General features: G+C 39.3%; 6 protein-coding genes, 2 long non-coding RNA genes and 4 pseudogenes across 10 annotated transcripts; 11 read left to right on the forward strand and 1 right to left on the reverse strand.

The window, feature by feature from the left end:
- The first annotated feature begins 1,606 nt into the window (after positions 1–1,606).
- Positions 1,607–18,762, forward strand: LOC149105847 (uncharacterized; annotated as a pseudogene). The gene is made up of 18 exons (XR_016201486.1): positions 1,607–1,733; positions 1,998–2,353; positions 7,915–8,079; positions 8,652–8,762; positions 9,305–9,430; positions 9,789–9,885; positions 10,107–10,325; positions 10,459–10,835; positions 11,102–11,269; positions 11,487–11,597; positions 11,811–11,927; positions 12,386–12,476; positions 13,029–13,403; positions 13,617–13,739; positions 14,191–14,313; positions 15,619–15,753; positions 16,645–16,882; positions 17,390–18,762. The product of XR_016201486.1 is annotated as an uncharacterized LOC149105847 (transcript).
- Positions 18,763–23,167: 4,405 nt separating this feature from the next.
- Positions 23,168–50,051, forward strand: LOC149105848 (uncharacterized). Its single transcript, XM_089271519.1, has 18 exons — positions 23,168–23,294; positions 23,561–23,916; positions 31,132–31,296; positions 40,818–40,928; positions 41,307–41,432; positions 41,800–41,896; positions 42,121–42,339; positions 42,469–42,845; positions 43,116–43,283; positions 43,383–43,493; positions 43,688–43,804; positions 44,262–44,352; positions 44,646–45,020; positions 45,202–45,324; positions 46,062–46,184; positions 46,881–47,015; positions 47,885–48,121; positions 48,785–50,051. The coding sequence occupies exons 1-18, from the start codon at positions 23,168–23,170 to the stop codon at positions 49,123–49,125; spliced, it is 3,399 nt and encodes a 1,132-aa protein (XP_089127645.1). The 3' UTR covers positions 49,126–50,051.
- Positions 34,865–38,074, forward strand: LOC149105849 (uncharacterized; annotated as a pseudogene).
- A 4,120-nt stretch (positions 50,052–54,171) lies between the features above and the next one.
- Positions 54,172–91,838, forward strand: LOC149105850 (uncharacterized). Its single transcript, XM_089271552.1, has 18 exons — positions 54,172–54,247; positions 54,431–54,786; positions 57,526–57,690; positions 58,251–58,361; positions 58,998–59,123; positions 59,218–59,311; positions 59,692–59,910; positions 60,250–60,626; positions 60,896–61,063; positions 61,316–61,426; positions 61,626–61,742; positions 62,160–62,250; positions 62,567–62,941; positions 63,156–63,278; positions 63,725–63,847; positions 65,150–65,284; positions 66,177–66,410; positions 90,505–91,838. Exons 1-18 carry the CDS (start codon positions 54,172–54,174, stop codon positions 90,846–90,848), a joined length of 3,345 nt encoding a protein of 1,114 aa, XP_089127678.1. The 3' UTR covers positions 90,849–91,838.
- LOC149105851 (uncharacterized) lies at positions 72,100–77,539 on the forward strand. The gene is made up of 7 exons (XM_089271395.1): positions 72,100–72,249; positions 72,434–72,789; positions 74,950–75,114; positions 75,705–75,815; positions 76,465–76,590; positions 76,689–76,782; positions 77,103–77,539. The coding sequence occupies exons 1-7, from the start codon at positions 72,174–72,176 to the stop codon at positions 77,384–77,386; spliced, it is 1,212 nt and encodes a 403-aa protein (XP_089127521.1). The 5' UTR covers positions 72,100–72,173; the 3' UTR covers positions 77,387–77,539.
- LOC149105852 (uncharacterized) lies at positions 78,414–79,209 on the reverse strand. The gene is made up of 2 exons (XR_016201492.1): positions 79,055–79,209; positions 78,414–78,630 (listed from the first exon to the last, which is right to left on the reverse strand). It is a non-coding gene; the product is annotated as an uncharacterized LOC149105852 (long non-coding RNA).
- Positions 79,263–81,995, forward strand: LOC149105853 (uncharacterized). The gene is made up of 2 exons (XR_016201491.1): positions 79,263–79,531; positions 79,929–81,995. It is a non-coding gene; the product is annotated as an uncharacterized LOC149105853 (long non-coding RNA).
- LOC149105854 (uncharacterized) lies at positions 82,978–85,744 on the forward strand. The gene is made up of 5 exons (XM_089271396.1): positions 82,978–83,469; positions 83,737–83,904; positions 84,122–84,232; positions 85,027–85,050; positions 85,670–85,744. The coding sequence occupies exons 1-5, from the start codon at positions 83,122–83,124 to the stop codon at positions 85,742–85,744; spliced, it is 726 nt and encodes a 241-aa protein (XP_089127522.1). The 5' UTR covers positions 82,978–83,121.
- Positions 85,684–88,527, forward strand: LOC149105855 (uncharacterized). Its single transcript, XM_089271534.1, has 5 exons — positions 85,684–86,044; positions 86,208–86,330; positions 86,812–86,934; positions 87,139–87,273; positions 88,188–88,527. Exons 1-5 carry the CDS (start codon positions 85,768–85,770, stop codon positions 88,427–88,429), a joined length of 900 nt encoding a protein of 299 aa, XP_089127660.1. The 5' UTR covers positions 85,684–85,767; the 3' UTR covers positions 88,430–88,527.
- A 6,683-nt stretch (positions 91,839–98,521) lies between the features above and the next one.
- On the forward strand, positions 98,522–100,443 carry LOC149105856 (lipid droplet-associated hydrolase pseudogene; annotated as a pseudogene).
- Positions 100,444–103,292: 2,849 nt separating this feature from the next.
- LOC149105857 (uncharacterized) lies at positions 103,293–117,079 on the forward strand. The gene is made up of 18 exons (XM_089271541.1): positions 103,293–103,447; positions 103,714–104,069; positions 107,085–107,249; positions 107,821–107,929; positions 108,473–108,600; positions 108,959–109,055; positions 109,279–109,497; positions 109,631–110,007; positions 110,274–110,441; positions 110,658–110,768; positions 110,982–111,098; positions 111,558–111,648; positions 112,201–112,575; positions 112,739–112,861; positions 113,339–113,461; positions 113,666–113,800; positions 114,713–114,946; positions 115,739–117,079. The coding sequence occupies exons 1-18, from the start codon at positions 103,321–103,323 to the stop codon at positions 116,077–116,079; spliced, it is 3,396 nt and encodes a 1,131-aa protein (XP_089127667.1). The 5' UTR covers positions 103,293–103,320; the 3' UTR covers positions 116,080–117,079.
- A 10,625-nt stretch (positions 117,080–127,704) lies between these two features.
- Positions 127,705–138,265, forward strand: LOC149105858 (uncharacterized; annotated as a pseudogene). Its single transcript, XR_016201490.1, has 14 exons — positions 127,705–127,864; positions 128,437–128,547; positions 129,091–129,216; positions 129,573–129,669; positions 129,893–130,111; positions 130,245–130,621; positions 130,898–131,065; positions 131,315–131,425; positions 133,474–133,590; positions 134,049–134,139; positions 134,430–134,804; positions 135,551–135,673; positions 136,875–137,108; positions 137,884–138,265. The product of XR_016201490.1 is annotated as an uncharacterized LOC149105858 (transcript).
- The last annotated feature ends 5,450 nt before the right edge of the window (positions 138,266–143,715 follow it).

Consider the following 143,715-nt stretch of genomic DNA (forward strand, 5'->3'; position numbering starts at 1 on the left):
GGTTAAATAAAATCACCCTGCTGAGGAAAAATTTTACAGAATGATTAAAATGCGTTACCATAAAAACAAAAGGGAAAAAAGCAGATTAAAGAGGCGAGCGCTCATGGCACGCTTCCTTACTGTTACAAAATTTAAAGAACTTCCACGTGCACAAAGAAACAAAAACCACGCGACACTTACAGAATGAATTTAAGTATTCTTGAACTGAATAACTATACAACAGCCGAGAAACAAGGAAATAGAAAACCGCTCTGTTAAACTCCCCTCGAACACTTCCGCAAAGCCTCTCCAGTCTCAAAAAGACACCTGATTATGTTTAGTAGTGCACGCGAGTACATAGTGCATCACCAAAGTACAATAAGCTAAGATAACAACAACTCAACACAGTCGAATCTCATTGCATACCATAACCCGTAAGTAGACGCATCGTGATTTTCTCAGATATGTACAAACACTGAATCTTTAACCTTGTGTGAGCTGACAGCTCTCGTTACAGCTCAATTGTTTAGTGGCTCGACTGAAGGTCACCACTTACGGAAAGTTCGATTGCATATATTTTAAGTGAAGTCCATATTTCTAGAAGAGTTGAAACTACATTTTACACAAGAGGCTTTCAATAAATAAAAAATACAAAATGCGTCAGAGGCAGGTAATGGCAAATTCCGCCATTAGCTTCGATCTAAAAAAAACGAGATTCCGTCAAAATGAAAAAGAAAAAAAACATAAAATGAACAAACTGGCAAATGATCAAATTAACCAAAACAATACGTCAACCAATTGAGGCCTATCTCCTAATGTAGTGACCTGGCGTGTCTTCAAACAATAAGTAAGAATAACCGAAGAACTTAAGAAGGTCTAACAACAGGAAGAACAACAAGCGAGTCTTAACACTGCAAAATAAATGACGGCTCTGACGAAAATAACTTACGACCCTTTTAAATGATATTATCATCTATACAAGAATATGATGGAAGAGAACGCCTTCGAAACTTTCAAATCCCTAGTTACTTTATGAGTTTTCCTCTTTGAAACTGATAACCGTATAAATAAAAAAATCAGACATAATCTCCTCTGTAACTGGGTTGAAATTCAATTGGCATGAAAAAATTCAAAATTGAAATGAACTGAAAATTCGCTACAAGGCATAAATTAGAAAAGCGAAAACCGAACATTATTGATCAAAATTGAAATGTGTAAAGTTCAAACTGGAAAATTTAGTTAACTTAACAAGTTTGGTTTGTTGTGGAGGATACGGGGGCACTGCGGGGGACTGGGGAGAGGGGACATGGGGTGGGGTCGGTAGTTTTCATTCACAAAGCAACAGCGATAATGATCAATTTAGTGTTATTTAAAACAATTCTTGTATTGTAAATTGATGAAAATAAAATACGCTCCTCGGATAGGAGAAGTATCGTCAATTTCTAAGGAATCCGTCATATTTTTTTACACTGGTCATTTTCCTTCTGCCTGTCATCCTCAACCTCGTCACTTATATGCGTCACCCCCAAGATAACTCATTTTTGTGAACGTGCTGTTTAAAATTTGTTAATATCCTATAATTCGACATGTCTTAACAGGTACATTCCAGTCACGCATTGCCCTTGTGATGATTATAATGAGCATGAGAGTGAAGTTCCCTTTCAGTCGGAGCAAGATGTCGTCTGAGCACCAATACGCGATGCACTTCTTTCTCATTTTTTTGTTGGTTTGCCTGGGCGCTCCAGCCACTGAAGGTATGGTATCTACTCTCAATTGCATTCTCTGAATATAAACCTTAATTCAACTTCTCACGGCAAGCTCAAGCGTTTTTGTCTTGTTGATCAGAGAAGAAGCGAGCTGAAAGATGGGGGGAGGGACGCACAGATTAAGGAAATTGAGAATTAAATCTCTTCCCAAAGCAATCAACATGTCCATTGCTGGGAAATCGGCTGTGCATTCAGTTAAAACTTTGTAGGTGCGATCATTTTGAAGCAAAAAGTTTTTTTATTCCTTTACAGCACTCGGATTCAAGGCCGGAAAAGAAAACGTCACAACAAGCTCACCAGGGTTGTTCGGTTGTAAGAAGATTTACTTTCAAACGCCATTTTACGGCGGACAGCAAGTAACGGTTCTCGTCTCAGTTGGCCATACCGTGAAGAGCCAAACCCCTCGGAACGGCGCTGCAGTCTGGGTAGAAGATGTCAAAGCGAGTGAATTTACAATCTGTGTTTTAGAATTTGCTAACGGTTCAAATAAGTTTATTGAGGTAAACTATCTCGCGTTTGAAACGAAACCCCATGGATCTCAAACTGGCACCACATCCTTAAACTCTTGGAGAACCGGAACCGAATGCAAGAGGATCGATTTCCAGCAGGTTAGAATTTGTTTTGTTAAGTGGTTTAGAAAGTAAAAAAGATATATAAAAAGTTCATGAAAAAGGGAGCCTCGATTGTGGATGTGGATGTAAGAAAGAAAAAATACAAAATACAAAATATTAACATCGTCAGTTAACCCTAAAAAATGATGATTACAGTATACGAGTTAATCTCATCAGTATGACAAAAGATGACGAAATAGTATGTAGCAATTGTAGATCAAAGAATTAAACCTGGCCATACACTCAGAAATTCCTCAAAAATGCAAAAAGGACAAACAAGGAAATGCCCAAAAGTTGCCAAATATTGGCGGAAACTGCCTAAAACGGTTTGCCAGTCTTTTTTGTGAGCAGAATTTGTCAACAAGTTGCTAATATTTTTCAAAGGAATTAGTTGTGGAAAAGAGCTTTACTTTATGTAACGAGGTTAGTTACAGCATCAAAAGCGCCGGTCTTGGTTACCAAGGCGAGGTATTTAGCGAAAAATTACGACTCCAAAAACGAGAGTTTGCGTGATCGTTCACCGGTGTGAAAAAAAAAAAAAACCAAAGTGACCTTTTAATCATGTTGCAAAATCATTACCGCAATCTACGGAGCTAAAAAGAAGCACAGGTCTTTTTCAAAGTCAAAGTGAAGTTTCTCCCTGCTTTGAACTGAAGTACAACTTTTTAGAGAGAAATACTGAAGAAGCCGCTTACGATTCCGAGTACCAGAAAACGACAAAATCATAACGGCTTGGACAAGAAAATGGCCGAAGCAAACGAAGGAAATCCGCGAGGCAAAGTTCAGCAGCCGAAGAAGCTCCAGTGCCAATTGTGACATATGTAGAAGACGAAATGGCAGCTTTCAAGGAGAACATTACCTCCCAACTACAAAGAAAAGCACAGCTACAGTACAGCATTCATTTTGAGTATGTAGGCCATGCCATAATGGTCACAATTAATGTTTCTGGTATCATGTTATCCTCCCTCCAGTTAAGAAACTAACATAAAAATATTTTGTATAAGATGGTTCCACTCGGGCGAAATACACTTGCAAAACTTAAACGGCCGTAAAACAGTCGTACTCAAAGCCTACACGACGACTTTCATCCGCTTAAAATCTCCGAGCTGAAAGGTCACGCTAACTCAGAATTAACTGCAAGTTACAGCCTCTGGAAAAACGACGAAGGATGTCAAAGAAGCTGGCTGGGTTTGCATTTAGTGCTACTTCCGGCTTAACTGGGGCATCGTTTAACAACTCCCCAGTTAATATTTCTATCAACTTCCAATCTGGTACAACGGCAGTTCTCGATCGGTAAGCTTTTCTGCTACGACAAATACATTTCGACTTTTTATTCTTGACTCGATGTTCTTTCGAAGAATTTGAAAATTGAAAATTTGGCTGGTATTGAAAATTTAATTTGAGTGTAAAAATAGTTCTTACTTAAAACTGCCCGTTTGCTCAACGTTGTTGAATACCAGTCAGTGCTTTCTGGTTTCACCTCGGGATTTGTGCGATATCGGTTCCTCGCGAGAAATTTAACGTGGAAATCACGAGTCAGGTAATCAATCTTCTTTACTGAAAATTGTCAATCATCTGCCCTTTTCAAACGTGATTTGTGCAAACGCTGACCATTAAAATATAGCGTGAGAGCTCAGCAGAAAGTATTGGAAGCAAATAGCGTCAGGGGATAAATATCTTAATTCGGAATATTTCTCAATAACTGAAGGAGCACACTAAACAGCCGCCTCTCTTGATGAGAGGTTGCCTCAAGTAAAACAGTTGTAATTCAAAAGTTGCCAAGCAAGGCTAAGCGTAAACAGAAAACTGTTTCAATGATCGAAGAATATGCTGTTACTATGTTGAAGTTTGTTGAAATTAAGAAGCGCTTATCAATTGAGACTAACTACAAAGGTTATTTTTCCTTATCAAACACAAATGATCCTAATGCGAAAGATCAAAACCGATTAACAAAAAGCTGATTAGTGGTTTTTGGACTTAAGCGTATTTTTCTCCTTTTGAATAATTAAAATATCCTCGGCTGGCTCTCATTGTGAAAACATTTACACTTTCTGCGCCGTGTAACGGGTTGCGTGACTCACTTTTATATATTAATTTTTTATTTGAGGCATTTTGAATTTTTACCATCCCAAACGTTCCGTCAGTTTTTGAAAAGAGCTGTTGCAATCTCAAAATGTCTGTAAGTTGAAGAACATTTGAAGGCTCAAGCAAGCATTTACGTCATTTGCATATTCTGTGGTGTCACATACTTACAGCATCACGTTACCTATTGCGTTACTTTTTTTGCCTTGTTTATCCACGTGATCTTTCCTCGCGTTTTTATTGGGCAGCGCACTCAGCTTACATTCTGGTCTGTATTAGCGTCACGGGGTAGTTGGAATTTTCAATCGCTAGGGTAGTAAGAGCTTTTTTTTTCACCAAAAAATGAATCTAAATTTATCGGTTACACTGGATTCGGTGGACAAGATTCGCTCAGCGATAAGCGAGTTGCCTGGCAGCCGTAAAGAAGGCAGAAAGAGAAAGGAAAATGGCCGAAATCGAGGCCCAGTCGGCCCTCCTGTTAGAGCGAGAAGAGGAAAACAAGAGAGAGGAAGAAATGGCCTTCGCCCGACAGAAACCTGAGGAAGAGGCGCGGATCGCGTGTTTACGCTTGGAGCGAAAGGCAGCCGTGGCACTGGCCAAAGCGAACGCGATGGATGAGGAACTCGCTCCCACTTTTGCCAACGAATTCCAGAAACCAGATTTGCCACTCATGGATCCATCCCAGCGTGTGCGAGATTTCATCGAGGCACATATAGATGAAGAAAGCACTCGAGGGACACATCCCAACATAAATTTCAAGGAGGAGCAAACCACTGCTGAGAAGTTAAATCCTTGAGCAGCACAGCATATTAATTCAGCTTTCAAATAGGAACTCCCCACCCCCAAGAAGTTAGATCCTAAAGCTACAGAGTTTACTCCATTGCAAATTGAAAGCACTGTCTCACCTATGCCTCTCAAACACCTGGAATCTTTTATTCAGTTTATGGCTAGACGAGACAACCGGCCAGAAAACTACCGCGCTTGGAAAGCGTGATTTGAAAACACGGTGATCGATGTGAACATCACTGCAAGTGAAACGTTAACCCTGTTAACCGAGAATACCACCGGCCAGAGAGTCAAGGAGATTTGTTCAACCCCTGCGCAATGTCTATGTAGAGAATCCTGACGAGGGTTTAAAAGAGGCTTGGAAGAAATTAAGTGAGCGCTTCGGTTCGAATGCAGTCGTAGCTCAAATGCACCTTAAGAAACTGACAATGTTCCCCAAGATCGAACCCAAGGATAATAAAGGCCCACAGGAACTAGGAAATTTGCTGTTCGAACTGGATTGTGCAAAGAATGATGGAGGACTCAGTGGTCTAATAGTACTTGACGAAGCGGCTTTCCTAAAACCTTTACTTGTTAAACTTCCTGATGACCTTCCTGGAAGATGACAACGTCACGCTTACCGATATAAAGTTAAGAAAGCCGCAGACTATCCTTCATTAAGTCAATTCGCTAAGTTCATCCAAGAGATATCAAGCAAACGAAACGACCGTTACTTGGCAATAGAGAACCCTGATAAGAAAAATCTTCACTCCCCAAGAATTCCCTTCAAGCCACCTTAACCTCCAAACTCAGGTGACGGCTTCACAGTGCAAAAGACGGAACTCTCTGAAAACACTCTCAGCGACCTTTTAATCATGTTGCAAAATCATTGCTGCAATCTACGGAGCGAAAAAAAGAGCAAAAGTCTTTTTCAAATAAGAAGCCGCTTACGATTCCGAGTACCAGAAAATGACAAAATCATAACGACTTGGACAAGAAAATGGCAGAAACAAATAAAGGAAAGCCGCAAGGCAAAGTTCAGCGGCCGAAGAAGCTCCAGTGCCAATTGCGACGTATATAGAAGACGAAATGGCAGCTTGCAAGGCGAACATTACCTCACCAACTACAAAGAAAAGCAGAGCTACAGTACATCATTCATTTTGAGTATGTAGGCTATTTCATAAGGGTCACAATGTTCTAGTTAAGAAACCATCATCAAATATCTTGCATAAGATGGTTCCTCTCAGCTGTTATAAACTTGCAAAGCAGACAAAGGGCATCGCCTCAACCGCGTCGTTGGATGGCAAATTCACAAACTCTAGCGACCGTAAAACTGCAGTGAGTCATATTTAAAGCTTACGCGACGGCTTTCATCCGCTTAAAATCTCGGAGCTGACTGGTCAAGCTAACACAGATTCAATTTTACGTTACAGCCGCTTAAAAAACGACGAAGGATGTCAAACAAGCAGGCTGGGTTTGCATTTAGTGCTACTGCGTACATTTGAAGCGGCTCCGGCTCCACGCAAGGTTTACGAGAAATTGCGATGTCAACAGCGGGCCTGCTTCGCCATCAGCAGTCAACGCAACAATCATTTGTGATTTACAGCGAGAGCTCTCGGTTGACTGTTTACCGTGGGGCATCGTTTAACAACTCCCAAGTAAATATATCTATCAATTTGCAATATGGCACAACGGTGGGCTTTTCTGCTGCGAGAAATACATCTTGGCTAGTACTCATTATTCTTTCGAAGAACTTGAGCACTGAAAATTTAGCTGGTATTGAAATTTTAATTTGAGTGTAAAAATATTTCTTACTTAAAACTCTTTGCTCGACGTTGTTAAATATCAGCCAGTGCTTTCTCGCTACGCTTTCTCGAGCTCGCTTCACTTCGCGATTTGTGCGACATCGGTTTCTCGCGTGAAATTTAACATGGAAATCACGAGTCGGGCAATCAATCTTCCTTACTGCAAATTGTCAATCATCTGTCAATTTAAAACATGACTTGTGCAAATGCTAACCATCAAAATATAGCGTAAAAATACAGCAGAAAGTCTTCGAAACAAATATTTTTTAGGGGATAAATATCTGAATACGGAATATTTCTCAATAACTGAAGAAGAACACTAAAAAGCCACCTCCCTTGAAAAGAAGTTGCCTTAAGTAGAACAATTGCCTTGTAATTCAAATAAAGAGTCCGAAAAACATAAGACTAAGCCTAAACAGAAAACCTTTCATGTCAATGCAATCGAAAAACATGAGTAAAATGTCACTATGTTGAAAATTGTTGAAATTAAACAGCGTTTTTAATTTATCAATTGAGACTAACTAAAAATATTATTTTTCCTCATCAAACGCAAATATTCCTAATGCAAAAGATCAAAACCGATTAACAATAAGCTGATTAGTAGTTTTCGGATTTAAGCGTATTGTTCCCTTTTAAATAAAATATCCTCGGCGGACTCTGATTGTGAAAATATTTACACTTTCTGCGGCGTGTAACGTGTTGCGTGACTCACTGTTAAATATTAATTTGTTATTTGAGGCATTTTGTATTTTTAAAATGCCAGGACATTTGATGGCTCAAACAAGCATTCACGCATTCTCTCATTATTGGTCATTTACATATTCGCTGATCTGTTCATGCGGTCATTCACCCAGGCATGCACTCGATTAATTTACTAATCTAACTTCTCTCGTTATTTCATTTCAGCGGTTTTCTACCCCTCCAACCATATTTGTAACTGCTAGCCACCAAGTTCCCAAGAGACCTCAGGATGCCATGGCCGTGTGGGTGGAGGAGTTGCGCGTGGACAATTTCAAAATTTGTCTCAGAGAAGCAAAGATTTTCGATGGACCCCATAAAGGCATAAAGATAGTGAGTAAATTTAAATTTCGTTTTCTGTCAGTCGTCAGTCTAATGAACCATGCTCTGCCAAAGATATACACTTCATCAAAGTTGAATGAAAATCATGATGACCCCTGACTAAAGAGCAGCATTCTAAAATTTTTACATGCGTTATGATGTTACAAAATATATCAGAGGTCAACTTCCCCTGTGACGTGCCTGATCATCTTCCATTTTCAAGCTGTTCCAGATGAGTCTTTTTTGTACCAGTATGAAACATCAATCGTTGGCTTTCAAAAGAAAACAATACAAAGAAAATATGTGTTTGTTAGCTCTTTAATAAACCTCAAGCTACTTGTAGAAACCATGTGGTAGAAAGCGTTGACTGGAAGCAGTTGAATGCAAACACAAGGAGAGTTGTTTCTTTTATCGATTTTTTCCTGAAAAAAGGCTAATTATCAACATCTTACTGGGTTTGCGTATCTTGCCGATAATTTCATGTACTCTTTTACGTTGGTTAAAACAGTCCTTAATTGTGCATGTTTTTATCTCTTTCATAATTGCCAGGTTTTATCTACAATTTCTTTCTTTTTTTTCTGCAGAATTGGATGGCGTTTACAAATCTGAGTGTTGACAATTTTACCATAACCGACAGTCTCGTGTTTACCAATACAAACTCACCATCTGATCAGGATAACTACGCTTTCTGTCAAGTAAGAATAATTATTGCCAGCCCGCAGCATTATTGTTTCTTATCTAAATCCTCTTTATAATAGGGCATCAAAAGGGCAACAACAGCAATGCTATCATAACAATGGAGGAAGTTAAAATTGACTGTTAACATGGACCTATTTGAACTGTGGGCCCACAAAATCTGTCATAAATAGTTTCTGAGACCCAATTTCATTTTCGGTGATCAATTGATCAAACATACTTTTCCTCTTGTTCAAACAGATGACCTGTACCTCATTAAAACTTCTATTTTGACTCGTTCTTGTTAATCTGCACCTCTTTGTTTCTAGGGCTAGGGGCATTGTTTGTGTTGTATAACTATTGTTTCGTTTGGCCAATCATGAAGACCGTTGTAAATGGTGCAGGTCGACCCTGTTCAAATCAAACCCGCTTTGATTTCAAATCTAAACATTAGAATCAGCGCATTATAAATACCAATACGAATTATTTATCAACCTTACCTCTAAAAGAGACTCGCGGAAATACAGTCGATATTAAATTATTTTTTTCTTTTACATTGTAGACAGTGAACTTCACAAAACCATTTTATGCTCGTCCTGTTGTGTTAGTGACGCCAAAACGCACTGACAACAACAACAATGCGAACCTATCTGGGTCACGTTGTAAGGCTGTCACCACTTGGGTTGAGGTAAGGAATACCTGTTGTGATCTTTGTGTGATTTCCGCAAACACTCAGGTAATGGCACAAATATCCCAAGTTCCCTGGGACCCATGAACTTTATATGACATTGCGTAACAACGTAAATATAACAGTTTGTATGGGAACATATACATATAACAGCTCGAGATATAGAAACAATAAAAACAATTAGTTTAACTCTTCTGTTTGTTACTTGTGTTTCTATGCTGCTTTGGGGCCGTTTCAAAGCGATTTCAGTAACTTTTAGTTTCACTGTAACTTTCGTTTATATGAGTTCTTTAAAACTAATCGGGCGGTATAGCAACTTGAACCAGGCCGGGTTTAATTCATCTTTGATTTTATTCAGTATACATCTACAACTGATGCACAAGTGCGTGTGAAGAATTACAACAGCGACTCCAACAATAAAGATGTTATCACTGTCGACTACATGGTCACTGGAGGTAGGCAAAAAGATTCCATCTGGAGATAGAAAAAACACTTGGTATATTTAGCATTCTCTTTCCTGTATGCATTTTCCCCCTCTTCAATGTTGCTCATTGGAGTTATCTTTGTAAAAGCTTGCAAACCCACACTGGGAGGGCAGAAGTGTGTATAACTATCAAGCAAGTGTGTACTAAAATAACATCAGATCGTTTCGTGACAATTGTTTATGTCTTGCCAGACTTGGATCCTTGCATCGACGTGACATGTCATTATCACTGCCTGTGTAAAGCGTTTGGACCAAATGATGCTCGCTGCGTTGCTGTTGACAGTTGTCCATCCTACCAAGAACCAGTCTGCTCATCCAATGGCACAACATACGACAATGAGTGCTTGTTTCGACAGGAAATGTGCATTCAGCGACTGAATTTCTCTGTGCAACACCCTGGTAGTTGTGAAGGTTAGAAATTGTTTTACTCTGAAATTTCTGACGATGTCGAAGAAGATGATGATGATTACGATGAAAAAACCTGGGAAGTTAATCAAATTTTTTTTTGTACTGATTTGTGTTTTGTGCTGTTATTTTCTTGAAGGATTTCCTTTCCAGCGAGGTCGCCGTCACATGCCACACATTCCTTCACTGGGATATTCTCACTGTGAAGTAATTCGCCTCAAGCCTTATATGTTTTATCCTGACAAACCACTTGAAGTTCAGATCACTGTCAATCATATTGACACCAGTGACAAGTCATATGTACATGATGCCGCTGTGTCGTGGGTCGAAAATGTCAGTTATGATCGATTCACTGCATGTGTGATGGCGGCAGGTTACAATGAGCGGAAATCAAAAGCTAACGTGACAGTTGATTGGATGGCGTACCAAGGGGCTCCAGTGGGTGGTGTTGCCGGGGAAGAACGGATATCACAATGGTGGACTGGAACGACTTGTAAATCTGTCAATTTTCCATCGGTAGGTACTTTTTCGTTTCATTTTACAACTCAAGTTCACGAAGAATAAATTCGAATAGCTTACAGTCATCGGAGTTAGCTCAATATAATATGATTTCCTTTGGATCAATGGAGCTAAAATGTCACGTATCACTCAACCATGAAAGCATTAGCCATCCCTAGATTTCCAAATCTTCGCTAATGTTAAACAGCAGTATGGTAACAATAACAACAGTAGTAGCACGAGTAACATCAACAGTAACAGCTTGTGTGTTTTTTTCTATGCAGGGAAGGTTTTCAGTGATACCTTCAGTGTTTGTTACTGCTGCGCACTATCGTTTAGGACTCAAGCGTGACGCTGCCTGTGTGTGGATTGAAGACGTCACGCAATCCTCGTTTAAAGTTTGTTTGAGAGAGCTTCAGAACTACGCAGGATCTCACGACGATGTTTATACTGTAAGTGTCTACACCTGTTTTACGTACCAACCATGAGAAACTAATAGATCCTTATCACTTACTTTAGCCTCTTAACACTGGTCTTTAGCATTGGCAGCTAATTCCCTAGCATACTTTAACATCGGCATATCATACATCAAGAAAAAATATAATCTTGACTTAGACCTTTTCTTATGGTTAATTGTCTTGTTAACATTTATTTATTTTTCTCTTTTAGAAATGGTTGGCGTTTTCTTCTCTCCACAAGCCTCTTTTTACAGAACACAGTTCAGTCTATTTTGCTAACGCCCAACATCCACGTGCAGATTACAACAATGCCTATTGTAAGGTTGGTATCTTTTTTTTTTTACTAAAGAGTTTGCCCAGAATTACGTATACTTTTTTAAAAATTTCAAGAGTTAGTGTACAGATCCTACAAAACAACGTCAATTTAAACAAAACTGACTCAGTTGGTTATTACAAAATTCCGGTTTGGTGGTGGTTAAAGCTAGTGGTCAAAGTTGGATTACACTCCGCTTACTTAATGAGAGTTTTTCTTTAGGATATCCGCTTCACTGAAAAGTACAACAGCACCCCGAATGTGTTTGTTTCGGCGAACCATTCATCTAGCGGTGGAAATCGACAACCAGTACACAATGGAATAACTGCTTGGGTGGAGGTAATCTGTTTCTTTACTTCTTTAGGCATTTCCATAGAAACTGCATTTTTGACAAGCCAGTCGAACCAAATCTCATCTATTTGACAGAGTTCTTGGTTTCTTTGAGTTTTCTTAAACGTCGATACAGAATTAGTATCGTACCTTTTTACAGCCATTATTTTCCATCAAATTGAATGCCGGGAAAATCGTAAAATCCAAGATGGCGTCTCCAAGACGGCTGAAGTCATAATCGACAAAACATTAATTTCATGTTGTACAGAAAGTTGAGGAATATCTGCTACAGGCAAATAATATGATATTGATATGTCTTACCAGAACAAAAACCCAAGGCAGGTATGAGTTTGCTTTTTCTCCCGATGATTAAATAATATTCAGAATATTACCGGAAGCGAAGTGAAAATTATCTTTTGGACTAAAAGTTTAGAAGACCACTGATTATATTTGTTCTTTTTTTGCAGTACATCAATACAACCGGTGTGCGAGGTTGTTTAAAAGAGTTGTATGACACAAAGTATGATCCACTGTCTATCTCATACACTGTCCTGTCAGGTACGGACAAAATAGTTCATTTTTAATTTTATTATTCTCTAGATCGGTAGTTTAGCTTTTTTGATATTCATATTTTATTAACTTCTATCTCCTACGCTTTTTAAAGGAGCTACGTCACAGTTTGCCCATGTTGAAAAGTTTAGGTTAAATATTTCAAATCCGTCGTTTGTAATCCGTGTTAACCTCCATTCTGGCCATCCTAGTTCCTTGATTGTTTATTATTACCTCTTTGAAGCCTGTATCTTAGTATACGACGATTTTCAGGTCTCTTTCAATTTAATGGTAATTTTTTACGTGGCCAAAAATAACTCAAGATACTGTGACTGTGGCCCTTTAAAAATAAGATCGTATCAGCCTAATTTTTTTCTAGTTTGATGGTCAGAAGTTGATTTCATAACAAACGAAGTCCAATGTTTCAGTCAGGAGTAAAGTGCCAAAACATGTGGAGGTTTCTCAGAAACATGACAAGCAACGATTTCCTTTAAAAACACTCAAGACATTCTTAATGATTTCTCTTACTTTTTATGGATTTATTGTTGTTTATATCTACAGACATTTGCCTGCCAGGATGGACTTACTTTGGTGGTCATTGCTACTTTTCAAGCCCCGCATGCGCCACATGGTTGACTGCTGAGTCAAACTGTTCTGAGATGAACTCTGATCTGGTTACAGTGCACAACCAGGAGGAAAACGTATTTATTCAACACCGTCATGCTGGCGATAGATCATGGATAGGGCTGAATGACCGCAGTGTTGAAGGCTCTTTTGTGTGGACAAACAAAGAAATTAGCAGTTTTAGGTTCTGGGCTCCAAAGCAACCAAACAACTGGAACAACGAAGACTGTGTGCACACTCTTGGCGTGAGGCACGGATATACTTGGAATGACGTGCCATGTGATAACTGCTTCAACTTTACTTGCTTTACAGGTGATAAATCTCTTGCTCAGTGCGGTTAAAATACATTGTAAACTACTAATAAAAAATGGTAAACTTCCCATAATTTAGTCAGGATAATCTTTCGCGCTCAAAAAGGTTCCATGGTTCATTTTCAAAATAATTTATTATAAACCAGTACTGTAAACACTATTCATGTATTTGATGACTATTTCATTTTTTTTTTTCCTAATTTAATTTTTGCAGATCTGGAGGAATGCTCCACCAACACTCATAACTGTGACGTGAATGCAGATTGTGTGAATACCGTGGGCTCATATTCCTGTAAGTGTAGAGCTGGATATACCGGAGACGGACAAACTTGCAATGGTAAGAAATCTACCAACCAACCATCAAACAAACAACATATTAATGTTGATACTGAATTTAATAACAATCTCACTTTATTTTCAACAACTATGAAATTTCTCTTGCATTGATAGGCTTAGAAAAAACTGTAACCAACCGCACTTGTGCAATAAGAAAGCTGATAGAAAAAAAGGTTCAACCCTGTAATAACTTTATTTTTTAACAGTTTCGAAGACTGCGCCAGTGGTTTATAACAACGGTAATGTAAATCATCCAAAAGCAAAGAATGAGTCAAAACGAGTGGAAAGTAAAATTAATCGTTTTTTTTTTTTCATTAAAATATTCTGTGCTTACCGTAAATTTTCGACGGATTGTTCTCAAGCTGTATGTTTCTTTTTCAGTTTCGGTGAAATGGTCAGACTAACGATAACTCAACGTTTATCCATATCTACTCCTTTTCACCTTGTTTCAGACATAGACGAGTGCTCTTCAAACTCTCATAGCTGTAATGTGAATGGTGTTTGTAACAATACTCGTGGATCTTACACTTGCGCGTGCAAACCTGGATACTCAGGAGATGGCAAAAATTGCACTGGTAAGTTATATCTGCTTAACAAGAACTAAAAAAAATATTGCGAAATGAAATGACGCCACATGAAAATAAAGCTATACGTCTACAGTGTGGGATGAGTTTTCTTCTGCTCCTAGCTAATTTTTGCGATTTTCAAGTTGCATTTTTTTCCCCGACTTTCTCCATTGTCGAAATTATACAAACATGCCTCACATACAGAAACTTGTTCATGCCATTTATTTAAAACGTCTCTTTCGATAAAACGATGAAATTGCTCATGGTACAAGGCAGGTGTAGCTGCTAAAACTTGACAGAAAAGGATCATCTGAAGGCACGACCAGCCAAAGTTGGGCAGGGCGTAATTGTTCCACAGTGACTGGTTACTTGATTACCGTGAAGGTAAAGTCTGTATACGAGCCAAGTGGGTCATGGCACCAGGCCAGAGCTTATCCTGGTTTCTGCGTAGCGAGAAGCGATTACGGATATTTCTATTCCCCCCTCAATGGGACGCTAGTCCATCGCAGGGTTAACCCCAACATTCAGTTCGCCGGTACCCATTTAAACACCTTGGTGGAGCGAGTTAAGTGTCTCGCCCAAGAACAAAACGCGGTGTCTCCGGCCAGATGTCAAATCCGGGCCGCTCGATCCTGAGACGAGTGCATTGACCATGCATGAGTCTACCGCGCCTTACCGCGCCTTACAGCTTACCGTAAAGTGCAACAAAAAACGCAGCAAATGCCACTTTCTGAAAATACCAAAATTTGATACCCAGCACGAAGAACCAGTCTTTCACAATCCCAAAATTAGTTCCCGCAAAAAACAAAAAATATCGCCCATCTAAAAAATTAAACTCCCGCAAAAATGTCTCGCCACACGTAACCAATTTCTAGTATGTAAAATATATTTATGATTTTGAGTGAGCTCAGTCTCGTTTTGGATGTAACAGAAAAGAGTGTATATTTATTTTCGTTCTATTCACAGAAAAAAAAAACCTCAAGGGTATAAACCAGAAATCCCAATAATGACATTTCTCATACTTTCTTTGGACAACGTGTTCTTTTGATATGCAAACATGTTCTATTGACCGGGCACAGCAGTATGGCTATCGTGACAACGCTCTACAACAAGGGTTATTTCCCTTGAGAGGTTTTATTGATAAACATGGTAAACCTCTGATCACGACACGTGTTATCAAATTTACGATTAAGTACTACTAAAGTACTACCAACGAAAACTCCTTACTTCAGAACATAAAACACTTTTTGCGACAAAGTACAAAATAATTTATGTTTGTTTTCTTTCTTCTTCCCTGTTCATTATTACCCACAGATATCGATGAGTGCGTCAGCGGTGTACACGACTGCCACCGTTCAGCTTCATGTACAAACACTGTAGGATCCTACACATGTACGTGTAACCATCCTTTATCAGGAGACGGAAAAACCTGCAGGTACACCGCGGCAGGTAAGTGTTTCACGTTAATTGTGCTTCAATTCAGGTAGCAGTGGTTTAGAATTAAGTTCAACTTGTCCACCAAATATGATGTCAACAAAACAAACAAAAACTGAGATTTCTTGGTCATTGCTTTCTTTTTGGGATGGTTTAAACAAAACCAATTCTCCAAAACTAACTCATGAATGATGCATCTCAGCCGCCGATGTTGCAAATTCGAACCACTCAAGGAACCAATCAGAATTCTCCTTTACAATTTTGATCAGTTTGCCATATTGGATGACTGTTACTGTTGCAACTAAAAGAGAACACGACTCAGTAATGTTGTTTGCTACCTTCTCGCTACTACAGACAAGCTTTTACATTAACATTAACCACACTTAGAAAGGACAGTAATGGGGTGTAAAGCTGAAACCGCCTACGTGGACTTTAACTATTAGAAGCTTTTTTCAATTCAATATTTAAAAAAGCTGTCAAATTTCGTGACATTATCTGCCGCTGGTTTTTTTATTGAGAACTCTAACGTCAGCGCTGAGCATTGGTAATGATATAACGTTTTCCTGATAAATACTCTCCGAATATTTTCCTGTTCGGGATTTTAAATCATCTATTAGGAGTATTGATCACTGCGACCCAAAATTTAGAAGGAGATACTCCAGATAAAAAAAATATTTTAAGTTGCCGGTGGAATATAACGACCACATATAAAATATCTTTCCGAACAGACAGTACATCCAGTTTAGTTAGCGTCACATTTACGGTGCAAGCAATGATGGTCATCTTATAACTGGTGAAGATGACGGTGTTATTTATTCTTAGCAAAACCAACTTTCAAAATAGTCCACCAAACTAACTGCTAGGTACAAAATGGATCCAAAGAACGTTCTTATGTTATTTTTGCAGCGGGTCTTAAATATTCCAGCGTTGTAGGAAACAGCCAGAAGTTTTTGACATGGCTGGATAAATGGTTGAAGCCTGTGACTCGCCAATCCTCTTACTGGAATCGCTGTTACCAGGCAACTGTAAATGGCTGGTCTTCCTATACCTTCCATTCAAACTGTGACGGCAAAGGTCCAACTGTCACAATCATCCGTGTTGGAAAATATATTTTTGGAGGATACACAAGTGTCTCATGGAGTAAGTGACATGATCAATTTCATCTTATCACAGACAACCCAAGCGCAAGCTGTGAGTCAGCCGTGATCATATTTGGCAGTAGCGATCACGGAGAAATATGGGAAACGAGTTTTAAAAAGAATTAAAAAAAGAAATATTTACAATATGATGTGGGATAGTTAAGTGCTAGAGAAAATTATTAACAAAATGCCTTATCTTACTTCCATGGTGTATTACTTGCTGTGTTTACGTGCCTCTTTTCTGATTCGTGACGGTTTTAGAGAGATATCGGAATGGAAGAACTTTATAGGAAGCGGTACAACCGCTTCGAATCATTAAGCAAGGAAACAAAAAAGGTTTATACCAAAGAAAGGCAAATAAGTCAATGATATTAAGAATTTTCTGGATAACTCATCGAGATAAACAGGCCGATAGAAACACTTGCATTTTTATATGACATGGTGTTCCTGGCTAACTGACAGCTTTAAAGCTCGATATTAATTTTATGAAATTTATAAAACAGGGCGTGGAGATCATGTTCAGTCTGAAACTGGGGCAGCTGTTTCCAGTCTCGCACCGGGCTTGCTTACCCCAGATTGGTAAACAAGTCATTGGTTAACAAGCCTGGTTGGCAGCCACTAAAGCTAGATCAAACAGGAAAGTATAGTTATCGGAGAGCATATTCCATCTACAGCTGCTCTTACTATGGACCAACATTTGGAGGAGGATCCGATATTTACATTGCCAACAACGCTGCATCAAACAGCAACTCATACGCCTATAACCTTGGACACACCTACAGCCCGCCACCTGGCAACAGCTATGGATCCTCCTTTGCTCAATCATTCCTGGCGGGTAGTGGCAATTTCCGACCTGACGAAGTCGAAGTCTTCTATGAAACTACCTGAAGAAATCGCGGAGCTTGCAGTCTTAGTTTTTTACACACACCCTGTACAGAGCAACTAAACCTTTGCAATTATTCAAGTATATATAGAAACTGTTGCTAAATTATAGAAGCGCAATATAATCAGAAAATTTCAATATCGCCGATGATATGTCAATCAATAGGTTAGTACAAAATCGAGTAGTCACGTATCCTTAGTCGAAGATAAACAGTTTACTTTGAGCGGCTTACTTGTTTGGTAATTGCCATTAAAGGATAGTTTCATGGCTCCGTGTTATAACAAGCTATAACGGTAGCCGAGCTACTGACTTCTGCGAGAACTGAATTTCCTTTCAGACTTTCCCCTCAGTCACAGTAACACGGTGATAGCAGTAATGTTTCTCATTAGAATTTCTTACTCTACGTTTTAATTAATACCTTTATTTATCCACCAATCGAATAAAAGTAGATAACGTGTGTGTGTGTCCAGAGCAAGACCTTAGCCGCCGAATGAAAAAATTTAACGTTTAACTGACTAAACTGAATTCGAAGTTTTGCTTGATAAATCCGCTGACATCTTGATAAAATTTGGGCATCAGTCTTTCTGGTTTCACAAATTATAGTCTGTAGTTGCTGAACTACATGTGGCTCAGTAAAAAAAATGAACAAGGTAGTAGTTTATAGTCACGCTACAACTTGTACACGCGCTGAACCGTGAAATTATCCCTTAAGAAGGAGAATCTTGATGCTGAGTTTCAATTGATTGAATTCCACGAACATCATACCAGGATAAGTTGCAAGTTACAGGATTCCAGCTGGTTTTGATTTCTTATTTTATTCAAGTAAAGGATTTAGAAAAAGGATATTGAGAAAGTATAATAGAGTAAGGATTTTTTTTGTGTTTTTTTTTGTTTGTAGTAATTATGAATTGTCTTTTGAGAGTGTTAACGTAGAAAATAAACACGTGTCAGGCACACCGTTATAAAAGCTTGTAACAATAAAATAGAGCAGGGTGAAAATAACGCGTTGTTTTGTGTTTGTGTTCGTTCTTATCTAGGCGAAAAGAAATCTTTTTTATCACTGTTCTTGAGAATTGCCAAAGTCTAATTGCCTCTGTGAAACCTGCCTTTAGGGAAATCATGGTAGTTGTATTTAAAGTTTGCAATGAAGTCTTGAACTTGTTTCGGTACAACATATGGAAACCACTCTTCAAACGGTGATAAGAGTGATCACTGTGCCAACAATCGCTGAGATAGACCTCAATTCTATCTCACCCATCGTAGCGCGACGGTTGACCATGTAATTTATCACCAAGTGTTCTTAACTTTTAAAGCAAGTAAAAGTTTAAAACTTTCTTTTATTTTAAATTTTGCATCAAAACTTGCTTACGACTTAACAACGATTTCAAATTGACTCGTTTTGCTCTCGACGTCGTGCGTCAGAAATTTAAAGCCGTTAAGAAATGAAAGTGATGTTAACAACTACCACAAAAGGCTTTTCTTGGAGTCATGACACTAAACTTTGGACACTGTCGCCTTCCACGGGAGGAAACCGCTCGTACGAGCTTACTTGCCGTCGATTTAAAAAAAACAACAACAACAACAACAACAATAAAATGATCGACAGCAAGAGGGGTTATAGCATGAGCAATGACGAACGGAAGACAACGAAAATTCAGTAAAGAAAAGCAACCGGAATCTTATTACAAAAGATCTTGGAGAAATATAAATAGCCTGCTTAACAGTTCGCCCGGGCAGGATGTCGTGAGAAGAACTGCCTTAGCTTACCGGGAAATGCTAGAAGATTCTCTTTGCCCATTTAATAACAGTTCAAAATTCAATTGAGACATAATAACCAAAAGCCTTCTGGTTCGGTCTATGCTTTATCATATCGCTGAACACACGTTACAGCGAGCGAACGATTTCTCTAGTAAGTCGATCCCTTGTCACTTTGTTATCGAGGTTTCAATCAAGTTAAAAATAACATGTGTTCGTAAGCTAAATAACTCCTTAAACTATGCAGTCCGACGTCATAAAGTGCTTTCTTTTCTTTCACTGAGCTTCGAAAATACGTGTTCTATTTCTGGCTTTTAAAATAAGTAATGTCTTCCAAAATGTATCTCTACCACTTCACAGGAGACTGTTGTCTGCAACTGCGACTACTATTTTTATATTTTCTCAGAAAACTGTCCATAAATGGGCATTCTTAGGTCAAAGACTGTTCTGTCACAGCGTGTCTGTTATTCTTCGGGCTGCAATAATACTAAGAGGATTTCGGATCAATTTTGGAACGTTTCAATATCTTTTCAGGGTGCCAATCTCAGAGTGATTTTACTTAACCCGTAAAACAGTTGCTACAAAATTAGATCATACTATTACATTATAATTTCCTAGTTTTCTTGCGTTCATTTTGACTTTTTGGACTAAATATTAGCTATATTTCACGGGTTAAATAAAATAACTCTAGCAAGAAAAATGTCAAAGAATTGAATTAAAATGCGTGACGATAAAAAATGCAGCAATGCAAGCTGATTAAAGGGGCGAGCGCTCATGGTACGGGTACAAAATTTAAAGAGCTTCTACAAAGAAAAAAATACGGCCTAACCTAGAGCATGAATTTAATCATTCATGAACTGACAAACTATAAAACTGCGAGAAAGAAGAAAATAGAAAACCGTTGTTTTCTATCCCCCTTAAACACTTCCCCAGTACTATGTTAACTAGTCCACGTGAGTACCTAGTGCATCATCAAAATGCAACAAGCTAAGATAACCACAATTAATTAATAAACACGGTGGAATTTCATCGGACACCAGCCCCAAAGTAGAGGCTTCCTGATTGTCTCAGATTCATACAAACACTCAATCTTTAACCTTGCATAAGTTCTCTCGTCACAGCTCAATTATTTAGTGGCCCCACTGAAGGTCACCGCTTACAGAAAGTTCGCTCGCTTATATATTTAGTTAAATCCACGCAAACTACAGTCAAAATGAAATAGAACACACATCAAATGAATAAACAGACTCACAAATGATCAAATTAGCCAAGAAATACATCAATCAATTGAAATCCATCTCCTAATGAGATGACCTGGTGTCTTAAAACAATAATTAAGAACAACCGAAGAACTTAAGAAGGTCTAAGAACAGGAAGAACAACAAGCGAGTCTGATGACAGCAAAATAAATGACGACTCTGACGAAAGTAACCCTTTTCAGATGATTTTATCATCTATGGAAGAAAATGATCGAAGAGAACGCCTTCGTAACTTTCAAATCTCTAGTCACTTTACGAGTTTTCCTCTTTAAAGAGATTATAACTGGGTTAAAATTAGATTGGCATGAAAACAATTCAAAATAGAAATGAACTGAAAATTTGCTGCAAAGCGTAAATTCGAAAAGCGAAAATAAAAACGTTAATCGATCAGAATTGAAATGCGTAAAGTTTAAACCGGAAAATTTGATAAACATAAATTTTGGTTTCTTGTGAAGTATACGTGGGCACCGTGGATGACTGGGCAGAGGGAACATGGGGTAGAAAAAAAATGTATCTCTACCACTTCACAGGAGACTGCTGCATGCAACTGCGACTTCTATTTTCTATTTTCCCAGAAAGCTGTCCTTAATTAAATGGGCATTCTTAGTTCAAAGACTGTTCTGTCACAACGTGTCTGTTATTCTCTCGGCCGTAATAATACTAAGTGGATTCAGGATCAATAAGGTGTCAATCTCAGAGTGATTTTACCTAACCCGTGAAATAGTTGCTGCACAATTAGATGCTATTGAATACCAATTTCATGGTTTTCTTTTATTAGTTATGACTTTTTTGACTTACTGCTACAGTAGATGTTGTTTCACGGGTTAAATAAAATCACCCTTCTGCGGAAAAATTTTACAGAATGATTTAAATGCGTTACCATAAAAACAAAAGGGAAAAAAGCAGATTAAAGAGGCGAGCGCTCATGGCACGCTTTCTTACTGTTACAAAATTTAAAGAACTTCCACGTGCACAAAGAAACAAAAACCACCCGACACTTACAGAATGAATTTAATTATTCTTGAACTGAATAACTTTACAACAGCCGAGAAACAAGGAAATAGAAAACCGTTTTGTCAAACTCCCCTCGAACAATTCAGCAAAGCCTCTCCAGCCTCAAAAGAAAAACCTGATTATGTTCAGTAGTCCACGCGAGTACATAGTGCATCACCAAAGTACAATGAGCTAAGATAACAACGACTAAACACAGTCGAATCCCATTGCATACCATAACCCGTAAGTAGACGCTTCGCGATTGTCTCAGATACATACAAACACTGAATCTTTAACCTTGCATAAGCTCTCTCGTCACAGCTCAATTGTTTATTAGTGGCCTCACTGAAGGTCACCAGTTACGGAAAGTTCGATTGCATATAAATAAAGTTAGTCCACATTTCTAGCAGAGTTGAAACTAGATTTTACAAAAAAGCTTTCAATGAATACAAAATACAAAATGCGTCAGAGGAAGGTAATGGCAAATTTCGCCATTAGCTTCGATCTAAATTAAAAGAAACGAGACTCGGTCAAAAAAAAAACATAAAATGAACAAACTGGCAAATCACCAAATTAGCTAAAAAAAATACGTCAATCAATTGAGACCCATCTTCTAATGTAATGACCTGGCGTGTTCAAACAATAATTCAGAACAACCGAAGAACTTAAGAAGGTCTAAGAACAGGAAGAACAAAAGCGAGTCTTAACACAGCAAAATAAATGACGACTCTGACGAAAATATCTTGCGGCCCTTTTCAGATGATTTTATCATCTATACAAGAAAATGATGGCAGAGAACGCCTACGAAGCTTTCAAATCTCTTTACTTTATGAGTTTTCCTCTTTGAAAAGATAAGCTAAAATACGACATAATCTCCTCTATAACTGGGTTGAAATCAAATTTCCATGAAAACAATTCAAAATTGAAATGAACTGCAAAAGCATAAAATAGAAAGGCGAAAACCGAACATTAATCGATCAGAATTGAAATGTGTAAAGTTCAAACTGGAAAATTTGATTAAGTTAATTTTGGATTCTTGTGGAGGATACGGGGGCACTGCGGGGGACTGGGGAGAGGGGAGATGGGGTGGGGTCGGTAGTTTTCATTCACAAAGCAACAGCGATAATGATCAGTACAGTGTTATTTAAAACAATTCTTGTATTGTAAATTGATGGAAATAAACTACGCTCCTCGGATAGGAGAAGTATCGTCAATTTTTAAGGAATCCGTCTTATTTTTTTACACTGGTCATTTTCCTCTGTCTGTCATCCTCAACCCCTCACTTATATGCGTCACCCCCAACATAACTCATTTTTGTGAACGTGCTGTTTAAAATTTGTTGATATCCTATAATTCGACATGTCCTAACAGGTACATTCCAGTCACGCATTGCCCTTGTGATGATTATAATGTGCATGAGAGTGAAATTCCCTTTCAGTCGGAGCAAGATGTCGTCTGAGCACCAATACGCGATGCACTTCTTTCTCATTGTTTTGATGGTTTGTCTGGGCGTTCCAGCCACTGAAGGTATGGTATCTACTCTCAGTTGCATTCTCTGAATGTAAACCTTAATTCAACTTCTCACGGCAAGCTCAAGCGTTTTTATGTCTTGTTGATTAGAGAAGAAGCGAACTGAAAGATGGGGGAGGAGCGCACAGATCAAGGAAATTGAGAATTAAATCTCTTCCTAAAGCAATCAACATGTCCATTCCTAGGATATCGGCTGCGCATTCAGTTAAAACTTTGTAAGTGCGATCATTTTAAAGAAAAAACTTTTACTTATTCCTTTGCAGCACTCGGATTCAAGGTCGGAAAAGAAAACGTAACAACAAGCTCACCAGGGCTGTTCGGTTGTAAGAAGATTTACTTCCAAACGCCATTTTACGGCGGACAGCAAGTAACGGTTCTCGCCTCAGTTGGCCATACCGTGAAGAGCCAAACCCCTCGGAACGGTGCTGCAGTCTGGGTAGAAGATGTTAAAGCGAGTGAATTTACAATCTGTGTTCTCGAATATGCTAACGGTTCAAACAAGTCCATTGAGGTAAACTATCTTGCGTTTGAAACGAAACCCCATGGATCTCAAACTGGCACCGCATCCTTAAACTCTTGGACAACTGGAACGGAATGCAAGAGGATCGATTTCCAGCAGGTTAGAATTTGTTTTGTTAAGTGGTATAGAAAGTAAAGAGATATATAAAAATTTCATGAAAAAGGGAGCCTCGATTGCGGATATGTGGACGTAAGAAAGAAAAATACAAAATACAAAATATTAATATCGTCAGTTAACCCTAAAAAATGATGATTGCAGTATACCAGTTAATCTAATCAGTATGACAAAAGATGAAGAAATAGTGTGTAGAAATTGTAGATCAAAGAATTAAACCTGGCCATCCACTCAGAAATTCCTCAAAAATGCAAAAAAGACAAACAAAGAAATGCCAAAAAGTTGCCAAATATTGGCAGAAACTGCTTAAAACGGTTTGCCAATCTTTTTTGTGTGCAGAATTTGTCAAAAAGTTGCTAATATTTTTGAAAGGAATTGGGGCGAAAAAAGCTTTACTTTACGTAAGGAGGTTGTTTACAGCATCAAAAGCGCCGATCTTGGTTACCAAGGCGAGGTATTTAGCGTGAAATAACAAAAACAAAAGTGACCTTTTAATCATGTTGCAAAATCATTACCGCAATCTACGGAGCTAAAAACAAGCACAAGTCTTTTTCAAAGCGAAAATGAAGTTTCTCCCTGCTTTGAACTGAAGTACAACTTTTTAGAGAGATATAAGAAGCCGCTTACGATTCCGAGTACCAGAAAACGACAAAATCATAACGGCGTGGACAAGAAAATGGCCGAAGCAAACGAAGGAAATCCGCAAGGCAAAGTTCAGCAGCCGAAGAAGGTCCAATGCCAATTGTGACATATGTAGAAGACGAAATGGCAGCTTTCAAGGCGAACACTACCTCGCTAACAACAAAGAAAACCACAGCTACAGTACGGCATTCATTTTGAGTATGTAGGCCATCCCACAATGGTCACAACTAATGTTTCTGGTATCATGTTATCCTCACTCCAGTTAAGAGGCCAACATCAAAATATCTTGTGTCAGATGGTTCCACTCGGGCGAAATACACTTGCAAAGTAGACGAACGACATCGCCCCATGGCCAACCGCGTCCTAGGATGGCAAATTCACAAACTCAAGCGGCTGTAAAACAGTCGTACTCAAAGCCTACGCGACGACTTTCATCCGCTTAAAATCTCGGAGCTGAAAGGTCACGCTAACCCAGATTCAACTGCAAGTTACAACCTCTGGAAAAACGACGAAGGATGTCAAACAAGCTGGCTGGGTTTGCATTTAGTGCTACTTCTTAACTGGAGCATCGTTTAACAACTCCCCAGTTAATATTTCTATCAACTTCCAATCTTGTACAACGGCAGTCCACGATCGGAAAGCTTTTCTGCTACGAGAAATACATTTCAACTTTTTATTCTTGACTTGATGTTATTTCGAAGAATTTGAACATTGAAAATTTGGCTGGTATTGAAATTTTAATTTGAGTGTAAAAATAGTTCTTACTTAAAACTGCCCGTTTGCTCAACGTTGTTGAATACCAGTGAATGCTTTCTGGTTTCACTTCGCGATTTGTGCGATATCGGTTCCTCGCGTGAAATTTAACGTGGAAATCACGAGTCAGGTAATCAATCTTCTTTACTGAAACTTGTCAATCATCTGCCCTTTTCAAACGTGATTTGTGCAAACGCTGACCATTAAAATATTTAACAATTATTCCACGAGGTCCGTAGGGCCGAGTTGGCTATAACCAATCTCATATCCAACAAGCGCGAATGGAATAATTGTTTTATTAAATTCGGTGCGTTTGTATTCTTGGAAATATAGCTTAATTTTATTGGGTTTTAATTTTACAAAACGACCGGAAGTCGATGTGACAAAAACAACAACACGTGGGAAATCACATGACATGCGCGCCGTTTGTAAAATTAGTTGAATGAAAAATTTGAGAGCGAAGCAAACGAATTTGCTGAATGAAATTGCAATCAAATAGAATTCAAGAAACGTCTATCAAATGAAGGAGATATAACCTTGGCCAGAAAGTTTGAAAATCGTTCGAGTTCGAGTCATGGAGAAGAGCTAAATAATTGTGCACCAGCACATTGCCATCGTAATAATGCTGCGGAAAACTTTGATCGCCATGTGACACAGACGTTGTGCCAAAATTATTCTCGACAAGATCTCTCTCAGGATTCCCTTGCTTTGAAAGCCTTGGCATTTCGAGCTGCATGTGTGGAGCTCATTGTTGGTCAGTTTAGAGTCAAGGACAGAAACTATCTTAGCGTCAGATTCATCTTCAGAATCTCCGAGGCCACCCTGGTGGTTTTTCGTGGCTGGTAAAGAACCGGGCTTACTTCGGTTCAGCTCAAAACACTCAACTCCTTGAGGTGTATTTCGCAAGGACAGAATTGTTGGCGCTAGCTGTCGTTGATTCTCTTCGTCGTCGTCGGCCAAAAAAGAGACTGAAAATAAAACTAGGTCGTCCTCTGTAGCTGTGCGGGATTCTTGCTCTCGGCCGATCCGAGCTTGCTTAGTCGAACAGTTTCCTCATCTGCTCATTGGAAACTGGTTTCTTATGGACTACGCCGGCAATTATGCCTGTTTTCCTGCGGCCTTTTACAAATGCATATGCTCTAATAATTTATTTGCCTGGTCAGAGATAATGGAAAACGGTTTGTTGTGCAACGGCGTGCGAAGGAAATGATTAACTGGCGGCTTTAATGGATTTAATCAATGAACTTTTGCAATACGTGTCATCTTTCTTCCTCGCAGACGAGTAAAAACACTTCAACTGAACATTCAGTTCTTCTTTTGACATTTCTTATATCGGTTTCGAAAATTTGGTGCCACCAGGACTAGCAAGCCATTCTGTTCAGGTAAAATTTGTTTTTGTTACATAATCTTCATGAATGCGTAAAATCTCGCCGGTCATATTTTAATTTTGCAACTTTAAGGGAAACTTAACGTATACGTACCGTTAAATAATCTTATCTCGAGCTTTGCGGCTTTTTTGTTGTTACTGGGTCGGCATTGTCCATAATTTGCTGTATTTGCTGTGTAGATAGCTCACCGAATGTGCTTTTTTTCATCCATTTTTTTTTGTCGACGAACCTTTGCTTCACGCGAAAAAGCTCATGCCGAGCGACATTTGCCGCTTTCATTTCCATATAAGGTCAAACGTAGGTATAATGGCTGGTAACCGAGATCCAGTGAACCAATCAGAAAGCTAGAATTGCAGTATCCGAGGCTGAGAATTTAATAAAGCGTGATAGCTCAGCAGAAAGTATTGGAAACAAATAGCGTCAGGGGATAAATATCTAAATTCGGAATATTTCTCGATAACTGAAGAAACACACTAAAGAGCCGCCTCTCTTGATGAGAAGTTGCCTCAAGTAAAACAATTGTAATTCAAAAGTTGCCAAGTAATATAAGGCTAAGCCTAAACAGAAAACTGTTTCAATGCAATCGAACAACATGATGTTACTATGTTGAAATTTGTTGAAATTAAGAAGCGCTTATCAATTGAGACTAACTACAAAGATTATTTTTCCTCATCAAACACAACTGTTCCTAATGCGAAAGATCAAAACTGATTGACAATAAGCTGATTAGTGGTTTTTGGACTTAGGCGTATTTTTCTCCTTTTGAATAATTAAAATATCCTCGACGGGCTCTCATTGTGAAAACTTTTACACTTTCTACGGCGTTTAACGGGTTGCGTGACTCACTTTTGAATATTAATTTGTTATTTGACGCATTTTGTATTTTTACCATCCGAAACGTTCCGTCAGTTTTTCAAAAGATCTGTTGCAATCTCAAAATGTCTGTAAGTTGAAGACCATTTGAAGGCTCAAGCAAGCATTTACGTCATTTGCATATTCTATACTGTCCCATACTTACAGCATCACGTTACTTATTACGTTACTCTTTTTGCCTTGTTTATCTACGTGATCTTTCCTCGCGTTTTCACTGGGCAGCGCACTCAGCTTATATTATGGTCTGTATTAGCGCAATGAGGTAGTTGGAATTTTCAATCGCTAGCGTTGTAAGAGCTTTCTTTTTCACCATAAAATGAATCTAAATTTATCTGTTACACTGGATTCGGTGGACAAGATTCGCTCAGCGATAAGCGAGTTGCGTGGCAGCCGTAAAGAAGGCAGAAATGGAAAGGAAAATGCGCGAAACCGAGGCCCAGTGGGCCCTCCTCTTACAGCAAGAAGAGAAAAACAAGAGAGAGGAAGAAATGGCCTTCGCCCGAAAGAAACGCGAGGAAGAGGCGCGGATCGCGTGTTTTCCGTTGGAGCAAGATCGAGGCAGCCGTGGCACTGGCTAAAGCGAACGCGATGGATGAGGAACTCGCTCCCACTTTTGCCAACGAATTCCAGCAACCAGATTTGCCACTCATGGATCCATCCCAGCGTGTGCGAGATTTCATCGAGGCACATATAGATGGAGAAAGCACTCGAGGGACTCATCCCAACACAAATTTCAAGGAGGAGCAAACCACTGCTGAGAAGTTAAATCCTTGAGCAGCACAGCATATTAAATCAATTTTCAAATAGGAACTCACCACCCCCAAGTAGTTAGATCCTAAAGCTACAGAGTTTACTCCATTGCAAATTGAAAGCACTTTTTCACCCATGCCTCTCAAACACCTGGAATCTTATATTCAGTTTATGGCTAGACGGGACAACCGGCCTGAAAACTATCACACTTGGAAAGCGTCATTTGAAAACATGGTGAGAGATGTGAACAACACTGTAAGAGAAACATTAACCCTGTTAATCGAGAATACCACCGGCCAGAGAGTCAAAGAGACTTGTTCAGCTCCTGTGCAATGCCTATGTAGAGAATCCTGACAAGGGTTTAAAGGAGGCTTGGAAGAAATTAGGTGAGCGCTTCGGTTGGTATGCAGTCGTAGCTCAAATGCACCTTAAGAAACTGACAATGTTCCCCAAGATCGAACCCGAGGATGATAAAGGCCTTCAGGAACTTGGAGATTTGCTGCTTGAACTGGAATGTGCAAAGAATGATGGAGGACTCAGTGGTCTGAAAGTACTTGATGAACCGGCTTTCCTAAGACCTTTACTCGTTAAACTTCCTGATGACCTTCCAGGAAGATGGCAACGTCACGCTTACCGATATAAAGTTCAGAAAGCCGCAGACTATCCTCCATCAGTTAAGTCAATTCGCTAAGTTCATCCAAGAGATATCACGGGAACGAAACGACCCTTACTTGGCAATAGAGAACCCTGATAAGAAAAATCTTCACTCCCCAAGAATTCCCTTCAAGCCACCTGAACTTCCAAATTCAGGTGAGGGCTTCACAGTGCAAAACACGGAACTCTCTGAAAACACTCTCAGCGACCTTTTAATCATGTTGCAAAATCATTGCCGCAATCTACGGAGCTAAAAATAAGCACAAGTCTTTTTCAATGTGAAAATGAAGTTTCTCCCTGTTTTGAACTGAAGTACAACTTTTTAGAGAAATATAAGAAGCCGCTTACGATTCCAAGTACCAGAAAGAGACAAAATCATAACGGCTTGGACAAGAAAATGGCCTAAACAAGCAAAGGAAAGCCGCAAGGCAAAGTTCAGCAGCCGAAGAAGCTCCAATGCCAATTGTGACGTATATAGAAGACGAAATGCCAGCTTTGAAGGCGAACATTACCTCACCAACCACAAAGAAAAGCACAGCTACAGTACAGCATTCATTTTGAGCATGTAGGCCATCCCATAAGGGTCACAATGTTCTAGTTAAGAAACCATCATCAAATATCTTGCATAATATGGTTTCTCTCGGCTGAAATACACTTGCAAAGTAGACGAAGGGCATCGCCTCAACCGTGTCATTGAATGGCAAATTCACAAACGGTAGCGACCGTAAAACTGCAGTCATATTCAGTAAAGCCTACGCGACGGCTTTCTTCCGCCTAAAATCTCGGGGGTCAAGGTCTAGCTGACACAGATTCAATTTTAAGTTAGGTGACTGGTTTTGCATTTAGCGCTTCTGCGTACTCTAGAAGCGGCTTCGGCTCCACGCAAGGTTTACGAGAAATTGCGACGTCAACAGTGGGCCTGCTTTGCCACCAGCAGTCAACGCAACAATCACTTGTGATTTACAGCGAGAGCTCTCAGTTGACTGTGTACTGACTGGGCATCGTTTAACAACTCCCCAGTAAATATATCTATCAACTTGCAATATGTTACAACGGCAGTTCTTGGTAAGCTTTTCTGCTGCAAGAAATACATCTTGTTCAGTACTCGTTGTTCTTTCGAAGAACTTGAACTCTGAAAATTTAGCTGGTATTGAAATTTTAATTTCAGTGTAAAAATATTTCTTACTTAAAACTGTTTGCTCGACGTTGTTGAATATCAGTCAGTGCTTTCTCGCTTCGCTTTCTCGAATTCGCTTCACTTCGCGATTTGTGCGATATCGGTTTCTGGCGTGAAATTTAACGGGGAAATCACGAGTCAGGCAATCAATCTTCTTTACTGAAAATTGTGAATCATCTGTCCATTTAAAACGTGACTTGTGCAAATGTTAACCATCAAAATATAGCCTGATTGCTCAGCAGAAAGAATTCGAAACAAATAGCGTCAGGGGATAAATATCTGAATACGGAATATTTCTCAATAACTGAAGAAAAACACTAAAAAGCCACCTCTCTTGAAGAGAAGTTGCCTCAAGTAGGACAATTGCCTTGTAATTCAAATAAAATTGCCGAGGAACATAAGGCTAATCCTGAACAGAAAACTGCTCATGTCAAGGCAATCGAAAAACATGAGTAGAATGTCAGTATGCTGAAAATTGTTGAAATTAAACAGCGTTTTTAATTTATCAATTTAGACTAACTACAAAGATTATTTTTCCTCATCAAACGCAAATATTCCTAATGCAAAAGATCAAAACCGATTAACAATAAGCCGATTAGTAGTTTTCGGATTTAAGCGTATTGTTCCCGTTTTGAATACTTAAAATATCCTCAGCGAACTCTGATTGTGAAAATATTTACACTTTCTGCGGCGTGTAACGTGTTACGTGACTCACTGTTAAAGATCTATTTGGTATTTGAGGTATTTTGTATTTTTACCATCCCAAACGTTCCGTCAGTTTTTCAAAAGATCTGTTGCAATCTCAAAATGTCTGTAAGTTGAAGAACCTTAGAAGGCTCAAGCAAGTATTAACTCATTCTCCCATTATCGGTCATTTGCTTTCCCCTGATCTGTTCAATCGATCATTCACCCACTCACTCGCTTAATTCACTAATCTTAACTTCTCTCATTATTTCATTTCAGCGGTTTTCGACTCCACCAACCATATTCGTAACTGCTAGTCACCAAGTTCCCAAGAGACCTCAAGATGCCATGGCCGTGTGGGTGGAGGAGTTGCGCGTGGACAATTTCAAAATTTGTCTCAGAGAAGCGAAGATTTTCGATGGACCCCATAAAGGCATAAAGATAGTGAGTAAATTTAAATTTCGTTTTCTGTCAGTTGTCATTCTAATCGACTAGGCTTTGCCAAAGATATGCACTTCATCAAAGTTGAATGAAAATCATGATGACCCCTGACTAAAGAGCAGTATTCTGAAATATTTACATGCGTTACAATGTTCCAAATATATCAGAGGTCAACTTCCCATGTGACGTGCCTGATTATCGTCCATTTTCAAGCTGTTCCAGATGAGTCTTTTTTGTACCGGTATTAAACATCAAACTCTGGCTTCCAAAAGAAAATAATAGAAAGAAAATATGTTTTTGGTAGCTACCATGATAAACTCTAAGCTACTTATAAGGGGTGGTGAATGGTAAATGCGAGACTTTGCGAGACGGCGAGACCAGCGCTTTTCTTTGCGAGCCCAAGACATTTCGGACTATTTTGATTGCGAGACCGAGACTTTAAAGTGTTTTAAGAGCGAACGCGAGGGGCTCAGACTCTTAAAATTGGAGCCCCAGATTTAGTTGAGAGCTTTAAGAATGAGCGAGAATGAGCTTGTACAGAAGTCTTACAAAGGAGTCTGTTGTCGTAATTACTTGTGCCTTTAATTACACAGTTCCACAGGGGACAATAGATATTAAGAGTGGATGTCTCTAAAAATCAAAGAAAAATAAAAAAATCGCGGACATGGTCAAAAATTCGTTTCGTCCCATTTTTTGTCTACAGGTAGCTATAGGTACTAGCTAAAGTGAAATGAGGTTAGTTTGTGTAAATATTTATTTTGACGCGAATAAACCGTTATGAATTGCATGATCGAAAATGAGTGCGTGCGAGCTCGAAATTATGCAGTTTTCAGGCCGACCTTAGATGAACTAAAATGCGACAGCAGGAATTGTCTAGCTATAAATATATACAGTTGGCCTTACTTTACCAAGATATACTTATATTTTTTGTATTGTGTCCTTCCTGATGAAACCACGGGTTAATTACCAGAGGACGTCTACGCCATTTTTAGTTCACGTCAAACCCGGCCTAATATATTGTGGCAAAAGTGCATGTGGTAGTGTCTCAAAATTTCCAGCAATACTATCACGAGGGCTTATAAGGTAGGTCTTCAAATTTATCGTTTCATTTTACTGGTATCTTCTACTGTTTCAATATACCAACCAACCAAACTTCGGTAAAATTGTAACTGGCGCCATATTGAAATGAACAAAATCAACATTGCAGTGACACAAGCAAACCATTGTTTGAGTCGCAGCCGCACTTAGCTTGTTATGTTTGCTTTGATATCAATAGTTCCTTACCTTAGAAATCTTTTATAGGCCCTTATTATGCCACTTGGAATATTCTTTCGAAATACTGTCCTCTGCAAGTTGGTGTAAAGGGGGCCGACCGGCGCACTCAATGAAGCCACTGAGCCGGTGATGAGTAAACTTTAAAAGTTACTTGTTTTCGTCATTTTCTATAGCGTGTCGCAGCCCAGTTTCGTTTAGTCTACTTTGATCCTAATTTTGGCTTTTTTTGACGTCTCACACACAGAAGATCCCATACAAGCACGACAGGCACCGCTAGCGATTTGCACAGGTTCCTGTCTGCGTGTGGACTGCGTGACATGTGATAATCTGTCACGTAAACAGATTAACTAACAATACATTCTGCAACACGAATAAAAGCTAAACAAAAATATTGCCGTCATGAACAAAAAAGATACAACAAAGAAACAGACTTTACAAAATGTCACAAATTTAAAACGTACAGTGAAAACTTTATGGAACGAAAATAACGATTTAATTTTCCCACGGGATACAAATGTAACCAGTTAACGAAAGTAAACAAAAAGCAAAAGCGTAATGATCGTCGGTGAAAGCAACAAAGATAACGGTTGCTTTAACTCCAGCAGAAAAAAATGTCTTGTTCTTTCCTTGATATTGTTGGTGGCGTTTGTGGTGCAGAGGAACGCGCAAGGCATCCGTCCACTCAGACAGTATCACTGTCATCGTGCAGCAAGGATATCAGAAGCCACAAGCGTTTCTTGCAGTTTTCAGGTGTTGAGACAGAAATGGAACTTATCTTAGCGAGAAGCGGGATTTTCGTGAAGCCCGTCAATGTTTCGGAAATGACTGTTTCCCCGTTACATCGATCAAGCCTTGGAATCGGATGGAGAAGAGCTAGTAGATTATGTTCTGTGCCTCAGGATGTCTCCGGTCACAAAAAGGAATCTGAAAGAGTACCTGCAGCAGAAAGGGGAATTAGTTTGCAGCACTCAATACACATTTTTGAGCTTACGAAAAACCTCGTACCCGTCGGATCAGGTAAACGATTACAATGTTTATTCTCACTTTATGCAAGGATAAACAACCGTATAACTTCTCATTTCACGCAGGGTACTTGGCGGGAATCACAGACTTCATATCCTTACTTCAAATCACTTCACTGCCGCGTAAAATAACGCCAAGTTTAACAGCAAAATTATTTTCATGTCTCACGAGTTTTCAGGATTTTTGCAAATACTTTTACGTCGAAATCTTGTTCAAACACTGGCATCTACTCAGCATTTTCACCTTCTTCAAGACTTATTCAAAAGGGGAACACTCGAATTGAAATATTTTACAAATATTAGAATTCCTTCCAACAATGCTCCGGAAAAAACGGAAAGGAACTTAAAAGACTGACTTGTGAAAAGGTAAAATACAGATTGCGTAATCAATTTGAGGTTTGTGGGGCTTTTTTCCTGGGCTAGGTTTGTTCTTTTGCCACATTCAGAGCTATTTGTTCAATGGGGATGTGTAAAGTAGAAAAGAATAAGTTAATCCTTTCTCTCCAAATATTAAAGGAATTTGTGTACGATGTCGACAGTCCCTGGCAAAAACAAAAAATCAGTTAGAATCGCAGAAATTGGGTGCCACAGGAGGTGTAGAAAACATCATAGAAGGTCTATGTGGTCTAAGCTTGGTGAGTTTCTTCAAAGTGTTTATGAAAAATTTCGATCCAATATAGTTAATGAAAGTGGAAAACCTTGACGCATTCTCTGAATTCTCCCTTCTCTGCCCTTTTCAGGGGTTCAACCCATGCGGGAGAAGGGCGTATCCAGGATAACTTGCATGCGCATCCTCAAAATGCCGCCATTGCCGCCCGTCAACGACTGGGCAAGACCATACAAGGCACAAGAATTGGAAAAGCGTGCCCTGCCCGGATAGCCAATCACATCCCAGAATATAGCCAAATCATAAACGTTTTAAATTAATATATGGCTTCTCAACTTTTTTTCTAAATGCTCCAAATGGAAAATAATACTGAGTAGTAACTGGATAAAGATATCAGGATAGGTTAACAGTCAAATAAATTAATTATCGAATATTACTTTCCAGCTCGCATGCGACTTGCGCTTTTATACACGACACCCCGCGCTTGCACACGGTTGATCTCATTTTGAAGCCATCCAAAGCAATGTGTCCACTTTTTGTCAGGTTGATGAACAAGCGAGTGACTTTAATATTCCTACCATTACTTGTCCTGTAACTGTTGTTGATGAATCACTGCCAGAAGGTTCCACATCCAGACGGCAGAGTCTTTTTTTTCCGCAAGAAGATTCCGAAGAGAGTGATGAAGGCTCTAGTCTAGACAACGAGTCCCAGGTGCAGCTTAATCGCTTCTTACAGCTTCGAGACGTCAGTCCAGTACGTCACACGTTATAAGTACCGTGGAATACAGCGCACGAGCGTACTAAACGCAGATACCTACGGAAAGCTCAACAATGTATATCTGCAATGCTTGATGTCCTGGCACCTGAAAATTCGCAAGAACTGTGGACGGAGCTTTGTGATCGTCATTTTGTAAGCAGAGAGAGTCAGGTTGTGGTCGAAGGCAGAAGTGAAAAAGAGACGGAGCTTCTTAATGCATTTGCTGAGAGCTACTTGAACGCGCAACACTGGAGCACCAGACGACAAATACTCTCATTGATGGCAGATAAGTTATCCCTTAAGGAGATGAGATAGTTTATTCCAACCGTTACTAGTTATCGCTAAAACATTGCCCAACGCCACAGGCTGTTACCTGGAAGAGCTGCTCCTCTTCCAAACCAGGAGAAAAAAAGAGAATGAGGATTGAACCTGAAAAATTAGAACATTTTGTTTCTTTCATAACGAGTCCACACGTAATTCAAGATGTTCCTTTCAGGGAAAAACTTCTGAAATTGTCAACTGGCGAGATCATAAAAACTGGCGAGATCATAAAAGCACCCAATGTGATCAGAACAATGATACCAGAGCGCATTGTCCAGCAGTATCAACAATATTGCTGTGAAACCAACTTTGAGCTTATGAGTAAGAGAACCCCACAGAGAGTTTTGGCGGTGTGTTCTTCATCTGTTCGCAAGTCTCTGCAAGGACTTGATAACTTTTCAGCACAAGGAGCGGACGCATTTGATCATTTAGAGAAACTCGTAGACAAGCTTGTTGACTGTGGCAAGACTCAGCAATGGGGGAGGGAAATTAAGCAGCAACTTCGTTTGTCGAAGCAGTACCCAAAGGGCGACTATAAGGTGGGTGCATATTTTATAATTATGCGTTGCCTTTGCGTAAGTGATGTAGTAGACTTCTTACTATGATACACGGCTACCTTTTTCTTTCTCTCTAAGTCCTTTTTATGCTTAATTCACGAAACAAGAGTTTACAATTCACTGTAATACGCTTACACACATGTATACAACGCCGAGAATCGGTTAAGTAATCTTTTTGAAATGTCGATGCGCATACGTTGCTTTGCAAATATGCACTGAATCACGCGGTTGTCATTTTACTTTTTTTTTTAGGTACATGCAGTGGAGTCCTCAGAGGTTCCCGATCATTGTCGAATTTATGCGCTAAGTGATCCAAGCAATGCAGAATTTCAGGGCTCCTGCGACCATCTCCACAATGAGTCATGTGTGCAGTGTTATGAGTTAGAGGAAGTCATGCGTACCATAGAAGATGAGTGTTCAATTGCGCTTTCGTCAGCAGAAGATCAAGCTGACATGCTGTATACTATCAAACAGGCAAGGGATGATATCATTAGCTGGAAAGCCCATCAGCTACGTTCAGTCCACCAAGCTGAGGCAAAGCATTCAGTTTTAGCCAAACTCGACAGCCGATCGGTGCTGTTAGTCCAGGACTGGGCAATGAAATATATGTCCCGAAAATATCGAGAGGCACAGTCAGATTGGTTTGCGAAGCGAGGATTGCCATGGCACATTAGCGTTGCCATAAGACGGTCAGAGGGCTCTGAGCACTTTGAATCGCAGACACTTGTTCACGCATTTCAAAGCTGCGCCCAAGACAGTGTGACTGTGGCTTCGATAATGCTTGACTGCCTCACTACCCTGAAAAAGGAAATTCCAGACCTGGAAATGGCTTATTACAAACAGAATAACGCTGGCTGTTATCACAGCGGAAATTCAATCATCTCAGCTAAGCTGGCCAGTGATGCAGTAGGAGTGGCTGCTGTAAGAAACGACTTCTCGGACCCTCAAGGTGGAAAGGGGGTAGGTGATCGCAAAGCAGCAACAATCAAAGGAGACGTTGGAAGGTACGCAAACGAAGGCAATGATGTCATCAACGCTTTACAGCTCAAAACAGCCATTGAATCTGGCCAAGAAACCACAGGAGTGAACGCAAGCTATGTTGCTGCCAAGCCGTCAAGCACCTTTAATATCAAATGGGATGGCAAAAGCTTACTCAACAATTTTGAGTACGATGAAACTGGCGAACGAGTGTGGAGAGCATTCAATGCGGGTTCCGGTAAAGTAGTGCCATGGGCAAAGTTCGAAGGAGTCATGAAGCAGCCCGAAAAATTGGAAATCCTAGAACCCCCATCGCAGAATGTAAGTGGTGCACCGCCGTTCAAGATTGTGAGACATCGACATATCAAGAAAAGCTCTGTCAAAGCAGATTTCTCAACTGAAAACGAAAACCAAGATCGAAGCAGCACTGGTCAAAATAAGCCAGATGACATACTTTTCCTGTGTCCAGAGGATGGATGTGGAAAAGCATACAGTCGCTTTGCAAAACTCCAGACACACCTAGATACTGGAAAATACCAAATGATGCTCGAACAGGAAACTCTCTACGATAGAGCTAAAAGAGAATATTCTTCCAAGCAGACGGAGGGATGAAGTCGAATTCCAAGCATTCAAGTTACTGTCCAAGCAAAGAGTGACGCCTTGCCGCCTCTTCCAATGGGATGGGCCCTGAAGACAATTAAGAAAAAGGTGCGTTTTACAAAGAAACAGACCGAATTCTTAACTGACCAATTTCAAAAAGGGGAGCAAAGTGGACGGAAAAGCGATCCACAGGAAGTTTCGAAAGCAATGAGCTTAGCAAGAGACCAAGCGGGGGAACGCCGATTTCAACCTGATGAAGTCCTTACGTCGCAGCAGATTAGTGGCTATTTTAGCCGTCTTTCAGCAAAGAAGCGATTAAAAGTTACAGCCGCCGGTAACGAAGCAAAAGCTAGTGAAGTCTCAGAAGTGGCCATGGAGAGTGCCGACGAGGACGAAATTTCGCCGATGCTGAGAGTCATCTATCTGCTGTGTGTGCAAATGTGATGATAGGTGAGGCTATTCGCCATCCGATTGTATCTTTCGATCTTAACATCTGCGAACTTGCACAAAAACGTACACTCACAACTTTAAGAGTGGATAAGCTAAGAGACATGTGCATCGACCTTAGGCTGGATATTTCTGACATTGCACCTCAGAAGAGGAAAAAGCCATACATCGCACGACTCACACAATTAGTCCAGGAGTGTATCTGCACTTCCACGTAACTGAGCACTATACGTTTCACTAATAACTGATCGGCTGATTATAAAAGGCGGTGCGTATACAATTTTTAAGAGGGCGTTGCGTGACAGCAGAGTTCTACATATCGCATTTCAGTCACTCGAGCTCGCCACAATTTGTGGCGTCTCTTGCCATTTGTGTTGACGAGTTTCAGTATGTTCAAAACTGGCGAGTGCAGAAGGCGCAGAAGGGATGCAAATGCTCGAATTCATGTTCACTGGATGCGAAGCAAACGTAAACTAACGACTGTGTGGCAAATTTAACCTGTTGTGTGCAATTCAATTGTTCAACCTGTTGTGTGCAGAATTATGCAGAATTATGGCGCGATTCACAGGGTAGGAAAAGTCGAAATTTGTTTCTCCTGTCTCAGTATATGAAAATAACGTGTAGTTGTAGGCATTTTAATATGTTTCTAGTCATTTCAACGGCCAGTGAAGATGTAACTGACCAAAACAGTTATTTGTGTACAACGCGTTTAATTTTGTTATTATGCATCTCATTACGGCGTCACAGTATTTAACCGAAATACGGCCGGTGGTCATCTTTTGATTGTCAAAGGTCCCAAAGAAATAAAACCCAAATCGTAAAGAACTATCTTTCAAGGCTTCTTGGTAGTGTTATTGTAAACTTTGAGACACTACCACATGTATTTTTGCCAAGCTATTCTAGGCCACCTTTGCCTTAATTTCAAAAGGCCAAAGATGTCGTCTCTTAACAGAGACGTAGCTCCTCCAGGAATAACACGAGACAAAAACTATCACTTTTTCTTGTTAAAGCAAGTCCAACTCTATATTTCTATAGCTAGAAAAGTCCTTCTGTAACATTTTTGTTCGTATGACAGCTGCCCGAAAAGTGCATAATTTAAGGATCGCGCTTGGTGACATTTGAGCAATTGACCCAACGAAAGTTTTCAACGGTTTATTCCCGTTAAAGTGCATATTTCAAACATCTAACCCCATTTCCGTTACTTCACTATATAAGGCTACCTACAGGCAAAAAATGAGCTAAATCGATTTTTGGCCGTGTCCGCGATTTTTTCGATAATCTTTTATTTTTACTGACATTTACTCAGTTCTTCGACTTCGTGGGTTTCATAATGAGCTATCATGGGTTGTGTGTGGCTTCTTGATTCCCCTTTTAGCCTTGAGATGGATCACAATGTTATCCAGTACTACTTAGCTATGAAGGGCTGTGATTGGATCTTCAATGCTCCCCACTCATAACATGCCAGTGGAGTCTTGAAACAGATGATATGAGTGATTCGTCGAATCCTGGACGCAATGTTTGCTGAAATTAGACCAAAGCGTCTCTCTCACGAAGTCCTCTCAAGGCTTATGGCGGAAGTTACCGCCATCGTGAGCGCAAGACCTCTGGTGCCAGTTTCAATTGATCCTGAAGCGCCAGAGATCCTCACGCCTGCCACCTTTTTGACACAGAAGACGCAAAGCTTGAAGGCTACTCCAGGAAACTTCAGCTGTGCAGACCTACACAGTAAACAGTGGCGGCAAGTTTAGCACCTGGCCAATGTGTTCTGGCACCGATGACGAAAATAGTTCCTTCCTACACTTCAGCCAAGAAGGAAGTGGCAATAAGAGACCAAGAACCTTGAAGATGGTGACCTGTTTCTCCTCTGCTGGAAAGCCCTTCCAAGGAACAGCTGGCCACTTGCGCGGATAACCAAAACATACAGTGCGGATAGGAAGGTGCGAAAAGCTGAATTGCTAACAGCCAAGGTAGGTTCAAGAAAGAGCTACACAAGACCGGTGAGTAAGGTCATATTACTGAGGAGTGAGGACGATTTCAAGAAGATGAGACCCACCATTGGATGAGCTTTGAACAATGCTTCGAGCAGTTAATGCTTCACCCGTACTGAAAATGAAATTAATCACGTTGCAAAATCATTGCTGCAACCTACGGAGCTAAAAACTGAACGAAAATCAGATTTGCGAACAAGCTGGAACTGGAAATTTGACTATAACACACTATGTTAGAATATCCTAGAACAAAATAACTGTTTTTTGGCGTCAAAATTCCGTTGCGGTAAGTTTTGTAGCTTTTTGTCGAATCAGACAATTTGGCAAAGGTTAGGATTAACTTTTTCTCGGAAATTTGAAAGTTGCTTTATTGAAATTCAATATCAAGTGACGAGAAGATGTCATTTGTTAAAACAAACGAACGAATCGGAACTTCGAAACCCTTAACCTTGCAAAAAGTCGAGACCCAGAGAGAGCTTTGTATAAAAATCGAGACTGCGAGACACGCATAACCGCTAAAAAAAAACGAGACTACGAGACCCGTGAAATTCGACTAAAATTTTGCGAGACCCAGAGTCTTTGAAGGACCATTCGCCACCCCTCTTATAGAAACCATGTGGCAGAAATCGTTAATAGGCTCAACTAATCTTCAAGCAGCTAAATGCAGACACAAAGAGAGTTACTTCTTTTACAGAATTTTTTCCTGAAAAAAGGGGCCAGTTATATGGTAAATGATATCTGTTTGCTCTCGCTTCGTAAATATCTTTTGATTTCAGATGAATACGTCGTGGAAAGCTGAAATTCTGATTTGCACGAGCGTATAAAAACGCTAAGTCCTACCAAATCTTTGCGTATCTTCCTCAAAATTACTCTTATGCGTTGGTTAAAACAATCCTCAGTTAATAGGTCTGAAATGAAATGAAATGAAATGGCATATGGTTTTATCTACAATTTCTTTCTTTTTTTTCTGCAGAACTGGATGGCATTTACAAATCTGAGTGTTGACAATTTTACCATAACCGACAGTCTCGTGTTTACCAATACAAACTCACCATCTGATCAGGATAACTACGCTTTCTGCCAAGTAAGAATAATTATTGCCAGCCTGCGGCGTTATTGTTTCTTATCTAAATCCTCTTTATAATAGGGCATCAAAAGGGAAACAACAACAATGCTTTCATAACAATGGAGGAAGTTGACTGTTGAACATGGAACTATTTGAGCTGTGGGCCCACAAAATCTGTCATAAATAGTTTCTGAGACCCAATTTCATCTTCGGTGATCAATTGATCGATCAAACATACTTTTCCTCTTGTTCAAAACAAAGTTGCTCTGTTTGGAATCTAAACATTGGAATCAGCGTAGGATAAATATCAATACGAATTATTCATTAACCTTACCTCTAAAAGAGACTCGCAGAAATACAGTCGATATTAAATTATTTTTTTCTTTTACATTGCAGACAGTGAACTTCACAAAACCATTTTATGCTCGTCCTGTTGTGTTAATGACGCCAAAACGCACTGACAACAACAACAATGCTAACCTTTCTGGGTCACGTTGTAACGCTGTCACCGCTTGGGTTGAGGTAAGGAATACCTGTTGTGACCTTTGTGTGACTTTCGCAAACACTCAGGTAACGGCACAAATATCCCAAGTTCCTCGAGACCCGTGAACATTATATGACATTGCGTAATAACGTTTATATAACAGTTTGTATGGGAATGTAACAATCGCATATAACAGCTCGAGATATGGAAACAAAATTCAACAAAAACAATTTAACTCTTCTGTTTGTTACTTGTGTTTCTATGCTGTTTTGGGGGCCGTTTCAAAGCAATTTCAGCAAGTTTTAGTTTCACTGTAACTTTCATTTATATGAGTTCTTTAAAACTAATTGAGCGGTATAGCAACTTGAACCAGGCCGGGTTTAATTCATCTTTGATTTTATTCAGCATACATCTACAACTGATGCACAATTGTGTGTGAAGAATTACAACAGCGACGCCAGCAATAAAGATGTTATCACTGTCGACTACATGGTCACTGGAGGTAGGCAAAAAGATTCCATCTAGAGATTGAAAAAACACTTGGTATATTTAGCATTCTCTTTCCTGTATCGATTTTCCCCCTCTGCGATGTTGCTCATTGCAGTAATCTTTGTGAAAGCTTGCAAACCCACACTGGGAGGGTAGAAGTGCGGATAACTATCAAGCAAGTGTGTACTAGAACAACATCAGATCGTTTCGTGAAAAACTGTTTATGTGTCTTGCCAGACTTGGATCCTTGCATCGATGTGACATGTCATTATCACTGCCTGTGTAAAGCGTTTGGACCAAATGATGCTCGCTGCGTTGCTGTAGACAGGTGTCCATCCTACCAAGAACCAGTCTGCTCATCAAATGGCACAACATACGATAATGAGTGTTTGTTTCGACAGGGAATGTGCATTCAGCGACTGAATTTCTCTGTGCAACACCCTGGTAGTTGTGAAGGTTAGAAATTTTTTTTAGGCTGAAATTTCTGACACTGTCGAAGAGGATAATGATGATTACGATGAAAAATTCTGGGTAGTTTAAATCGTTTGTTCTGATTAGTGTTTTGTACTATTATGTTTTTTAAAGGTTTTCCTTTCCAGCGAGGTCGCCGTCACATGCCACACATTCCTTCACTGGGATATTCTCATTGTGAAGTAATTCGCCTCAAGCCTTATGTGTTTTATCCTGACAAACCACTTGAAGTTCAGATCACTGTCAATCATATTGACACCAGTGACAAGTCATATGTACATGATGCCGCTGTGTCGTGGGTCGAAAATGTCAGTTATGACCAATTCACTGCATGTGTAATGGCGGCAGGCTATAATGAGCGGAAATCAAAGGCTAACGTGACAGTTGATTGGATGGCGTACCAAGGGGCTCCAGTGGGTGGTGTTGCCGGGGAAGTACGGATATCACAATGGTGGACTGGAACGACTTGTAAATCTGTCAATTTTCCATCGGTAGGTACTTTTTTGTTTCATTTTACAACTCAAGTTCACAAACAATAATTTCGAATAGCTTACAGTTATCGGAGTTAGTTCAATATAATATGATTTTCTTTGGACTAATGGGACTAAAATGTCACCTATCACTCAGCCATCAGAGCACTAACCCGCACTAAGTTTCCAAATCCTCGTTTCTGTTAAACAGCACTAGGGCAACAGCAACAACAACATCAGTAAGCTGAACGTCAACGGTAACAGCTTGTGCTTTGTTTGTTTTCTATGCAGGGAAAGTTTTCAGTGATACCTTCAGTGTTTGTTACCGCAGCGCACTATCGTGCAGGACTCAAGCGTGACGCTGCGAGTGTGTGGATTGAAGACGTCACACAATCCTCGTTTAAAGTTTGTTTGAGAGAGCTTCAGAACTACGCAGGATCTCACGACGATGTTTATACTGTAAGTGTCTACACCTTTTTTTTTTGTACCATAAGGTACTGAGAGATCTTGATCACTTACTTTAGCCTCAGTTAACATTTATTTATTTTTGTCTTTTAGAAATGGTTGGCATTTTCTTCTCTCCACAAGCCTCTTTTTACAGAACATGATTCAGTCTATTTTGCTAACGCCCAACATCCACCTGCAGATTACAACAATGCCTATTGCAAGGTTGGTATCTTTTTCGTCTTACAAGAGAGCTCGCTTAGAATTACTTTTTTTAAAAAAATTAAGAGTTAGTGTAGAGATCCCACAGAACAGCGTCAATTTAAACAATACTCACTCAGTACGTTATTGTAAAATTCAGTTTGCTAGTGGTCAAAGTTGAATAACACCCCGCTTACTTAATGAGAGTTTTTCTTTAGGATATACGCTTTACTGAAAAGTACAACAGCACCCCGAATGTGTTCGTTTCCGCGAACCATTCGTCTAGCGGTGGAAATCGACAACCAGTACACAATGGAATAACTGCTTGGGTGGAGGTAATTCTCTTTCTTCACTTCTTTAGGCATTTCCAAAGCAACTGCATTTTTCACACGCCGGTCGAACCAAATCTCTTCGATTTGAAAGAGTTCTTGGTTTCTTGCAACTTTCTTAAACGTCAATGCAGAATTAGTATCGTACCCTTTTACATCCGTTATTTTCCATCAAATTGAATGCGGGGAAAACTGTAAAATACAAGATGGCGTCTCCACGACAGCCGAAGTCATAATCGACAAAAACATTTCCTGTTGTACAGAAAGTTGAGGGATACCTACTAGATGCAAATGATGTGATATTGATATGTCTTACTAGAACGAGAACCCAAGGGAGGTATGAGTTTGCTTTTTCTTCCGAAGATTAAATAATATTTCAGAATATCACCGTGAGCGTTGTGAAAATTATCTTTTCGACTTCAGTTTAGAAGACCACTGATTATTTTTGTTCTTTTTTTTACAGTACATCAATACGACCGGTGTGCGAGTTTGTTTAAAAGAGTTGTACGACACAAAGTATGATCCACTGTCTATCTCATACACTGTCCTGTCAGGTATGAACAAAATAATTCAACGTTACTGTTACTATGCTTAGGATCATTAGATTAGCTCATTTAGTGTTCGTGTTTTAGTAACTTCTGTCTCTTACGCTGTTAAAAATAAGATATTAGCAGCCCATTCTTGAATTTGATGGTCAGAAGTAAATTTCAGTCAGGAGTAAAAATGCCAAAACATGTAAAGGCTTTGCAGAAACACGACATGCAACTATTTCCTTTAATAACTTTCACTTAAGACGTTCTTAATGATTTCTTACTTTATATGGATTTATTGTTGTTTATATCTACAGACATTTGCCAGCCAGGATGGACTTACTTTGGTGGTTATTGCTACTTTTCAAGCCCCGCTTGCGCCACATGGTTGACCGCTGAGTCAAACTGTTCAGAGATGAACTCTGATCTGGTTACAGTGCACAACCAGGAGGAAAACGTATTTATTCAGCACCGTCATGCTGGTGATAGATCGTGGATAGGGCTGAATGACCGCAGTGTTGAAGGCTCTTTTGTGTGGACAAACAAAGAAATTAGCAGTTTTAGGTTCTGGGCTCCAAAGCAACCAAACAACTGGAACAACGAAGACTGTGTGCACACTCTTGGCGTGAGGCATGGATACACTTGGAATGACGTGCCATGCTATAACTGCTTCAACTTTACTTGCTTTACAGGTGATAAATCTCTTGTTTAATGTGATTAATTAACATTGTAATCTACTAATGAAAAATAGTAGACTCCCCAGAATTTAGCCAGAATAACAAAATAACAAAATAATTTGTTACAAACCAGTACTGTAAGCATTATTGGTGCATTTGTGGACTATTTAATGTTTTCCCAATTTAATTTTTGCAGATCTCGAGGAATGCTCCACCAACACTCATAACTGTGACGTGAATGCAGATTGTGTGAATACCGTGGGCTCATATTCCTGTAAGTGTAGAGCTGGATATACCGGAGATGGAAAAACTTGCAACGGTAAGAAATCTACCAACCAACCAATAAACAAACAACATTTGATGTTGATACTGAATATAATAACAGTCTCACTTTATACCCGCGCTCGTGTCATGTTGATTAATTCACCTTCACATTTCATTACCGAGCTTAAAATTCATCATCTTTATTAACTTATCACTACTCACGATGAATTCGATGGCGTTGATCCTAGCAGTATGCAGGACACCTATCATATATGAACTCAGTTAAATGACCTTGCTCTCCATGAGTTCTCGTAGCTCAGTGGATAGAGCGCCCGCCCGGTGTTCGGGAGGTCATGGGTTCGATTCCTGTCGGGGACTCAGAATTTTTCTTTGTCCCACGCTTTGTCGCTCGCTCTCACTTTATTTTCGACAACTATGAAATTTCTCCTGCATTGATAGGTTTAGCAAAAACTGTAACCAACCGCTCTTGTGCAATGAGAAGGCTGATAGAAAAAAAAAGGTTCAACCCTGTAATAACTTAATTTTTTAACAGTTTCGAAGCTTGCGCCAGTGGTTTATAACCACGGTAATGTAAATCATCCAAAAGCAGAGAATGAGTCAAAGAGCGTGAAAAGTAAAATTAATCGTTTTTTCATTAAAATATTCTGTGCTTTCCGTAAATTTTCGACGGATTGTTTTCAAGCTGTATGCTTCTTTTTTAGTTTCGATGAAATAGTCCGACTAACGATAACACAACGTTTATCCATATTTACTCCTTTAATCTACTTTTAGACATAGACGAGTGCTCTTCAAACTCTCATAGCTGTGATGTGAATGCTGTTTGTAACAATACTCGTGGATCTTACACCTGCGCGTGCAAACGTGGATACTCAGGAGATGGCAAAAATTGCACTGGTAAGTTATATCTGCTTAACAAGAACTTCAAAATTTGATGATTGAAAAAAAAAAACATTGCGACAAGACGCCACATGAAATTCAGGCTATTCGCCTAGAGTGTGGGACAAGTTTTTTTTGGTCCTAATTTTTGCGATTTTCAAGCTGCATTTTTTCCACGATTCGCACACAAAATTTTCCCGTAATACTCCATTTTTGAAATTATACAAATAAGCCTCATACGCAGAATGTTGTTGATGTCATTTATTTAAAACTTCTCTTTAAATAAAATGATGAAATTGCTTATGGCACACGACAGGTGTAGTTGCTAAAACTTGACAGAAGAGAATCATCTGAAGGCACTATAAGCCACACAGGGGCAGAAATCTGAAAATTGTAAAAATTGATACCCAGCACGAAAAACCAGTCTTTTACAATCCCAAATCTTTTGATTGGCAAACATGCTCTATTGACCAGGAACAGCAATATGGCTGCCCTGACAACGCTCTACCACAAGGGTTACTTCCCTTGAGAGGTTTTATTCATAAACATGGTGTGCCTCTATTCACGACACGTACCACCAAATTTACGATAAAGTACTACTAAAGTACTACCAACGAAAACTCCTCACTTTAGAACAGAAAACACTTTTTGTGACAAAGTACAACATAATTCATGTTTGTTCCTTTCCTCTGCCCTGTTCCTTATTACCCACAGATATCGATGAGTGCGTCAGCGGTGTACACGACTGCCACCGTTCAGCTTCATGTACAAACACTTTAGGATCCTACACATGTACGTGCAACCATCCTTTATCAGGAGACGGAAAAACCTGCAGGTACACCGCGGCAGGTGAGTATTTCACGTTGATTGTGCTTCAATTCAGGTAGCAGCTGTTAAAATTAAATTCAACTTGTCCACCAAATATGATGTCAGAAAACAAACAAAAAACTGAGATTTCGTCTTCAGTAATTCGTGAACGGTGCATCTCAGCCGTCGATGTTGCAAATTCGACCCGCTGAGGGAACCAATCAGATTTCTCCTTTCCATCTTTGATCAGCTCGCCGTATTGGAAGGACTGTTACTGTTGCAAATAAAAAAAACAAAACACGACTCAGTAATGTTGTTTGCTACCTCCTCGCTACTACAGACACGCTTTGACATTAACATTAACCCCATTTAGAAAGGAGGCGCGGGGGGGGGGGGGGATGGGGGTGGAGAAGAAAGAGCCCACGTGGACTTTAACGATTAAAAACTATTTTCAAAATTTCAATTTTTACAAAAGCTGTCAAATTTCGTGACTTTATCTTTCGCTGGTTTTTCCATTGAGAATTCTGACGTCGGTGTTAAGCATTGGCAATGATATTACGTTTTCCTGATAAATACCACACGAATATTTTCCTGTTCAGGATTTAAAATCATCTATTAAGAGTATTGATCACTGCGACCCAAAATTTAGAACGAGATATTCCAGATAAAAAAATATTTTAAGTTGCACGGTGGCATAAAACGACCACATATAAAATATGTTTCCGAGCAAACAGTACATCCAATTTAGTGAGCGTCACATTTTACGGTGCAAGCAATGATGGTCATCTTATACCTGGTGACGATGACAGTGTTATTTATTCTTAGCAAAACCAACTTTCAACATGCCCCACTAAAACAAATGCTAGGTACAAAATGGATCCAAGGAACGTTCTTATATGTTATTTTTGCAGCGGGTCTTAAATATTCCAGCATTGTGGGAAACAGCCAGAATTTTTTGACATGGCTGGATAAATGGTTAAAGCCTGTGACTCGCCAATCTTCTTACTGGAATCGCTGTTACCAGGCAACTGTAAATGGTTGGTCTTCCTATATCTTCCATTCAAACTGTGACGGCAAAGGTCCATCTGTCACAATCATCCGTGTTGGAAAATATATTTTTGGAGGATACACAAGTCTCTCATGGACCAGTAAGTGACATGATCAATTTCATCTTATCACAGGCCACCCAAGCTCAAGCTGTGAGTCAGCCATGATCATATTTCGCAATAGCCGTCACGGAGAAATATGGGAAAAGAGTTTGAAAAAGAATTTTATAAAAGGAATATTTACACTGTGGTGGTGGTGTATTAAAATATTAGTTGCTGTGTTTACGCGCCTCTTTTCTGATTCATGACGGTTTTAGGAGATATCGGGAGGGAAGAACTTTATAGGAAGCAGTCCAACGGCTTCGAATCATTGAGCAAGGAAACAAAAAATGGTAATACCAAAGAAAGGCATGGTGTTCCTGGTTAACTGACAGCTTTACAGCTCGATATTAATTTTATGAAATTTACAAAACAGGGCATGGAAATTATGTTCAGTCTGAAATCAGGGCAGCTGTTTCCAGTCTCCCACTGGGTTTGCTTATTCCAGAATTGAAATTATTAAAAACTCAGGAGACATTTAACATACAGGACCCAGAGAACTTCAGATTAACACTACAAGAAATAATACCGAGCTATGAATAATAGTCAAATTTTGTGAGCCAATTAAATTAACGTTGTCGGTAATACGTCATTGCTAAACTGTCCAAAGTGTCAGTAAACATCATTAATGTTGGACTTCTTTTTCCATTGTGTATTTCAAATTAGGTTCCAGTTGTTCCTGGCACTACGATTCGGGAGCCTTTCTCTTCTCATTGGTTAACAATCCTGGTCGGCAACCACTAAAGCTAGATCAAACAGGACAGTATAGTTATTATAGAAGCAATTCCATCTACGGCTGCTCTTACTATGGACCAACATTTGGAGGAGGACACGATATTTACATTGCCAACAACGCTACATCAAACACCAACTCAAAAGCAAACCTTGGATACACCTACAGCCCGCCAGCTGGCAACAGCTATGGATCCTCCTTCACACAATCATTCCTGGCGGGTACTGAATACTTCCGACCTGACGAAGTCGAAGTCTTCTATGAAACTACCTGAAGAAATCGCAAAGCTTGAAGTCTTAGTTTTACACACCGTGTACAGAACAACTAAATACGGAAGCGCACTATAATCAGAAAATTTCAATATCACCGATGATATGTCAATCAATAGGTTAGTACAAAATCGAGTAGTCACGTATCCTTAGTCTAAGATAAACAGCTTACTTTGAGCTTACTTGTTTGGTAATTGCCATTAAAGGATAGTTTTATGGCTCCGTGTTATAACAAACTATAACGTTAGCCGAGCTAATGACCGCTGGAAGGAATTTTACTTTAAGTCTTTCACGTCAGTCACGAAAACGCTGCGATAGGAGTAATGTTTGTCATTAGAATTCCTTTCGTATGTTTTGATTAATACAATATTGTTTATCCAACAATCGGATAAAAGTAGATTACAAGTGTGTGTGTCTAGATTAAATCCTTCGCGCCGAACAAAAACGTTCAATGTTCATTATTAAATTAGAAATTTCCTCGATAAATTCGTTGACATCTTCTGTGAAATTTTGGTATCAGTCATTCTGCTTTCTCGAATCACAGTCTGTAGTTGTTGAACTACATGTGTTTCAGCAAAAAACGAACAAGGTAGTAGTTTATACTCACGCCATAACTTGTACATGCGCTGAACCGTGAAATTATCCCTTAAGAAGAATCTTGTTACTGAGTTTCATTTGATTGAATTTCACGAGCATCATACCAGGATAGGTTCCTAGTTACAGGATTCCAGCTGGTTTTGATTTCCTATTTTAGTCTAATGAAGTGGACTTAGAAAAAGTAGATTGAGAATGTAATGATAGAGTAAACAGTTCTTTTGGTCTGCGTTATTATGAATTGTATTTTGAGGGTGCTAACGTAGAAAATGAATACAAGTGTCAGACACACCGTTATAAAAGTTTGTCACAATAAAATAGAGCAGGGTGAAAATAACGCGTTGTGTTTATGTTTGTGTTCGTTCTTATCTAGGCGGAAAGAAGTATTATTATATTTCATCACTATTACTGTAAATTCCTAATATCCAGTACCTCTGTGAAACCCGCCTTTGGAAATCATGCCTGTAGTAGTCAAAGTTTCCAGTCAAGTCTTGAACTTGTTTTGTTGAATACATTTATGCCATGATAATCTGCTGGCGCGATTTATTGAAGAAATTACAAATTCCACCAGCAAAAACGTTTTTCTTTTTAGTTAAGATTTAGCTGTATGAAAGAGGAAAACAACAAAATATATTATTTGGGATATATCCGCATTTTGATTTTACTAAAAAAACATTTTTAGCGTATTGATGATAACTTAGCACAGAAACAAGTTGCTTTGCCTGGTTCATTCTTGTCCCCAGAGACTCCGTTTCTTTCGGTCACGTGGTCGGCGAAACGGAGGAATCTACTCGTCAGCGACATTTTAAGACGATTAGCCTGGGGACAAGAATGAGCCTGGCTTAGCCTGTGTGTATGCGCCATACATGCCGTATGTATTCAAGATAAAAATAAATGTACAAGGTGATCTGCTAATTATTCACAGCCATTCATTCTTCTAGCTTCAGCACTACAAGATAAAATGTAACGTTACAATAAACACTGTATTTGAACACGGAGTTTTGCAGAAAAAGAATACAACACTGTATTTTGAACATTTGAAAATAGGCTTAATGTAGAGCTCTCGTTTACAACAGCTGTCTTGTGTCATTAGCTTTCAAAATTCGCGTGAAGTTGCTCTTTTTCGATCCATTTTGGCCGAGTTGGGCATTGAAAAAAAAAAAAAAAAAGAAAAAACTGCGTCAAAAAGGACACATGTGGCAAGAAGCCTAAAGGCTTTCTCTCGAAATGCTTTGGCCGATGTGATAATGCATCAGCTTTGAATGACTACCGGTAAAAAAAAGGTAAAGTCTGCATGCGAGCCAAGTGGTCCATCAGGCCGGAGCTTATCCCGGTTTCTGTAGCATAAAGCGACTAGGAGTATTTCTACTCCCCCCTGGATGGGATGCTAGTCCATCGCAGGGTTACCCCCAGCATTAAGTTCGCCGGTACCCATTTATACACCTGGGTGGAGAGAGGCACTGTCAGAGCAAAGTGTCTTGCCCAAGAACACAACACAATGTCCCCGGCCAGAGCTCGAAGCCGGGCCGCACGATCCAGAGACGAGCGCACTAACCATGAGGCCACGGCGCCTCCACAATGACTACCGCGTAGATATAAATCCAAACGGAAATGCTAACATTCAGTTTTGCATTATAAACGAAGTTCTTCAACAAAAAAATTGGAGAACGATTGGTTTGCGTTAATTAAAATTTGTTTTGATAGCACGAGTAACGTTGTTGCTGTTGAGATCTGAAGGCGATGGGATCTTTTGAGGCAAAGTTATGGATATTTTCCTCCTTTGGTAAATTCGCTGGACTTCGCGATGGGTCGCGATGAAAAATATCTGTGAGATTTGCGAGCTCTAATTCCCACTTAGCGCAGGGGCGTTTGCCGGCGATGAAGGAAATCAAAAGCAATGCTGGAACTTGCCTTCGCGATGGATCTCGCCATGAAATTCATCTGCGGGATTTGCTAGCTTAATTAAATTCTCACTCTGCGGAAGTTTGCATGAAAAAGTAGCCGCGAGAATTGAATTGGGAGCTTAAATTCTCCCTCGGCTGGTGACGGTAGAAAAGTGATGGTTAGGGTAACCATCGAGCATGTTCTTGGTGAAATCTCGAGGCGATGGGAGCTGTTGAAGCAAATTTATGGCCATGTTCCTCCCATGTTCCTTTGGCCTGATGTGTTTTCGACTTCGAATGCATACTTCTACGCGAAGCAAACACAAAGACCGTGTGGTCCCGAGGGATACGAGAAACTTAGAAAAAAAATGTAACAATCAGTGACTACGAAGAAAATAAAAAAGAGGAACTCGACCGAAAATTCGACGCAGTCTGCCACAGGCATCCCGCCTAAAAAATCGTCCTTGAACGACAGCGTAGCCTGCGGCGCAGACTAACAAGTCAAAGCCCGTAGACATTGTTCAACATTCCTTGGTCACTTTTTCCGTACATTTATTATCTGATTAATCGTCGTTGCAAGCCACATTCTAGAAACAAAAAAAATTTCACTTCGTTAACACTTGGCATACGTTTTCCCTTATATTGTATTTGGTTGACCGTCATGCGTCACATAATCTCAAAAATTTTTACACATGTTTAATTTGGTCTTTTTTAATCAAAGTTTTACAGAGAGCATAAACACCATATAACACAACGTTGTAAACTGCATATTTACATCAGTTCTTCAGACACCGCTCTTTGAAAAGTCCAGTCGTTATGATTTAGAAATCATTTTTCGCAATTTCCTCACAGGTGAAATCTTAGCCTGTTCTATGCTCTCGGTAGTTGGGGACCAGCGAAACAAAGAGGGCGAGTGAGAGAAAAATACGAGGGGCCGTATTTGAATTTCGGCTTGGGTAATCGAAAACGAAAACGCTATTTGCATTTAAATAAAAAACAAGGAACAATCCAGCTGTCAAAACAACTCCATTACAAAGAGACAGCGACATTGCGATTGACATACATTCATGGATCATAAACCACCAACAGCAAACCTGTTGTGAGAGATACGATTATTGATTATTGTCAATTACTATGCCCTAGAAACCTTGTACTGACTATTTAGATTTGTGAGCTGACGGAAGTAAAGTAAAAATAAGAAAAGACGGCCAATAATCAAAATAAACGAGACATGATAGCTTAGTACACAATCTTTTGATAACTTCGAGAGAAATAATAAAGAAATGTTTTCAAAACCACATGACGTGTTTAAAATTCATAGCTTAAATTTAATAACAAAACATATTTAGGATGAAACATCATCCATCGTTAGCACAAGAATACCAAATGAAAATGAGCAACAAATAGATTAAAAATGCGTGATGAAAGTAAGAGCAATTAAGGATTAAAGCGCGAAACAGAAAAAAGTGAAAGTATAACACTAAAATTATAACAGGCTAATTAGTATGAAAAGGATAAATTAGGATTTACAGAGTCTCTTTTGTTATTTAGTATAAGATATAAAGTTCAAATACATCGTGTTGTTTTTGAAAGCATTATTAGTAACGAAGAAATTTCCAATTATCGTTATTTTGTTGTTCTGCGTGGTGTGACTGTTTAATTGTATGTATATTTTCGTTAACTTGATTCATTCTAAAATCTATCGAACGCTGAATCTATCTAAAACGCTCAAAATCTGATTCTTTTGCCATTAGTGGAGAAAAGGTATGTATCCTCGAATATTACGAGAACTTTGTAATCATCAATTGTATAATATACAGTCGAACCTCCCATAAGCGACCACCAGAAATGCCAATCCTAGGTGGTCGCTTACGGGAGGTGACCGCTCACGAAAACTAAGACCATATTAGGCTAAAAGTTTACCTCAGTAGCGTATGCCACTTCATACTGAGAAATTTGTCTCTTGTACTACCTAGGAATGCGATAATGTTATAACAACCAAGAGACCTCATTTTCTCTTGGTTCCCAACATCGCTTTCGTGCTACAAAACAAAAGTAAAAAGGTCCGACGGGATAAAGAGGTCATCACTCGAAAATACGCATACAAATATATCCAGATATAAATGGAAAAAGAAATTGAAGGTAAAATGTCGTTAACATTAATGTTTTTGTATCGTAATTTCTCGACTACTAAATACTCCAAAGTATGCCCTAAAGGTATTTTGATTACGGATTGAGGGCATAAAAGTGAACCCTGTGGAGGGTGGGGAGGTCCACTGAACACAAATGCAAATAATAAAGCAATGTGCTAATCTTTGAAGGAATTTTACACTTAGGCGGAGGAGGTTTACTGTGTAATTTTGATTCAGTTGATCTTAGATTTGAGCATAATTATAACATATGTGCGCAACACCTACACCCACACATCAATTTCAGACAGATACCTCCAGGGCAAATGATTTAACAGCACGTGCTGTCTGAAAATTACTCTTGTAGATACAGGTACAAATGAAGGCCACGTATGATAAAAAATAAATATACATAACGGAACATTTTTCTTTTAGTTGAAGCAAGATGTCTTACGATCGCCAACTCTCGCTGTGTTTGTTCTTCGCCTTCGTCTTATTTCTCTGTGCACACATCAGTGAAGGTATGCGACAAGAAACCAGTATTCCGATTTTCATCAGTCTATTTTATTCTCATTATGCTGAGATAAGAATAATTTGGTCTTTAGGAAAAGATAGGAAAGAATGTGTGAATGGTAAATATGGAGGTTGCATAATACAAACACAGAAATCGTTCAAGGGAATTTGGTTTCTTGATCTTTTCACAGCGTACGCTTTAGAAGCGGGGAAAGACAAAGTAGCCACCGTCGCGCCAGGACTGTTTGCCTGTAAAAAGATCTCATTCCAACATTCATTTTACGGTGCGCAACAAGTAAACGTTTTTGCATCAATTGGCCACACTGTCAAGAGTTCACTTCCCCGCAATAGCGCGACTCTGTGGGTTGAGTCTGTTACCACAAGTGGATTCAAAGTCTGTGTTCTGGAATATGGAAAAGGTTCCAACGAGACAGCCGAGGTTAATTGGATAGCGTTTCAGACTACACCATCTGGATCGCAATTTGGCAGTATCACGTTCAACTATTTGATAACTGGAACCCAATGTAAAAAGATCGGTTTAATACAGGTTAGAAATATTTTCTTATCTCCTACCCCTGTCCCCTTATCCACTTGCCCCTCGTTATTTATTCCCATTGTTCCTTTGCCCCATTAACCCCTTTCTCGTTCATCCCTTGTCCCCGTGTTGCTTTGCCAACTCGATCCCTTTCCCTTGTCCATTTGGTCCAGTGTCGAAGCGACCCCTTCTTCGCTTAATTCCTTGCCCCCCTTAAACTCTGTCCCCTAGTCCCTTGTCTTGTCACCTTGTTCGCTTGTTCCCTTGTCCCCTTGTCCCCTCGTCCCCTCGTCACCTGGTCCACTTGTTCCCTTGTCCCCTTACCCACTAATTGTCCCCTTGTCTCCTTAACCCGTTATCTTTGTCCCCTCGTCATTTGGTCCATTTGTTCCCTTGTCCCCTAGTTCCCTTGTCCCCTTGTCCCCTTGTCCCCTTGTCCCCTTGTCCCCTTGTCCCCTTGTCCCCTTGTCCCCTTGTCCCCATGTCCCCTTGTCCTCTTGTCACCTTGTGCCCTTGTCCCGTTGTCTCCTTGTCCCCTTGTCCACTTGTGCCCTGGTCCTTTTGCCCCCTTGCCGCCCTACTCCACCGGTCCACTTGTCTTCTTTTTCCCCAGTGGTCTAGCGCCGTTGTCCCTTCCTCCCCTTGTCCACTTGTTTCCTTATCCCCTTGTCCTCTTGCCTCCTTGTCCCCTTGTTCCCTTGTCCCATTGTCCCCTTATACTCTTGTCCCTTTGTCCCATCGTTCCCTTGTTACCTCATCCTCTTGCCCCCGGGTTCTTTTGTCCTCCTGTGTCCTTGCCGCATGTCCTCATAACCCCTTGTCTCCTTGTTCCCTTTTCCCCCTGTCCTCTTGCCTCCTTGTCCCTTTGACACTTTTCTCATTGTGCTCTAGTCCCTTTTTCCGCTTCTCCCCATCTGCCCTAGTCTCCTGGTACACTAGTCAAATGGTCCACCTGTTCCCTAATGAGCTTGTCTCATTTCCTTTCGCACCATGTGCTAGTGTCTCCTTACACTTTGGCCTCTCTCTCCCCGTGATCCCTTCTCTCAAGAACCCGTGTCCCCTTTTGCCCTTGTCTCATTGTCCCCTTGTCTCCTTGTCTTCTTCTCCCTTTGTCTTCTTCTCCCTTTGCCGCCTTGTCCTCTTGACCGTTTGTCCCCTTGCCTCCTTGTCCGTTTGTTCCCTTGCCCCGTTGTCCCTTTCCTCTTGTTCCCTTGTCCCACTGTACACTTGTTCCTTTGACAGCTAGTGTCATTGTCCCCTTCCCAAGCTGTTCCCCTTTCCCCTTGTCCCCTTATACCCTTGTACGTCCCCTAATCCCCTTGTACCCTTGTTCCCTAGTCCAATTGTTTCCTCGTCCTCTTGTCCCTTGTCCCGTTGTCCCGTTGTCCCGTTGTCCCCTGGTCCCCTGGTCCCCTGGCCCCCTGGCCCCCTGGTCCCCTGGTCCCCATGTTCCCTTGCTCCCCTGTCCCCCTTGTCCCCTTGTCCCCTTGTCCCCTTGTCCCCTTGTCCCCTTGTCCCCTTGTCTACTTGTTACCTTGTTACCTTGTCCCCTTCTCCCCTTGTCTACTTGTTCCCTTGTTCCCTTGTTCCCTTGTTCCCTTGTTCCCTTGTTCCCTTGTTCCCTTGTTCCCTTGTTCCCTTGTTCCCTTGTTCCCTTGTTCCCTTGTTCCCTTGTTCCCTTGTTCCCTTGTTCCCTTGTTCCCTTGTTCCCTTGTTCCCTTGTTCCCTTGTTCCCTTGTTCCCTTGTTCCCTTGTTCCCTTGTTCCCTTGTTCCCTTGTTCCCTTGTTCCCTTGTCCTCTTGTCTCCTTGTTCCCTTGTTCTCTTGTCCCCTTATCCCCTTGTCCCCCTTGTCCTCTTGTCCCCTTGTCCCCTTGTCCCCTTATCCCCTTGTCCTCTCGTCCTCTTGTCCCCTTGTCCCCTGGTTCTTTTTTCCCATGTCTCCCTGTCGTAAACGTCCAGTACTGGCAATGAAATCCCTAGTTTCTACTCTTTGATTTATTTTCACACTTCTCTGGGCGTGGAAGTGTAGAATACCCTGCCAAACTAGGGATTTTCCCGACCTTTTTCCCACCTTTATTGCTGTTGTCATTGTTAACTTAGCTTTTCACGTCTCCATTTTCAAAAAAAGTGTTGAAAGCCGAGGCAAACTGGAGATTTTCGCGACGTTTCGGCTTCTTCCAAGCCTTTCCACCGTTGTCATTCTTTCCTTTATAGTTTGATTCCTTTTTCTCTTGATTCTTTGTCTCCTTTTTACCTTGTCCCCTTATCCTCTTGTCCCGTACTCTCCATGTCCCCGTTTTCCCCTCGTCCTCTTGTCTCATTGTCCCATTGTGGGCCTGCCCCTTCTTCACTTCTTTACATCTTCACTTCTTCACTTCTTCGGTTCTTCACTTCTTCACTTCTTCACTTCTTCACTTCACTTCTTCACTTCTTCACTTCTTCACTTCTTCACTTCTTCACTTCTTCACTTCTTCACTTCTTCACTTCTTCACTTCTTCACTTCTTCACTTCTTCACTTCTTCACTTCTTCACTTGCGAATGACTTGTACACTTCTTCATTTCTTTACTTCTTAACCGCTTCACTTCTTCACTTCTTCTTATCTTCACTTCTTCACTCCTTCACTTCTTCACTTCCTCTCATCTTCACTTCTTCACTTTTTTACTTCTTCACTTCTTCACTTTTGATTTCTTCACTCGAATTTAGTTCACTTAATAGTTTGCCTTTTTTATGTTTTGATTTTTTTTCACAGAATTCCTCCACTGCTCCAGCTATATTTATAACCGCCAGCCATCAGGTTTCGAAGAAAGCTCATGAGGCTATTCTCCTGTGGGTGGAAGACTTTCCCAAACACAGTTTCAAAATTTGCATTCGAGAAGCTAAGGTTTTTTCTGGACCACATAGTAACATAAAAATAGTGAGTGTATTTTCTCAATAATATCATTGTCTGGAAGAATCTAAAGCGTCATCTAGTTCCAAATGGAACTCATAACGAAGTTCTTTTCGTTCAGCTTTATATGAGACCAGTAGTTTACGAAGTTAATGAAGATTTCCTTATCTTTCAGCGGACGCCCTTGTCATTACGTTTGTTATGAGCGTCCGTAGACAAACACTATTGAATTTTGCAATTAATCAATTAACCATTTAAAAGGGGCATATGCAGTTAATTTTTTGGAATAAAGAGAACCAGCATTGACCAACTTGCCATAACATTTTCCTTTTTTTGGCTGGCAAAACGTTCTTTTCCTTGAATTGTTAACAAAAGGATTTATCTTGCTCTTTTGGTATTACCTGTGAATGTTATAAATTAGAAACAACAATTCTGAACTTGGGTTGTAGTACTATCATTGTATTACAATAGCCTGTAATACGCTGATGAAAATAATTACAATTCTAGCAAAAACTCTCCCGCTAAGTGATGATTATAATATACAACAGAGCATCTAAGGTCCATTGATATTATGTTTTCCTTCGCAGATCTGGATGGCATTTACGGATCTGAAGGTTGACAACTTTACCATAACCGACAGTCTTGTTTTCAAAAATACCTCTTATCCCTCACACAAAAATAACTACGCATTCTGCCAAGTAAGAGTTAAGTAATATCTCCTTGATCATCATCATCATCATCATCATCGTCATCATCATCATTATCATCATCATCATCAACAACATCATTATCATTATCAAAAACTTTGGAATAATCGCTAGGACTGAATCTTTATTTAAAATTTCCGGCAGTCTACGCGCTCTTTGTTTATTTCAACAATTTCGAGTCTTGAAATGCCAGAAACCGTAAATGTCCTTCTTTTAGTCTCTTCCCAGGGATTTGACTGTCCAAGTTACTCAGTGTTCCTTCAAAAAGTCGCGGAAACTAGAAAACGTGGCCATTTATGTTGATCACATTAAGCCACTGCACACTAATGCCTGATAGTGTGCAATGACTCTGCCAATCAGATTGCAGCTTTTGCAGTGGTATCCGAGCTCGAGTAGAATTCTTCTAATGATAGTTACAACTCAAAGATAGCACGAGTATTTTGATGTTTGAGTCTCAGATACATCTAGAGTAAGCAAATGCTTCTGATATTAAAAAGGAAATAACCCAAAATCGATTGAAGAAAATACTCTTAATGAAAATTAATCAATAATATAACACTCTTAAACACCATCAAATAGCGTTTTATAACAAGAACAAGTCCTAATACGTTTACTTTTGCATTGCAGACAATAACATTCACAGAGCCATTTTATGCTCCTCCGGTTGTGCTTGTGTCGCCAAAGCACAGTTTCGATAATAGATATTCACATTTGTTTGGAAGCCAATGCAGCGTTGTTACCGCTTGGGTTGAGGTATGCCAATGTTCAGTTTCGTTCCTCTCCTTAAATTTCCAACTGCAATGTACTTAACAAACGTAATTAATATGATATTTATTTATTTACTTAGCACACGTCCAAAAAGGAAGCAAAGGTGTGTGTAAGAAATTATAACAGTTACGCCAGCAAGGACTCCATTACAGTGGATTACATGGTGATTGGAGGTAGGTATTCAGCTGTCATTAGGCTAGTAGGGATCCCTTGTTCTTGCGTGGTCGCACTTGAAAGTTATCAAATAATCATATTGCGTTTTGTCTATAGATTCACCGCCTTGAAATGAAGATTTATTTATTTAAAAGGTTTGACCCATTATCCCCCAAAATGGTCTAAAATTAATTTATAAATCTTCAAAATTCTCATATATATACTCACTCACCCCACTGCTTTTACTCGTTGTCTTTTAAATTTGCCGAGATTTTCTTAAATTATATTCAGTGTCTAAAATTATGAAAAAATTCCCGAATTATGTATCTAGCCTAATTTTTGAAGCATATAACACTGAAAAGAAACGTTGTATGATTGACGCATTGTCTTCTTCTAACAGACTTGGACCCATGTTTGAATGTGAAATGTCAGTACCATGGTCTGTGCAAGGCGTTTGGACCCCATGATGCTCGCTGTGTGTGTGTGGACAGTTGTCCATCCTACCAGGAACCAGTCTGCTCATCAAATGGAACAACATACGACAATGAGTGTTTATATAAACAGGAAATGTGTCTTCTTCAACTAAACTACTCTGTACAACATCCGGGCAGCTGTGAAGGTCAGGATCGATTAATTTGGATTTTCGTGGTATACACCTTGAGGACGCTGATGGGAAGTAAATGAGAAAAAGCTTTTAACAGATGGCTAGAACACAAAGATTTTTTGAAAGATTTAGTTACTTAATTAGATATATAAAAATTTTTCATCATGTTTCTCTTTGATCAAGGCTTATTTAAACTAATTTGCATGCGACAACCCGGACAACTCTAAACAAACATAGCCCCTTCCAGCCGTTCAGTTAAAGGTGTTAGTTAAATTTTTGACCGAAACGCAAAGCGCAAAATAGTAGTAAACCCTAAGTACTAATTAATTACTTAGTCCTCTTCGTTTCTATCAGGATTTCCTTTCCAGCGAGGTCGCCGTCACATGCCACACATTCCTTCACTGGGATATTCTCATTGTGAAGTAATTCGCCTCAAGCCTTACATGTTTTATCCTGACAAACCACTTGAAGTCCAGATCACTGTCAATCATATTGACACCAGTGACAAGTCATATGTACATGATGCCGCTGTGTCGTGGGTTGAGAATGTCAGTTATGATCAATTCACTGCGTGTGTGATGGCGGCAGGCTACAATGAGCGAAAATCAAAAGCTAATGTGACAGTCGATTGGATGACGTACCAAGGGGCTCCAGTAGGTGGTGTTGCCGGGGAAGTGCGAATATCACAATGGTGGACTGGAACGACTTGTAAATCTGTCAATTTTCCATCGGTAGGTACTTTTTCGTTTCATTTTACAACTCAAGTTCACGAACAATAATTTCGAATAGCTTACAGTTATCGGATTTAGCTCAATATAATATGATTTCCTTCGGACTGATGGGACTAAAATGTCACCTATCGCTCAGCCATTAGAGCACTAACCCGCACTAAGTTTCCAAATCCTCGTTTCTGTTAAGCAGCATTAGGGCAACAGCAACAACAACATCAGTAAGCTGAACGTCAATGGTAACAGCTTGTTTTTTTTCGTTTTCTATGCAGGGTAAGTTTTCAGTGATACCTTCAGTGTTTGTTACCGCAGCGCACTATCGTGCAGGACTCAAGCGTGACGCTGCCAGTGTGTGGATTGAAGACGTCACGCAATCCTCGTTTAAAGTTTGTTTGAGAGAGCTGCAGAACTACGCAGGATCTCACGACGATGTTTATACTGTAAGTGCCTACGCCTTTTTTTATGTACCAAACATAAGGTACTGAGAGATCCTTATCACTTACTTTAGCCTCTTATCACTGGTCTTTAGCATTGCTAGCTAAGTCTCTAGCACACTTAAACATCGGCACATATTAAAAAGAAATATAATCTTGATTTAGACGTTTGCTTATGGTTATCTCACTTAATTTTTCGAAAAAATACTATTTCCATCTCAATTTTCTAGTTAACATTTATTGTTTTTTCTCTTTTAGAAATGGCTGGCGTTTTCTTCTCTCCACAAGCCTCTTTTTACAGAACACAGTTCCGTCTATTTTGCTAACCCCCAAAATCCACCTGCAGATTACAACAATGCCTATTGCAAGGTTGGTATCTTTTTCGTCTTACCGGAGAGCTTGCCTAGAATTACTTTTTTAAAAATTTTAAAAGTTAGGGTTAGTGTACGGATCCCACAGAACAGCGTCAATTTAAACAATACTCACACAGTAGGTTACTATAAAATTCAGTTTGCTAGTAGTCAAAGTTGAATAACACCACGCTAACTTAATGAGAGTTTTTCTTTAGGATATCAGCTTCACTGAAGAGTACAACAGCACCCCGAATGTGTTTGTTTCCGCGAACCATTCGTCTAGCGGTGGAAATCGACAACCAGTACACAATGGAATAACTGCTTGGGTGGAGGTAATTCTCTTTCTTCACTTCTTTAGGCATTTCCGTAGCAACAACATTTTTGACACGACAGTCGAACCGAATCTCGTCTATTTGAAAGAGTTCTTGGTTTCTTCCATTTTTTTCAGTGTGAGCATCAGTGCAGAATTAGTATCGTACCCTTTTACATCCGTTATTTTCCATCAAATTGAATGCGGGAAAAATCGTAAAATACAAGATGGCGTCTCCAAGAGAGCCGAAGTCAGAATCGACATAAACATTTCCTGTTGAACAGAAAGTTGAGGGATACCTACTAGATGCAAATGACTCTTCTTTTTCTTCCGAAGATTAAATAATATTTTAGAATACCACCGTGAGCGTTGTGAAAATTATCTTTTCGACTTCAGTTTAGAAGACCACAGATTATTTTTGTTCTTCTGTTTTTTGCAGTACATCAATACGACCGGTGTGCGAGTTTGTTTAAAAGAGTTGTACGACACAAAGTATGATCCACTGTCTATCTCATACACTGTCCTTTCAGGTACGGACAAAATAATTCATCGTTAATTTTCCTAATGTCTAGATCAGTAGTTTAGCTCATTTAGTACTCATATTTTAGTAACTTCTGTCCCTCACGCTGTTAAAAATAAGATTTTATCAGGCCATTTGTTGGATTTGATTGTTAGAAGTTAGTTTCATAGCAAGTGACGTCCAACGTTTCAGTCAGGAGTAAAAATGCCAGAACATGTGAAGGCTTTGCAGAAACATGACAAACAACTATTTCCTTTAAAAACACTTAAGACATTCTTAATGATTCCTCTTATTTTTTATGGATTTATTTTTGTTTACATCTACAGACATTTGCCAGCCAGGATGGACTTACTTTGGTGGTTATTGCTACTTTTCAAGCCCCGCATGCGCCACATGGTTGACTGCTGAGTCAAACTGTTCTGAGATGAACTCTGATCTGGTCACAGTGCACAACCAGGAGGAAAACGTATTTATTCAGCACCGTCATGCTGGCGATAGATCGTGGATAGGGCTGAATGACCGCAGTGTTGAAGGCTCTTTTGTGTGGACAAACAAAGAAATTAGCAGTTTTAGGTTCTGGGCTCCAAAGCAACCAAACAACTGGAACAACGAAGACTGTGTGCACACTCTTGGCGTGAGGCATGGATACACTTGGAATGACGTGCCATGCGATAACTGCTTCAACTTTACTTGCTTTACAGGTGATAAATCTCTTGCTCGATGCGGTTAAAATACATCGTAATGTACAAGTAAAAAATAGCCAACTCTCCAGAAGTTAGCAAGGATAATCTTGCGCGTTCAGAAAGGTTCCATGACTCATTTTCAAAATAATTTGTTACAAACCAGTACTGTAAACATTACTGGTGCATTTGATGACTATTTCGTTTTTTTTTTCTTCAAATTTAATTTTTGCAGATCTGGAGGAATGCTCCACCAACACTCATAACTGTGACGTGAATGCAGATTGTGCGAATACCGTGGGCTCATATTCTTGTAAGTGTAGAGCTGGATACACCGGAGACGGAAAAACTTGCAATGGTAAGAAATCTACCAATCAACCGTCAAACAAACAACTTTTGATGTTGATACTGAATTCAATAACAATCTCACTTTATTTTCAACAACTAAGAAATTTGTCCCGCATTGATAAGTTTAGAAAAAAAAATGTAACCAACCGCTCTTGTGCAATGAGAAGGCCGATAGAAGAAAGGTTCAACCCTGTGATAACTTTATTTTTTAACAGTTTCGAAGCCTGCGCCAATGGCTTATAGCCAGGGTAACATAAATCATCGAAAAGCAGAGAATGAGTTAGAGAGTGTGGAAAGTAAAATAAATCGTTTTTTCATTAAAACATTCGGTGCTTACCGTAAATTTTCGACGGATTGTTCTCAAGCTGTATGCTTCTTTTTTTTAGTTTCAGTGAAATGGTCAGACTAACGATAACTCAACGTTTATCCATATTTACTCCTTTAATCTTGCTTTAGACATAGATGAGTGCTCTTCAAACTCTCATAGCTGTAATGTGAATGGTGTTTGTAACAATACTCGTGGATCTTACACTTGCGCGTGCAAACCTGGATACTCAGGAGATGGCAAAAATTGCACTGGTAAGTCATATCTGCTCAACAAGAACTAAAAAAAATACTGCGAAATGAAATGAAATGACGCCACATGAAAATTAAGCTATACGCCTGCAATGTGGGACGAGTCTTTTCTGGTGCTAATTTTTGCGATTTTCAAGTGGCATTTTTTTCCACGATTCGCAAACAAAATTTTACCCCATTGTCGAAATCATACATACAAGGACTCACATGCAGAATCTTGTTGATGCCATTTATTTAAAACGTCTCTTTAAATAAAACGATAAAATTGCCCATGGTAAAAGGCAGGTGTAACTGTTAAAACTTGACAGAAAAAGATCATCTGAAGGTACTACCAGCCACACTGGGGCAGGACGTAATTGTTCCAGAGCGACTGGCTACTTGATTACCGTGAAGGTAAAGTTTGCATACGAGCCAAGTGGCCCATGTTATCAGGCCGGAGCAAGAAGCAACAACGAATGTTTGTACTTCCTCCTCTATGGTATGCTAGTCCATCGCAGGGTTACCCCAACATTTATTCCGCCGGTACCCATTTATACACCTTGGTGGAGAGAGGCACTGACAGAGTTAAGTGTCTTGCCCAAGAACACAACGCAATTTCTCTGGCCAGGTCTCGATCCTGAAACAAGTGTATTAACCATGCATGAGTCTACCGCGCCTTACGGCGCCTTACAACTTACCATGTAGTGCAACTAAGAACGTAGCAAATGCCACTTTCTCAACATTACAAAACTCACGGATACCCAGTACGAAAAAGCAGTCTTTCACAATCCCAAAAATTAGTTTCTGCAAAAAAAGCAAGAAATATCACCGATCCGAAAAATTAAACTCCCCCAAAAATGTCGTGCCACACAGTAATCAATTTATAGTAGGTAAAATATATTTATGATTTTGAATGAGCTCACTCTCGTTTTGGATGTAACATAAAAAAGAGTGGATGTTTATTTTGGCTCTATTTACGGAAAAAACCTCAAGGGTATAAACCATAGGTCCCAAAAAAATGGCATTTCTCATATGTTCTTTGGAAAACGGGTTCTTTTGATATGCAAACACGTTCTATTGACCAGGAACAGCAATATGACTTCCATGACAACGCTCTACAACAAGGATTGTTTCCCTTGAGAGGTTTTATTGATAAACATGGTGAACATCTAATCACGACACGTACTATAGAATTTACGATAAAGTACTACTAAAGTACTACCAACGAAAACTCCTTACTTCAGAACATAAAACACTTTTTGCGACAAAGTACAAGATAATTTATGTCTGTTTTCTTTCTTCTTCCCTGTTCATTATTACCCACAGATATCGATGAGTGCGTCAGCGGTGTACACGACTGCCACCGTTCAGCTTCATGTACGAACACTGTAGGATCCTACACATGTACGTGTAACCATCCTTTATCAGGAGACGGAAAAACCTGCAGGTACACCGCGGCAGGTGAGTATTTCACGTTAATTGTGCTTCAATTCAGGTAGCAGTGGTTTAGAATTAAGTTCAACTTGTCCACCAAATATGATGTCAACAAAAGAAACAAAAACTAAGATTTCTTGGTCATTGCTTTCTTTTTTGGGATGGTTTAAACAAAACCAATTCTCCAAAACTAACTCATGAATGATGCATCTCAGCCGCCGATGTTGCAAATTCGAACCACTCAAGGAACCAATCAGAATTCTACTTAACAAATTTTGATCAGTTTGCCATATTGGATGACTGTTACTGTTGCAACTAAAAGAGAACACGACTCAGTAATGTTGTTTGCTACCTTCTCGCTACTACAGACAAGCTTTTACACTAACATTAACCACACTTAGAAAGGACAGTAATGGGGTGTAAAGCTGAAACCGCCTACGTGGACTTTAACTATTAGAAGCTTTTTTCAATTCAATATTTAAAAAAGCTGTCAAATTTCGTGACATTATCTGCCGCTGGTTTTTTTATTGAGAACTCTAACGTCAGCGCTGAGCATTGGTAATGATATAACGTTTTCCTGATAAATTCTATCCGAATATTTTCCTGTTCGGGATTTTAAATCGTCTATTAAGAGTATTGATCACTGCGACCCAAAATTTAGAAGGAGATATTCCAGATAAAAAAATATTTTAAGTTGCCGGTGGAATATAACGACCACATATAAAATATCTTTCCGAACAAACAGTACATCCAGTTTAGTTAGCGTCACATTTACGGTGCAAGCAATGATGGTCATCTTATAACTGGTGAAGATGGCAGTGTTATTAACTCTTAGCAAAACCAACTTTCAAAATAGTCCGCCAAAATAACTGCTAGGTACAAAATGGATCCAAAGAACGTTCTTGTGTTATTTTTGCAGCGGGTCTTAAATATTCCAGCGTTGTGGGAAACAGCCAGAATTTTTTGACATGGCTGGATAAATGGTTAAAGCCTGTGACTCGCCAATCTTCTTACTGGAATCGCTGTTACCAGGCAACTGTAAATGGCTGGTCATCCTCTACCTTCCATTCAAACTGTGACGGCAAAGGTCCAACTATCATAATCATCCGTGTTGGGAAATATATTTTTGGAGGATACACAAGTGTCTCATGGAGTAAGTGACATGATCAGTTTCATCTTATAACAGGCAACCCAAGCGCAAGCTGTGAGTCAGCCATGATCATATTTCGCAATAGCGGTCACGGAGAAATATGGGAAAAGGGTTTTAAAAAGAATTTTAAAAAAGAAATATTTACAATATGATGTGGGATAGTTAAGTGCTAGAAAATTCTTAACCAAATGCCTTTTCTCACTTCCATGATGTATTAAAATTTTACTTGCTGTGTTTACGCACCTCTTTTCTGATTCGTGACGTGTCTGAAATCGGGGCAGCTGTTTCCAGTCTCGCACCGGGCTTGCTTTTCCCAGAATTGAAATTATTAAAAACTCAGAGGACATTTAACATACTGGAACCAGAGAACTTAAGATTAACACTACAAGAAATAATAACGAGCTATGAATAATAGTCAAATTTTGTGAGCCACTCAAATTATCGTTGTCGGTAATACTTCATTACTAAATTGTCCAAAGTGTTAGTAAACATCATTAATGTTGGACTTCTTTTTCCATTGTGTATTTCAAATTAGGTGGTTGTTCATATTACTACGATTCAGCAGCCTTTCTCTTCTCATTGGTTAACAAGCCTGGTTGGCAGCCAGTAAAGATAGATCAAACAGGACAGTATAGTTATCGGAGAAAATATTCCATCTACAGCTGCTCTAACTATGGACCAACATTTGGAGGAGGACACGATATTTACATTGCCAACAACGCTGCATCAAACACCAACTCGCACTCAAACCTTGGATGTGAGTACAGCCCGCCACCTGGCAACAGCTATGGATCCTCCTTCTCACGATCATTCCTGGCGGGCAGTTACACCTTCCGACCTGACGAAGTCGAAGTCTTCTTTGAAACTACCTGAAGAAATCGCGGAGCTTGGAGTCTTAGTTTTACACACCCTGTTCAATAAAATTAAACCTTTGCAATTATCATTATATAGGGGTATACAATTTTACTTTTTAGATCTGTTTTAAACGTTTTTTAAAGAACTATGAGCACAGATCGCTCCAACAGTTTTATTTTTATACAAACTGTTGGTAAAGTATAGAAGCGCAATATAATCAGAAAATTTCAATCTCACCGATGATATGCCAATCAATAGGTTAGTAGAAAATCGAGTAGGCACGTATCCTTAGTCTAAGATAAACAGCTTACTTTGAGCGGCTTACTTGTTTGGTAATTGCCATTAAAGGATATGGTTTCATGGCTCCGTGTTATGACAAGCTATAACGTTAGCCGAGCTAATGACTTCTGCGAGAACTGAATTTCCTTTAAGACTTTCACCTCAGTCACGGTAACGCGGCGATAGGAGTAATGTTTCTCATTAAAATTCCTTTCGTATGTTTTGATTAATACAATATTGTTTATCCACCAATCAGATTAAAGTAGATAACACGTGTGTGTATTCAGATTAAATCCTTCGCGCCGAATAACAAAATTCAATGTTCATTACTAAATTCGAGATTTTCTTGATAAATCCGTAGACATCTTCAATGAAATTTGGGCATCAGTCATTCTGCTTTCACAAATCACAGTTCAACAACTACATGTGGTTCAGTAAAATATGAACAAGGTAGTAGTTTATACTCACGCCATAACTTGTACATGCGCTGAACCGTGAAATTATCCCTTAAGAAGAAGAATCTTGTTACTGAGTTTCAGTTGATTGAATTTCGCGAGCATCATACCGGGATAGGTTCCTAGTTACAGGATTCCAGCTGGTTTTAATTTCCTATTTTATTCTAGTGAAGTGGATTCAGAAAAAGTGGATTGAGAATGTAATGATAGAGTAAACAGTTCTTTTGGTTTATGTTGTTATGAATTGTATTTTGAGAGTGCTAACGTAGAAAATAAATACAAGTGTCAGACACACCGTTATAAAAGTTTGTAACAATAAAATAGAGCAGGGTGAAAATAACGCGTTGTGTTTACGTTTGTGTTGAACTTCGTTCTTATCTAGGCGGAAAGAAGTATTTTTTCATTACTATTACTGTAAATTCCTAATGTCCAATTACCTCTGTGAAACCCGCCTTTAGGGAATCATGGTAGTAGTCAAAGTTTCCAGTCAAGTCTTGAACTACCTTGTTTTGTTGAATACATATATGCCATGATTATTTGATGGCGCGAGTTATTGAAGAAATTAGAAATTCCACCAGCAAAAACGTTTTTCTTTTCAGTTAAAGATTTAGCTATATGAAAGAGAAAACAAAAAATATATTATTTGGGATATATCTGCATTTTGATTTTACTAAAAAACATTTTTAGCATATTGATGATAACTTACCACAGAGACAAGTAGCTTTGCCTGGCTCGTTCTTGTCCCCAGAGACTCCGTTTCTTTTGGTCACGTGGTCGGCGAAATGGAGGAATCTACTCGTCAGCGACATTTTAAGACGAGTAGCCTGGGGACGAGAATGAGCCTGGCTTAGCCTGTGTGCATGTGCCATACATGTCGTGTGTATTCAAGATAAAAATAAATGTACAAGGTTACGTGCTAATTATTCACAGCCATTCATTCTTCTAGCTTCAGCACTAGAGGATAAAATGTAACGTTACAATAAACAATGTATTCGAACACGGAGTTTTTGCAGAAAAAGAATACAACATAGTATTTTGAGCATTTGAAAATAGCCTTAAAGTAGAGCTCTCGTTTACAAAAGCTGCCTTTTGTCATTAGCTTTCAAAATTTGCGTGAAGTTGCTCTTTCTTGATCCATTTTGGCCGATTTGGGCATTGAAAAAAAAAAAAAGAGAAAAAATTGCGTCAAAAAGGACATATGTGGCAAGAAGCCTAAAGGCTTTCACTCGAAATGCTTTGGCCGATGTGGTAATGCATCAGCTTTGAATGACTACAGCGTAGAAATAAATCCAAACGGAAATGCTAACATTCAGTTTTACAGGCGATGTCCTTCAACAAAAAGATTGCAGAGGGTGGTTTGCGTTAATTAAAATTGGTATTGATAGCACGAGTAACGTTGTTACTGTTGAGATTTGGAGGCGATGGGATCTTTTCAGGCAACTGTTATGGATATTTTCCGCCTTTGGTAAATTCGCTGAGCTTCGCGATGGGTTGCGATGAAAAATATCTGTGAGATTTGAGAGCTCTAATTCCCACTTAGCGGGCGTTTGCCGGCAATGAAGGAAATCAAAAGCAATGCTAGAACTCGCCCTCGCGGTGGGTCTCGCCATGAAATTTATCTGCGGGATTTGCTAGCTTAATTAAATTCTCACTCTGCGGACGTTTGCCTGAAAAAGTAGCTGTGAGAATTGAATTGGGAGCTTAAATTCTCCCTCGGCCGGTGACGGTAGAAAAGTGATGGTTAGGGTAACCATCGAGCATGTTCTTGGTGAAATCTCGAGGCGATGGGAGCTTTTGAAGCAAATTTATGGCCATATTCATCCCGTGTTCCTTTCGTCTGATGTTATTTCAACTTCGAATGCATAATTCTAGGCGAAACAAACACAAAGACCATGTGGTCCCCAGGGATACGAGAAACTTAGAAAAAAATGTAACAATCAGTGACTACGAAGAAAATAAGAAAGAGGAACTCGACCGAAACTTCGACGCAGTCTGCCACAGGCATCCCGCCTAAAAATCGTCCTTGAACGACAGCGTAGCCTGCGGTGCAGACTAACAAGTCAAAGCCCGTAGACATTGTTCAACATTCCTTGATCACTTTTTTCCGTACATTTATTATCTGATTAATCGTCGTTCCAAGCCACATTCTAGAAACAAAAAAAAAATTCACTTCGTTAACACTTGCCATACGTTTTCCCTTATATTGTATTTGGTTGACCGTCATGCGTCACATAATCTCAAAAATTTTTACACATGTTTAATTTGGTCTTTTTTAATCAAAGTTTTACAGAGAGCATAAACACCATATAACACAACGTTGTAAACTGCATATTTACATCAGTTCTTCAGACATCGCTCTTTGGAAAGTCCAGTCGTTATGATTTAGAAATCATTTGTCTATGCTCTCGGTAGTTGCGGACCAGCGAAACAAAGAGGGCGAGTGAGAGAAAAATACGAATTGAATTGAATTTCGGCTTGGGTAATCGAAAACGAAAACGCTATTTGCATTTAAATAAAAAACAAGGAACAATCCAGCTGTCAAAACAACTCCATTACAAAGAGACAGCGACATTGCGATTGACATATGTTCATGGATCATAAACCACCAACAGCAAACCTGTTGTGTGTGATACGATTATTGATTATTGTTGATTACTATGCCCTAGAAACCTTGTACTGACTATCTAGATTTGTGAGCTGACGGAAGTAAAACAAAAATAAGAAAACACGGCCAACAATCAAAATAAACGAGACATGATAGCTTAGTACACAATCTTTTGATAACTTCGAGAGAGATAATAAAGACCAAAAACCACACGATCGCGACGTGTTTAAAATTCATAGCCAATTGAATTTAATAACAAAACATGTTTAGGATGAAACATCATCCATCGTTAGCACAAGAACACCAAGTGAAAATGAGCAATAAATAGTTTCACAATGCTTGATGAAAGTAAGAACAATTAAGGATTAAAGCGCGAAACAGAAAAAAGTGAAAATATAACACTAAAATTATAACAGGCTAATTAGTATGAAAAAGATAAATTAGGATGTTTAACTTGGGAATTTACAGACTGTTTTGTTATTTAATATAAGACATAGATTTCAAATACATCGCGTTGTTTTTGAAAGCATTATTGTACTTTGTACCCTAAAGAATTCCTTAGTAATAAAGAAATTTCTAATTATCGTTATTTTGTTGTTCTGCATGGATGTGACAATTCAATGGTATGTATATTTTCGTTAACTTGATTCATTCTAAAATCTATCGAACGCTGACTCTAAAACGCTTAAAATCTGATTTTTTTGCCATTGGTGGAGAAAAGGTATGTGTGCTCGAATATTACGAGAAATTTGTAATCATCAATTGTATAATATACAGTCGAACCTGCCGTAAGCGACCACCAAAAATGTCAAGCCTAGGTGGTCGCTTACGGGAGGCGGTCGCTCACGAAAGGTAAGACCATATTAGGCTAAAAGTTTACCTCAGTAGCCTATGCCACTTCAAACTGAAGAATTTCTGTCTCTTGTACTACCTAGGAATGCGATAACGTTGCAACAACCAAGAGACCTCATTTTCTCTTGGTTCTCAAGATCGCTTTCGCACTACAAAACAAACGGTAAAAAGGTTGGATGAAGAGGTCATCACTCGAAAATACGCATACAAATATATTCAGATATAAATGGAAAAAGAAATTGAAGGTAAAATTTCGTTAACATTAATGTTTTTGTATCGTAATTTCTCGACTACTAAATACTCCAAAGTATGCCCTAAAGGTATTTTGATTACGGATTGAGGGCATAAAAGTGAACCCTGTGGAGGGTGGGGAGGTGTACCTTTGTAAGTGACAGAGTTACGATCCGTAATGTCACTGACCACTGAACACAAATGCAAATAATAAAGCAATGTCTTAATCTCTGAAGGAATTTTACACTTAGGCGGAGGAGGTTTACTGTGTAATTTTGATTCAATTGATCTTAGATTTGAGCATAATTATAACATATGTGCACAACACCTCCACCCACACATCAATTTCAGACAGATACCTCCAGGGCAAATGATTTAACAGCACGTGCTGTCTGAAAGTTAGTCTTGTAGATACAGGTACAAATGAAGGCCACGTATGATAAACAATAAATATACATAGCGGAACATTTTTCTTTGAGTTGAAGCAAGATGTCTTACGATCGCCAACTCTCGCTGTGTTTGTTCTTCGCCTTTGTCTTATTTCTCTGCGCACACATCAGTGAAGGTATGGGACAAGAAACCACTATTCCGATTTTTATCAGTCTATTTTATTCTCATTATGCTGAGATAAGATTAATTTGTTTTTTAGGAAAAGATAGGAAAAAAATGTGTGAATGGTAAATATGGAGGTTGCGTGATACAAACAAAGAAATCGTTCAAGGGAATTTGTTTTCTTGATCTTTTCACAGCGTACGCTTTAGAAGCTGGGAAAGACAAAGTAGCCACCGTCGCGCCAGGACTGTTTGCCTGTAAAAAGATCTCATTCCAACATTCATTTTACGGTGCGCAACAAGTAAACGTTTTTGCATCAATTGGCCACACCGTCAAGAGTTCACTTCCCCGCAATAGCGCGACTCTGTGGGTCGAGTCTGTTACCACAAGTGGATTCAAAGTCTGTATTCTGGAATATGGAAAAGGTTCCAACGAGACAGCCGAGGTTAATTGGATAGCGTTTCAGACTACACCATCTGGATCGCAACTTGGCAGTATCACGTTCAACTATTTGATAACTGGAACCAAATGTAAAAAGATCGGTTTAATACAGGTGAGAAGTATTTTCTTATATCCCACCCCTGTCCCCTTATCCACTTGCCCCTCGTTATTTATTCCCATTGTTCCTTTGCCCCATTAACCCCTTTCTCGTTCATCCCTTGTCCCCGTGTTGCTTTGCCAACTCGATCCCTTTCCCTTGTCCATTTGTTCCTGTGTCGAAGCGACCACTTCTTCCCCTAATTCCGTACCCCCCCCCCCCCCCTTCAACTCTGTCCCCTAATCCCCTTGTCCTGTCACCTGGTCCACTTGTTCCACTTGTCCCCTTACCCACTAATTGTCCCATTGTCCCCTTACCCCCTAATTGTCCCCTTGTCCCCTTAACCCGTTGTCCCGTTGTCCCCTCGTCATTTGGTCCATTTGTCCCCTTGTCCCCTTGTTCCCTTGTCCCCTTGGCCCCTTGGCCCTTTGTCCACTTGTCCCCTTGTCCGCTTGTCCTCTTCCCCTTGTCCCCTTGTCCCCTTATTCCCTTGTACCCTTGTTCCTTTGTGCTCTTGTCCCCTTGTGCCCTTTTTCCCTTGTGCCCTTTTCCCTCTGTCCCCTTGTCCCCTTGTTCCCTTGTTCCCTTGTCCCCTTGTCCCCTTGTCCTCTTGTCCTCTTGTCCTCTTGTCCCCTTGTTCTCTTGTCCCATGTCTCCTTGTCGCAAGTGTCCAGTACTGGCAATGAAATCTCTGGTTTCTACACTTTGATATAATTCCACACTTCTCTGTGCGTGGAAGTGTAGAATACCCTGCCAAACTAACGATTTTCCCGACCTTTTTCCCATCTTTATTGCTGTTGTCATTCTTAGTTCTTCACTTCTCCATTTTTTAAAAAGTGTTGAATACCGAGGAAAACTAGGGATTTTCACGAAGTTTTGGCTCTTTCCAAGCCTTTCTACTGTTGTCATTCTTTCCTTTATAGTTTGATTCCTTTTTCTCTTGATTCCTTGTCTCCTTTTTACCTTGTCCCCTGATCCTCTTGTCCCGTACTCTCCATGTCTCCGTTTTCCCCTTGTCCCCTTGTGTCATTGTCCCATTGTCGGCCTGCCCCCTCCTCTTCACTTCTTCACTTCTCCACTTCTTCACTTCTTCACTTCTTCACTTCTTCACTTCTTCACTTCTTCACTTCTTCACTTCTTCACTTCTCCACTTCTCCACTTCTTCACTTCTTCACTTCTTCACTTCTTCACTTCTTCACTTCTTCACTTCCTCACTTCTTCACTTCTTTACTTCTTAACTGCTTCACTTTCTCACTTCTTCACCCTACACCTCTTCACTTCTTCACTTCCTCACTTCTTTACTTTTTTACTTCTTCACCTCTTAACTTTTCCCTTTTTTCCTTTTCATTTCATCACTTCTTCACTTCTTCATTTCTTCACTTCTTCACCTCTTCACCTCTTCACCTCTTCACTTCTTCACTTCTTCACTTCTTCACTTCTTCACTTCTCCACTTCTCCACTTCTCCACTTCTCCACTTCTTCACTTCTTCACTTTCTCACTTCTTCACCCTTCACCTCTTCACCTCTTCACTTCCTCACTTCTTTACTTCTTAACTGCTTCACTTTCTCACTTCTTCACCCTTCACCTCTTCACCTCTTCACTTCCTCACTTCTTTACTTCTTAACTGCTTCACTTTCTCACTTCTTCACCCTTCACCTCTTTACTTCTTCACTTCCTCACTTCTTTACTTTTTACTTCTGCACTTCTTAACTTTTCCCTTTTTTCCTTTTCATTTCATCACTTCTTCACTTCTTCACTTCTTCATTTCTTCACTTCTTCACCTCTTCACCTCTTCACCTCTTCACTTCTTCACTTCTCCACTTCTCCACTTCTTCACTTCTTCACTTTCTCACTTCTTCACCCTTCACCTCTTCACCTCTTCACTTCCTCACTTCTTTACTTCTTAACTGCTTCACTTTCTCACTTCTTCACCCTTCACCTCTTCACTTCCTCACTTCTTTACTTCTTAACTGCTTCACTTTCTCACTTCTTCACCCTTCACCTCTTTACTTCTTCACTTCCTCACTTCTTTACTTTTTACTTCTGCACTTCTTAACTTTTCACTTTTTTCCTTTTCACTTCTTCACTTCCTCACTTCTTCACTTTTGACTTCTTCACTCGAATTTAGTTCACTTAATAGTTTACCTTTTTTATGTTATGATCTTTTTTCACAGAATTCCTCCACTGCTCCAGCTATATTTATAACCGCCAGCCATCAGGTTTCGAAGAAAGCTCATGAGGCTATTCTCCTGTGGGTGGAAGACTTTCCTAAACACAGTTTCAAAATTTGCATTCGAGAAGCTAAGGTTTTTTCTGGACCACAAAGTAATATAAAAATAGTGAGTGTATTTTATCAATACTATCATTGTCTGGAAGAATCTAAAGCGTTATCTAGTTCCAAATGGAACTCACGGCGAAGTTCTTTTCGTTCAGTTTATGAGACCAGTAGCTTATGAAGTCAATGAAGATTTCTTTTTCTTTCAGCGGACGCCCTTGTAGAGCTAAAAACGAAACAACTAGACTTTGTTTGAGTTCATTACGTTTGTTATGAGCGTTCGTAGACAAACACTATTGAATTTTGCAATTAATCAATTAACCATTTAAAAGGGGCATATACAGTTAATTTTTTGGAATAAAGAGAACCAGCATTGACCAGCTTTCCATAAGATTTTCTTTTTTTTAGCTGACAAAACGTTCTTTTCCTTGATTTGTTAACAAAAGGATTTATCTTGCTCTTTTGGGATTACCTGTGAATGTTATCAATTGGAAACAACAATTCTGAACTTGGCTTGTAGTACTATGTATTACAATAGCCTGTAATACGCTGATGAAAATAATTACAATTCTAGCAAAAACTCTCCCGCTAATTGATGATTATAATATACAACAGAGCATCTAAGGTCCATTGATATTATGTTTTCCTTCGCAGATCTGGATGGCATTTACGGATCTGAAGGTTGACAACTTTACCATAACCGACAGTCTTGTTTTCAAAAATACCTCTTATCCTTCACACCAAAATAACTACGCATTCTGCCAAGTAAGAGTTAAATAACATCAACTTCATAACCGTCTTCATCGTCATCATTATCATCATCATCATCATTATGGATATCATCATCATTATCATTATCAAAAACTTTGGAATAATCGCTAGGACTGAAATTTTATTTGAAATTTTCAGCAGTCTACGCGCTCATTAGTTTATTTCAACAATTTTGAGCTTTCAAATGCCAGAAACCGTAAATGTCCTTCGTTTAGTCTCTTCCCAGGGATTTGACTGTCCAACTTACTCAGTGTTCCTTCAAAACGTCGCCGAAACTAGAAAACGTGGCCATTTATTCATATGTTGATCACATTAAGCCACTGCACACTATATATATGCTTAAGCCTGATACTGTGCAATGACTCTGCCAATCAGATTGCAGCTTTCGCAGTGGTATACCAGCTCGAGTAGAATTCTTCTAATGATAGTTAGAACTCAAAGATAGCACGAGTATTTTGATGTTTGAGTCTCAGATACATCTAGAGTAAGAAAATGTTTCTGATATTAAAAAGGAAATACCCCAAAATCGATTTAAGAAAATACTCTTAGTGAAAATTAATCAATAACATAACACTCTTAAAAGCCATCAAGTAGCGTTTTTTAACAGGAACAATGTCTTAATACGTTTACTTTTGCTTTGCAGACAATAACATTCACAAAGCCATTTTATTCTCCTCCGGTTGTGCTAGTGTCGCCAAAGCACAGTTTCGATAATAGATATTCACGTCTGTTTGGAAGCCAATGTAGCGTTGTTACCGCTTGGGTTGAGGTATGTCAATATTCAGTTTCGTTCCTGTTCTTAAATTTCCAACTGCAATGTACTTAATTAACAAAAGTAATTAGTGTGATATTTATTTATTTACTTAGCACACATCCAAGAAGGAAGCAAAGATGTGTATAACAAATTATAACAGTTACGCCAGCAAGGACTCCATTACAGTGGATTACATGGTGATTGGAGGTAGGTATTCAGCTGTCATTAGGTTAGTAGAGATCCCTTGTTCTTGTGTGGTCGCACTGGAAAGTTATCAAGTAATCATAAATTGCGTTTTGTCTATAGATTCACCACCTTGAAATGAAGGTTTATTTATTTAAAAGGTTTGACCCATTATACCCAAAATGGTGTAAAATTATTTTAAAAATCTTCAAAATTCTCACTCACCCCACTGCTTTTACTCGTTGTCTTTTAAATTTGCCGAGATTTTCTTAAACTATATTCAGTGTCTAAATTTCTGAAAAAAATTCCCGTTGCATGACTGACGCATTGTCTCCCGGTAACAGACTTGGACCCATGTTTGAATGTGAAATGTCAGTACCATGGTCTGTGCAAGGCGTTTGGACCCCATGATGCTCGCTGTGTGTGTGTGGACAGTTGTCCATCCTACCAGGAACCAGTCTGCTCATCAAATGGCACAACATACGACAATGAGTGTTTATATAAACAGGAAATGTGTCTTCTTCAACTAAACTACTCTGTACAACATCCGGGCAGCTGTGAAGGTCAGGATCGATTAATTTGGATTTTCGTGGTATACACCTTGAGGACGCTGATAGGAAGTAAATGAGAAAAAACAGTTACTTTTAACAGATGGCTAGAACACAAAGATTTTTTGAAAGATTTAGTTACTTAATTAGATACATAAAAATTTTTCATCGTGTTTCTCTTTGATCAAGGCTTATTTAAACTAATTTGCATGCGACAACCCGGACAACTCTAAACAAACATAGAACGCCTTCCAAACTAAAATGTGGCATTCCAATTTGGAAAAATTCCGAAGGGTACTGGTATTTGATGCCGAAAAAGTTTGTGTTTCCGAAAGGTTTTGGCTTATTGGAAGGAGAAAAAGAAGTGTTCAGTTGAGTCCGCCAGGGACCAGACATCCAATTTCACCAAAATGTACAATTTAATGTAAAAAGATCGTGCACCCATCGCGCTTTCCTTTTTTGAGAGATTCAGATTTTCTGATCTCCCGGCCCACAACGTATCAGAATAAAACGGTCATCCATCTATGATTCTAAAAGGATTCAGAATTTCTGATCCCCCAAGACTTTAATAGTTTCAAAAAACTGATCCCCAGTCCACAACCCGTCAGAGCAAAACAGTCATCTATTTATAATTCTAAATGCATCCAGAATTTCTGATCCCCATCACCTCACGGGACGAAAACGGCTATCTGTTCATGGTTCTAAAAGTATTGCGAATTTCTGATCCCCCTCCCCCACCAAATCTGCTAACATGATAGAAAGAGCATTTCTGATCCCACATGACTTAAAGGGATTCAAAAATTCTGATCCCCCAGTGCATAACTTATCAGAACAAAACGGTCATCTGCCCATAATTCTTAAAAGGATTCAGAATTTCTGATCCCCCTTGTCAGGTGACAGGACAGAAATGGCCGTCTATTTATAATTCACAAGAAATTAACTAGATGTCTGATAGCTAAAAAGTAACGATTGGATAGTAACTTTAAACACATTACAGACAAAAGGATCACAGAGTAAAGGGCATCAGAAAAGTACACAAATGAAATATTCACAGCTAGGTCATTATTAATAACGATTTGAAACCACGCCAAAGGATCGAGACAAAAATTGCAGTTTCATTTCGGACAGTGAAAGGTTTTATTTTCAATTCAAAAAGATATGAATTTAGGCTCCAGAATTACGAGCTGTTGTTTAAAGTCCACATCAAAGATAACAAGAATTTTAATCAGGACTCAGCTGCCGTCTGCGCCACCTCCGTTTTCTGCTTTAATGTGTTCGTTTCGGATTGAGGGCCGCTATTCTTGCCTTTTTTTTCCCCTCTGCTCTGCAATGAAGCAATTGAAGCTAAATATTCTTATAAATAGCGATAGAATTAACATTGTTTTTCATTAATCAATTGATCGGGAGTGTATTCTTTTGTAAAGAATAGTGAGCAGTATGTAGGCAATGCGGTAGTGAAGTGTATCGAGCGTGATCTGTAGCTTCAAATCAATTCAGTGTAAACTTTAAGTTACCTCTTCAAAAAGCACACTAACAAGCTATTATGCAAGCATTTCATACATAGGAAATGCGTGTGAATAATTTCTTCGTTACGGGTGCTAATAAAATCAGGAGAACAAACGTTTTTCTTGTGTTTCAGTGATCGCGAAATAAATATAACAACGAAATTTCTTCAGCCACAACATTGCTTTCGATTCAAAGATTGAGCAGCTAACTGTAATGTTGAGCAACAATTATGATATACTTACTTTTCTGCGACTTGCCTTTCTTTCACCGAAGCAACCAAGATACTCATTTGAACTTGGACAAATCATTCCATGCTTCTTGCTGCTATTGACAATGTTGGATTCGAAATTGCGCGCAAATAACCGACTCCTTTGGAAAGGGAATCTGCTGGTCAAAAGTATTCATTTATCAGATTGACCGAAGGATTATGGGATCGGACGGAAACACCAAAATGGCGGGCAAAGTCGTGGTCAATGTTGTTAGGATTCGATAACAAAGCTCTCTGTTATTATATAGCCTTGCTCTACGTTGGAAAGCAGTCACAAATTGTTTACAGATGTCCGTTGTTATTCCAGTTTAGTCAAATCCCAGTAAAGGTGGAAAAGTATGAAGTTTCGTCGGCAAAACAGTGTGGCAATCAAACTATTTGCCAGCAGCTGGCGGTTTCTCTTACACTCGTCAGGTTTACAGAAAGGTTATGGTTCCTGCAGCTTTCCAAGGTAAACTGATTTTCTTGCATAATTTGTGACGGTTCTTAAAATACTGGAAACGTTCTGGCCGGTTAAATTGATCGTGGAAGATTACAGAAGATGCAGATGCTTTAACACACTGTTAAGTCTTGTTGATTTCGTGAATACAAATGTTCATTTCCTAAAGGAGTTATGAAAGCAACTCTATTCAACGCAACAATATACTAACAATTTCGTGTTGGGAAAATCATTCATTGTAAAAGTACAATAAGTGCAATAAATGTGAGCTCTCTCATGTAGTTTACATATACTTCTTATATATCTGGTGTATATCTTGTCTAGGATCAACTGGGCATACATATGTAGTATACAACACCTAAAACACAAGATATCAAAAAGCAACATCCTTCACCTTTTTGATTTTCAGGTTGATGGTGGTGCTCTTGAGGTTATGTTAGATGTGCATATTACATTATCAAGACCATTTGTTTGCCACTTATTACTTGAGTTGCAAAAGACTGATGTTATTTTCATTAGGGTGGTTGAAGTTCTCTTTAATTGGGCAGTGTTCCAAAGGTCCTTTATAATTTGGCATTTCTTTATGCAAATAGAGGTTATTTAGAACAGCAGATATAATTCACAGCTAGGTTACGGAAAATTACTTTTAACCACTTCCAGACCTTTGTTCATAAGTCTTGCCATAATTTGAAAAACCCATGATTCATGGATAAAATTAATTGAAAAAAATACTTTCATGAAGAAATTCCTGTAATTGAAATTTGAAATTCATGTCAAGAATATTTTGTGCTTTTCCGGTCATGAAATCTGTTTACATTTCATGAAAATTTACTGAAGAATGTAAACATTTACTAGACTCCAATTTAAGTAGCTGAGAAGTGTTTCAAACAGGATTTTAGAAGGATATATGTTAAATTTAAGTAAGTTTTGTGATAAATCGCAACATAATGGAAACTCATTTCCAGCCAGATTTTGTCCTCCTTTTGCATCTGGATGTGCCTGGTTTTTGGTATTAAATTTTAATGTACAACTGTAGCAGGGTTAAATAAAACTATTAGTTATTTATACATTTTCCTATGTAAATACAGAGATTTCACTTAGGTTTAGGATTTGAAGAGCAGTTATCAAAGATCCATATAAAATGAATAATGAAGAGTTTTCAATAGTTAGCTATAGTTTCACCACCTGTGACTAAGAAAGCTTTTGGTTAGGTAAATATTAAAGTGCTGCATGTACATGAGTGATGGATAATTTTTTAGATTGGCTGCTGTCTTTTTACTATCTCTGGGTTTTGGGTAGGTTATCACAGTACGATATGAGTGATGGGTAGTTGTCAGATAGGCTATCTTTTTACTAGATAGGATAGTGTTTTATTGTTCAATGCAAGGAATAGTCTTCAGAAAGCCTAGGTTTTGGTTTACTACATTAGTGGTGGTTTTTGGATAGACAAGTTAGTGGATAGATAGGCCATCTAAGTATCTGTTGACTATCTACACAGGAAGCTAGTTTTTAGCTAGTCAATCTATTTCCTAACTATCTGATAGATAGATATTAGTTAGCTTTAAGCCATGTCAAAGATAGCTATCCTCTATCTACAAAACCTCTTGGATAGAAAAAAGAATAGAGATTTACATCCCTCAACCAGGAATGAGATAGTTGCAAGTAGCATGAAGTTAGTAATAAACTAGTAATAAGATATGATTGTTTTTGGGAGGGCTTCTTTAACTGAGGACAGCAAACTATTGCCAGCTACCAGGAAACATCTCCAAGATGAGTATGCCAAATTAAAAAAGAAAGAATAGAATTGCTTGTAGCATTAGCTACAATACTTGCATCCATATCTGTCAGGTCTTTATAAAAACAATTTTACCCACACTCTTCTCCTTTGAGCATGGTTAAACTGGTTGCGTAACTGAAGTGTGAATGAACTGGTAGCCCACTCAAAAAGTTAGATTGAAGATGTAAAAACGTGTTGGGCAAAGCTAAAGTCCATGGCCTCTGCTATATGACAACAGGTTTTTGGAGGACACTGTATACATGTATGTAGAGTACATTGACCCACTTAAATGTATCAACTGCAAATTTAAATGTTCATGTATATTGCAGTCTTTAATTGTCATCCCTGTAATGTACTGTAGTGTTCCTGAACGCTCTTTTTGTTTTATAACAGTGAGGTGCCTTGTTTCCATGTTAAACAGAAATTGTTAGAAATTTTTCTTTCACATAAGGTGGGCAAATTCTGACAGAGAAAGTGGAGTCTGCATTTATGCCTACAGTTGTGCAGTTTGAGTAATCTTACTGTTTTGATCAATTCTGAACTTTCCTATCCTCTTAGGTACTGTTTGATATTGTTTTTTTAAACTTACAGCTACTGTAATTTTGAAGTGCATAGATCATTGTAATACAATGTGTGATGTTTACAGTTACTTATATTAATAGACTGCTGTGAAGAAAATTGTTCTTCATCACTCTCTCAGTATAATCTGAGTGTATGGAATCTGTTAAGAATTATGCTATATTTGTATAAAATTTCTCATTGAATATTGTTATGAAGAAAAAATATTTTGATTAGACATTGTTCAGGCAGGCAGCAAGATCTAAACCCTGTCTTCAGTGTTATGATTTAATGTGGCTACATTGGATGTAACACTGGCTTTGCAGGGGATCAGAAATTCTGAATCTTCTCCTGTGTTCTTTGGGGGATCAGAAATTCTGAACCCTTTCTAGAGTTCTTTGGGGGATCAGAAATTCTGAACCCTTTCTAGTGTTCTTTGGGGGATCAGAAATTCTGAACCCTTTCTGGTGTTCTTTGGGGGATCAGAAATTCTGAACCTTTTCTAATGTTCTTTGGGAGATCAGAAATTCTGAACCCTTTCTAGTGTTCTTTGGGGGATCAGAAATTCTGAACCCTTTCTGGTGTTCTTTGGGGGATCAGAAATTCTGAACCTTTTCTAATGTTCTTTGGGAGATCAGAAATTCTGAACCCTTTCTAGTGTTGTTTGGGGGATCAGAAATTTTGAATCGTTTTCTATGGAGGTACCTCTCGAGACAAGAAATTCAAAAAAATCATTTGGTTTCTTATGCGTGACTTAAACATTACATTTCAGTTCAAATAAAGAATAGGAAATTGCTCGGAAGAATTTTTTCATTCCTTGCAAACAGGGAAACTTTTCCTCTGAGTTTTAACACCAGTTTAAGATTCTTAGTATATTGCAAATATCGTCTTTGGAATTAAATGGCAATCATAGATTTCCGCCTAAGCTCTACGTTTCACTTTAGGCCAATTTTGCACTCATTTCCAACGAAACTTCCAAGCCTGCAACGTAAAAATAACTTTTCTCCGAGACAGGTTTCTATTTTACACCGAAAAAGTAGCCATTTTTGAAGTGGTTCTCAGTATTTACTCTGAATTTTATCAAATTGGAACACCACATTTTAGTTTGGAAGGCGTTATAGCCTCTTCCAGCCGTTCAATTAAAGGTGTTAGTTAAATTTTTGACCGAAACGCAAAGCGCAAAATAGTAGTAAACCCTAAGTACTAATTAATTACTTAGCCGTCTTCGTTTCTATCAGGATTTCCTTTCCAGCGAGGTCGCCGTCACATGCCACACATTCCTTTACTGGGATACTCTCACTGTGAAGTAATTCGCCTCAAGCCTTACATGTTTTATCCTGACAAACCACTTGAAGTCCAGATCACTGTCAATCATATTGACACCAGTGACAAGTCATACGTCCATGATGCCGCTGTGTCGTGGGTTGAGAATGTCGGTTATGATCGATTCACTGCGTGTGTGATGGCGGCAGGCTACAATGAGCGCAAATCAAAAGCTAACGTGACAGTTGATTGGATGGCGTACCAAGGGGCTCCTGTTGGTGGTGTTGCCGGGGAGGTACGGATATCACAATGGTGGACTGGAACGACTTGTAAATCTGTCAATTTTCCATCGGTAGGTACTTTTTCGTTTCATTTTACAACTCAGGTTCACGAAGAATAAACTCGAATAGCTTACAGTTATCGAATTTAGTTCAATGTAATGTGATTTCCTTTGGACCAATGGACCTAAAATGTCACATATCACTCAACCATCAAAGCATTAGCCATCCCTAGATTTCCAAATCTTCGCTAATGTTAAACAGCAGTAAGGCAACAATAACAACAGTAGTAGCACGAGTAACATCAACGGTAACAGCTTGTGGTTTTTTTTTCTATGCAGGGAAAGTTTTCAGTGATACCTTCAGTGTTTGTTACCGCTGCACACTTTCGTTTAGGACTCAAGCGTGACGCTGCCAGTGTGTGGATTGAAGACGTCACGCAATCCTCGTTTAAAGTTTGTTTGAGGGAGCTGCAGAACTACGCAGGGTCTCACGACGATGTTTATACTGTAAGTGTCCACACCTTTTTTGCGTACCAACAATAAGAAACTGAGAGATCCTTATCATTTACTTTAGCCGCTTAACACTGGTCTTTAGCATTGGCAGCTAATTCTCTAGCATACTTTACTATCGGCGTATCATACATTAAGAAGAAATAGAATCTTGATTTAGACCTTCTCTTATGGTCAATTGTCTTGTTAACATTTATTTATTTTTCTCTTTTAGAAATGGCTGGCGTTTTCTTCTCTCCACAAGCCTCTTTTTACAGAACACAGTTCAATCTATTTTGCTAACGCCCAACATCCACCCGCAGATTACAACAATGCCTATTGTAAGGTTGGTATCTTTTTTTTTTACGAGAGAGTTTGCCCGGAATTACGTATACTTTTTCAAAAATTTCAAGAGTTAGTGTACAGAAGCTACAGAACAACGTCAATTTAAACAAAACTGACTCGGTAGGTTGTTACAAAATTCCGGTTTGGTAGTGGTTAAATTTAAAGCTAGTGGTCAAAGTTGGATTACACCCCGCTTACTTAATGAGAGTTTTTCTTTAGGATATCCGCTTCACTGAAAAGTACAACAGCACCCCGAATGTGTTTGTTTCGGCGAACCATTCATCTAGCGGTGGAAATAAACAACCAGTACACAATGGAATAACTGCTTGGGTGGAGGTAATTCTGTTTCTTTACTTCTTTAGGCATTTCCATAGAAACTGCATTTTTGACAAGCCAGTCGAACCAAATCTCATCTATTTGACAGAGTTCTTAGTCTCTTTGAATTTTCTTAAACGTCGATACAGAATTAGTATCGTACCTTTTTACAGCCATTATTTTCCATCAAATTGAATGCCGGGAAAATCGTAAAATCCAAGATGGCGTCTCCAAGACGGCTGAAGTCATAATCGACAAAACATTAATTTCATGTTGTACAGAAAGTTGAGGAATATCTGCTACAGGCAAATAATATGATATTGATATGTCTTACCGGAACAAAAACTCAAGGGAGGTATGAGTTTGCTTTTTCTCCCGATGAGTAAATAATATTCAGAATATTACCGGGAGCGAAGTGAAAATTATCTTTTGGACTAAAAGTTTAGAAGACCACTGATTATATTTGTTCTTTTTTTGCAGTACATCAATACAACCGATGTGCGAGTTTGTTTAAAAGAGTTGTATGACACAAAGTATGATCCACTGTCTATCTCATACGCTGTCCTTTCAGGTACGGACAAAATAATTCATTTTTAATTTTACTATTCTCGAGATCGGTAGTTTAGCTTTTTTGATATTCATATTTTATTAACTTCTATCTCCTACGCTTTTTAAAGCAGCTACGTCACAGTTTGCCCATGTTGAAAAGTTTAGGTTAAATATTTCAAATCCGTCGTTTGTAATCCGTGTTAACCTCCATTCTGGCCATCCTTGTTCCTTGATTGTTTATTATTACCTCTTTGAAGCCTGTATCTTAGTATACGACGATTTTCAGGTCTCTTTCAACTTAATGGTAATTTTTTACGTGGCCAAAAATAACTCAAGATACTGTGACTGTGCCCCTTTAAAAATAAGATCGTATCAGCCTAATTATTTTCTAGTTTGATGATCAGAAGTTAATTTCATAACAAACGAAGTCCAATGTTTCAGTCAGGAGAAAAGTGCCAAAACATGTAGAGGTTTCTCAGAAACATGACAACCAACTATTTCCTTTAAAAACACTCAAGACATTCTTAATGATTTCTCTTACTTTTTATTGATTTATTTTTGTTTGCATCTACAGACATTTGCCAGCCAGGATGGACTTACTTTGGTGGTTATTGCTACTTTTCAAGCCCCGCATGCGCCACATGGTTGACTGCTGAGTCAAACTGTTCTGAGATGAACTCTGATCTGGTTACAGTGCACAACCAGGAGGAAAACGTATTTATTCAGCACCGTCATGCTGGCGATAGATCATGGATAGGGCTGAATGACCGCAGTGTTGAAGGTTCTTTTGTGTGGACAAATAAAGAAATTAGCAGTTTTAGGTTCTGGGCTCCAAAGCAACCAAACAACTGGAACAACGAAGACTGTGTGCACACTCTTGGCGTGAGGCATGGATATACTTGGAATGACGTGCCATGCGATAACTGCTTCAACTTTACTTGTTTTACAGGTGATAAATCTCTACTGATGAAAATATTGTAGAGTCGCCAAACTTTAGCTAGGATCATCTTGCGCACTCAAACCGGATCTATGGTTAATTCCCAAAATAATTCGTTTTAATGTTATTTATGTTATATCTATTTCAATTTTGTTTTCAAATGTAATTTTTGCAGACCTGGAGGAGTGCATTACCAACACTCATAACTGTGACGTGAATGCAGATTGTGTGAATACCGTGGGCTCATATTCCTGTAAGTGTAGAGCTGGATATACCGGAGACGGAAAAACTTGTAATGGTAAGAAACAAACAAACAAACAGACAAACAAACAACTTCTTCCCCTCCCCCCTAGCTTAAAAAACTAGACATAAATACATTTGATGTGGATGCTAAAGGTAATGACACACAATTTATTTTCAACAACTATGAAATTTGTCCTGCACTGACGGGTTAAGAAAAAACTGTAACCAACCGCTCTTGTGCAATGAGAATAGTGCTGGAGAAAAGTTCAAGCCCGTAATAACTATATTTTTTTAACAATTTCGAAGCCGACGCCAGTGGCTTAGAACCTGGGTGATATAAATTGTTTAAAAGCAGAGCATCAGTCAGAGAGTGTGGAAAGTAAAATAAATCTATCATGTTCATTAAAAGATACTGTGCTTACCGTAAACTTTCGACGGACTGTCCTCAAGCTGTTTGCTTCTTTGGTGAAATGGTCAGACTAACGTTAACGATAACTCAACGTTTACCCATATTTACTCCTTTAATCTTGTTTCAGACATAGACGAGTGCTCTTCAAACTCTCATAGCTGTGATGTGAATGCTGTTTGTAACAATACTCGTGGATCTTACACTTGCGCATGTAAACTTGGATATTCAGGCGACGGCAAAAATTGTACTGGTAAGTTATTTTCACTTAACAAGAAATGCAAAATAACAACAACATAGCGAAATGAGTTTACACGTACTATCAAATTTATCATAAAGTACTAATATCAATGCCAACAACAAGTCCTTACTTGAGAACAAAAAGTGCTTTTTGGTGAACATGTAGAACATAATTTATGTTTGTTTACTAACTTTGCCGTGTTTCTCATTACGCCAGTCATCGATGAGTGCGTCAGCGGCACACACGACTGCCACCGTTTAGCTACATGTACAAATACCGTAGGATCCTACACATGTACGTGTAACCAACCTTACACAGGAGATGGGAAAACTTGCAAGTACTCTGCGCCAGGTGAGTATTTCATGCTAATTGTGCTTCAATTCAGGCTGAAGAAGTTAGAATTAAGCTCAAGTTGTCCAGCAGATATGATGTCAAAAATTAAAACAAACAAAAACCGTGAGAATTTGTCTTAATTACAAACACCTTTCTTCTGTGAAATGCTTCGAGCAAAAGCAATTCGCCAAAACTACTTCGTGAATGGTGCATCTTAGCGGTCAGTAGTGTAACCCTCGGACCGTTCAGCGACCAATCAGAATTCTCCTTTCCATCTTTGATCAGTTTGCCATATTGCAAGGACTGTTATTGTTGGAAATAAAAAAAAGGACACGACTCAGTAATGTTGTTTGCTATCTCCTCGCTACTACAGACACGCTTTGACATTAACATAACCACACTTAGAAAGGACAGGGGTGGGGTGTGGAGCTGAAACCGCCTACGTGGACTTTAACCATTAAAGGCTTTTCTTTCAAAATTTCAATATTTAAAAAAGCTGTCAAATTTCGTGACTTTATCTGCCGCTGGTTTTTCCATTGAGAATTTTGACGTCGGCGCTGAGCATTGGTAATGATATTTCGTTTTTCTGATAAATATCATACGAATATTTTCCTGTTCAGGATTTTAAATCATCTATTAAGAGTATTGATCACTGCGACCCAAAATTTAAAACGAGATATTCCAGGAAAAAAAAAAAAATGAAGTTGCACGGTGGAATATAACCACCACATATAAAATATCTTTCCGAAAAAACAATGCATCCAGTTTAGTTAGCGTCACATTTAGGGTCCAAGCACTGATGGTCATCTTATAACTGGGGAAGATGGCAGTGTTATTTATTCTTAGCAAAACCAACTTTCAACATAGTCCACCAAAACAAGTGCTAAGTACAAAGTTGATCCAAAGAACGTTCTTATACGTTATTTTTGCAGCGGGTCTTAAATATTCCAGGATTGTGGGAAACAGCCAGAATTTTTTGACATGGCTGGATAAATGGTTAAAGCCTGTGACTCGCCAATCTTCTTACTGGAATTGCTGTTACCGGGCAACCGTAAATGGCTGGTCTTCCTATACTTTCCATTCAAACTGTGACGGCAAAGGTCCAACTGTCACAATCATCCGTGTTGGGAAATATATTTTTGGAGGATACACAAGTGTCTCGTGGAGTAAGTGACATGATCAATTTCATCTTATCACAGACAACCCAAACGCAAGCTGTGAGTCAGCCATGATTATATTTCGCAGTAGCGGTCACGGAGAAATATGGGAAAAGAGTTTTAAAAAGAATTAAAAAAAGAAATATTTACAATATGATGTGGGATAGTTAAGTGCTAGAGAAAATTATTAACAAAATGCCTTATCTTACTTCCATGGTGTATTACTTGCTGTGTTTACGTGCCTCTTTTCTGATTCGTGACGGTTTTAGAGAGATATCGGGATGGAAGAACTTTATAGGAAGCGGTACAACCGCTTCGAATCATTAAGGGACCGTTCATTTTTTATCAGGTAGGGGGGCTGGTGGGATTTGGGGGGGGGGCCATGCGAAAAAAAAATGGCTTTCGAGGGGGGGCCATCCCAAAAAAATAAGGGAAAAAGGGGGGGTCAAGTGAAATATTTTAGTAAAACTTTAAAATGGCATAATGTTTGAATATCAAAAAAATTGCTATAGAATAAACATAGAAGGCAGGATACAAATTTATTACAAACTTTCCTTCTGCTTTAAAATACGTTTGGCGACAAAAAGCATTTGTAGCTACTGAAAAGAAGTATTTAACACTGTTATTTTCGAATGCAACTTTCACTGGCACTCATCTTCATCTTCCCTGTCGTCGAGTTCTTCGTCGCCGCTTGTGCTGCTATGGGAGTCTCTTTCACCGATGCTGCAAGAAGCAGCAATGCTTTCCGTCAGAGTGTACTCTTCAGGGTACATGAAGGTGTAAACATAATCTCTGACTTCCTGCTCAAGGTTGGTGGTCATTCTGCTTCTTGCAGCATTGGTGAAATAATTCCCTTCCAAGAGCTGTGCGATGTATGGCCCATCTCTTCTAAATAACGACGTGGCAACATCCTCAACTTTAATACACTCTTCCGAGACGGCCGTTCTAGGAGGGTACACAAGGCATTGTGGAAGATCATTTCCTAGCGGGTTTCCCACACAGATTCCATAAACTCGTTGGACGTCGTTTTCAGTCCGCTTCCTCTTTCTTTCATTTGACTTTCTGCGGTTTTCTTTTTTCCTTCTCCTTTTGTTGATGTGCTGTTTGAGTATGCCCTTGAATATGCTGTTATAATTGCTCTTATTTTCTAGTGCTTCCATGTCCTGCGTGACCTTCGTCAACTTAGCTTCTATACATTTGATCTGTTTTACATTAAAACTGTGGGCATTCATCAATTCAGATGAGGGAGATGCCAATGAGAGGCCAAATGCCACACGTTCAGGGCGAGCCATAACTAGGAGATCCGAAATTGACTTCTCTTTCTTTTTATTTGTTTTTCAAACAACAGCTCTCTGTAGTATAGGGATTGTAAATATTGTCTTCACAGTGAGCACAAAACGTGAAGTAGGGGGATAATAGAGAAATATTAAAAAAGTTGAAATCTAAATATTGTTTGTTCAATTTTTTTTTGGGGGGGGGGTCATCCCAAAAAATGACCGCTATAAGGGGGGACCACGTGAAAAAATTGGTAAGCTGAGGGGGAGTCATGCGATTTTTAAATGGTGCTTCCCAAATCCCACCAGCCCTCCCTCCCTCATAAAAAATGAACGGTCCCTAAGCAAGGAAACAAAAAAGGTTAATACCAAAGAAAGGCAAATAAGTCAATGATATTAAGAATTTTCTGGATAACTCATCGAGATAAACAGGCCGATAGAAACACTTGCATTTTTATATGGCATGGTGTTCCTGGCTAACTGACAGCTTTAAAGCTCGATATTAATTTTATGAAATTTATAAAACAGGGCGTGGAGATCATGTTCAGTCTGAAACTGGGGCAGCTGTTTCCAGTCTCGCACCGGGCTTGCCTACCCCAGAATTGAAATCATTAAAAACTTAGGAGACAATGAACATAAAGGAACCGGAGAACTTAAGATTAACACTACAAGAAATAATGCCGAGCTAGGAATAATAGTAAAATTTTGCGGGCCAATCAAATTAACGTTGTCGGTAATACCTTATTACTAAACTCTCCAAAGTGTCAGTAAACATCATTGATCTTGGACTTCTTTTTCCATTGTGTATTTCAAATTAGGTTACAGTTGTGGATATCGCTACGATTCAGCAGCCTTTCTCTTCTCATTGGTTAACAAGCCTGGTTGGCAGCCACTAAAGTTAGATCAAACAGGAGCGTATAGTTATCGGAGAAAATATTCCATCTACAGCTGCTCTTCCTATGGACCAACATTTGGATCTGGACACGATATTCACATTGCCAACAACGCTGCATCAAACACCAACTCACACGCTTCAGGCCTTGGACACATCTACAGCCCGCCACCTGGCAACAGCTATGGATCCTCCTTCACACGATCATTCCTGGCGGGTAGTCGCAGCTTCCGACCTGACGAAGTCGAAGTCTTCTATGAAACTACCTGAAGAAATCGCGGAGCTTGCAGTCTTAGTTTTACACACCCTGAACAGAACAACTAAACCTTTGCAATTATTCAAGTATATATAGAAACTGTTGGTAAATTATAATTATAATCAGAAAATTTCAATATCGCCGATGATATCTCAATCAATAGGTTAGTACAAAATCGAGTAGTCACGTATCCTTAGTCGAAGATAAACAGTTTACTTTGAGCGGCTTACGGTTTGGTAATAGCCATTAAAGGATGGTTTCATGGCTCCGTGTTATAACAAGCTATAATGTTAGCCGAGCTAATGACTTCTGCGAGAACTGAATTTCCTGTCAGACTTTCCCCTCAGTCACAGTAACACGGTGATAGCAGTAATGTTTCTCATTAGAATTTCTTACTCTCTGTTTTAATTAATACCTTTATTGTTTATCCACCAATCGAATAAAAGTAGATAACGTGTGTGTGTGTCCAGAGCAAGACCTTAGCCGCCGAATGAAAAAATTTAACGTTTAACTGACTAAACTGAATTCGAAGTTTTGCTTGATAAATCCGCTGACATCTTGATAAAATTTGGACATCAGTCTTTCTGGTTTCACAAATTATAGTCTGTAGTTGCTGAACTACATGTGGCTCAGTAAAAAAAATGAACAAGGTAGTAGTTTATAGTCACGTTATAACTTGTACATGCGCTGAACCGTGAAATTATCCCTTAAGAAGGATAATCTTGATGCTGAGTTTCAATTGATTGAATTCCACGAACATCATACCAGGATAAGTTGCAAGTTACAGGATTCCAGCTGGTTTTGATTTCTTATTTTATTCAAGTAAAGGATTTAGAAAAAGGATATTGAGAAAGTATAATAGAGTAAGGATTTTTTTTGTGTTTTTTTTTTTGTTTGTAGTAATTATGAATTGTCTTTTGAGAGTGCTAACGTAGAAAATAAATACGTGTCAGGCACACCGTTATAAAAGCTTGTAACAATAAAATAGAGCAGGGTGAAAATAACGCGTTGTTTTGTGTTTGTGTTCGTTCTTATCTAGGCGAAAAGAAATCTTTTTTATCACTGTTATTGAGAATTGTCAACGTCTAATTGCCTCTGCTATACCTGCCTTTAGGGAAATCATGGTAGTCGTATCTAATTGCCTCTGTGAAACCCGCCTTTAGGGAAATCGTAGTAGTTGTATTTAAAGTTTGCAATGAAGTCTTGAACTTGTTTCGGTACAACATATGGAAACAACTCTTCAGACGGTGATCAGAGTGATCACTGTGCCAACAATCGCTGAGATAGACCTCAATTCTATCTCAGCGATCGTAGCGCGACGGTTGACCATGTAATTTATCACCAAGTGTCCTTAACTTTTGTAGCAAGTAAAAGTTTAAACTTTCATTTATTTTAACTTTTGCATCAAAACTTGCTTACGACTTAACAACAATTTCAAACTCGAATTTGACTCGGTTTGCTTTCGACCTGCGCCAGAAGTTTGAAGCCGTTACTGAAAGAACGAGATTGTACGAGATTGTTTACGGCCTAAAATCGCCAAAGAATCCCATAGTTCAGAGAATTCAAATTGGTTATCAAGGCGAGGTTTTTAGCGTGGGATTGCGACTCTTGAAAGCAAGGCCTTGCGTGATATTGCACCGAAGCAACCTTTTTAATCATGTTTTTAAAACTATTGTCGCCGTCTACAAAGCCAAAAACAAACTCAAGTCTCTTTTAAAGTGGAAGTGAAGTTTAATTCTCCCTGCTTTGAACTGAACTCACAATTCTTTGAGCTGAGATCATAGTTTCAAGATCCAGCATCATTGCTTCTGAGCCATTATCACCCTCTGTACCTCGGTCGAGTCTTCCTGATGCTTATTCCTTACCATTTCGAACTCTTTAAAGGCTTGTTTTGGTTCTAGGTACAGAAGTTTGCTGTCTATTAGAAAACCACGACAAACGTCGGCATGCTCAAAAAATTACATTCTTCTACTTTAGTAGCCCCATAGAGTATGCAAATGACCAAAGCACACTTAATACCAAAAAACTCTGGAGAGTGGGAAAGAGGCAATTTTTTTTTTTCTAAGTAGTTTTGTCAAAGGGCCACTTGCCTCAACTACTCTGTGAGAGAGTTTAAATCCTCCCTCTCTCATCCCGAACACGAAGTTAACAACTTTTACTGTTAGTATGTTGTCATATCGTGCCCAACAGACAAAAATATTGACATCTTGAGAGCCACGTTTTCGATCAGGAACTAGCATTTGGCTTGCTTGAAGCTCCTTTCCCGTTTTTCCAATATTCTTTGGACTTCGAACTAAAAAAATACGTTAAAAAAGATGATTGATTTTTGGAACTTTACCCTGGCCAACAGGGCTCTACTCGTGCCGAATTTGACAAAATTCAAATTTTTTGTTATCTCGTGTGGTACTGTTTTATTATGTTCTACTTAGTCTGTCCACACACCCTCTAGTATGTCTTGAGTTCGTGGAGATCGCCAGCTTAGCGAATTATTAACCCGCCGCGTGGGACACGCGCACTAAAACTCAGCGGGGTGTAGCTGGGGAACAGAAGAAAAACGTCTGTGGAGAGATTATGTTCTACAAGGTGATTCTAACTTTTATGTCTCTGGATGAAACCCTAGTTAGTGTGTGACAATTCAATAATTAGCTATTGAGCAGAACTTTCAAGCAGTGTTGTTTATTACGCCGTGTCAAGTTTTTCAGACTTTGCTTGTCAGCCATCGACGAATAAACAATCGTAAAATAGTGCACAACAGAGTTTTAAGTCATTGGGTCCCTTTTCCTACACTCATGCGCTTCTGTACTCAAGCAAATTGTTAATAAATATGGGTTATTGACCAAGTGTAAGGTCGAGATGGCTGGATATTGGCCAAGTTCTTTTTTTGCGTGTTTATGGACCAAGACGGAGTCGAGGTACATAAACTCGCAAAAAATTAAAAGAACGAAGCCAATATCAAGCCATCTTGGTCAATAAAGGATTCATTATATGGCTTTCGGGGAAATTTTTCTTGCGGGACACGGCGGGTAGTCCTTAGCGGCAAGATAGCTCCATCTTGCCCGTTCGGGTAGCCAATCACAGCGCAGGATTTGATTCATCTTGACCGCTGACGGAGCTAGCCATACAATAAATTACGTATACCTTACTCTTTAGTTACGGTGAATTCACCGAGTGTTTCTGGTTATGTATTTACATGTGTCAAGGTCAGTGTATGCCAGTGCATCTTTCGGTTGGCGACACATTACTTTGAGCATTGTTGCGAAACTCTTTGCTGTCAGTCACTGTTCTTCTCGTGCTTGTTGCTTCGCCTGTAAGTGTTTTACGTGCTCAGTATTGTTTCAACGCCATGATGAGGCCATTATTAAAATATTTATGTTATATATCAACACGTTGATAAAACAAACATGCTTGAGTAAAGGCGGCCAAAGCGTTGATGTGGACCTACTATCTATCTGGCGACCAAGATATGCTACTAAATCCGCTTTAATATTATTCGAGATAGATAATTTTTGACAATTCACCTGCGCCCAGCCTTTCCTAATAATATTTAGCTAAAGACAACACGCAAATGGTAAGTTCAACGTCGAACAATGAGCGCTATTTAAAAGTAATTATGGAAGAGATTCACAGTTGTATTTGAAGATAAATTTATTCGGCATTTGAAGACGTAGCGGAGTAGTTGAAGTCTCAGAGTCCCGATACCTCATTCTTGTTGAAGTCAAGCGAGAAATTACACTGTAGTCCCCTACAATAGTGACACAATATTCAGCCTGCATAAACTTTGAACAGTTTCCCTCATTCAACTGCTTACTCAGTGCTAATGATTTCAAGTTTCCCATACATGTATTAGACTTCTGAAGTGAACTGAACTTTATTGTCAAAACTTACAAACAGCTATTACGACAGAGTATTTGAGAGTAAGTGCTCTTCGTCTTGACTGTGTATTACGGTTGCATGTTTAAATCCCGGGAAGGGAAATCCTCACCGTCTAATGCACGTTGCGTATTTAAATATCCGATCTAGCATTCTGAAATTCTGAAAGCCGAATGAATTCACATATAGTCACGGACGTGTCATAGCTACGAAGTGAATGGAATATTTTACAGTACTAGTGTTTTAGGCTGGTAAATAAAGGACAATTCTGATATTGTTTTCCTAAGCGGCCCGAGTTTTCATATCTTCGAGCCAACGTGTAATGTTCTTTTTATTATATGGAGAAACCAATTCAACGAAAGCAAAAGGCGGGAATCGTGACGTCACTGAACGATACGACACTCACAAAGGTGACATACGGAAAATACGCCACTCGGGTCCCGGATGAAGTGGCGTATGGAATCTACGAGTGGTTTAGTTCCCAGTAAAACACTCTTCTCCATATAATAAACAAAGATATCTGCTAATTATTCACAGCCATTGGTCTTCTAGCCTCAGCACTGCAGATAAAATACAATGTTTACAATGAACACTATTTGAACACGGAGTTTTGCTAAAAAATACAATACATATAAGCACTGTATTTTGAGCATTTCAAAATAGAGTTAATGTAGAGCTCTCGTTTAGTTGTCCTGTGTCGTTCGCTTTCAGAATTTACGTGAAGTATTTGATATCTTAACAAATTGCGATCTATTTAGCTATATATATATATATATATATAAAAGAAAGGAAGTACAAATGCGACCTACATTTAGAAGTTTACAATAACAGTCTTTACTTTCGATTTTACGAACCTCTGAATACGCTGCTTTTTCCGATCGATTTTTGGCCGATTTGCGACATCGAAAAGGAAAAAAAAGTGCGTGAAAAAAACAGTTTTAATTGATTGATGGTACTTAAACTCTGAGTGTGAAAAATTAGTGAGTGACCATTCAATTGGAAGCTATTGCGCAGTACTTTCATGTGGTACTGTTTCAACCTCGTTCCCAGGGTCTCTCATCTTACCGCCCCCTGGAGCGAGCTAAAAGAGACCCTGGTTGGGTCTGGTCACGTGCCACTTTGACAATTGAGAACATCAGGGAGGGGTCCTCTGTAATCAGCAGTTTGTCGCGTTGAGCTTTGTCGCGCGCTGTGACCGCCACATTACCCACGGCGTTTATCAATACTTAGCTTTCAGGCTGATCAGAAATTTCGAATAATATCTGTTCCAACGTTTATCTAAAGGTTAAGCAAGTCTGTCTCGAGGCAATTTAGTGGTCGTGATTTTCAGTGTTGCCGTCTTACCCACTGGATTTATGGAAAGTCAGTCATATTTCAACTGTGGACGTCGAGCAGCCCAATTTCATCCCGTGGTAATTGTTGTTTCTCCTTTGGATGCACTCGCTCAAATTGATGCAAAAAAAAAAAAAGTAAATAAATAAGAGCGTCTATAGGAAAACGTATAGCCTTCCCAAAGTAAACCTACGGCAGTCTCTGAAGAAAAGCTGGACGAAGATAAATATGATATTCGTGCAACGCACTGTGCTTGCAAACAGTTCTAATCAAATAGCCAGCAAGCTGAGCCGGGCCCGCCGTCACCTGCGCCGTCACATTATAGAATGCAAGTAAGCAATATGTTCACGGAATGTTTTAATCTTTGTTCCTGGAGAGCCAATACTTAGAGCCTTAAAACATATCTTGCAATAGAAACGAACCTAAACAAAGTATAAGCACGGCATGGCAAATTACAGAGGTGTCAAACTCTGAGAAGCGACGTGCAGTTAACAGCGGAAACCATGCAGACCTACGACCTCTAAAAATATGCTGTAACATTATCAAGCGACTCCGCTCTACTTATAATTTCCATTTGTTCTAATTACACGGCATAAAAAGTGCCCCTCAGAAACACGCTTAAAGCAAAGAAAGGTCGCCGGAGAGATCGAAAATTAAATGAAAATGTGCACAATTCTCTCGAACCGTTTGCGTCACGTACACTAATTTATTAACGATACAATAAAAATTAAATTTTTCTTTTTCTAGCCTCCTTTTGGTCGAAGATAAATCCATTTTATCAGCAACGACGGCGAAATGCATACCGCGACGAGTTCGTTGTATTATCCTTCGCGCTCTGCAAAGTTCGGGGCGCTGACGGCGCGGTGAAACTTCAATAAATCTTTTCACCCTTTCGCTCCTTTCAAAGTGACTTTGGCTTTCAGTGATCAATTAAAAGACCCTGAATTCTCTAAAATTATTTAATCGCCGGTAACAAGACCTACACTTCATTCTGAGGTAAAGATGGGTCACACATCTTCCATACACAGCCTCGGCCGCTGTGTGCAATTCTCCATTCACCTTCTTGAGGAGATTTTTACAATATGTAACGTCCTTCACTGAACCATACAACCTTCAGCGACTTGGATTTCCGCTATCAGATGATGGATAAGTTTTCCTCGCCGTTTGCAGAATATTACCGCCGTACATTGCCGCAGAACATCATATCGTTCTTGGTTTACTTTGGTGACAACACGTTCCGCACTCCCGTGGGCTAAGTATAAACAAAATTCCTACTAGGCCGCCCATCGCCTCAATAATTTAATTGTCATCTCTCAGATTCTGGGAGACACGTGACCAGACCCAACCAGGGTCTCTCTTCGCTCGCTCCAGGGGGCGGTAAGATGAGAGACCCTGGGAACGAGGTTGGTACTGTTTATTATGCATGCTGTACAAGGTGGTTCGATCTTTATAAGTCTGTGGATGAAACCCTAGTGTGTGACCATTCAAATGAAATCCGTATTGAGCAGTTCTTTCATATGGTACTGTTTATTATGCCGGACAAGGTGGTTCTAACTTTTAATTCTATGGATGAGCCCTTAGTGTGTGACCTTTCAAATATATGTTATATCTGTTATAAAGAGAGGACGATGATTGATCCTCTCTTCATATTAGCTAGCCGATACCCAACTCAATATTTATATTAATAAGCATAGTCTTCTTCTTGGAATATCCTTCAGAAGGAGCTGAGTCTAGATTCTGAACTCCAAATTTAATGCCTGCTGGTACTGCTCACAAAAATGTTTACAGATTCTGATTAGGATTCTACTCGGTAAAAAAGCATTTTTATCCTGCTTGTTCGACCTAAATATTGGCATTTCAATGAACGCGATCCTGTAAACTTTTCATTCTTTTACAACGCCGCATTGCAATTTGGCTTAGTATATTTGTTGCACCCCGAAAAAAGCAGGTGTCATATTACACCTGTACCTCCCCATAACGGCCATCTCTCTGTCCCTAAGGTGGCCGTTATGGAGACGTTTGAGAGTTTAGTGGTTGTATGTGGCTAGGACCATTACTAAGTGTCTATTTTCAGTGGGTGTCCACCTATGGAAACTGTCTAAAAGCAGAGGTCCCGGGGTGGACGGGAGAGCCTGTCGTGCCCTTTAGGGATTAAAAGAGCGGTTTTGGTTCCTCTAAAGATGCTCAGCCTCAAATGGGTCACAGCGGAAGCTTTCGCATTACCTTTTAGGGTATTGAGCAGAAAAAAGTATGTCAGGGAATCTTTGACTCATTTACAATCGTCTCTATCGCAGCTATTAAAAATTCTTAAAGTGTCAATTAATGTGTTGCTTTAGAATTATGGTACCTCTTAGAGGTAAAAAAAAGTTTAAAGCTATCCCCACAAAACAGGATCTTGGTACCCCGGCTTAGGGGTTAGTTTCAAAATTTCCCGCATGCACGCTCCATACTTTTTATATGGGAGTCTCCCGGGATTTAATGGTATATGTCATTTCCTTTTTCAGGTCATTCCCCAACAAACGATTATCCAGCGAATCCAAGTCCAATTGATGCAACTGAATCAAACAGCTTTCCACTCAGTCTTGATGAACAAATCATGCACACGAAGATATTCTTAGAGGAGCACATTCCATCAAAATCTAAAATAATACTCATTGGACATTCTATAGGAGCCTACATAATACTTCACCTTCTTAACAACTGTAATAGAGCTACAGATGTGACCAAAAGTATTCTATTGTTTCCGACCATTGAAAGAATGGCAATATCGCCCAGTGGCAGATATGTTACTCCGATGGGGACATATTTTAAGTGGTTTGCAATAGCTGCAGTCACTGCTTTTTCTTGTTTACCTGCGTACGTTGAGCAACAAGAGGAATTTAATGCTGAGCTCGGTGGACTCAGTGCTCAAGCTTCTCACTCCACAGTCTGTACGTGGTTGTTTGACAATGGCACGTGATGAGATGAAAGAGGTGGCTGACCCAGATGAAGAGGTATGCTAGAAAATAATCCCTGGTCTGCAATCTGCAGTTTGCAGTCTGCGTTTTAACACTCACAAAGTTTTGAAATTTCGCTTTAGAAGAAGGTATTTAGATTTGATTACAGGTGAAGCTTAGAGAGCTGGGAGGGCGACTGAATACAAAGCATGCGTTTTATTTGCAGCACGAATTAGTGAGAGCAGGTGAAACCAACTCATACCAGCCTTATTCAACAAGAAGAGGCATATGACTGTTAGAAAGTCTACAGTATTGAACATGTAACATGTGAGACTACGAGAAAGTAGACTGTACTGCCCAGTAGCTTTCATTTAAGTGGCCACACACTAAGTTTTCATCCTCACATTTTTTTTATTGAAGTCTAAGTTCAAGACACAACTGACTGAAAAGAATCTACACATTTACTTAATATTGATTGAGACGAACTTTAAAAACAGCACACTCCTAGAGTGTCAAATTTCAAATAAAAAGGAATGAAATTTGATATCACTTTCCAAGAATAAATATTAAAAAAACAAATAGTATTATATGAAAGTGCTGTCTTTTAAATGGTCACACGAAAGAGTGTGTTCCACAGACTTAAAAGTTAGAACCACCTTGTACAGCATAATAAACAGTACCACATGAAAGTACTGCTCAATAGCTTTCATTTGAATGGTCACACACTAGGGTTTCATCTACAGACTTGAAAGTGAGAACCACCTTGTAAAGCATAATAAACAGTGCTACATGAAAGTACTGCTCAATAGCTTTCATTTGAATTAATGGTCACACAATAGGGTTTTATCCAATGACTAAAACGTTAGAACCACCTTGTACAACTTAATAAACCACTACATGAAAGTACTGCTCAATAGCTTTACTTTGAATGGTCACACACCAGGGTTTCATACATAGATTTAAAAGGTAGAACCACCTTGAACAGCACAGTGCTTAGCTCTCATCTGAATGGTCAGAAACGCTCTCGGATGCCATACAGTTCTTGAAGCAAACAACTGATAATGGACACCATTGTTTCTGACATTAATAATTTTCTTTCTCAGGTGATTGAAGAAAATTTGAAGAAGTTGATATTTTACTATGGAACAACTGACCATTGGGCACCAGTCTCCTATTATGAAGACATGAAAAAGAAGTTTCCTGAAGGGGAGATATATCTTTGTGAAAGGAAGTTTAAACATGCATTTGTTTTGGAATCTTCAGAGGAAGTCGCTGAAATGGTTGCACCTTGGATACAAGATGTGATTGTACAGGACTGGCAACAAGGGCTGTAAGCTGTAACACCTGTTACGGCTGAGTATGTTGGGCCCTTGATGTCATCACAGGCGGCCCAGACGTTGAATACGATTAACACGTGACATTATGCTGTTGGCGATTGCGTTACAATTTAAGCCGTATATAAGACAATGTAGTAGAATGCTTCGAAAATTACTCTAAATGCTACGTGTAGAAAATAGTTTTACTTTCTGGTGGTTTGCTTCCCGTTTCTCTTTAGGGGACTATCTACATCCTGCCAGACCTTGATACACATGCCTTCTTCTGGCTGGCACGTCTTCTCATAGTAGTCCTTATTAGCTTCTAGCTTGCTCTTCGGCCATCTCAGCTTGATTAAATGTAAAACAAACAGCGGTGATAAACATTTTTAAAAACATGCATTTTATGAACTTGACGTTTCGTATGCTAATCAACATACATTTTCAATAGTATCTCCGTTAAAATTTTTGGAAAGCTATTTATACTGTATCAGTGGGGGTCTGGAACCTAGACACAAAAACATCTGACGTCTCAAACGGAAACTGTCTGTAATTGAACAATGGAAAAGTTTTCCTAGTAAAGTAATAGCTTTTCACTGTTGACATTGACATTGTCCATTCATGTGCGCATGAATCGGTTTAATACTGGGCGCTCTTAAAAGAAGGACAGGAGCCAAAGAAAATTCAGAAGAAATCTAGATAAAGCAATAGATCGGATTGCCAAAATTCTTAAAGAAATTTAACTGATCCTGCTCGAAATTCTTCCTGTAGGACATTTTTAGTAGCTGACTGCCGTAGCCGGAAATGCCCGAAGACTAGATTTGCCTGTTCAGTAGCAATTCAAAATTCAGCTGAGATATAATAACAAAAAGCCTTCTGGTCCAGTTCTAAGCTGTATCGTATCGCTGAACACACGTTACAGCGAGCACATGAGCAAATGTCCCTAGGAAGTCCTTTGGCAGTTTGCGGTCTCAATCAAGTTAAAAATTACATGTGTTCGTAAGTTCGACAACTCCTTGAACTATGCAGTCGACGCGTAAAGTGCTTTCTTTTCTTTCACTGTGCCTGGAAAATGTATGTTCTATTTCCGGCTTTTAAAATCAGTAATGTCTTCCAAAATGCATCTCTACCACTTCACAGGAGACTGTTGTCTGCAATTGCGACTACTATTTTTATATTTTCTCAGAAAACTGTCCTTAAATGGGCATTCTTAGGTCAAAGACTGTTCTGTCACAGCGTGCATGTTATTCTTTCGGCCGTAATAATACTGAGTGCATTCAGGATCAGTAAGGTGTCAATCTCAGAGTGATTTTACCTAACCCGTGAAATAGTTGTTGCACAATTAGATGCTACTGAATACCAATTTCATGGTTTTCGTTTATTAGTTATGGCTCTTTTGACTCACTGCTACAGTAGATGTTGTTTTACGGGTTAAATAAAATCAGCCAGCTGAGGAAAAGGGTTAAAGAAAGATAAAAATGCGTTACCATTAAGAAAGGGGAAATAAGCAGATTAAAGAGGCGAGCGCTCATGGCACACTTCCTTACTGTTACAAAATTTAAAGAACGTCCACGTGCACAAAGAAACAAAAACCACCAGGCTAACTTACAGAGTGAATTTAATTATTCTTGAACTGAATAACTATACAACAGCCGAGAAACAAGGATATAGAAAACCGTTCTGTAAAACTCCCCTCGAACACTTCCGCAAAGCCTCTCCAGCCGCAAAAAAACACCTGATTATGTGAAGTAGTCCACGCGAGTACATAGTGCATCACCAAAGTACAATAAACTAAGATAACAACAATTAAACACAGTCGAATCCCATTGCATACCATAACCCGTAAATAGACGCATCGTGATTTTCTCAGATACGTACAAACACTGAATCATTAACCTTGTGTAAGCTGACAGCTCTCGTCACAGCTCAATTGTTTAGTGGCCCCATTGAAGGTCACCACTTACGGAAAGTTCTATTACATATATATCAAGTTAGTCCACATTCTAGCAGAGTTGATACTAGATTTTACACAAAAGACTTTCAATAAATACAAAATACAAATGTAATGGCAAATTCCGCCCTTAGCTTCGATCTAAATCAAAAGAAACGAGACTCGGTCAAAATCAAAAAAAAAAAAAAAAAAAAAAAAAAATCAAAAAAACACATAAAATGAACAAACTGGCAAATGATCAAATTAACCAAAAAAATACGCCAATCAATTGAGACCCATCTCCTAATGTAATGACCTGGCTTGTCTTCAAACAATAGTTAAGAGCAACCGAAGCACTTCAGAAGGTCAAAGTTCAGGACGAACAACAAGCGAGTCTTAACACAGCAAAATAAATGACGACTCTGACGAAAATAACTTGTCATCCTTTTCAGATGGTTTTATCATCTATACAAGAAAATGATGGAAGAGAACGCCTACGAAGCTTTCAAATCTCTAGTTACTTTATGAATTTTCCTCTTTGAAAAGATAAGCTAAAATCCGATATAATCTCCTCTATGAGGGGTTGAAATTAAATTGGCATGAAAGCAATTCAAAATACAAATAAACTGAAAATTCCCTACAAAGCATAAAGTAGAAAAGCGAAAACAGAACATTAATTGATCAAAATTGAAATGTGTAAAGTTCAAACAAGAAAATTTGATTAACTTAATTTTCGTTTCTTGTGGAGGATACGGGGGCACTGCGGGGGACTGGGGAGAGGGGACATGGGGTGGGGTCGGTAGTTTTCATTGACAAAGCAACGGCGATAATGATCAGTTCACTGTTATTTAAAACAATTCTTATATTGTAAATTGATGGAAATAAAATACGCTCCTCGGATAGGAGAAGTATCGTCAATTTCTAAGGAATCCGTCATATTTTCTTACACTGGTCATTTTCCTCTGCCTGTCATCCTCAACCTCGTCACTTATATGCGTCACCCCCAAGATAACTCATTTTTGTGAACGTGCTGTTTAAAATTTGTTAATATCCTATAATTCGACATGTCCTAACAGGTAAATTCCAGTCACGCATTGCCCTTGTGATGATTATAATGTGCATGAGAGTGAAGTTCCCTTTCAGTCGGAGCAAGATGTCGTCTGAGCACCAATACGCGATGCACTTCTTTCTCATTTTTTTGTTGGTTTGCCTGGGCGCTCCAGCCATTGAAGGTATGGTATCTACTCTCAGTTGCGTTCTCTGAATGTAAACCTTAATTCAACTTCTCACGGCAAGCTCAAACGTTTTTATGTCTTGTTGATCAGAGAAGAAGCGAACTGAAAGATGGGGGAGGGGCGCACAGATCAAGGAAATTGAGAATTAAATCTGTTCCCAAAGCAATCAACATGTCCATTCCTAGGATATCGGCTGCGCATTCAGTTAAAACTTTGTAAGTGCGATCATTTTGAACAAAAAAGTTTTTTTTATTTCTTTACAGCACTCGGATTCAAGGCCGGAAAAGAAAACGTAACAACAAGCTCACCAGGGCTGTTCGGTTGTAAGAAGATTTACTTCCAATCGCCATTTTACGGCGGACAGCAAGTAACGGTTCTCGCCTCAGTTGGCCATACCGTGAAGAGCCAAACCCCTCGGAACGGCGCTGCAGTCTGGGTAGAAGATGTTAAAGCGAGTGAATTTACAATCTGTGTTCTAGAATTTGCTAACGGTTCAAATAAGTCCATTGAGGTAAACTATCTTGCGTTTGAAACGAAACCCCATGGATCTCAAACTGGCACCGCATCCTTAAACTCTTGGACAACTGGAACGGAATGCAAGAGGATCGATTTCCAGCAGGTTAGAATTTGTTTTGTTAAGTGGTTTAGAAAGTAAAGAGATATATAAGAATTTCATGAAAAAGGGAGCCCCGATTGTGGATGTGGATGTTAGAAAGAAAAAATACAAAAACAAAATATTAATATCGTCAGTTAACCCTAAAAAATGATGATTGCAGTATACGAATTAATCTAATCAGTATGACAAAAGATGAAGAACTAGTGTGTAGAAATTGTAGATGAAAGAATTAAACCTAGCCATCCACTCAGAAATTCCTCAAAAATGCAAAAAAGACAAACAAAGAAATGCCAAAAAGTTGCCAAATATTGGCAGAAACTGCCTAAAACGGTTTGCCAGTCTTTTTTGTGTGCTAAATTTGTCAAAAAGCTGCTAATATTTTTGAAAGGAATTAGTGCGGAAAAGAGCTTTACTTTATGTAACGAGGTTATTTAAAGCATCAAAAGCGCCGGTCTTGGTTACCAAGGCGGGTATTTAGCGTGAAATTACGACTCTAAAAACGGGCCCTAAAAACGAGAGTTTGCGTGATTGTTCACTGGTGTCACAGAAAAAAAAGAAAACAAAAAAACAAAAGTGACCTTTTCATCGTGTTGCAAAATCATTGCCGCAACCTACGGAGCTAGAAACAAGCACAAGTCTTTTTCAAAGTGAAAATGAAGTTTCTCCCTGCTTTGAACTGAACTACAACTTTTTAGAGAGATATAAGAAGCCGCTTACGATTCCGAGTACCAGAAAACGACAAAATCATAACGGCTTGGACAAGAAAATGGCCGAATCCAACGAAGGAAATCCGCAAGGCAAAGTTCAGCAGCCGAAGCAGCTCCAGTGCCAATTGTAACATATGTAGAAGACGAAATGGCAGCTTTCAAGGGGAACATTACCTCACCAACTACTAAGAAAAGCACAGCTATAGTACAGCATTCATTTTGAGTATGTAGGCCATCCCATAAGGGTCACAATGTTCCAGTTAAGAAACCATCATCAAATATCTTGTATAAGACGGTTCCGCTCGGGCGAAATACACTTGAAAAGTAGACGAAGGACATCGCCTCAATTGCGTCTTTGGATGGCAAATTCACAAACTCAAGCGGCTGTAAAACAGTCATACTCAAAGCCTACGCGACGACTTTCATCCGCTTAAAATCTCGGAGCTGAAAGGTCACGCTAACCCAGATTCAACTGCAAGTTACAGCCTCTGGAAAAACGACGAAGGATGTCAAACAAGCTGGCTGGGTTTGCATTTAGTGCTACTTCTTAACTGGGGCATCGTTTAACAACTCCCCAGTTAATATTTCTATCAACTTCCAATCTGGTACAACGGCAGTCCACGATCGGTAAGCTTTTCTGCTACGAGAAATGCATTTCGCCTTTTTATTCTTGACTCGATGTTATTTCGAAGAATTTGAACACCGAAAATATGGCTGGTATTGAAATTTTAATTTGAGTGTAAAATAGTTCTTACTTAAAACTGTTTGCTCAACGTTGTTGAATACCAGTCAATGCTTTCTGGTTTCACTTCGCGATTTGTGCGATATCGGTTTCTCGCGTGAAATTTAACGTGGAAATCACGAGTCAGGTAATCAATCTTCTTTACTGAAACTTGTCAATCATCTGCCCTTTTCAAACGTGACTTGTGCAAACGCTGACCATTAAAATATAGCGTAATAGCTCAGCAGAAAGTATTGGAAACAAATAGCGTCAGGGGATAAATATCTAAATTCGGAATATTTCTCAACAACTGAAGAAATACACTAAAGAGGCGCCTCTCTTGATGAGAGGTTGTCTCAAGTAAAACAATTGTAATTCAAAAGTTGCCAAGCAACATAAGGCTAAGCCTAAACTGAAACCTGTATCAATGCAATCGAAAAACATGATGTTACTATGTTGAAATTTGTTGAAATTGAGAAGCGCTTATCAATTGAGACTAACTACAAAGATTATTTTTCCTCATCAAGCACAAATGTTCCTAACGCGAAAGATCAAAACCGATAACAATAAGCTGATTAGTGGTTTTTGGACTTAAGGTCATTCCTCACATTTGCCTTGCGCATCCTTACTGCGCATAATTTATGGCGTCATTAGCGCGCGCTCGTGCACGCGCACATTGAAAACATGACGGATCTGCCTTGATATTGAGCTCTGTCAGTTGAAAAATGGCTCTAGCTCACCAACGAGCACGGGCACCCCAATTTTTTTTCCAGTCATTGTAATCAACTAATCATAAGCTTTGCGTGAGAAAAGACTGATCTAATTTCTATTGCTGAAAATTGAGTAAATAAGAAAAATAGCAGATACACTGTGGTCTTTTCTATTTTGCAGTCGGTAACCACGTCAAGAAATTTGGTTCAAATTTTTAATCAAGGATTTAGCTTTCTGTCTGAACCAAACTTTAAACGTTTATTTGTGTCCGACACATTGTATTGACTGTAGTTTAATGCGTGTTCTTATGAGTCCGGTCTCACAAAGATGTTACAATTACTGGGAATGCGTTCTTATAATAAGCATTAAATAATGCCAAAATGGGGCATTTTCAATGCCTCACTGCTCCTTAATGAGCATGGGCACCCCCCTTTTTTATTTCAAAATTAAAATGACAAATGACAAAATATTCAGTGGACAAAGTTTGAACAAAAATCTATTGTCACTTTTATTTCAGAGGAATTACCTTAAGCGTATTTTTCTTCTTTTGAATAATTAAAATATCATCGGCGGGCTCTCATTGTGAAAACATTTAGGCTTTCTGCGGCGTGTAGCGGGTTGCGTGACTCACTTTTGAATATTAATTTGTTATTTGAGGCATTTTGTATTTTTACCATCTTAAACGTTCCGTCAGTTTTTCAAAAGATATGTTGCAATCTCAAAATGTCTGTAAGTTGAAGAACCTTGGAGGGCTCAAGCAAGTATTAACTCATTCTCCCATTATCGGTCATTTTCTTTTCCCTGATCTGTTCATTCGGTCATTCACTCACTCAGTCGCTTAATTTACTAATCTTAACTTCTCTCATTATTTCATTTCAGCGGTTTTCTACTCCACCAACCATATTTGCAACTGCTAATCACCAAGTTCCCAAGAGACCTCAAGATGCCATGGCCGTGTGGGTGGAGGAGTTGCGCGTGGACAATTTCAAAATTTGTCTCAGAGAAGCAAAGATTTTCGATGGACCCCATAAAGGCATAAAGATAGTGAGTAAATTTAAATTTCGTTTTCTGTCACTCGTCAGTCTAATGAACTGGACTCTGCCAAAGATATGCACTTCATCAAAATTGAATGAAAATCATGATGACCCCTGACTAAAGAGCAGCATTCTGAAATATTTACATGCGTTACGACGTTACCAAATATATCAGAGGTCAACTTCCCCTGTGACGTGCCCGATCGTCTTCCATTTTCAAGCTATTCAAGATGAGTCTTTTTTGTACCAGCATAAAACATCAATCGTTGGCTTTCAAAAGAAAATAAAACAAAAAAAGTATGTTTTTGGTAGCTCTTTGATAAACCTCTAGCTACTTGTAGAAATCATGTGGTAGAAACCGTTGACTGGAAGCAGCTGAATGCAAACACAAGGAGAGTTGCTTCTTTTATAGATTTTTTCCTGAAAAAAGGCTAATTATCAACATCTTACTGGGTTTGCGTATCTTGCCGATAATTTCATGTACTCTTGTACGTTGGTTAAAACAGTCCCTAATTGTGCATGTTTTTGTTTCTTTAATAATTGACAGGTTTTAACTACAATATCTTTTATTTCTTCTGCAGAATTGGATGGCATTTACAAATCTGAGTGTTGACAATTTTACCATAACCGACAGTCTCGTGTTTACCAATACAAATTCACCATCTGATCAGGATAACTACGCTTTCTGTCAGGAAAGAATAATTATTGCCAGCCCGCGGCATTGTTGTTTCTTATGTAAATCCTCTTTATAATAGGGCATCAAAAGGTCAACAACAGCAATGCTATCATAACAATGGAGGAAGTTAAAATTGACTGTTAACATGGACCTATTTGAACTGTGGGCCCACAAAATATGTCATAAATAGTTTCTGAAACCCAATTTCATTTTCGGTGATCAATTGATCAAACATACTTTTCCTCTTGTTCAAACAGATGACCTGTACCTCATTAAAACTTCTATTTGGGTTCATTCTTGTTTATCTGTACCTCTTTTGTTTCTAGGGCTAGGGGCATTGTTTGTGTTGTATAACTATTGTCTCGTTTGGCCAATCATGAAGACCCTTGAAAACGGTGCAGGTCGGCCCTGTTCATATCAAACCCGCTTTGATTTCAAATCTAAACATTAGAATCAGCGTATTATAAATACCAATACGGATTATTTATCAACCTTACCTCTACAAGAGACTCGCGGAAATACAGTCGATATTAAATTATTTTTTTCTTTTACATTGTAGACAGTGAACTTCACAAAACCATTTTATGCTCGTCCTGTTGTGTTAGTGACGCCAAAACGCACTGACAACAACAACAATGCGAACCTTTCTGGGTCACGTTGTAACGCTGTCACCGCTTGGGTTGAGGTAAGGAATACCTGTTGTGATCTTTGTGTGATTTCCGCAAACACTCAGGTAATGGCACAAATATCCCAAGTTCCTCGGGACCCATGAACTTTATATGACATTGCGTAACAACGTAAATATAACAGTTTGTATGGGAACATATACATATAACAGCTCGAGATATAGAAACAATAAAAACAATTAGTTTAACTCTTCTGTTTGTTACTTGTGTTTCTATGCTGCTTTGGGGCCGTTTCAAAGCGATTTCAGTAACTTTTAGTTTCACTGTAACTTTCGTTTATATGAGTTCTTTAAAACTAATCGGGCGGTATAGCAACTTGAACCAGGCCGGGTTTAACTCATCTTTGATTTTATTCAGCATACATCTACAACTGACGCACAAGTGTGTGTGAAGAATTACAACAGCGACTCCAACAATAAAGATGTTATCACTGTCGACTACATGGTCAGTGGAGGTAGGCAAAAAGATTCCTTCTGGAGATAGAAAAAACACTTGGTATATTTAGCATTCTCTTTCCTGTATGCATTTTCCCCCTCTTCAATGTTGCTCATTGGAGTTATTTTTGTAAAAGCTGGCAAACCCACAGTGGGAGGGCAGAAGTGTGTATAACTATCAAGCAAGTGTGTACTGAAACAACATCAGATCGTTTCGTGACAATCGTTTATATGTCTTGCCAGACTTGGATCCTTGCATAGACGTGACATGTCATTATCACTGCCTGTGTAAAGCGTTTGGACCAACTGATGCTCGCTGCGTTGCTGTTGACAGTTGTCCATCCTACCAAGAACCAGTCTGCTCATCAAATGGCACAACATACGACAATGAGTGCTTGTTTCGACAGGAAATGTGCATTCAGCGACTGAATTTCTCTGTGCAACACCCTGGTAGTTGTGAAGGTTAGAAATTGTTTTACTCTGAAATTTCTGACGATGTCGAAGAAGATGATGATGATTACGATTAAAAAACCTGGGAAATTAATTAAAATTTTTTTTGTACTGATTTGTGTTTTGTACTGTTATTTTCTTGAAGGATTTCCTTTCCAGCGAGGTCGCCGTCACATGCCACACATTCCTTCACTCGGATATTCTCATTGTGAAGTAATTCGCCTCAAGCCTTATATGTTTTATCCTGACAAACCACTTGAAGTTCAGATCACTGTCAATCATATTGACACCAGTGACAAGTCATATGTACATGATGCCGCTGTGTCGTGGGTCGAAAATGTCAGTTATGATCGATTCACTGCATGTGTGATGGCGGCAGGCTACAATGAGCGGAAATCAAAAGCTAACGTGACAGTTGATTGGATGGCGTACCAAGGGGCTCCAGTCGGTGGTGTTGCCGGGGAAGTACGGATATCACAATGGTGGACTGGAACGACTTGTAAATCTGTCAATTTTCCATCGGTAGGTACTTTCTCGTTTCATTTTACAACTCAAGTTCATGAAGAATAAATTCGAATAGCTTACAGTCATCGGAGTTAGTTCAATATAATATGATTTCCTTTGGATCAATGGAGCTAAAATGTCACGTATCACTCAACCATGAAAGCATTAGCCATCCCTAGATTTCCAAATCTTCGCTAATGTTAAACAGCAGTAAGGCAACAATAACAACAGTAGTAGCACGAGTAACATCAACAGTAACAGCTTGTGTGTTTTTTTCTATGCAGGGAAGGTTTTCAGTGATACCTTCAGTGTTTGTTACTGCTGCGCACTATCGTTTAGGACTCAAGCGTGACGCTGCCAGTGTGTGGATTGAAGACGTCACGCAATCCTCGTTTAAAGTTTGTTTGAGAGAGCTTCAGAACTACGCAGGATCTCACGACGATGTTTATACTGTAAGTGTCTACACCTTTTTTACGTACCAACCATAAGAAACTAATAGATCCTTATCACTTACTTTAGCCTCTTAACACTGGTCTTTAGCATTGGCAGCTAATTCTCTAGCATACTTTAACATCGGCATATCATACATCAAGAAAAAATATAATCTTGACTTAGACCTTTTCTTATGGTTAATTGTCTTGTTAACATTTATTTATATTCTCTTTTAGAAATGGTTGGCGTTTTCTTCTCTCCACAAGCCTCTTTTTACAGAACACAGTTCAGTCTATTTTGCTAACGCCCAACATCCACCTGCAGATTACAACAATGCCTATTGTAAGGTTGGTATCTTTTTTTTTTTACTAGAGAGTTTGCCCCGAATTACGTATTCTTTTTTAAAAATTTCAAGAGTTAGTGTACAGATCCTACAGAACAACGTCAATTTAAACAAAACTGACTCAGTAGGTTATTACAAAATTCCGGTTTGGTAGTGGTTAAAGCTAGTGGTCAACGTTGGATTACACTCCGCTTACTAAATGAGAGTTTTTCTTTAGGATATCCGCTTCACTGAAAAGTACAACAGCACCCCGAATGTGTTTGTTTCGGCGAACCATTCATCTAGCGGTGGAAATCGACAACCAGTACACAATGGAATAACTGCTTGGGTGGAGGTAATTCTGTTTCTTTACTTCTTTAGGCATTTCCATAGAAACTGCATTTTTGACAAGCCAGTCGAACCAAATCTCATCTATTTGACAGAGTTCTTGGTTTCTTTGAATTTTCTTAAACGTCGATACAGAATTAGTATCGTACCTTTTTACAGCCATTATTTTCCATCAAATTGAATGCCGGGAAAATCGTAAAATCCAAGATGGCGTCTCCAAGACGGCTGAAGTCATAATCGACAAAACATTAATTTCATGTTGTACAGAAAGTTGAGGAATATCTGCTACAGGCAAATAATATGATATTGATATGTCTTACCGGAACAAAAACTCAAGGGAGGTATGAGTTTGCTTTTTCTCCCGATGAGTAAGTAATATTCAGAATATTACCGGAAGCGAAGTGAAAATTATCTTTTGGACTAAAAGTCTAGAAGACCACTGATTATATTTGTTCTTTTTTTGCAGTACATCAATACAACCGATGTGAGAGTTTGTTTAAAAGAGTTGTATGACACAAAGTATGATCCACTGTCTATCTCATACGCTGTCCTTTCAGGTACGGACAAAATAATTCATTTTTAATTTTACTATTCTCTAGATCGGTAGTTTAGCTTTTTTGATATTCATATTTTATTAACTTCTATCTCCTACGCTTTTTAAAGGAGCTACGTCACAGTTTGCCCATGTTGAAAAGTTTAGGTTAAATATTTCAAATCCGTCGTTTGTAATCCGTGTTAACCTCCATTCTGGCCATCCTTGTTCCTTGATTGTTTATTATTACCTCTTTGAAGCCTGTATCTTAGTATACGATGATTTTCAGATCTCTTTCAATTTAATGATAATTTTTTACGTGGCAAAAAATAACTCAAGATACTGTGACTGTGCCCCTTTAAAAATAAGATCGTATCAGCCTAATGTTTTTCTAGTTTGATGATCAGAAGTTGATTTCATAACAAACGAAGTCCAATGTTTCAGTCAGGAGTAAAGTGCCAAAACATGTGGAGGTTTCTCAGAAACATGACAAGCAACGATTTCCTTTAAAAACACTCAAGGCATTCTTAATGATTTCTCTTACTTTTTATTGATTTATTTTTGTTTGCATCTACAGACATTTGCCAGCCAGGATGGACTTACTTTGGCGGTTATTGCTACTTTTCAAGCCCCGCATGCGCCACATGGTTGACTGCTGAGTCAAACTGTTCTGAGATGAACTCTGATCTGGTCACAGTGCACAACCAGGAGGAAAACGTATTTATTCAGCACCGTCATGCTGGCGATAGATCGTGGATAGGGCTGAATGACCGCAGTGTTGAAGGTTCTTTTGTGTGGACAAATAAAGAAATTAGCAGTTTTAGGTACTGGGCTCCAAAGCAACCAAACAACTGGAACAACGAAGACTGTGTGCACACTCTTGGCGTGAGGCATGGATACACTTGGAATGACGTGCCATGCGATAACTGCTTCAACTTTACTTGTTTTACAGGTGATAAATCTCTACTAATGAAAATATTGTAGAGTCGCCAAACTTTAGCTAGGATCATCTTGCGCACTCAAACCGGATCTATGGTTAATTCTCAAAATAATTCGTTTTAATGTTATTTATGTTATATCTATTTCAATTTTGTTTTCAAATGTAATTTTTGCAGACCTGGAGGAGTGCATTACCAACACTCATAACTGTGACGTGAATGCAGATTGTGTGAATACCGTGGGCTCATATTCCTGTAAGTGTAGAGCTGGATATACCGGAGACGGAAAAACTTGTAATGGTAAGAAACAAACAAACAAACAAACAAACAACTTCTTCCCCTCCCCCCTAGCTTAAAAAACTAGACATAAGTACATTTGATGTGGATGCTAAAGGTAATGACACACAATTTATTTTCAACAACTATGAAATTTGTCCTGCATTGACGGGTTAAGAAAAAACTGTAACCAACCGCTCTTGTGCAATGAGAATAGTGCTAGAGAAAAGTTCAAGCCCGTAATAACTATATTTTTTTAACAATTTCGAAGCCGACGCCAGTAGCTTAGAACCTGGGTAATATAAATTGTTTAAAAGCAGAGCATCAGTCAGAGAGTGTGGAAAGTAAAATAAATCTATCATGTTCATTAAAAGATACTGTGCTTACCGTAAACTTTCGACGGACTGTCCTCAAGCTGTTTGCTTCTTTGGTGAAATGGTCAGACTAACGTTAACGATAACTCAACGTTTACCCATATTTACTCCTTTAATCTTGTTTCAGACATAGACGAGTGCTCTTCAAACTCTCATAGCTGTGATGTGAATGCTGTTTGTAACAATACTCGTGGATCTTACACTTGCGCATGTAAACTTGGATATTCAGGCGATGGCAAAAATTGTACTGGTAAGTTATTTTCACTTAACAAGAAATGCAAAATAACAACAACATAGCGAAATGAGTTTACACGTACTATCAAATTTATCATAAAGTACTAATATCAATGCCAACAACAAGTCCTTACTTGAGAACAAAAAGTGCTTTTTGGTGAACATGTAGAACATAATTTATGTTTGTTTACTAACTTTGCCGTGTTTCTCATTACGCCAGTCATCGATGAGTGCGTCAGCGGCGCACACGACTGCCACCGTTTAGCTACATGTACAAACACCGTAGGATCCTACACATGTACGTGTAACCAACCTTACACAGGAGATGGGAAAACTTGCAAGTCCTCTGCGCCAGGTGAGTATTTCATGCTAATTGTGCTTCAATTCAGGCTGAAGAAGTTAGAATTAAGCTCAAGTTGTCCAGCAGATATGATGTCAAAAATTAAAACAAACAAAAACCGTGAGAATTTGTCTTAATTACAAACACCTTTCTTCTGTGAAATGCTTCGAGCAAAAGCAATTCGCCAAAACTACTTCGTGAATGGTGCATCTTAGCGGTCAGTAGTGTAACCCTCGGACCGTTCAGCGACCAATCAGAATTCTCCTTTCCATCTTTGATCAGTTTGCCATATTACAAGGACTGTTATTGTTGGAAATAAAAAAAAGGACACGACTCAGTAATGTTGTTTGCTATCTCCTCGCTACTACAGACACGCTTTGACATTAACATAACCACACTTAGAAAGGACAGGGGTGGGGTGTGGAGCTGAAACCGCCTACGTGGACTTTAACCATTAAAGGCTTTTCTTTCAAAATTTCAATATTTAAAAAAGCTGTCAAATTTCGTGACTTTATCTGCCGCTGGTTTTTCCATTGAGAATTTTGACGTCGGCGCTGAGCATTGGTAATGATATTTCGTTTTTCTGATAAATATCATACGAATATTTTCCTGTTCAGGATTTTAAATCATCTATTAAGAGTATTGATCACTGCGACCCAAAATTTAAAACGAGATATTCCAAGAAAAAAAAAAATGAAGTTGCACGGTGGAATATAACCACCACATATAAAATATCTTTCCGAACAAACAGTGCATCCAGTTTAGTTAGCGTCACATTTAGGGTCCAAGCAATGATGGTCATCTTATAACTGGTGAAGATGGCAGTGTTATTTATTCTTAGCAAAACCAACTTTCAACATAGTCCACCAAAACAAGTGCTAAGTACAAAGTTGATCCAAAGAACGTTCTTATACGTTATTTTTGCAGCGGGTCTTAAATATTCCAGGATTGTGGGAAACAGCCAGAATTTTTTGACATGGCTGGATAAATGGTTGAAGCCTGTAACTCGCCAATCTTCTTACTGGAATCGCTGTTACCGGGCAACCGTAAATGGCTGGTCTTCCTATACCTTTCATTCAAAGTGTGACGGCAAAGGTCCAACTGTCACAATCATCCGTGTTGGAAAATATATTTTTGGAGGATACACAAGTCTCTCGTGGAGTAAGTGACATGATCAATTTCATCTTATCACAGACAACCCAAGCGCAAGCTGTGAGTCAGCCATGATTATATTTCGCAGTAGCGGTCACGGAGAAATATGGGAAAAGAGTTTTAAAAAGAATTAAAAAAAGAAATATTTACAATATGATGTGGGATAGTTAAGTGCTAGAGAAAATTCTTAACAAAATGCCTTATCTTACTTCCATGGTGTATTACTTGCTGTGTTTACGTGCCTCTTTTCTGATTCGTGACGGTTTTAGAGAGATATCGGGATGGAAGAACTTTATAGGAAGCGGTACAACCGCTTCGAATCATTAAGCAAGGAAACAAAAAAGGTTAATACCAAAGAAAGGGAAATAAGTCAATGATATTAAGAATTTTCTGGATAACTCATCGAGATAAACAGGCCGATAGAAACACTTGCATTTTTATATGGCATGGTGTTCCTGGCTAACTGACAGCTTTAAAGCTCGATATTAATTTTATGAAATTTATAAAACAGGGCGTGGAGATCATGTTCAGTCTGAAACTGGGGCAGCTGTTTCCAGTCTCGCACCGGGCTTGCTTACCCCAGAATTGAAATTATTAAAAACTTAGGAGACAATTAACATAAAGGAACCGGAGAACTTAAGATTAACACTACAAGAAATAATGCCGAGCTAGGAATAATAGTAAAATTTTGCGGGCCAATCAAATTAACGTTGTCGGTAATACGTCATTACTAAACTGTCCAAAGTGTCAGTAAACATCATTGATGTTGGACCTCTTTTTCCATTGTGTATTTCAAATTAGGTTACAGTTGTTCATGGCACTACGATTCAGCAGCCTTTCTCCTCTCATTGGTTAACAAGCCTGGTTGGCAGCCACTAAAGCTAGATCAAACAGGACAGTATAGTTATCAGAGAAGCCATTCCATCTACAGCTGCTCTTCCTATGGACCAACATTTGGAGGAGGACACGATATTCACATTGACAACAACGCTGCATCAAGCACCAGCTCATACTCAAACCTTGGACACACCTACAGCCCGCCAGCTGGTTACAGCTATACATCCTCTTTCTCACGATCATTCCTGGCGGGTAGTTACTACTTCCGACCTGACGAAGTCGAAGTCTTCTATGAAACTACCTGAAGAAATCGCGGAGCTTGCAGTCTTAGTTTTACACACCCTGTACAGAACAGCTAAACCTTTGCAATCATTCAAGTATATATAGAAACTGTTGGTAAATTATAGAAGCGCAATATAATCAGAAAATTTCAATATCGCCGATGATATCTCAATCAGTAGGTTAGTACAAAATCGAGTAGTCACGTATCCTTAGTCGAAGATAAACAGTTTACTTTGAGCGGCTTACTTGTTTGGTAATTGCCATTAAAGGATGGTTTCATGGCTCCGTGTTATAACAAGCTATAACGTTAGCCGAGCTAATGACTTCTGCGAGAACTGAATTTCCTTTCAGACTTTCCCCTCAGTCACAGTAACACGGTGATAGCAGTAATGTTTCTCATTAGAATTTCTCACCCTGTGTTTTAATTAATACCTTTATTGTTTATCCACCAATCGAATAAAACTAGATAAGGTGTGTGTGTGTGTCCAGAGTAAGACCTTAGCCACCGAATGAAAAAAAATTAACGTTTAACTGACTAAACTGAATTCGAAGTTTTGCTTGATAAATCCGCTGACATCTTGATAAAATTTGGGCATCAGTCTTTCTGGTTTCACAAATTATAGTCTGTAGTTGCTGAACTACATGTGGCTCAGTAAAAAAAAATGAACAAGGTAGTAGTTTATAGTCACGCTATAACTTGTACACGCGCTGAACCGTGAAATTATCCCTTAAGAAGGAGAATCTTGATGCTAAGTTTCAATTGATTGAATTCCACGAACATCATACCAGGATAAGTTGCAAGTTACAGGATTCCAGCTGGTTTTGATTTCTTATTTTATTCAAGTAAAGGATTTAGAAAAAGGATATTGAGAAAGTATAATGGAGTAAGGATTTTTTTTGTGTTTTTTTTTGTTTGTAGTAATTATGAACTGTCTTTTGAGAGTGCTAACGTAGAAAATAAACACGTGTCAGGCACACCGTTATAAAAGCTTGTAACAATAAAATAGAGCAGGGTGAAAATAACGCGTTGTTTTGTGTTTGTGTTCGTTCTTATCTAGGCGAAAAGAAATCTTTTTTATCACTGTTATTGAGAATTGTCAACGTCTAATTGCCTCTGCTAAACCTGCCTTTAGGGAAATCATGGTAGTCGTATCTAATTGCCTCTGTGAAACCCGCCTTTAGGGAAATCATGGTAGTCGTATCTAATGGCCTCTGTGAAACCCGCCTTTAGGGAAATCGTAGTAGTTGTATTTAAAGTTTGCAATGAAGTCTTGAACTTGTTTCGGTACAACATATGGAAACAACTCTTCAGACGGTGATCATAGTGACGACTGTACCAACAATCGCTGAGATAGACCTCAGTTCTATCTCAGCTATCGTAGCGCGACGGTTGACCGTGTAATTTATCACCAAGTGTCCTTAACTTTTATAGCAAGTAAAAGTTTAAAACTTTCTTTTATTTTAAATTTTGCATCAAAACTTGCTTACAACTTAACAACGATTTCAAATTGACTCGCTTTGCTCTCGACGTCGTGCGTCAGAAATTTAAAGCCGTTAAGAAATGAAAGTGATGTTAACAACTACCACAAAAGGTTTTTCTTGGAGTCATGACACTCAACTTTGGACACTGTCGCCTTCCACGGGAGGAAACCGCTCGTACGAACTTACTTGCCGTCGATTTGAAAAAAAACAACAACAACAACAATAAAACGATCGACAGCAAGCGGGGTTATAGCACGAGCAGTTACGAACAGAAGACAACGAAAATTCAGTAAAGAAAAGCAACCGGATCTTATTACAAAAGATATTGGAGAAATATAAATAGCCTGCTTGAAGAGTTTGCCCGGGCAGGATGTCGTGAGAAGAACTGTCTTAGCTTACCGGGAAATGCTCGAAGATTCTCTTTGCCCATTTAATAACAGTTCAAAATTCAATTGAGACATAATAACCAAAAGCCTTATTCTTCGGTCTATGCTTTATCATATCGCTGAACACGCGTTACAGCGAGCAAATGATTCCTCTAGTAAGTCGATCCCTTGTCACTTTGTCATCGAGGTTTCAATCAAGTTAAATTACATGTGTTCGTAAGCTAAACAACTCCTTCAACTATGCAGTCCGACGTCATAAAGTGCTTTCTTTTCTTTCACTGAGCTTCGAAAATATGTGTTCTATTCCTGGCTTTTAAAATAAGTAATGTCTTAAAAAATGTATCTCTACCACTTCACAGGAGACTGTTGTCTGCAACTGCGACTACTATTTTTATATTTTCTCAGAAAACTGTCCATAAATGGGCATTCTTAGGTCAAAGACTGTTCTGTCACAGCGTGTCTGTTATCCTTTGGGCTGCAATAATACTAAGAGGATTTCGGATCAATTTTGGACCGTTTCAATATCTTTTCAGGGTGTCAATCTCAAAGTGACTTTACTTAACCCGCAAAACAGTTACAACAAAATTAGCTCATACTATTAGATTATAATTTCCTAGTTTTCTTGCGTTAATTTTAACTTTTTGAACTAAATATTAGCTATATTTCACGGGTTAAATAAAATCACCCTAGCGAGAAAAATGTCAAAGAATTGAATTAAAATGCGTGACGATAAAAAATGCAGCAATGCAAGTTGATTAAAGGGGCGAGCGCTCATGGCACGGGTACAAAATTTAAAGAGCTTCTACAAAGAAAAAACAACGGCCTAACGTAGAGCATGAATTTAATCATTCATGAACTGACAAACTATAAAACTGCGAGAAAGAAGAAAATAGAAAACCATACTTTTCTACCCCCTTAAACACTTCCCCAATACTATGTTAACTAGTCCACGTGAGTACCTAGTGCATCATCAAAATGCAACAAGCTAAGATAACCACAATTAAACACGATGGAATTTGATCGGACACCAGCCCCAAAGTAGAGGCTTCCTGATTGTCTCAGATCCATACAAACACTCAATCTTTAACCTTGCATAAGTTCTCTCGTCACAGCTCAATTATTTAGTGGCCCCACTGAAGGTCACCGCTTACAGAAAGTTCGCTCGCTTATATATTTAGTTAAATCCACGCAAACTACAGTCAAAATGAAATACAACACACATCAAATGAATAAACAAACTCACAAATGATCAAATTAGCCAAGAAATACATCAATCAATTGAAATCCATCTCCTAATGTGATGACCTGGTGTCTTGAAACAATAATTTAGAATAACCGCAGAACTTAAGAAGGTCTACGAACAGGAACAACAACAAGCGAGTCTGATGACGGCAAAATAATGACGACTCTGACGAAAATAACCCTTTTCAGATGATTTTATCATCTATGGAAGAAAATGATCGAAGAGAACGCCTTCGCAACTTTCAAATCTCCAGTTACTTTACCGAGTTTTCCTCTTTGAAAAGATAAGCTAAAATTCGACATAATTTCCTCTATAACGGGGTTGAAATTAAATTGGCATGAAAACAATTCAAAATAGAAATGAACTGAAAATTTGCTGCAAAGCGTAAATTGGAAAAGCGAAAATAAGAACGTTGATCGATCAGAATTGAAATGTGTAAAGTTTAAACTGGAAAATTTGATAAACTTAATTTTGGTTCCTTGTGAAATATACGTGGGCACCGCGGAGGACTGGGCAGAGGGGACATGGGGTAGAAAAAAAATGTATCTCTACCACTTCACAGGAGACTGCTCTATGCAACTGCGACTTCTATTTTTATATTTTCCCAGAAAACTGTCCTTAATTAAATGGGCTGTCTTAGTTCAAAGACTGTTCTTTCACAACGTGTCTGTTATTCTCTCGGCCGTAATAATACTGAGTGGATTCAGGATCAATAAGGTGTCAATCTCAGAGTGATTTTACCTAACCCGTGAAGTAGTTGCTGCACAATTAGATGCTATTGAATACCAATTTCATGGTTTTCTTTTATTAGTTATGACTTTTTTGACTTACTCCTACAGTAGATGTTGTTTCACGGGTTAAATAAAATCACCCTCCCGTGGAAAAATTTTACAGAATGATTAAAATGCGTTACCATAAAAACAAAAGGGAAAAAAGCAGATTAAAGAGGAGAGCGCTCATGGCACGCTTCCTTACTGTTACAAAATTTAAAGAACTTCCACGTGCACAAAGAAACAAAAACTACGCGACACTTACAGAATGAATTTAAGTATTCTTGAACTGAATAACTATACAACAGCCGAGAAACAAGGAAATAGAAAACCGTTCTGTTAAACTCCCCTCGAACACTTCCGCAAAGCTTCTCCAGCCGCAAAAAAGCACCTGATTATGTTTAGTAATCCCCGCGAGTACATAGTGCATCACCAAAGTACAATAAGGTAAGATAACAACGACTTAACACAGTCGAACCCCATTGCATACCATAACCCGTAAGTAGACGCTTCGCGATTGTCTCAGATACATACAAACACTGAATCTTTAACCTTGCATAAACTCTCTCGTCACAGCTCAATTGTTTATTAGTGGCCTCACTGAAGGTCACCAGTTACGGAAAGTTCGATTGCATATAAATAAAGTTAGTCCACATTTCTAGCAGAGTTGAAACTAGATTTTACACAAGAGGCTTTCAATAAATACAAAATACAAAATGCCTCAGAGGAAGGTAATGGCAAATTTCGCCATTAGCTTCGATCTAAATTAAAGGAAAACGAGACTCGGGCAAAATGAAAAAAAAAAAAACCTAAAACCTAAAATGAACAAACTGGCAAATCACCAAATTAGCTAAAAAAAAATACGTCAATCAATTGAGACCCATCTTCTAATGTAATGACCTGGCGTGTTCAAACAATAATTCAGAACAACCGAAGAACTTAAGAAGGTCTAAGAACAGGAAGAACAAAAGCGAGTCTTAACACAGCAAAATAAATGACGACTCCGACGAAAATATCTTGCGGCTCTTTTCAGATGATTTTATCATCTATACAAGAAAATGATGGAAGAGAACGCATATGAAGCTTTCAAATCTCTTTACTTTATGAGTTTTCCTCTTTGAAAAGATAAGCTGAAATCCGACATAATCTCCTCTATAACGGGGTTGAAATTAAATTTGCATGAAAACAATTTAAAATTGAAAAGAACTGAAAATTCGCTACAAAGTATAAATTGGAAAAGCGAAAACAGAACATTAATCGGTCAGAATTGAAATGTGTAAAGTTCAAACTGGAAAATTTGATTAACTTAATTTTGGTTTCTTGTGGAGGATACGGGGGCACTGCGGGAGACTGGGGAGAGGGGACATGGGGTGGGGTCGGTAGTTTTCATTCACAAAGCAACAGCGATAATGATCAGTTCAGTGTTATTTAAAACAATTCTTGTATTGTAAATTGATGGAAATAAACTACGCTCCTCGGATAGGAGAAGTATCGTCAATTTCTAAGGAATCCGTCTTACTTTTTTACACTGGTCATTTTGCCTCTGCCTGTCATCCTCACCCTCGTCACTTACATGCGTCACCTCCAAGATAACTCATTTTTGTGAACGTGCTGTTTAAAATTTGTTAATATCCTATAATTCGACATGTCCTAACAGGTACATTCCAGTCACGCATTGCCCTTGTGATGATTATAATGTGCATGAGAGTGAAGTTCCCTTTCAGTCGGAGCAAGATGTCGTCTGAGCACCAATACGCGATGCACTTCTTTCTCATTTTTTTGATGGTTTGCCTGGGCGCTCCAGCCACTGAAGGTATGGTATCTATTTTCAGTTGCATTCTCTGAATGTAAACCTTAATTCAACTTCTCACGGCAAGCTCAGGCGTTTTTATGTCTTGTTGATCAGATAAGAAGCGAACTGAAAGATGGGGGAGGGGCGCACAGATCAAGGAAATTGAGAATTAAATCTCTTCCTAAAGCAATCAACATGTCCATTCCTAGGATATCGGCTGCGTATTGAGTTAAACCTTTGTAAGTGCGATCATTTTCAAGACTAAGGTTTAATTTATTTCTTTACAGCACTCGGATTCAAGACCGGAAAAGAAAACGTCACAACAAGCTCACCAGGGCTGTTCGGTTGTAAGAAGATTTACTTCCAATCGCCATTTTACGGCGGACAGCAAGTAACGGTTCTCGCCTCAGTTGGCCATACCGTGAAGAGCCAAACCCCTCGGAACGGCGCTGCAGTCTGAGTAGAAGATGTTAAAGCGAGTGAATTTACAGCCTGTGTTCTAGAATTTGCTAACGGCTCAAATAAGTCCATTGAGGTAAACTATCTTGCGTTTGAAACGAAACCCCATGGATCTCAAACTGGCACCGCATCCTTAAACTCTTGGACAACTGGAATGGAATGCAAGAGGATCGATTTCCAGCAGGTTAGAATTTGTTTTGTCAAGTGGTATTGAAAGTAAAGAGATATATAAAAAGTTCATGAAAAAGGGAGCCCCGATTGTGGATGTGGATGTAAGAAAGAAAAAATACAAAATATTAATATCGTCAGTTAACCCTAAAAAATGATGATTACAGTATACGAATTAATCTAATCAGTATGACAAAAGATGAAGAAATAGTGTAGAAATTGTAGAACAAAGAATTAAACCTGGCAATCCACTCAGAAATTCCTCAAAAATGCAAAAAGACAAACAAAAAAATGCCAAAAAGTTGCCAAATATTGGCAGAAACTGCCTAAAACGGTTTGCCAGTCTTTTTTGTGTGCTAAATTTGTCAAAAAGTTGTTAATATTTTTGAAAGGAATTAGTGCGGAAAAGAGCTGTACTTTATGTAACGAGGTTATTTAAAGCATCAAAAGCGCCCGTCTTGGTTACCAAGGCGAGGTATTTAGCGTGAAATTACGACTCTGAAAACAAGAGTTTCCGTGATCGTTCACTGGTGCGACAAAAAAAAAACAAAAGTGACCTTTTAATCATGTTGCAAAATCATTCCCGCGATCTACCGAGCTAAAAAGTTTCTCCCTGCTTTGAACTGAAGTACAGCTTTTCAGAGAGATATAAGAAGCCGCTTACGATTCCGAGTACCAGAAAACGACAAAATCATAAGGGCTTGGGCAAGAAAATGGCCGAAACAAACAAAGGAAAGCCGTAAGGCAAAGTTCAGCAGCCGAAGAAGCTCCAGTGCCAGTTGTGACATATGTAGAAGACGAAATGGCAGCTTTCAAGGAGAACATTACCTCACCAACTACAAAGAAAAGCACAACTATAGTACAGCATTCATTTTGAGTATGTAGATTATCCCATAAGGGTCACAATTAATGTTTCTGGTATCATGTTATCCTCACTCCAGTTAGGAAACCAACATCAAAATATCCTGTAGAAGATGGTTCCACGCGGACGAAATACACTTGCAAAGTAGACGAAGGACATCGCTTCAACCGCATCCTTGGATGGCAAATTCCTACTCAAAGCCTACGCGATGACTTTCATCCGCTTAGAATCTCGGAGCTGAAAGGTCACGCTAACCCAGATTTCACTGCAAGTTACAGCCTCTGGAAAAACGACGAAGGATGTCAAACAAGCTGGCTGGGTTTGCATTTACTGCCACTTCTTAACTGGCCATGGGGCATCGTTCAACAACTCCCCAGTTAATATTTCTATTAACTTGCAATATGGTACAACGGCAGTCCACGATCGGTAAGCTTTTCTTCTACGAGAAATACATTTCGACTTTTTATTCTTGACTCGATGCTATTTCGAAGAATTTGAACATTGAAAATTTGGCTGGTATTAAAATTTTAATTTGAGTGTAAAAATAGTTCTTACTTAAAACTGTTTGCTCAACGTTGTTGAATACCAGTCAGTGCTTTCTCGCTTCACTTCGCGATTTGTGCGGAGAAATACACTAAAGAGCCGCCTCTCTTGATGAGAGGTTGCCCAAGTAAAACAATTGTAATTCAAAAGTTGCCAAGCAATATAAGGCTAAGCCTAAACACAAAACTGTTTCAATGCAATCGAAAAACATGATGTTACTATGTTGAAATTTGTTGAAATTAAGAAGCGCTGATCAATTGAGACTAGCTACAAAGATTATTTTTCCTCATGAAACACAACTGTTCCTAATGTGAAAGATCAAAACCGATTAACAATAAGCTGATTAGTGGTTTTTGGACTTAAGCGTATTTTTCTCCTTTTGAATAATTAAAATATCCTCGGCGGGCTCTCATTGTGAAAACATTTACACTTTCTGCGGCGTGTGACGGGTTGCGTGACTCACTTTTGTATATTAATTTGTTATTTGAGGCATTTTGTATTTTTACCATCCCAAACGTTCCGTCAGTTTTTGAAAAGATCTGTTGCAATCTGAAAATGTCTGTAAGTTTAAGAACATTTGAAGGCTCAAGCAAGCATTTACGTCATTTGCATATTCTGTGGTGTCACATACTTACAGCATCACGTTACTTATTGCGTTACTCTTTTTGTCTTGTTTATCCACGTGATCTTTCCTCGCGTTTTTATTGGGCAGCGCACTCAGCTTATATTCTGGTCTGTATTAGCGTCACGAGGTAGTTGGAATTTTCAATCGCTAGCGTAGTAAGAGCCTTTTCTTCACCAAAAAATGAATCTAAATTTATCGGTTACACTGGATTCGGTGGACAAGATTCGCTCAGCGATAAGCGAGTTGCGTGACAGCCGTAGAGAAGGCAGAAATAGAAAGGAAAACGACCGAAATCGAGGCCCAGTCGGCCCTCCTGTTAGAGCAAGAAGAGAAAAACAAGAGAGAGGAAGAAATGGCCTTCGCCCGAAAGAAACGTGAGGAAGAGGTGCGGATCGCGTGTTTACGCTTGGAGCAAGAGGCAGCCGTGGCACTGGCCAAAACGAACGCGATGGATGAGGAACTCGCTCCCACTTTTGCCAACGAATTCCAGAAACCAGATTTGCCACCCATGGATCCACCCAGCGTGTGCGAGATTTCATCGAGGCACATATAGATGAAGAAAGCACTCGAGGGACTCATCCCAACATAAATTTCAAGGAGAAGCAAACCACTGCTGAGAAGTTAAATCCTTGAGCAGCACAGCATATAAAATCAACTTTCAAATACGAACTCACCGCCCCCAAGAAGTTAGACCCTAAAGCTACAGAGTTTACTCCATTGTAAATTGAAAGCACTGTCTCACCTATGCCTCTCAAACACCTGGAATCTTTTATTCAGTTTATGGCTAGACGAGACAACCGGCCAGAAAACTACCGCGCTTGGAAAGCGTCATTTGAAAACATGGTGAGAGATGTGAACATCACTGCAAGTGAAACGTTAACCCTGTTAACCGAGAATGCCACCGGCCAGAGAGTCAAGGAGATTTGTTCAACCCCTGCGCAATGCCTATGTAGAGAATCCTGACGAGGGTTTAAAAGAGGCTTGGAAGAAATTAAGTGAGCGCTTCGGTTCGAATGCAGTTGTAGCTCAAATGCACCTTAACAAACTGACAATGTTCCCCAAGATCGAACCCAAGGATAATAAAGGCCCACAGGAACTAGGAAATTTGCTGTTCGAACTGGAATTTGCAAAGAATGATGGAGGACTCAGTGGTCTAATAGTACTTGACGAAGCGGCTTTCCTAAAACCGTTACTTGTTAAACTTCCTGATGACCTTCCTGGAAGATGACAACGTCACGCTTACCGATATAAAGTTAAGAAAGCCGCAGACTATCCTTCATTAAGTCAATTCGCTAAGTTCATCCAAGAGATATCAAGCAAACGAAACGACCGTTACTTGGCAATAGAGAACCCTGATAAGAAAAATCTTCACTCCCCAAGAATTCCCTTCAAGCCACCTTAACCTCCAAACTCAGGTGACGGCTTCACAGTGCAAAAGACGGAACTCTCTGAAAACACTCTCAGCGACCTTTTAATCATGTTGCAAAATCATTGCTGCAATCTACGGAGCGAAAAAAAGAGCAAAAGTCTTTTTCAAATAAGAAGCCGCTTACGATTTCGAGTACCAGAAAATGACAAAATTATAACGGCTTGGACAAGAAAATGCCGAAACAAATAAAGGAAAGCCGCAAGGCAAAGTTCAGCGGCCGAAGAAGCTCCAGTGCCAATTGCGACGTATATAGAAGACGAAATGGCAGCTTGCAAGGCGAACATTACCTCACCAACTACAAAGAAAAGCAGAGCTACAGTACATCATTCATTTTGAGTATGTAGGCTATTTCATAAGGGTCACAATGTTCTAGTTAAGAAACCATCATCAAATATCTTGCATAAGATGGTTCCTCTCAGCTGTTATAAACTTGCAAAGCAGACAAAGGGCATCGCCTCAACCGCGTCGTTGGATGGCAAATTCACAAACTCTAGCGACCGTAAAACTGCAGTGAGTCATATTTAAAGCTTACGCGACGGCTTTCATCCGCTTCAAATCTCGGAGCTGACTGGTCAAGCTAACACAGATTCAATTTTACGTTACAACCCCTTAAAAAACGACGAAGGATGTCAAACAAGCAGGCTGGGTTTGCATTTAGTGCTACTGCGTACATTTGAAGCGGCTCCGGCTCCACGCAAGGTTTACGAGAAATTGCGATGTCAACAGCGGGCCTGCTTCGCCATCAGCAGTCAACGCAACAATCACTTGTGATTTACAGCGAGAGCTCTCGGTTGACTGTTTACCGTGGGGCATCGTTTAACAACTCCCAAGTAAATATATCTATCAATTTGCAATATGGCACAACGGTGGGCTTTTCTGCTGCGAGAAATACATCTTGGCTAGTACTCATTATTCTTTCGAAGAACTTGAGCACTGAAAATTTAGCTGGTGTTGAAATTTTAATTTGAGTGTAAAAATATTTCTTACTTAAAACTCTTTGCTCGACGTTGTTAAATATCAGCCAGTGCTTTCTCGCTACGCTTTCTCGAGCTCGCTTCACTTCGCGATTTGTGCGATATCGGTTTCTCGCGTGAAATTTAACATGGAAATCACGAGTCGGGCAATCAATTTTCCTTACTGCAAATTGTCAATCATCTGTCAATTTAAAACATGACTTGTGCAAATGCTAACCATCAAAATATAGCGTAAAAATGCAGCAGAAAGTCTTCGAAACAAATATTTTTTAAGGGGATAAATATCTGAATACGGAATATTTCTCAATAACTGAAGAAAAACACTAAAAAGCCACCTCCCTTGAAAAGAAGTTGCCTTAAGTAGAACAATTGCCTTGTAATTCAAATAAAGAGTCCGAAAAACATAAGACTAAGCCTAAACAGAAAACTTTTCATGTCAATGCAATCGAAAAACATGAGTAAAATGTCACTATGTTGAAAATTGTTGAAATTAAACAGCGTTTTTAATTTATCAATTGAGACTAACTAAAAATATTATTTTTCCTCATCAAACGCAAATATTCCTAATGCAAAAGATCAAAACCGATTAACAATAAGCTGATTAGTAGTTTTCGGATTTAAGCGTATTGTTCCCTTTTAATTAAAATATCCTCGGCGGACTCTGATTGTGAAAATATTTACACTTTCTGCGGCGTGTAACGTGTTGCGTGACTCACTGTTAAATATTAATTTGTTATTTGAGGCATTTTGTATTTTTAAAATGCCAGAACATTTGATGGCTCAAACAAGCATTCACGCATTCTCTCATTATTGGTCATTTACATATTCGCTGATCTGTTCATGCCGTCATTCACCCAGGCATGCACTCGATTAATTTACTAATCTAACTTCTCTCGTTATTTCATTTCAGCGGTTTTCTACTCCACCAACCATATTTGTAACTGCTAGCCACCAAGTTCCCAAGAGACCTCAGGATGCCATGGCCGTGTGGGTGGAGGAGTTGCGCGTGGACAATTTCAAAATTTGTCTCAGAGAAGCAAAGATTTTCGATGGACCCCATAAAGGCATAAAGATAGTGAGTAAATTTAAATTTCGTTTTCTGTCAGTCGTCAGTCTAATGAACCATGCTCTGCCAAAGATATACACTTCATCAAAGTTGAATGAAAATCATGATGACCCCTGACTAAAGAGCAGCATTCTAAAATTTTTACATGCGTTATGATGTTACCAAATATATCAGAGGTCAACTTCCCCTGTGACGTGCCTGATCATCTTCCATTTTCAAGCTGTTCCAGATGAGTCTTTTTTGTACCAGTATGAAACATCAATCGTTGGCTTTCAAAAGAAAACAATACAAAGAAAATATGTGTTTGTTAGCTCTTTAATAAACCTCAAGCTACTTGTAGAAACCATGTGGTAGAAAGCGTTGACTGGAAGCAGTTGAATGCAAACACAAGGAGAGTTGTTTCTTTTATAGATTTTTTCCTGAAAAAAGGCTAATTATCAACTTCTTACTGGGTTTGCGTATCTTGCCGATAATTTCATGTACTCTTCTACGTTGGTTAAAACAGTCCTTAATTGTGCATGTTTTTATCTCTTTAATAATTGCCAGGTTTTATCTACAATTTCTTTCTTTTTTTTCTGCAGAATTGGATGGCGTTTACAAATCTGAGTGTTGACAATTTTACCATAACCGACAGTCTCGTGTTTACCAATACAAACTCACCATCTGATCAGGATAACTACGCTTTCTGTCAAGTAAGAATAATTATTGCCAGCCCGCGGCATTATTGTTTCTTATCTAAATCCTCTTTATAATAGGGCATCAAAAGGGCAACAACAGCAATGGTATCATAACAATGGAGGAAGTTAAAATTGACTGTTAACATGGACCTATTTGAACTGTGGGCCCACAGAATCTGTCATAAATAGTTTCTGAGACCCAATTTCATTTTCGGTGATCAATTGATCAAACATACTTTTCCTCTTGTTCAAACAGATGACCTGTAACTCATTAAAACTTCTATTTGGGTTCATTCTTGTTAATCTGTACCTCTTTTGTTTCTAGGGCTAGGGGCATTGTTTGTGTTGTATACCTATTGTTTCGTTTGGCCAATCATGAAGACCCTTGTAAACGGTGCAGGTCGGCCCTGTTCAAATCAAACCCGCTTTGATTTCAAATCTAAACATTAGAATCAGCGCATTATAAATACCAATACGAATTATTTATCAACCTTACCTCTAAAAGAGACTCGCGGAAATACAGTCGATATTAAATTATTTTTTTCTTTTACATTGTAGACAGTGAACTTCACAAAACCATTTTATGCTCGTCCTGTTGTGTTAGTGACGCCAAAACGCACTGACAACAACAACAAAGCTAACCTTTCTGGGTCACGTGGTAACGCTGTCACCGGTTGGGTTGAGGTAAGGAATACCTGTTGTGATCTTTGTGCGATTTTCGCAAACACTCAGGTAATGGCACAAATATCCCAAGTTCCTCGGGACCCATGAACTTTATATGACATTGCGTAACAACGTAAATATAACAGTTTGTATGGGAACATATACATATAACAGCTCGAGATATAGAAACAATAAAAACAATTAGGTTAACTCTTCTGTTTGTTACTTGTGTTTCTATGCTGCTTTGGGGCCGTTTCAAAGCGATTTCAGTAACTTTTAGTTTCACTTTAACTCGTTTATATGAGTTCTTTAAAACTAATCGGGTGGTATAGCAACTTGAACCAGGCCGGGTTTAATTCATCTTTGATTTTATTCAGCATACATCTACAACTGATGCGCAAGTGTGTGTGAAGAATTACAACAGCGACTCCAACAATAAAGATGTTATCACTGTCGACTACATGGTCACTGGAGGTAGGCAAAAAGATTCCATCTGGAGATAGAAAAAACACTTGGTATATTTAGCATTCTCTTTCCTGTATGCATTTTCCTCCTCTGCGATGTTGCTCATTGGAGTTATCTTTGTAAAAGCTTGCAAACCCACACTGGGAGGGCGGAAGTGTGTATAACTACCAAGCAAGTGTGTACTAAAACAACATCAGATCGTTTCGTGACAATTGTTTATATGTCTTGCCAGACTTGGATCCTTGCATCGACGTGACATGTCATTATCACTGCCTGTGTAAAGCGTTTGGACCAAATGATGCTCGCTGCGTTGCTGTTGACAGTTGTCCATCCTACCAAGAACCAGTCTGCTCATCAAATGGCACAACATACGACAATGAGTGTTTGTTTCGACAGGAAATGTGCATTCAGCGACTGAATTTCTCTGTGCAACACCCTGGTAGTTGTGAAGGTTAGAAATTGTTTTACTCTGAAATTTTTGACGATGTCGAAGAAGATGATGATGATTACGATGAAAAAACCTGGGAAGTTAATTAAAATTTTTTTTGTACTGATTTGTGTTTTGTACTGTTATTTTCTTAAAGGATTTCCTTTCCAGCGAGGTCGCCGTCACATGCCACACATTCCTTCACTCGGATATTCTCATTGTGAAGTAATTCGCCTCAAGCCTTATGCGTTTTATCCTGACAAACCACTTGAAGTCCAGATCACTGTCAATCATATTGACACCAGTGACAAGTCATATGTACATGATGCCGCTGTATCGTGGGTTGAGAATGTCAGTTATGATCGATTCACTGCGTGTGTGATGGCGGCGGGCTACAATGAGCGGAAATCAAAAGCTAACGTGACAGTTGATTGGATGGCGTACCAAGGGGCTCCAGTGGGTGGTGTTGCCGGGGAAGAACGGATATCACAATGGTGGACTGGAACGACTTGCAAATCTGTCAATTTTCCATCGGTAAGTACTTTCTCGTTTCATTTTACAACTCAAGTTCCCGAAGAATAATTTTGAATAGTTTACAGTTATCGGATTTATTTCAATGTGATATGATATCCTTTGGACTAATGGACCTAAAATGTCAGCTATCACTTAGCCATTAGAGCATTAGCCATCCCTAGATTTTCAAATCTTCGCTAATGTTAAACAGCAGTAAGGTAACAACAACAACAGTAGTAGCATGAGTAAAAGGAACATCAACAGTAACAACTTGTGTTTTGTTTGTTTTCTATGCAGGGAAAGTTTTCAGTGATACCTTCAGTGTTTGTTACCGCAGCGCACTATCGTGCAGGACTCAAGCGTGACGCTGCCAGTGTGTGGACTGAAGACGTCACGCAATCCTCGTTTAAAGTTTGTTTGAGAGAGCTTCAGAACTACGCAGGATCTCACGACGATGTTTATACTGTAAGTGTCTACACCTTTCTTTTATGCACGAAACATAAGGTACTGAGAGATCTTTGCCACTTACTTTAGCCTCTTAACACTGGTCTTTAGCATTGGTAGCTAAGTCTCTAGCATACTTTAACATCGGCACATATTAAGATGAAATAGAATCTTGATTTAGACGTTTGCTCATGGTTATCTCACTTAATTTTTCGAAAAAATGCTATTTCTCAATTTTCTAGTTAACATTTATTTATTTTTGTCGTTTAGAAATGGTTGGCATTTTGTTCTCTCCGCAAGCCTCTTTTTACAGAACATGATTCAGTCTATTTTGCTAACGCTCAACATCCACCTGCAGATTACAACAATGCCTATTGCAAGGTTGGTATCTTTTTCGTCTTACGTATACTAGAGAGCTTGCCTAGAATTACTTTTCTAAAAATTTCAAGAATTAGTGTACAGATCCTACAGAACACTCACTCACTCACCCTCAGTGGGCCTATGAGGACTCTTGGGGCCGGCCAGAAGATCACGCCACCCATCCCGATCTGAGGCAGCTCCCCATGTATGCCATCCCAACTTGTTCCTTTTTCTCTTCACGGTTCTTCTTCACGTCTCCCTCGCTCGACCTCGCTTCCTCTTACCTTGAGGTGCCCACGTCAACGCAGTCCTCGAGATGTTGTCAGGACTTTTCCTCAATACATGCCCTAACCATCGCCATCTTCTCACTCGTATAAGGACTGACACCGGCGTACTCCCTGTGGCTTCGTACAGCTCTTCGATACTCAAATGGCTGGGCCAGAATCTCCTCAGCACTCTCCTAAGGCATGTGCGCTGATACACATCCAGTTTGTTGAGATCAGTTGCTGTCATCCTCCACATTTTGGCTCCATACAACAGCACGGACATGACGTTCGAGCTCAGGATGCGCAACTTGGTCTTTTGGCTGAATCTGCCTGACCTCTAGATGTTCTGAAGTCTGGTGAATGCAGTTCTCACTAGTGCTAGTAGCCTCTTGACGTCTGCTTCTGCGACGCCAAGTTTGTCGAGTACTGAACCTAGGTACACGAAGGATTCCACATCTTCCACCTCCTCACCTTCTATCTTGATGTAGTCCGTGTATCTGTGGTTCATCCTAAGCGTCTTTGTTTTGCGCGGGTTGATCTTAAGCCCAACAATGCCGGCGGTGGCTGCTAGCCTATCGGTCTTCTCCCGGAGATCAGCAAATCTGCTTGAGATTAGAGCAACATCATCACCATAGTCCAGGTCTTCTAGGACTGATGTGAATTTCCGTCTCAAGCCGCGTCTCCTAACATTTGTGCGCCACATGACCCAGTCCATGATCAAGACAAAGATGAAGCCAGACAACACACACACTTGCTGCACGCCACTTTTCACTTCGAACCAGCTAGAATACCTTCCGCCTTCTGTGACGCAGCTTGAGTTTTGATGATATATTGCCTGAAAAGTCCTGATAAAGATGTCAGGGATGCCATACTGCCCCATAATATCCCAAAGTCCCTCTCTGATAATGCAGTCGAAAGCCTTCGAAATGTCAACGAAGTTAATGTACACTGGTGCTTGCCATTCCTGGTACTGCTCAAGGATGTTCCGAAGAGCAAAGATTTGCTCAGAGGTTCCCCTTCCAGATCGAAATCCTGCCTGCTCCTGCCTAATCATCTCGTCTACGCCGCTTTTCAATCTGTCAATGACGACCCTGCATAGGATTTTGCTTTGTACGGAGAGTACGGATATACCGCGATAGTTACCACACTGAGTGAGGTCACCCTTCTTCAGCACTTTCACTATGAGTGACTTCTTCCAGTCTGGTACACATTGTTTTTTCCAGATATCGTTAATAAGTAAGTGGAGTTGTTTCACAGCATCCTTCTTGGAACACTTGAGCAATTCGGCACTGATGCCATCAATCCCTGGACTCTTGCCATTCTTCAGACGGTGGATCGCTCTCTTAATTTCAGCAACTGAGATGTCACCAGTATCGATGCTTGTGATGACCCCAGGTGCTTGATCGATCACTGGCAGGGGTTGTCAGGTCGTTGTACATTCAAAACTTCCTCAAAATGTTCCCTCCACCTTTCTAAGACTTCGTCTTCACTTGCAAGCCGCTTGCCCTTTTTATCTTTGATGGTAGTCACATTCCTTCCTTGTCCAGCTATCTTTCTAGTGAGCTGGTACAGGTCACCACTGCAGTTGTTTCTGGCTGCTGTCTCAGCTTCCTCTGCTAAGTCGTTCAGCCATCTCCACTTGTCTGCCCGGGCGCTGGCTTTCACCTCCTTGTCCTTCATAATTAATCCTACAGAACAGCGTCAATTTAAACAATACTCACTCAGTAGATTATTGCAAAATTCAGTTTGCTAGTGGTCAAAGTTGAATAACACCCCGTTTACTTAATGAGAGTTTTTCTTTAGGATATCCACTTTACTGAAAAGTACAACAACACCCCGAATGTGTTCGTTTCCGCGAACCATTCGTCTAGCGGTGGAAATCGACAGCCAGTACACAATGGAATAACTGCTTGGGTGGAGGTAATTCTGTTTCTTCGCTTCTTTAGGCATTTCCATAGCAACTGCATTTTTGACACGCCAGTCGAACTAAGTCTCGTCTATTTGAAAGAGTTCTTGGTTTCTTCCAATTTTCTTAAAAGTCAATGCAGAATTAGTATCGTACCCTTTTACATCCGTTATTTTCCATCAAATTGAATACCGGGAAAATCGTGAAATACAAGATGGCGTCTCAAAGACAGCCAAAGTCAAAATCGACAAAAACATTTCCTGTTGTACAGAAAGTTGAGGGATACCTACTAGATGCAAATGATATGTTATTGATATGTCTTACTAGAACGAAAACCCAAGGGAGGTATGAGTTTGCTTTTTTCTTCCGAAGATTAAATAATATTTCAGAATATCACCGTGAGCGTTGTGAAAATTATCTTTTCGACTTCAGTTCAGAAGACCACTGATTATTTTCGTTCTATTTTTTGCAGTACATCAATACGACCGGTGTGCGAGTTTGTTTAAAAGAGTTGTACGACACAAAGTATGATCCACTGTCTATCTCATACACTGTCCTTTCAGGTACGGAAAAAATAATTCATCGTTAATTTTACTAATGTCTAGATCAGTAGTTTAGCTCATTTAGTATTCATATTTTAGTAACTTCTGTCTCTTACGCTGTTAAAAATAAGATCTTAGCAGCCTATTCTTGAATTTGATGGTCAGAAGTAAATTTCAGTCAGGAGTAAAAATGCCAGAACATGTGAGGGCTTTGCAGAAACATGACAAGCAACGATTTCCTTTAAAGCACTCAAGACATTCTTAATGATTTCTCTTACTTTTTATGGAGTTATTTTTGTTTACATCTACAGACATTTGCCAGCCAGGATGGACTTACTTTGGTGGTTATTGCTACTTTTCAAGCCCCGCATGCGCCACGTGGTTGACTGCTGAGTCAAACTGCTCTGAGATGAACTCTGATCTGGTTACAGTGCACAACCAGGAGGAAAACGTATTTATTCAGCACCGTCATGCTGGCGATAGATCATGGATAGGGCTGAATGACCGCAGTGTTGAAGGCTCTTTTGTGTGGACAAACAAAGAAATTAGCAGTTTTAGGTTCTGGGCTCCAAAACAACCAAACAACTGGAACAACGAAGACTGTGTGCACACTCTTGGCGTGAGGCATGGATACACTTGGAATGACGTGCCATGCGATAACTGCTTCAATTTTACTTGTTTTACAGGTGATAAATCTCTACAAAAAAAAATTATTGTAGGATCATCTTGCGCACCCAAACGGGATCTATAGTTAATTCTCAAAATAATTCGTTTTAATATTATTTATTTGATATCTATTTCAATTTTGTTTTCAAATGTAATTTTTGCAGACCTGGAGGAGTGCATTACCAGCACTCACAATTGTGACGTGAATGCAGATTGTGTGAATACCGTGGGCTCATATTCCTGTAAGTGTAGAGCGGGATATACCGAAGACGGACAAACTTGTAATGGTAAGAAACAAACAAACAAACAAACAACTTCTGCCCCCCCCCCCCCCCCCGTCCGCCAGTTTAAAAAAATAGAGATGAATAAATCTGATGTTGATTGTGAATGTAATGACGCACACTTTATTTTCAACAACCATGAAATTTGTCCTCCATTGACGGGTTAAGAAAAACTGTAACCAACCGCTCTTGTGCAATGAGAATACTGATAGGGAAGAGTTCAACCCTGTAATAACTGTAAATTATTTAAACAATTTCGAAGCCGGCGCCAGTGGCTTAGAACCTTGGTAATATCAATTGTTCAAAAGCTAAGAATAAACAGAGATTGTGGAAAGTAAAATAAATCTATCATGTTCATTAAAAGATACTGTCCTTACCGTAAACTTTCGACGGACTATCCTCAAGCTGTTTGCTTCTTTGGTGAAATGGTCAAACTAACGACAACTCAACATTTATCCATAGTTACTCCTTTAATCTTGTTTCAGACATAGACGAGTGCTCTTCAAACTCTCATAGCTGTGATGTGAATGCAGTTTGTAACAATACTCGTGGATCTTACACTTGCGCGTGTAAACTTGGATATTCAGGCGATGGCAAAAATTGCACTGGTAAGTTGTTTTCACTTAACAAGAACTACAAAGTTATCAGTTGAAAACAAGAACAACAACAACACTGCGAAATGAGTTCAGACGTATTATCACAAAGTAGTACTTACATCAATACGCACAAGAACACCTTACTCAAGAACATATAGAGCACTTTTGGTGAACATGTTCAACATAATTTATGTTTGTTTACTAACTTTGCCGTGTTTCTCATTCCCCCAGTCATCGATGAGTGCGTCAGCGGTGTACACGACTGCCACCGTTTAGCTTCATGTACAAACACTGTAGGATCCTACACATGTACGTGTAACCATCCGTACGTAGGAGATGGGAAAACATGCACCCACTTCGCGGCAGGTTAGTATTTTACATTAACTGTATTTAAATTCAGGCTGAAGAAGTTAGAATTAAGCTCAAATTGTCCACCAAACATGATGTCTAAAAAGCAATCAAAAACCTCAGACTTCGTCAAACCCAACAAACTACTTTCTTTTGTAAAACTGTTTTCAAGAAAAGCAATACGCCAAACTAATTAAGGAACCAATCAGAATTCTCCTTTCCATCTTGGATCAGTTTGCCATATTGGAAGGACTTCTGAAAATAAAAAAAAGGACACGACGTAGTAATGTTGTTTGCTATCTCCTCGCTACTACGGCACGCTTTGACATTAACAACACTTAGAAAGGACAGGGGTGGGGTGTGGAGCTAAAAGAGCCCACGTGGACTTAAACAATTAAAAACACTTTTCAAAATTTCAATATTTACAAAAGCTGTCAAATTTCGTGACTTTATCTGCCGCTGGTTTTTCCATTGAGAATTCTGACGTCGGCGCGGAGCGTTGGTAATGATATTACGTTTTCCTGATAAATACTCTCCGAATATTTTCCTGTTCAGGATTTAAAATCATCTATTAAGAGTATTGATCACTGCGACCCAAAATTTAAAACGAGATATTCCAGGAAAAAAAAAATTAAGTTGCACGGTGGAATATAACCACCACATATAAAATATCTTTCCGAACAAACAGTGCATCCAGTTTAGTTAGCGTCACATTTTAGGGTCCAAGCAATGATGGTCATCTTATAACTGGTGAAGATGGCAGTGATATTTATTCTTAGCAAAACCAACTTTCAACATAGTCCACCAAAACAAGTGCTAAGTACAAAATTGATCCAAAGAACGTTCTTATATGTTATTTTTGCAGCGGGTCTTAAATATTCCAGAATTGTGGGAAACAGCCAGAATTTTTTGACATGGCTGGATAAATGGTTGAAGCCTGTGACTCGCCAATCCTCTTACTGGAATCGCTGTTACCGGGCAACTGTAAATGGCTGGTCTTCCTCTACCTTCCATTCAAACTGTGACGGCAAAGGTCCAACTGTCACAATCATCCGTGTTGGAAAATATATTTTTGGAGGATACACAAGTCTCTCGTGGAGTAAGTGACATGATCAATTTCATCTTATCACAGACAACCCAAGCGCAAGCTGAGAGTCAGCCGTGATCATATTTCGCAGTAGCGATCACGGAGAAATATGGGAAACGAGTTTTAAAAAGAATTGAAAAAAGAAATATTTACAATATGATGTGGGATAGTTAAGTGCTAGAGAAAATTCTTAACAAAATGCCTTATCTTACTTCCATGGTGTATTACTTGCTGTGTTTACGTGCCTCTTTTCTGATTCGTGACGGTTTTAGAGAGATATCGGGATGGAAGAACTTTATAGGAAGCGGTACAACCGCTTCGAATCATTAAGCAAGGAAACAAAAAAGGCAAATAAGTCAATGATATTAAGAATTTTCTGGATTACTCATCGAGACAAACAGGCCGATAGAAACACCTGCATTTTTATATGGCATGGTGTTCCTGGCTAACTGACAGCTTTAAAGCTCGATATTAATTTTATGAAATTTATAAAACAGGGCGTGGAGATCATGTTCAGTCTGGAACTGGGGCAGCTGTTTCCAGTCTCGCACCGGGCTTGCTTACCCCAGAATTGAAATTATTAAAAACTTAGGAGACAATTAACATAAAGGAACCCGAGAACTTAAGATTAGCACTACAAGAAATAATGCCAAGCCAGGAATAACAGTCAAATTTTGCGGGCCAATCAAATTAACGTTGTCGGTAATGCGTCGTTACTAAACTGTCCAAAGTGTCAGTAAACATAATTGATGTTGGACTTTTTTTTCCATTGTGTATTTCAAATTAGGTTACAGTTGTTCATGGCACTACGATTCAGCAGCCTTTCTCTTCTCATTGGTTAACAAGCCTGGTTGGCAGCCACTAAAGCTGGATCAAACAGGACAGAATAGTTATCGGAGAAGATATTCCATCTACAGCTGCTCTTCCTATGGACCAACATTTGGAGGAGGACACGATATTTACATTGCCAACAACGCTGCATCAAACACCAACTCATACGCCTATAACCTTGGACACACCTACAGCCGCCACCTGGCAACAGCTATGGATCCTCCTTTGCTCAATCATTCCTGGCGGGTAGTGGCAATTTCCGACCTGACGAAGTCGAAGTCTTCTATGAAACTACCTGAAGAAATCGCGGTGCTTGCAGTCTTAGTTTTTTACACACACCCTGTACAGAGCAACTAAACCTTTGCAATTATTCAAGTATATATAGAAACTGTTGGTAAATTATAGAAGCGCAATATAATCAGAAAATTTCAATATCGCCGATGATATGTCAATCAATAGGTTAGTACAAAATTGAGTAGTCACGTATCCTTAGTCGAAGATAAACAGTTTACTTTGAGCGGCTTACTTGTTTGGTAATTGCCATTAAAGGATAGTTTCATGGCTCCATGTTATAACAAGCTCTAACGGTAGCCGAGCTACTGACTTCTGCGAGAACTGAATTTCCTTTCAGACTTTCCCCTCAGTCACAGTAACACGGTGATAGCAGTAATGTTTCTCATTAGAATTTCTTACTCTATGTTTTAATTAATACCTTTATTGTTTATCCACCAATCGAATAAAAGTAGATAACGTGTGTGTGTGTCCAGAGTAAGACCTTAGCCGCCGAATGAAAAAATTTAACGTTTAACTGACTAAACTGAATTCGAAGTTTTGCTTGATAAATCCGCTGACATCTTGATAAAATTTGGGCATCAGTCTTTCTGGTTTCACAAATTATAGTCTGTAGTTGCTGAACTACATGTGGCTCAGTAAAAAAAATGAACAAGGTAGTAGTTTATAGTCACGCTACAACTTGTACACGCACTGAACCGTGAAATTATCCCTTAAGAAGGAGAATCTTGATGCTGAGTTTCAATTGATTGAATTCCACGAACATCATACCAGGATAAGTTGCAAGTTACAGGATTCCAGCTGGTTTTGATTTCTTATCTTATTCAAGTAAAGGGGATTTAGAAAAAGGATATTGAGAAAGTATGATAGAGTATGCATTTTTTTGTTGTTTTTTTTTTTTTATTTGTAGTAATTATGAATTGTCTTTTGAGAGTGCTAACGTAGAAAATAAATACGTGTCAGGCACACCGTTATAAAAGCTTGTAACAATAAAATAGAGCAGGGTGAAAATAACGCGTTGTTTTGTGTTTGTGTTCGTTCTTATCTAGGCGAAAAGAAATCTTTTTTATCACTGTTATTGAGAATTGTCAAGGTCTAATTGCCTCCGCTAAACCTGCCTTTAGGGAAATCATGGTAGTCGTATCTAATTGCCTCTGTGAAACCCGCCTTTAGGGAAATCGTAGTAGTTGTATTTAAAGTTTGCAATGAAGTCTTGAACTTGTTTCGGTACAACATATGGAAACAACTCTTCAGACGGTGATCAGAGTGATCACTGTGTCAACAATCGCTGAGATAGACCTCAATTCTATCTCAGCGATCGTAGCGTGACGGTTGGCCATGTAATTTATCACCAAGTGTCCTTAACTTTTATAGCAAGTAAAAGTTTAAAACTTTCTTTTATTTTAAATTTTGCATCAAAACTTGCCTACGACTTAACAACGATTTCAAGTTGACTTGTTTAGCTCTCGACGTCGTGCGTCAGAAATTTAAAGCCGTTAACAAATGAAAGTGATGTTAACAACTACCACAAAAGGCTTTTCTTGGCGTCATGACACTCAACTTTGGACACTGTCGCCTTCCACGGGAGGAAACCGCTCGTACGAGCTTACTTGCCGTCGATTTAAAAACAACAACAACAACAATAAAACGATCGACAGCAAGCGGGGTTATAGCACGAGCAATGACGAACAGAAGACAACGAAAATTCGGTAAAGAAAAGCAACCGGATCTTATTACAAAAGATCTTGGAGAAATATAAATAGCCTGCTTAACAGTTCGCCCGGGCAGGATGTCGTGAGAAGAACTGCCTTAGCTTACCGGGAAATGCTCGAAGATTCTCTTTGCCCAATTAATAACAGTTCAAAATTCAATTGAGACATAATAACCAAAAGCCTTCTGGTTCGGTCTATGCTTTATCATATCGCTGAACACGCGTTACAGCGAGCAAATGATTTCTCTAGTAAGTCGATCCCTTGTCACTTTGTTATCGAGGTTTCAATCAAGTTAAAAATTACATGTGTTCGTAAGCTAAACAACTCCTTAAACTATGCAGTCGACGTCATAAAGTGCTTTCTTTTCTTTCACTGAGCTTCGAAAATATGTGCTCTATTTCTGGCTTTTAAAATAAGTAATGTCTTCCAAAATGTATCTCTATCACTTCACGAGAGACTGTTGTCTGCAACTGCGACTACTATTTTTATATTTTCTCAGAAAACTGTCCATAAATGGGCATTCTTAGGTCAAAGACTGTTCTATCACAGCGTGTCTGTTATTCTTTAGGCTGCAATAATACTAAGAGGATTTCGGATCAATTTTGGAACGTTTCAATATCTTTTCAGGGTGCCAATCTCAGAGTGATTTTACTTAACCCGTAAAACAGTTGCTATAAAATTAGATCATACTATTAGATTATAATTTCCTAGTTTTCTAGCGTTAATTTTGACTTTTTGGACTGAATATTAGCTATATTTCACGGGTTAAATAAAATCACTCTAGCAAGAAAAATGTCAAAGAATTGAATTAAAATGCGTGACGATAAAAAATGCAGCAATGCAAGCTGATTAAAGGGGCGAGCGCTCATGGCACGGGTACAAAATTTAAAGAGCTTCTAAAAAAAAAAAATACGGCCTAACCTAGAGCATGATTTTAATCATTCATGAACTGACAAACTATAAAACTGCGAGAAAGAAGAAAATAGAAAACCGTTCTTTTCTACCCCCTTAAACACTTCCCCAATACTATGTTAACTAGTCTACGTGAGTGCCTAGTGCATCATCAAAATGCAACAAGCTAAGATAACCACAATTAATTAATAAACACGGTGGAATTTCATCGGACACCAGCCTAAAAGTAGAGGCTTCCTGATTGTCTCAGATCCATACAAACACTCAATCTTTAACCTTGCATAAGTTCTCTCGTCACAGCTCAATTATTTAGTGGCCCCATCAGGAGTACCCAACGACACTTTAACTGGAAATTTAATATGTGACTTCCCAAGCACTGATTCTGTGCTCCCACGTCAATTACCATTAATAATTAACTTTCCTGGGAAAAAAATATCCGCTCTTCACTGCTAGCAAGATCGACTTTATTTCATAAAACTCCCAGCCAGACATAATGAAAATTTTGAATACCGAGCTAGAAGAATGGCAATTAGCCAAGTAGCTGTTACACTCTACTCAATCTCGCACAGGAACTACTACAAAACTACAATGACAACACGTTTTCTCATCGATCCTCGTTTTGTTTTCATTCTCTCCAACGCGTGGGATTTTCGATCCCATAATAATAAGTAACCTGGGGCTGGGCCCAGTCCCTCACGTTCTACTTGTAACACACTCCCCTCCAACAGAAATGTCGTCCCGACATTATAACAGGAAATACAAAACCAAAAAGAACAATGGTTAGGAGGGAACGTCAGTTCTCATCATGTTTCAAACTGAATACTTATTGTGGCAGTTCCATTATCCGCAGGTTTTGTCTTTAACAGTTGGTAACTAGAGGGAAAATCCAACACAAATTTCGCTTATGAGTTAAGTCACAGAAGGCGAGCAACAGGTCTGCTTGTCCATGGTTAATACTCGGAGTAATCAGTTGTGACTTCAGGAATGTTCATTACTGGTTTGTCCATATGGGCTGTGGTATATACTGCAGCTGTGGAATAAATGGGATGTGCGGGGTGCAGTGAACACACCGGCAGTGAGGTACAAGCCAGTTGGCCATGACTTGGTAGGGAAGTATCACCTGAGGGCATTGAATTGCGTTTACTACTGGGTTTAAACGTTGGTACTCGGGTACCCCCATCTGACTGTAAGTCAGAATCCGAGGGGGTCGTCTCTCCCTTCTAGGTCGCGTAGCTCCCTCTAGGTGTTCCTCTGAATCTGAATTGTCACTTTCCTCAGGGGCCATATCAGTCACATCTAGAACGAATGAATTTGGCACTGATGAGTCACCAGTGTCCACTTGTGGGTCCGGTTGGTCCCTAGTATCTGACATAGTGGCACAATCTTCATTATCACAGTGGTCCTGTGGGTCCATAGGAGGGGTGTCTACTTCCGCCGGAAAGGCTATTTCATGGCTGACTGGAGAGGACAGTGTGTTCATCTCATACTCATCATCGGAACTCTCTCCAATGTCTTCAGGCTGAGGTGGCACTCTAGGTCTTAGTTGGGTGGTCTTGGATGATGCTCTCGTTGGTTTAGGCAGTGGTAAAGCATCACAAGGAAGTAGCAAGTTACGGTGTAATACTCGTTGTTTCCCACGGCCAAGTTCTGGCTTTACTCGATAGACTGGACTATCAGATATGCGTTCCTCAACTACATAAATTTGCTCTTCCCAGTGTGAACGGAGCTTTCCAGGTCCTCCCCTTTCTGAAAGGTTTCTAACAAGTACGCGGTCGCCGGGGAGTAGGACTGCTGCGGAAGCCTTCTTGTCGTAATACACTTTACTCCTGGCTGACGATTTCTGGGTGTTCCTAGATGCTAGGTCGTAGGCCCGTCTCATATCTGCTTGCCACGTCTTTACATAGTCCTGGTAATCACCCTGTTGAAGGTCGTTGTCTAGGTCAAACAGCAAATCAACTGGTAGTCGTGGGGAACGGCCAAACATCAGGTAAAATGGCGAGAACCCAGTCGTTTCGTGTCTTGTGCAGTTGTACGCATGTATAAGCTTGTTTAAGGAATCTTTCCAGTTCGATTTCTTTTCCTCCGGGAGGGTCCTTAGCATCGAGAGTAACGTTCGGTTCATGCGTTCTACCTGGCCATTGCCCTGTGGGTGGTATGGAGTGGTTCGCGAGCTGGCAACTCCACTGAGACGTTCTAGGTTGTGGAACAATTTGTTTTCAAACTCACCACCTTGGTCGTGATGTATTCGTGCTGGGAAACCGAACCTTGGGATAAACTCATTGTAGATCTTCTCAGCAGCAGTGCGGGCCGTCTTGTTGCGCGTTGCATAGGCTTGGGCATATTTGGTAAAGTTATCAACAATCAGCAGTACATATTCATATCCACCTTTGCTCTTGTCCAGATGCAGAAAATCAATGGAAACTACTTCAAAGGGTGCTGATGTCATCAGGTGCATCATAGGTGCTTTCGTGACTGTGTTTGGTTTCTTCTGTTTGATGCATCTGCAACGTTGTGTCACAAAATACTCTATGTCACAGTACATATGTGGCCAGTAGAAGCGGGACCTTGTAAGTTCTGCGACTCTCTCCACTCCAAGGTGTCCCATCTCTGTGTGTAGTTCTTTAAGTACCACTGGGATGAAGTTGTGTGGCAGAACTAATTGTATCTTAGAGCTTGTTCTTCGTCGCAGGATACCATGTTCATCAACTTCCAGTTTCTTCCATTCTCTCATAAGGTTGGTAACTCCATGGGGTTCATTCTTCAGTTGGCCACCACCCGGTTTGATCCCGTGTGTCTTGTAGTAAAGCACGCGGCATATAGCACTATCCGAGTGCTGTGCCTCCTTGATTTCACTAGGGCTGAAGGGTTTTAGA

Source organism: Orbicella faveolata, unplaced genomic scaffold, assembly GCF_042242905.1.
Source record: "Orbicella faveolata isolate gen_17 unplaced genomic scaffold, um_ofav_v1 contig_34, whole genome shotgun sequence".
NCBI classification, from domain to species: Eukaryota; Metazoa; Cnidaria; class Anthozoa; order Scleractinia; family Merulinidae; genus Orbicella; species Orbicella faveolata.

What these genes read in the sequence shown, in the direction of transcription:
- LOC149105848 (XM_089271519.1), top strand. Translation starts at nt 23,168, where the DNA reads ATGATTATAATGTGCATGAGAGTGAAATTCCCTTTCAGTCGGAGCAAG. An exon ending in GGGCGTTCCAGCCACTGAAG is followed by an intron (nt 23,295 to 23,560) that starts GTATGGTATCTA and finishes ATTCCTTTGCAG; the next exon opens with CACTCGGATTCAAGGTCGGA. An exon ending in CTCACGACGATGTTTATACT is followed by an intron (nt 43,284 to 43,382) that starts GTAAGTGTCTAC and finishes TTTGTCTTTTAG; the next exon opens with AAATGGTTGGCATTTTCTTC.
- LOC149105850 (XM_089271552.1), top strand. Translation starts at nt 54,172, where the DNA reads ATGTCTTACGATCGCCAACTCTCGCTGTGTTTGTTCTTCGCCTTCGTC. An exon ending in CACATAGTAACATAAAAATA is followed by an intron (nt 57,691 to 58,250) that starts GTGAGTGTATTT and finishes TTTCCTTCGCAG; the next exon opens with ATCTGGATGGCATTTACGGA. An exon ending in AGACGGAAAAACTTGCAATG is followed by an intron (nt 63,279 to 63,724) that starts GTAAGAAATCTA and finishes ATCTTGCTTTAG; the next exon opens with ACATAGATGAGTGCTCTTCA.
- LOC149105851 (XM_089271395.1), top strand. Translation starts at nt 72,174, where the DNA reads ATGTCTTACGATCGCCAACTCTCGCTGTGTTTGTTCTTCGCCTTTGTC. An exon ending in AAAAGATCGGTTTAATACAG is followed by an intron (nt 72,790 to 74,949) that starts GTGAGAAGTATT and finishes CTTTTTTCACAG; the next exon opens with AATTCCTCCACTGCTCCAGC. An exon ending in ATAACTACGCATTCTGCCAA is followed by an intron (nt 75,816 to 76,464) that starts GTAAGAGTTAAA and finishes TTTGCTTTGCAG; the next exon opens with ACAATAACATTCACAAAGCC.
- LOC149105854 (XM_089271396.1), top strand. Translation starts at nt 83,122, where the DNA reads ATGCCACACATTCCTTTACTGGGATACTCTCACTGTGAAGTAATTCGC. An exon ending in ACAACAATGCCTATTGTAAG is followed by an intron (nt 84,233 to 85,026) that starts GTTGGTATCTTT and finishes CTTTTTTTGCAG; the next exon opens with TACATCAATACAACCGATGT. An exon ending in TCAATACAACCGATGTGCGA is followed by an intron (nt 85,051 to 85,669) that starts GTTTGTTTAAAA and finishes TTGCATCTACAG; the next exon opens with ACATTTGCCAGCCAGGATGG.
- LOC149105855 (XM_089271534.1), top strand. Translation starts at nt 85,768, where the DNA reads ATGAACTCTGATCTGGTTACAGTGCACAACCAGGAGGAAAACGTATTT. An exon ending in CAACTTTACTTGTTTTACAG is followed by an intron (nt 86,045 to 86,207) that starts GTGATAAATCTC and finishes TAATTTTTGCAG; the next exon opens with ACCTGGAGGAGTGCATTACC. An exon ending in CGACGGCAAAAATTGTACTG is followed by an intron (nt 86,935 to 87,138) that starts GTAAGTTATTTT and finishes TCATTACGCCAG; the next exon opens with TCATCGATGAGTGCGTCAGC.
- LOC149105857 (XM_089271541.1), top strand. Translation starts at nt 103,321, where the DNA reads ATGATTATAATGTGCATGAGAGTGAAGTTCCCTTTCAGTCGGAGCAAG. An exon ending in GGGCGCTCCAGCCATTGAAG is followed by an intron (nt 103,448 to 103,713) that starts GTATGGTATCTA and finishes ATTTCTTTACAG; the next exon opens with CACTCGGATTCAAGGCCGGA. An exon ending in AGAGGATCGATTTCCAGCAG is followed by an intron (nt 104,070 to 107,084) that starts GTTAGAATTTGT and finishes ATTTCATTTCAG; the next exon opens with CGGTTTTCTACTCCACCAAC.